The sequence below is a fragment of the Corvus hawaiiensis genome, chromosome 23, assembly GCF_020740725.1.
Source record: "Corvus hawaiiensis isolate bCorHaw1 chromosome 23, bCorHaw1.pri.cur, whole genome shotgun sequence".
Taxonomy (NCBI): domain Eukaryota; kingdom Metazoa; phylum Chordata; class Aves; order Passeriformes; family Corvidae; genus Corvus; species Corvus hawaiiensis.
In genome coordinates this window covers 6,347,892-6,479,347 of record NC_063235.1, presented here as the reverse complement: position 1 = coordinate 6,479,347, position 131,456 = coordinate 6,347,892, and the positions used below count along the sequence as shown (strand labels likewise).

The following is a 131,456-nucleotide window of genomic DNA, read 5'->3' as shown; positions in this document are numbered from 1 at the left end:
CATCCACAGATACTCTGCCTTCTCACCGAGTGCATCATGTCCAATACTCTTTCACACCAATATTTAACTGAAGGTTCTCTCTTTTACTCTCCCTGTTTTTGAATAAACATAAAATAATAAAACATAAAATCCACCCACTGCATTTCTTTCTCCCCCCCTTCACCCACTTTTCCAATGGGAAAACTAACAAGGCAGAGGACTGAGAGCAGCTGGTCCCACCTTTTTTTTTCACTCTCAGATCCTTCCAAACCTTACCCTCTTTGGTTTAGGAGGCTCTGGGGGTTTCTTCTCTGCCTTTTTCTCACTTGTTCTCTTGTGGCTTGAACTCTTCTGACTGGAGCTTGAGCTGTTGGTGCCGGCTTTGGATCCGTTCTGCTTGCTGTGCCCTCGGTCTTTGTCCCCAGCTGACCCAGCCACGGGTTTGACCACTTTCTTTTTCTTTTTCTGGGGCTGGTCGTAGCTGAGGTACGACTCAAAGGACATAGTAGGTTGTTCAAACTCATCCTCTGCTTCCCCCTCCCCAGAATTTGAGGAAAAACCCACTGATTTTTTGTCCACCTCGGAGATTTTGCGTTTCCCCTCCGAAGACTTTAAGCTCCCAGAACCCCCCTTTTCCTTGATCCTATTGCCTGAGTCACTCTCAGCTTTCCGTTTCTCTGCGTTAGAGCTCTCCAGGCCCTGCTTGGACTTTTCCAATTTGCTCTTCTCAGAGTCCCGATGCTTTTGCTTCTTGACGTGGTTGTCCAAAGACTCCTCCGAGTGCGGCAACGAGTGTGACTTCTCCTTCCTGGAGGTGCCGCTTTCCCGATTCTTCTCCTTTTTGGTGCTCTCCGACGTCCTCTGCTTCTCCTTGCCGGCCGCTGCCACGGGGGATTCTCGGAGCTGCTCTTTGAAGGAGGCCTTGTGCAACCTCTCTGGGCTGAAGGCAGAGGTCCTGTCATCCTCTCTGCCATCGAGCCGCTGCTTCTTGTGCGAGGATTTGTGCTCTTTGCTCCGACTCGCGCTCCCTTTGTCGCAGAAATCGCTGGAGCTCCGCTCCCGGCCTGCCCCGAGCTTCTCCTGGAAGCTGTGGCCTTTGCTGGCTTTCCGATGGAATAGTGTTGGTTCTTCCTGCTCCTCAGAGGCATAAGGGTCTGTGTCCACATCCTGAGGGCTCTCACTGGGCTCAGGTGACACAGCTTGTCCACAGTCCGAGTACTCCTGATCTGAAGAGAGCACCGGGGAGGATCTGCCCCAACCCTTCCCCTGGTGGCTGCTATAGCTGTAAGTCTCATGTGCTCTCTCAGGCCTAGGATATCTTTTGGACTTCTTTTCCCTATGATCTGGGCTATAAGACTGGCTGCAAGAAGGCTGGAAGGGTTCTGAGTAATCCTGATCAGCTTCCTCATCCTCTCTGAGGGAGGATTCCTGATGCCTTTTGCTCGAGCTGCTCCTCTCATAGTCACGGTCTTCAGAGTCTAGGTTATTTCTGAAGGGAGAAGAAACCAAAAAGAGTTAGACTAAAACTGCCCAATATGAATGAAAAGAGCCATTCCCTGGAGTGGAACACCTCTTACAGAAGACCAAGGCTGTATTTGGTGGCAAAAATCCCACTAAATCTCTAAGGAGCGGCAACAATCAGGGATTTAAAAACTGCATTTCTAGTGCAAGAATCGATGGAGCACTTTTATTAGGACTAGAAACAGCTGTGTACAGAACCTTCTCCGTGCCTACACACTCCTGGCTGTGTGACACTGTGGGAAATGTCCCCCAGTTCAACATGTGGGAATACCACTCATTTAAATTCCCATTAATAACTGGGCCTTTATCACCCAAACCTTTTTGATCTCACTGCTGAGTTCACAGCTTTGTTACTGCCACATGCCTGCTAGCAACAACTTCCAGTTTCCACAGGATTCTGGCTCATAAAAGCATTCTTTCAAATTACTTGGGCCTAGAACTTCCTGTCTTCAGAATCACAAAATGGGAAGCAAGCAGATTGCATCTTTTGCTTTATTAAGGGCACTTTTTTTGGCATCTCCTGTTAATCTCTTCATCAAACTGCAAATTCTTGAAAGTTGGCCCCAACTTCCACATGAAACTGCAGCTCTCAGCATCCCAACACTCCAGAGCCAGCAAAGGCAGGAAGTTTCTGCCAAAACAAGGCAAAACCCCCAGGCAGAGTTTGCATATTGGTTTTACAAGTTTTTCCAGAGCCTTGGCCAGAGAGGTTTAAAATATCCACTGAGAAAACATTCCCAAAGCTCATCCATGGGCTTCACTCACCGCTCTGCCTCCTGGGCCACCGGCACCAGCTTCTTCCACCTGGCCACAAGGTCCTTGGCAAAGTCTCCCACGAGCTCGTGTTTCCTTAGGCTGTTCACAGTCTTCCCCACTCCTGTCTCCTTCATGAGAGAGCCACGAATCCATCTTAGCAAAACAGGAATTCTCACCCCTGCTAAACTCCCTAAAGAGTCACTGAAGGCAACACACTCCCTACTGCTGCAAGGGAGAAGGTTCCTTGCTCTAACAGCAAGGATATCACTTTTATTATGTTCTCAGCTGACTTTATACCATTCACTACATGTAAATCAAAGAGTTAATTCTACCTTAGTCAAACACTAATTATTCGTATTAATAACCCAAGTCAGTATTTACCATGAGAGGCGGCAAATTTGAAGACAGAAGCCATTAAAAACTGTAAGGATTAGCACTTCCTCATTTCCTGCTGATTTGTTATTGCTGGGATCTGCTCCAACTCTCATATCCCAGTCAGGTGTTAAGCTTTTGGGAGAACTGAGGATGACAAACTGTCCTCCATGGCTTCCCACCTGCCCTGGCACGCTCCTTCCCCGTGCCTGGCACCTCCAGAAACTTATCACAATCACAGCCGTGACACTGGGCTGTAGCAGGTGGCCGAGGTGACACACCCAGTTCCAGGGAAAGCAGCACTTCCGTGGAAAACAGCTCTCCCTGGGACTCGGCAGACACGATGAAAAGCCCGAGAGATTTCACAGCTCTTACCACGAGAATGTCAACTGTGATGGGTAACTCTGACAGCCTCTTCAGACTCTTCAGCAGCTGTGGAGACAAGAGGAGAAGTGTTCAGCGTTATCACACGGAACCACAGACAGGGATTAGGGAGGAAGAAAATGCTGCACTGCCTGAGAGCTCGTGAGGAAGATCCAAGTGCCTGACAGCTGCTGTCTCGCTCCAAAAAAGCTCCTGAGAAGCTGAACACGAGGGCCAACTGCAAAAAAATCTTGTCTCTGCCCACAAGAACCCACCTGAAAGTTTTGTAACGCACTCAAATATTAACGTTTGCTTCACAAGGGACTGCAACTTAAATCTGGCTCAAAGCACCGGGAACAGAAACACACAGCAAGAGGAAGAAAGGACTGGGAAGCCTGTGACTGTCTCAAGGTGGTGGTGGAATCACCCCTTGGCAAGAAGGGTGGGAACAAAACAAAATAAAAAGGGGAAGGGAGATCTCTAGATGCTCCTAAAGACCTAAGAGGGGAACCTGTGTCTCCACTGCCAACAGGCTCTTTTCAATCAGGTGCTAAAACAGCACCTGATCCTTTCCAAATTCCAAATTCCCTCCCTCTTGCTCCACTCTTTTCTCTTCCCTTCACCTCCACACACCCCAAGCAAGACCCTGCCAGCACCGCCAGCTGTTCCATGGGACAGGATGGGACAAGGAGCCCTCTCCAATGAGCACCCCAGCGAGGAGCTGCAGGAGCTGGACAAGAGGAAACGGCCTCAAGCTGCACCAGGGGAGGTTCAGGCTGGACACCAGGAGGAATTTCTTCAGGAAAGGGTGGCCAGGCATGGGAATGGGCTGCCCAGGGAGGTGGTGGAGTTCCCATCCCTGGAGGTGTCCAAGGATTGACTGGACATGGGGCTCTGCTCTGGCTGACAAGGTTGGACTCAATGATCCTGGAGGTCTTTTCCAACCTTAATTGTCCTGGGATTCTAAGTGCAGGGGATGTTCCTGTACCTCTGCCACCCAGGTGGTTTGGGACATGGCCTCACCACGATGTCTGTTGGCTCTGTAGCTACACTACATGGTAGAACACATCTGACAGCACTGTTGCCCCTCACATCATTTCCCACAGCTCAGCTATAGCCACAGTCCAGCCTCATCAGCATTCCCATTATTATAGCTCCTATACAGCCCGGGCTGTGCTCAGCACTCCTATGCTATATGCCATACAAAGGGCTGCCCCTGATCCAGATCTTCTCTTTAAAGCACTGTGCTCGTGCTCCAATCAGCACTGTCAGCCTAAGCTGACACCCAATCACCCCCACGCCCACCATGCAAGGATCAGACAGGTTTGCAGGTTTCCTTCCTTTTGAGGGAAATGACTTCCTTTAACCTATTTGGGGAGCGCTCTTGCTTTCAGAGAGGAAACCCTCCTCGATACCCAGAGAAGGCTTCCTCTGACTTCAGCAAAACCACAACTTCTGTTCACTAGAAACCACTCCTTTATATTTAGGACCTGATAACTGTGACAGAAGGTTTCGGTTTTCTTAGTTTAGAAGAGTGAAACACTGATAGCAAGAGTAGCTGCTGTTGCCTTGCCAGCACAGCTGCTCAACAAGTGCACTAGCAACTGAAGCCATCAAACCAAAGGCAGCAGAGACTCAGCCACCTCTGCTGCCTTCCCTTGGACTGCCTGCCACAGTTCAGGGGTCAGGATCCCTCTGGGAAGGATAAAATCCTTCTGGGATTGGTAACAAAGGAGTTGGGACTTGTGTGCACAAAGGGGAGAGGAAAGGAAAGAAGGATTGATTTTTGTATTAGATAGAAAAAGAGTAAACCAGGACAATATTAAAGCAACTCTGTCAGCTAATTAAATTCCTAGAAAGGTTTTTTCAGAGCTTACAAAATCCCACTGTGAGAGTAAGAACCAAGGGAGAACTCGTTCTGGTATCCCTAAATCTTCCCAAATATTTTCCAGCTACACCCCTCTGCAGCATCTCCCACAGTTCTGTTTGCTCTTTAGTTACTTGTTGCCTTCAGGGCTGAATTCCAAGAAGTGCTGTTCTCAATGGGAATGCTGTTCTCAGTGTGGTTGGAGACCAGGGGAGCCACACACTTGATCCAGAACACGTCTCATGAGGAGCTGAGTTATTCCACAGCCACTGCAGTCGGCTCCTCCGTGGAACACAAGTCCTTGTGCAGGAAATGCACCAAGTGAGACAACTTTGATGCAGTGAGGCTTAAAAACTTGTACTAAACTTTATTTCCTTTGGTAACAAGCTGATGGAGTTCATCCCACTGAGGCTTAAAGGGACATCAGGAAGAATTTTGGACGACAGGAGGAATTTCTTCACAGAAAGGGTGGTCAGGCACTGGAAGGAGGTGGTGGAGTCCCCATCCCTGGAGGTGTTCAAGTAACAACATGGCACTCAGTTGATATGGAAGGGTTCAGTTAAAGGTTGGACTCAGTCTTGGAGGTCTTTTCCAACCTGTAACAATCCCGGGATTCTAAATCTGGCAGGTCATCTTGGAAATAACCAAGGTTATACAAATCCTGTGAGGAAAAGGTGACCAGGTGGGAGACAGAAAACACCAGGCTCGTATCTTGTGAGACACACACGACAAAACTCTTCTAAAACACCCCAGCACAGGGCAGAGTTTCAGTCAATCAGCCACAAGACACAACCCATAAAACCTTCCCTGAGTTCCAGCTCCAATGAAGTTCTGTTGAACATGGGTGGATTGTTTTCTTTTTCTGAAAGAAGGCAGCCAGACCGTTACGACACTAAAAACACACGCTAATATCAAACTGCTCCGTGAAGATGCTCATGTTTTCCTTCTCTTCTTTCTTCCCATAGCCCTGAAGCAGAGCTTGTACTTCCTCTGCTGGAAAAAAAAGGCTCTTTCCAAACCATGACAGCACTGTCCAAGATTTCACTCACACTCTTCTGTGCCAGCAGCCCGATTTTCACCCGAAACCAATAATAACAACACTTTACACCTTTCAGCAAGGCAACGAGTTGTACACGATACTTGGGCAAATATTATTCTTTCACATTCCTGATAAAATATTTTCAAAGGACCAGGCAAGAAACGTGAGGACTGGAAATGGTGTAAGGGTGGGCAGCACCCAGGGATGCTGTGGATTTGTCCCACTGATGGGGTAAAACTTCTAGCACAGGAAGGTCCTCACAAGATCTATCGAGACAATGCAATGGCAACTAAATTCAGGCTTAAAACCATTAATGCTTCCAAGGACATGGTTGAAAAAGTATCAGAAATAAAGAATATAGGTCACAGGGCCTTTCTGCTGGGGAAGAAAAGAGGTTTTCAAGTCATTACCCTGCTTTACTTCCTCTGCCTGCCCTTGCAAAACCACACAGGATCAACAGAGCAAGAAACAACTTCGCTCCACGAGGTCACTGGAGAAAGAGTCGGCTGTGCAAACACTGCCCCGAGACTTGCAGTGCTCCAGAAACACACCAGCAGTTCTCGCCCCAAGCTCACACAAGGGTCACGAAACAGCAGCACAAATTCTCTGTGCACGGAGCACTGAGACAATATTTGAAGTCTTGCCCATGGTCTCAGCACCACAAAGCTCAGACCCCCTGGAACTGACTCCTTGGCAGTCCCTCAGCTCCATTTGGGGCTTCACCAGTTAAACCCTGCTCTGGTCCTGGCTGAGAGGGTGAGAAGAGTAAGCAGATCCCATCGCATCACCCCCAGGCAGGCTGGAGCTCCTACAGGGGCTCCCATTTCAAAGGGTCAGCACTCGAGCATCCTCTTCTCTTCCTGGGTGGTGGGAGATCTTGGGAAGAGAGTCCTGCAGGTGTTGGTCTCAGTGAAACAGTCAGCCCAGCACAGAGCAGCTGCACAGCCCTGCCTGCCTCCTCTTTTACTCGAATTACACAAAACGTGAACCAAACACGTGTGAATACTCTCAACAGATGCTCCCGCTTTAAAACAACAGAATGGAGTAACAGCATGCCCAAGTTCAACCATTATTCCAAATTTCACTAGAAAAACCAGCTCTGAATGCTGGTGCCCAGCAGGACAGTCACTGTCACCAGCCGAATGTCACCGAACACAGCGAGCCCAAGGCAGGTCGGGGCAGCGCAGCAGCCGCTCCACAACAGCTGCTGCAGGCAGCGCATTTTGGCAGCGGCCACATTCCCTCGTGGAGAGGGGCGAGAAGAGCCAAGAGAGTCCCCCAAGGCCAGAGGGAACAGAGGCGACAAGAGCCAGCTCCTGAGCGGGACTCGTGTTCCCCCAGCCCCGCGGCTGTGCCTCCCTGCGTGGGCTCACACAGCACCGCGGCTCTGCCACCCAACACGTCACCAGGGCAAGACTCTTCCGGCGACTTCTCCGCTGCCCGTCTGCCCAGCCGGGCCCCAGCCCTGCCAAGGGGGATCCCAAAAGGGACCCCTGCTCGCCACTGCCAAGGGGGATCCCAAAAGGGACCCCTGCTCGCCACTGCCACGGGGGGCCTCAAAAGGGACTCCTGCTCGCCACTGCCAAAGGGAGACCACAAAGGGGACCTCTGCTCGCCCCTGTCACGGGGGGACCCCACGCGGGACCCCTGCCTGCCACTGTCGCGGGAGGACTTGCCGTAGGACCCCCGCCACCACCCCAAGCCCGCCACGACGGGACCCCAAAAGGGACCCCCGCCCGCCCGCCCGCCGCAACGGAACCCCCCGGGCCTGCGAGCCTGGCCCGGGCTGGTGGCACAGGGGGAGTCCCACCGGGGACAGCCCCCGGGCCGCCCGCACGTCTCACCCCACGCACCGCGGCCCCGGCCGGGCACGGAACTCCACGCAGGAGCAGCCGCGGCGGAGGGCGGCCCTACCACGCGCCCCGCGCACTCCCGACCCCCGTCCCCACCGCTGGAACCCCGGCGGGCTGAGGCAGCCCCCATCACCTTCTTGGGCTCGGCGCTGCCCGCCAGCCGCGCCTGGAGCCGGCCCACAACTTCCAGCACCGACTCGGCCATTTTTACTGCTGGAGAGCCCGCGGCGGCGGAAGCGGCTTCAGCGGCCGCCGGGCCCACGGTGCTGCCCCGCCGCCGCCGCCATCTTGGCTGCGGGCAGGAAGCGGAAGCGGCGCAGCGCGGCCTCGGCCATGGCGGGTCCGGGCAGAGCGCGGCGGGCGCCATGTTGGGGCCGGGCGGCGCCATCTTGAGTGCTGGCAGGGCCGGGCTGAGGGGAGCGCGGCCGCCGTGGCTCCCTCAGCGGGGTCGGGGTGACAGCTCCGCCCTCAGGATGGGCTGTGGCAGAATGCCAGAGTAGCTGGCGTTAGAAGGGACCTCTGGGGATCGTCCAGTTCAACCCCCTGTCAAGGCAGGGGCACCTGGAGCACGTGGCACAGGAACGCGTCCAGGTGGGTTTGGGATGTCCCCACAGAGGGAGACTCCAGCCCTCCCTGGGCAGCTGTTCCAGGGCTCTGCCCACGCTCAGGGAAAGAAGCTCATGTTGAGGTGGGACTTGTTGTGTTTTAGTTTATGGCCATTGCTCCTCATCCTCTCACTGGGCACCATTGAACAGAGGCTGGCACCATCCTCTGACACCCCTTGGAGATGTTTGTGGGGATCGATGGGATCCCCTCTCAGCCTTCCCTTCTCCAGACTGACCAGGCCCAGCTCCCACAGTCTCTCCTCATCAGAGGGATGCTCCAGTCCTTTAATCATCGTTGTTCCCTCCTTTAGACCCGCTCCAGCAGCTCCTCGTCTTTCTTGTCCTGAGGAGCCCAGAACCAGACACAGTTGTTCCTGAGGCAATGTCACTTCACTCCTATTCCTGTTCCCTCCCAATGGCTGCTTTTCTTTGGGATATTTGGCAGCAAGGATGCTCTTGCAGTGCTGTGTCTCAGCTGAGTCTGAACCTGAGTCCAGCCCATTCCAGGTCTCAGTCTGGACCTGAGTCCAGCCCTTTCCGTGCCCCCTGGGACTCAGCGAGGGCGGCTGACCTCACGCCACCCCAAAAGCCTGCTGTAAATGTAGAAGTGATAAGAGCAGTCAGCTGGCTGGGAGAGGGGGAGAGGAGGGAGGAGGATGTTGCGTGGGGAAAGTTGAGGGTCTCTGTGCCTCGACCTGCAAATCCTGGTGCTGGGCAGAGTGTCCCGCTGGACTAACCTGTCTGAGAGCAAGGTAAGAGCAGGGCCAGCCTGTGGGTGAGTCACAGAGAGCCAGCACACACCTGGCAGGATCTGCAGAGACCTTGTGTGGGGCTGGGAACTGCTGAATAATGGAAACAGTGGCATGGGGAAAAAGTCTTTGTTGCTTTCTAAAATGGGGCTGGAAGAATTATTAGCAGTAAAAGAGTGCCTGGAGCTGCAGTGTCCCAGGTAGTTTTCCAGGCTGGCTGGGAGTTGGCTGTGACCCAGACTCTGACTGAACCCACCAGCAGGAAAAGGAGAGAGACTCTGTCTGGTTAGGTATTAAAGAAAATAAGCCTGACACAACTTTCTGAAGACAGAGTTACTCTGCTCTGCTATTGGCTCAGTAATCAGGGCTGAGATTAGCAGCACTGAAATGATGTGAGGACAACGATTGTCTTTTAAGAGAAATTTAAACAGCCAGAAAAAAGCTTTCCTTGCTGTCTTCCCTCCATTCTGTCTGGGCCCTTTGAAAGCTCTTCAAATCACTCCAGCTCCCTAGATTAACCCAGCAGCCAGGATTAATCTGCATGAAAAACACCTTGTTCAGGTCACTGCAGTGACATTTCAATCAGGAGCAGCAATAATGTCCCATTTTAAGTTAAGTGCAGGTAATAAAGGTCGCTCTGCCCTCCCACAGCCAGACTTTGGAATAACTCAAACTTGTGCTTCAAGTTGGGAAGTCTGTCAAAGGTGCCCAGAGGGGACAGGCAGAATCCCAGGGACATCAACCCAGACCTTCCCCTGTACTTGTGTGAAGTGTGCTGCACAGTTAGAAGATCTTTTTTATCCCAGAACAACTTCCTTCTTGGCAGCAAGGAGGCTCTGGCAGTGCTGTGTCTCAGGGAGGGGCAGGTCTGAGGCATCTGGAGAGAAGACCTGGAAAAATATTTTATTTTCCTGGGAAATTCCAATATTTAACCTGTATCGTCATTTTAAACCCAGCTGAAATGATGAAACTGCTGATTTTTCTGAGGAGTGGATAGTCTGGATAAAATGTGTGTTTGGAAACATCCAAGCATTGTTGCTCGGAAAGGGCAAATCCCAGTTCCTTCTCCCAGTCCTGAGCTGGTGTCAGAAACCATTTCACATCCAAACACAGGGAGAGAGCAGCATTTGGGCCCCCGTTTCAGGACCCACTCCAGGATGTGACACCGTGATAGACGAGCTCTCAGCGGTGTAAATTGGGGTAGCCCCGTGAAACACCACAATTCCAGGGATGGCTCAAGTGCCCGGGACTTTGCTCCTGAATCCCTGTGGCTTCTGAGTCATGCCTGCTCCCTCTGCTCTCCCTGGCACCCTGAGCTTGGCCATGCTGGCACTGCCACTTCCCCACTCCAGCCCAGCCTTGAATCCTCTTTCCTGACAGGGACTTTTGCTAAACTTTTCCCAAACTTTTCCCTTCTTCGTGTTTTTGCTGGAGTCTCCTAATGCCCCCCTTCTCTCCTGGCGCTAAATACAAGCTGATTACTCAGTTCCAAGAAACCTGATCTTTGTGGCCAAGAGCAATAAACAGCCCCAGACATGTGAGACAGAGCAGTAACAGCTATTTCTGGCCAGATTTGTTCCCTCATCTATTGGCTGCTCCCAGCTCCCTCAGAGGAGGTGAGGTCACTGCTGAGTTTCAGACTGGAGGTTCAAAGGGAATTTGGGAACATTCAAAAGCTGTGCCTGAGTCAGGTGAAACGCACCCTTGGTGTCACCCCAGACAGCGGGGCCAAGCATGGCCCCACCCCACACCCCAGGACCAGTGGGTGCTCCCAGTTCCCAGAGCAGCCACCCAAAATCCTCAGTCCTTTATAACACCCCAAAGGTGCTGGCACTGGTTGAGTTGAGAATTCTCTCCTGCAGTCCCCTCAAAGCCTTTCCCACAGCTCAGAGGGGTGCAGGGCTTAGGGGGGCAGTTCCCATCCTCCTCTAGGCTTGACCCAGATGTTTTTTGGTTCAGTAGGAGTTTTTCCTTTGCTTTTTTGAATGCCCTAACGAGCAGAAGGACACCTGCACCCCCACTATAAGGCTTCTCACCCCTCCTTTCTCATCAGGTCCCATTCCAATCCTGCCAAGATGGCCCCCAAGAAGAAAACCCCCGTGAAGCGCAGGGTGGATAAGAGGGACGCACCCGTTGCCCCAGGCAGGGTGGCAGATGCTTTGCTGGGTGTGGAACACCTCCATCACTGCACTGGTTTGCACGACAGCGGCTCCAACGGCTTCCACTGCTCGGTCACAGAGGTCGAGGCGCCAGAGCACGGAGCCGCCCTCCTGCAGGGGCTGAACCAGATGCGCCGGGAGCGCTTCCTCTGCGACCTCACCATTGCCACCAAAACCAAGTCCTTCGAGGTGCACAAACTCATCCTGGCCTCCTGCAGCCACTACATCCACGGGCTGCTGCAGAGGGACCCTCAGCTGTGCCAGCTGGAGCTCCGTGACGTGTCCCCGCTGGGCCTGGCCGCCGTCATCGCCTTCGCCTACGCGGGGACGCTGAGCCTGTCCCTGCACACCATTGGCAGCACCATCGCCACGGCCACACGGCTGCAGGTGCCGGCCCTGCTGGGGCTCTGCAGCGACTTCCTCGTGCAGGAGATGGCTGTGGAGAACTGTGTCTACATTGCAAACATCTCGGGCACCTACGGCCTCAACCAGGTGAAGGACGCCACGCGGAAATTCATCCGGGAGAACTTCATGGAGTTCTCCAAAACTGATCAGTTCATGAAACTCCCCTTTGATCAGGTCAATGAGCTGCTGATGGATGATGGCCTGCAGATACCCAGCGAGGTTGCAGCCTTCCAGGCTGCTGTCAAGTGGCTGGAGTTTGACCCCAAACGCGTCCGGCACGCTGCCGACCTCCTGAGCAACATCCGCTTCGGCACAATCCCAGCTCCAGACCTGGTCAACCACATCCAACCTGTGCCACGCATGATGCAAGATCCACAGTGCCACAAGCTCCTCGTGGATGCTATGAATTACCACCTGCTTCCCCACCAGCAAAACAGCCTGCAGTCCCGGAGGACCAGGATACGGGGAGGCCAGAGGGTGCTTGTCACAGTTGGGGGTCGTTTAGCGTTGTCTGAGAAGGCTCTGAGCAGAGACATCAGCTACAGGGACACAGAGGGAAACTGGAACAAGCTGACGGAGATGCCAGCAAAGAGTTTTAACCAGTGTGTGGTGGTGATGGATGGATTTATCTACGTTGCGGGTGGTGAAGACCAAAATGATGCCAGGAACCAGGCCAAGCACGCTGTCAGCACCCTGAGCAGGTAAGGTGGGCCCCAGCTGGCCACACAGACCCTGGGGAGGGGTCAGAGCTGTGCCGTGTGTGCCTGTGCCCCCACTGACCCTAGGGGTAGATTTAGCATCCCCAGGGTTCCTGTTGTCCTTCACACTCTTGTCTCCGTTTCTGTCTTCATCATTTAAATAAGGTTTGTTTCCTAAATCTCCATAAACTGCCACTGGATTGCCAAGGGATTACTTTTCAAAGAAGGGAGGAGTAACCACGGCAACCTAAACCATGCAGTATTTTGTTTGCAACCTAAACCTGAACTTCCCAGTGGCTCTGCCCACGGCTTGGCTCAGCCACCTGAGATTGCACAGGCAACATCCTTGGCACTTCTTGAGCCCAGCCCTTTATCACCTCATCACCACCCCTCGGTCAGGAACCATCACTGGGCTCCTTATCCTGCTCTGAGTGAGGTTTCAGGGAGCCACTGGCAGGTCTGCTTTCTCTTTCTGGCCTGTAGCTTATCCACCTTTCCCAGGCTGGCCCTGTGTCCCTGCAGCACCGCTCTGGGCACACAGCAGTTCCCTCTGCCATCTCGTGGGCACACAGGGAACTGGTGCCTTCTTATCCTGTCCCTGCGTCCACTTCTACCTGCCAAGACTCAACAGAGGGACAGCGACAGTGCTCTGGGACACGTCAGAGCAGTAGCACTCAACATTTCCAAGGCAGGCTGGAGCCTGTGGGGCAGGAGCAATGCTGGGCTGTCCCCAGGGTTGGAGCAGCAGCAGCACAAGTAGGATTTAATTCTGTGCAGTGCCCAGGTGCTTTCTCACTCCTGGAGAGAAGCACATCCAGAGCTCCTCCCAAGGCAGATGGCTGGCAGGCCCATCCTCCTCCCCACAGCTCTGCAGCTTGTCCTGGACAGACAAGTTCTGCCCTTCCTCCCTCAGGTATGACCCACGCTTCAACACCTGGCTGCACCTGGCCAGCATGGAGCACAGGAGGTCCCACTTCAGCCTGAGCGCCTGCCACGGGCTCCTCTACGCCGTGGGAGGGCGCAACGCCCAGGGCCCCCTGGCCTCCGTCGAGTGCTACATCCCCACCACCAACAGCTGGCACGGCAAGGCCGGCCTGGAGACGCCGCGCTGCTGCCACGCCTCCACCGTCATCCACGGGCAGCTGCTGGTCACCGGCGGCTACATCAGCCACGCCTATTCCCGCACCGTGTGCTGCTACGAGCCCGGCTCGGACAGCTGGAGGGAGCAGCCCAGGCTGGGCACGCCCCGGGGCTGGCACTGCGCGGCCACCGTGGCTGACCGTGCCTACGTGGTGGGGGGCAGCCAGCTGGGCCCCCACGGCGAGCGCGTGGACGTGGTGGCCGTGGAGTGCTACAGCCCCCTGACGGGGCAGTGGAGCTCCCTGGCACCTCTGCCCGTCGGGGTGAGCACGGCCGGGCTGGCTCTGCTGGAGGGGCGCCTGTGCCTGGTGGGGGGCTGGAATGAGAGAGCAAAGAGGTATCAGAAATGTGTGCAGTGCTACAACCCCGACCTCAACGCGTGGGCTGAGGACGAGGAGCTCCCCGAGGCCATCGTGGGTGTCTCGTGCTGCACCATCACACTCCCGCGATCCCTGAGCTCCAGGTCCAGCTCTGTGGCCTCAGCAGCAACCAGCACGTAAGAGCTGAGCTCCTTCTGCCAGCAGCAGGGAAGGACACAGAGCTCGGGAGTGTGGGGCAGCTGGATAAGGAGGCACACCGATGTTCGGAGTCACTGCAAACTTTGGGAGCTAGGAAATTGTCCCCTGAGCTGCCTCTGTCTCCATCTCACAGCTTCAGCAGGGAATGCTCAAGTGGGACAGACACAGAAACAGGACAGAAGAGCTTTTCTTCCCAGCCTGCAGCACTGGATTGCAGCATGGATTGGAAAAAAATGTGGAAAAAAACCAAAGAATAAAACCAAACCATAATAATGGAGGAGAAGGACCCTCGCTCCCATCAGCTTCCCCACAAAACTCACAACACAAGTTAGGGGTTAGAAAAATTTATTTACTTTTCTGGTAACAGGAACTGCTCATTTACCAGGAAGAATGATGCCATCATACTGTGAGGGGAAAAGAAAAAAAAAAGAACCAAGTGAGAAATCACCAGCAGGTAAAGGTGCAGTGCTGCTGTGCAGAAAACTCGAGTCACAGCAGTCATTCCAAGGCACCAGCCAACACTAACACGGACGAGCAGATTTCCTGCAGCCAGCTGCCTCTGTACCTTTGTGCTGTGCTGGAATATCCAAGGGGCTGTGCTCAGAGAAGCATTAAGCTCTGCTCAGCAGCCCCCTGAAACAAGCTCCACTGGTCTGGACCAGTCCCAAAATCTGGGCCCTGAAGGTACCTGTGCCACATGAAGCACAACCAGGCAGGATGGGGGGAAAAGGAATTCAGCAAGATCAGGCTGGAGGCCTCCCTGCACAGGGTATGACCCGTGTAGGTCCAGGCAGAGTAAAGAGCCCTCAGGCAGACTGTGCAGACTTTTCACCTCTGCAAAACTATCAGCAGTTCCCCAGCTCTGAGATTTCCAACCCAGCTTTCAGCAGCTCCCATTTATTATCCAATTATTCATTTTATGGAGAGATAAGCACAAGAACTTGTTTTCTTTGGGGATCTCTCCATCCTCCCAAGTGTGGCAGCTGAGCCTGGAGCTGTGTCAGACCAACAAATCCTAACCCTGCCTTGTCTCTCATGAACCATGAACAGGTAACTCCTCCAAAACTGCGGGAGCCATTTACACAAGAGCTGGTAATTCCTTCCAGCTCTCCTGCCAAGAGCTGCTCTCTCAGTTCAGCACACTCAAAAAAGCACAAACAGCACTCGTGCTCAAACATTTCTGCTCAGTAGTAGCAGCTTCTACTGCTCTGGGACAGTAAAAATCTACAATTTAAGCACTCATCAAGATCTCCTCCTGCCCAGTGATTTGCTCCAGCCTTTCCATGAGGCATTTTGCTGACCCTTGCTAGGAAACTCTCAGGATACAACAATAAAGACGGACTGTACCTTTTGCTGGAACCAGCGCATGGCTTCCTCCTTCCCAATTCTGTGCTTGGCCCCGATGTTGCCAGTCCTGCGTTTCTTGTCAGCGATGCTGAAGCCCGGCCTGCCCAGCACCTGCAGGATGAGGCCAACAGCACTGCTTCATCCTGGCATTTACTGGTTTTCTTCAACTAAACAGCTGTCTAGGAGGGAAGCCTGGAATTTCCTCATCAGTGATGCCTTGCTGCACTTTCCTTCTCCAAACCCAGCCCAGCCGTTTCAGTGCTATCCCAGAGTCACAGTCAGAGCAACAGGATTTGTTTCTGAAGAGGCTTTGTGAGATTTGTCATAAATCAGGGGTTTTATGGCAGCTCTGGGAATCTCTAATTAGACAAACATCAACAAAATCCAAATCTATCTTCCAGCACTTGGCAGCAAGTCCATGGGAGCCAGTTCTTGTTCTAGGCTCCTTCTGGAGCTTTCCCCCAAGCCCAGGAAACAGGGAATACTCACCACGTAGAAATCCAGGCCGTAGATACCGATACTGGGATCGTATTTAATCCCCAGATCGATGTGTTCCTGGATTCCAAAGCCAAAGTTCCCGGTGTCTGAGAAGTTGTTTTTTCTCAATTCGTATTCTCGCACCTGAAACGTTGGTTGTTGGTCACTATTTTGTTCCTGACTGGAAGCAGAATTAAAACTCCTGGCCACTGCTACCAGACCCCCAACTTGTTCACAAGCTAACGAGTCTTTATCCCTAAAATTTTACTCCCCCAGCTTACTCCTAAATCCCAGCAGCAAAGACTGAACCCCAAAACAAATCAGCTGCTGCACCAATTAGTTCTTAAAGAAGAAACAGCACACAGATAAAGGGTGTGAACATTTCAGCCTATATATCTGACCTGTACCTAGATCGGGTGCAACATTTCGGAGCACACACTCCTTCAGTCAGAATGGAAAAGAGTTCTGTTCTTCCACAAACCAAAGATCCAGCCCAAAATTCTCACCTTCAACCCCTTCTCCAGAATCTCCTCTGCTTTGGCCCCGCGAACCGTGCAGTGAACAGCGATTTTCTCGTTTCTTCTGATCCCAAAGGATCTCACCGTGTATCGGGCTGTAGGCAGCAACAGTTACACTTAGGGGACAGTCGGAGAATTCCCACCCGGGGGGTTCAGAGCTTCTGAAGCCCAAATAAATTCAAAGGCATTAGAAAGAACCGAGGCAGCACCACGTTCCCTGTTCAGGGATGTTGGCAGAGCAGCAGCCCGAGTTTGGAGACAGAACTGAAATGACACAAACGTGCACCAGCCCCTGAATATTGAAGCCCCCCAACTCTCCAACAACTCTCCCAACACCGGCTCTGCCAAGGAGCCCCTTCCTGGGAATCGCGCTGCCGCTGCACCCACCGGAAAGGAAGGAAAACAACCGGGAAAACCACCAGGGCTCCTTCGCAGCCCCTCACCTTTGGAGAAGACGGGGGTCTGCCCCGTAAGCTGCTCCAGCACTTTGGCAGCGCGGGTGAGCCGATCCCCGCTCTCCCCGACGCAGATGTTGAGGCAGAGTTTGCGGATCCGCAGCTCCCGCATCGGGTTCTCCTTCTCACCTTGGTCTTGCTGCGAAGAGACCACACCGGGGGTAACCGAGGGTGCCCGGGGCACAGCCCGCCGCTCGCCCCGGCAGCCCCAGGACGGTTCGCCAGGGGTCCGCAGAAAGGCTCCCGCAGCCGGACACCGCGCCCCGCTCCCCGCCGGGGCCCAACGCCGGCGCCACGGCTCCTTCTCGAGCACCGCCGCCACCGGGCGGGCCGCGGCCTGTCACGGCAGCCGCTCCCACGGAGCGCCCCACCGGCTCCTCCGCGCCCATCCCGCCCCCGCGGCTCTCCCGCCGGCCTTCCCCGCTCCCGCCCGCACGGGCGGCGCCCGGACGAGCCCCGCCGAGCGCGGATGGCGGCGGATAGAGACGGCCCAGCCTGGTCCCGGCCCGCGACTGCGGCACTCACCGCCATGATGGAGGCGGGGAAGAGGCGGGCGGGGCGCGGCCGCGGGGGGTTATGGGAGGGCGCGGCGCGGCGGCGCCCCCTGGCGGGCGGAGGGCGGCGTTGCCACGGCAACCGCGGGCCTGTCATGGCTGCCCCATCAATTAACGCTCATAATTGAAAACAGAGTCCAATACAACAACAACGGGAAATTGTAATAGTAATTTTAACTAACTGAAACAACCCAAACAAGTGGTGCACAAGGCAGTTGCTCGTTACCCTTTGGCTGATGCGAGAATCCCTTCCCGAACCCAGATCAGCCCCAGTTTCTATCCTGGGAATGACTTTCCATGTGTGGGATATCCCTTTGGCCAGTGCAGGTGAGATGTCCCGGCTACACTCCCTCCCAGTTTCTTTTGCGAACCCCCTCACTGGCAGAGCACGAGAGCAAAAAAATAGAAAAAGAAGAAATAAAGGACTTCTTGACTTAGGATGGACATGACTTAGCAAAAACCCAAACCAAAGTTCATTCTTCCTTGGAGCGAGGATCAGGGGAAGTCAGGCGCAGATCCCCAGAGCACTTGTGGTTTAATACAGTTTAATTCACTGGCTGTTCTCACCCAAACTCAAACCCCCAGCAGCGGCTTCGGTGGGAGGTGCTGCGCCAGGTGTTGGAGCTGCTCTCAGTGAGTGTAGTTATCAGAGCCTCTCACCCCCTCACTGCCCCAAATTCCTTGAACCAGACCAGGGAACGCAGTCCAGTTTCACTTCACTCTTTCAGGAAAGCGTTGGTGGGTTTCAAGAGCTCTGTCTGGAATCTGGGTTCTCTTTCTGTGCCATTTGGGAGGATTGCAGCCCATTCCCTGCTGCAGTCAGGGGGGAGCAGAGCTTCCCAGCTTCTCTGGCAAGGGGGCAGGCCAAACCCACACCACTTTGGAGTCCAAACTGTTCTTCAGTGGCCACATCCTGAGCAGAAAATGCCTTCAATGAGGCTCACAGTCAGTAAGGATGGCACCAGCTCAAGGCTTTCCCTGTTTATCTCCTTTGCCTGCCTCCCCAGAGCCGTGCTCAGGGCTGCCAGCCCCAGCTCTGTAATGCCATCAATTGTTTTTTGCCCCAGTTGCTTTTAAGCAGGGATGAAGGATAAATGAATAATCAGCTTGTCTCATTAAGGAGAGAAAAAACGTGTCAGGAGTCTCTGCGCAGAGGGTGTGAAAAGCCTCCGGTTAAAAAGTAACGTTGCTGCTTCATTACGGATTTACTTCATCTAAGAACAGCTTTGCTGGAAATAGCTGCAGGCTGGGCTGGCTCCCAGCTTTGCCAGCAATCCAGGGATCCCATTCGGGATCTGTCCATGCTGCACGGCTCCTTCCCAGGCAGAGGCTCAGGGCACTGCAGCCAGCCCGGGCCAGGGGGAGCAGAGTGAGATCAGGAGCAGGGCAGAGGTGGCTGAAGGTGCTGCCCGTCCCCCTGTGCCCCTTGCCAAGCCCGTGGCTCTCTCTCCACAGCAGGGGAGTCCTCCCTCGCCCAGTCCTGGGTGGTCCCGCTGCCAAAGGCTGTGGGGAAGATGAGGCTGAAGGGGTTGAGGGCTGCAGAGAGGAAGAAGGAATCGCTCCAGCCACTCTGGGGATCCTGGGGGACTTAGAGCTCAGAGGTGTCACCTTTCCCTTTTACACCCCAGAGCTGCCGCCCACTTCACGGCATTAACTCATCCCACCCTCTGCCCCTGACTCCTGCCAGCAGCAGAAGAGCTTTGCTCAGCTCTGGACACAGAGAATCGGAGAATCCTGGAATGGTTTGGGTTGGACCTTCAAGCCCACCCAGTGCCACCCCTGCCATGGGCAGGGACACCTCCCACTGTCCCAGGCTGCTCCAAGCCCCAATGTCCAGCCTGGCCTTGGGCACTGCCAGGGATCCAGGGGCAGCCCCAGCTGCTCTGGGCACCCTGTGCCAGGGCCTGCCCACCCTCCCAGGGAAGAACTGCCAGACCCTGTCTGATTGCAGAGACATTTCCTACCTTGGCATTTCTGTGCTGAATTCAGGAAGTTTCCTGCCTGGCACAGAGCTTCCCACTCACCCCACTCGCTCGACCCTCTCCCCATCTCCAAATACATCCAGATGGGCCCCATGTGGAGCTCTTCCTGCTTTCTGAGTCATCCCTATGTCCCCAAAATAGTACAGAGCTCTGTTTTGCCAGGTGCTACAACGCATTTGCTTTAGGAGAGGGGGTGGGCTTGGTGTCATTTTGGATTCAGTGCAAAGAAAAGAATCCATTGCTGAGAGCAGGTTTGGGTTTTTTTTTCCAGGGATGTTCTGTTGCTTTCTGACCCCAAGTTACCTGACTGATGAGAAGTCCAGCTGCAGTGGGAACAATAATCCCTGCCACTACGCCAAAGGTATTTGTGATTCCCAGCAGGAATCCTCCATCTCTGGGGAGAGAGAGAGCAAAGACTTCCTGAGCGAGGCAGGGAGGAAACTGTCACAAGGAGGGAGAGGAGTGGGTGCTTCCTGTCCCTTCCCTCACCACAGGAATACTGCCTGCGGGGCTGAGCAACGTTAGGATCATCCCTGCAAGAGTGGGGGGGGGGTACTTTTAAGCCTTTATTTCACCCCTTAACTTCCAAAGCCAGCAGCTACAGAAGAGGGAAGAGTAGAAGTGTCAGAGGCCTTGTGGGACTGGGATCGGGAAGGATGCAGAGCCAGGGGGGGCACAGAGGTCAGACCCCCTGGCCTGGGCACAACATCCACGTGGTTGATATCGAAGCCTGCCCCTGTCATGCTGATTATTGTCAAGGCCAGCGTGAGAAGGACCTCGAGGACTGTGGAACTGCAGCCAAGGTAAGGCACAGCCACCAGGAGGGCGGCTGGGAGGGAGCAGCATCCCTTGGGAGGAAATGGGAAGTGTTTTATAACAGGCCACGCAAGTGCGTTGGAAAGGCTGGGTGGCAGATGAAGGCTTGTCCTTACTCAGTGCTGAGAAAAGCTTCCTGACGGGTGCTGTGCCAAGCACCCGCCTCTGCAGGAGGAAATCAGCCAGCAGCCCGGCCAGGATGTGCCCCAGCCCATTCCCAACATACAGCAGGGCAGAGAGGATGCAGTGCCACGTGGACAACGCGCAGGCAGGGGCCTCGTGAACTCCCCCGTGTCCCGGGGCGGGGAGCGGGACGCAGCCCCACGCTGCCGCCGGCTTTGGGATTTCTGGGCGGGATCGGGAACGGCGGGACTCGAACCCGGGGCTCGGGGCCGGTCCCGGGGCCGCGCCCCCGCGCTGGGCCACGCCCCCCCGCGAGCCACGCCCCTGATTGGTCCCTCCCATGAGGCCCCGCCCCCTCCCTGCCGGCGGCGAGTCATGTGACTGGCCAAAATGGCGGCGCTCAGGACGGCGGTGCCGCTGCTGGCGCTGCTGGGGCTGTGCCTGGGCCCCGCGGCCGCCGTCACGCCCCTGGTGATCTGGCACGGCATGGGTGAGCCGGGAGCCCCCGACAACGGCCTCGGGAGCGGCGGGGCTTGGCTGGGGGCCGAGCAGGCCCGAGGGGCGCTCGCTCCGGTGTCCCCCTCCTCCGGACTGCCGGTGTCCGCGGAGGCCGGGAGGTGCTGACCGTGCTCCGCCGGCAGCTCGCGGTCCCGTGGCAGCGGGGGCTCGTGATGTGTTTGTGGAGGTGAGGTGAGGGCCGGGGCCGTGGCGTGGTGGTGCAGCCCGGTGCTCTCTTTCGCAGGAGACAGCTGCTGCAACCCGGTGAGCATGGGCTACATCCAAAAACTAGTGGAGAAAAAAATTCCAGGGATTTACGTCCTGTCTCTCAAGATCGGGAGCAACCTGATCCAGGTGAGTCGGGTGTCACTCGGGTGTCTGCGTGCAGGGGGTGGGGCTGGAGTTGCTGCAGTTCCTGGCTTTAACAGGATTCCACAAGGATTCCTGCTGCGCTTTCCCTGCTGATTTTTTATTCTCGCTGAGGTAAACAGCTTCGACAGGTAGGACCCGATAAAGTCTAGCTAATACCTGCAGAAAAGCGCTGGGGGAAAACAAATCCCTGACCTAAATTGGATTAATATGCAAATCCTCTGATTAGCACACTCCAAGCCCTGCAGGTAGTACTGCAGGGGGGGTGGATGCTGTGCTGAGGCAGAGCTTTATCCCTGGCCGTGCTTCTTGGTCTGCAACCATTTATTTACTTCAGTGTAATCAGTTACACACTCCATGGGTTCTGACAGATTTTTTTTAGTTCCTATGGAATTTCTTTAAATAATGTGCAGTGTGGGTGCAGTTTTCTGGGTTCTGGAGAAGGCTGATTTTTAATTTTTATAAATATGAACAAAATCTGAAGAGATTCAAGTTGTGCAGAAGTTTGGGGAAGTGTCACTGTCCCACATGAGGCCGTTTTGCCAACCAGAGCAGGACATGGTAAGGGGAAGTCTCAAAACTGGAATTTCACTTCCGTCCCAGTGAAAGCTCAGGTCCTCCTTCAAAACCACAACTGTCAGAGCAACCTGCTTGCAGATCTTAAAATAGCACCAGCCATGGCAAAGGTACCAATGATCCATCCTAATCTGATCCCTCAGGACATGGAGAACAGCTTCTTCATGAACGTGAACGATCAGGTGAGCGAGGTGTGCAGCCAGCTCGCCACGGACCCTCGCCTCAAGGGAGGCTACAACGCCATGGGCTTCTCCCAGGGAGGCCAGTTCCTGTAAGTCTGCACTCCTGCTCCAGCTCCAGGGACTCCTCTTGGGTTCAGGTCTTCATTTAAGACCCTTTAGAAGTGCTCAGCACACACAAACTGCTGAGCTCCTAAAGGCAGCAGTGCTCCAAAAGGGGCAGGTTGTGTTTTCCTGCAGCCCTGCTCTTGCAGGCGGGGTTAAATCCCTCAGCAAATGTTACACAAGTGCCCAAGCCCACGCAGGAGCTGCACCTGTGGCCTGGGCATGCTTGGCTCAGCTCCTTCCTCTTCCCCCACAGGAGGGCCGTGGCCCAGAGGTGCCCTTCTCCTCCCATGCTCAACCTGATCTCCGTCGGGGGACAGCACCAAGGTAACATCCCCTGCAGCTGTCACATCTCCCAGGCACCTTTTGGGGCTCTCTCTTAAACTCTGATCGTTGTTTTAGTAATTAAATTGTCCCTTTGTTCTTGTCTGGATCTGGTGATCTGTTTGGCCCAGTCAGTGTTTGCTGTTTTCATTATCCAGTGGAAAGGGACCTCTGCAAGTAGATGGCTTCACGGTCTGGGTGGGATTCTTACACACCTTGGGAGCACCTGGGATGAGTTATTTTGTGAGGAATTTCTACAGATTTGTGAAACTGAACCTTCTGGGTCACGAGGGTATTTTACAATCGGCCTCTGGAACGCCAAAGCCTCAAGGAAAGGGAGATATGAAATGGAATTAAGGAGGTGTGTAGTTAAGAGTGGCTGGCAATGAATCAAATACTCTCCCCTGAGAAGTTCCACAGCTCCCTGAGCGTGTTCCTTTGTAGTGGAGTGGGAAGACTTGTAGGGAGCCGTGCTCCTGGGAGCACAGCAGGTGAGCTGGACAGCATCCAGCACTCCCCCTCCATTATCTGTGCCACAGCTCCGGGCCAGCAGGGCTGTCTAACGAGCTCACAGGGCTAAAAGCTGCCTGGTAGCCTGGGTAATTCCTGCTCCTGCTCTGTAAGAGGTGGTTCTTGGGCAGCAGCAGGGATTGAGGGATCCCAGTTTGGCTCACTGGGCTGTGTCCCTGCCCCAGGGGTGTACGGCTTCCCACGCTGTCCCGGGGAGAGCTCCCACATCTGCGACTGGATCCGAAAAACCCTGGATCTGGGAGCCTACACAAAAGCTGTGCAGGAGCAGTGAGTACCTCCCTCAGGGCAGGCCAGGGGAGCAGCTGTGGGATTCCAGGCTGATCCTTGGGTTCTCCCCTCTGCAGCTTGGTGCAAGCAGAGTATTGGCATGACCCGCTGAAGGAGGAGGACTACAGGAAGAACAGCATCTTTTTGGCTGACATCAACCAGGAGAGGGTAAGGACAGTGATGACTGTAAGCAGGAGAGCAGAAGCCTGGGAAGGGCAGGCTCAAGTTGAAGAGCAGGCAGTTTCCCTGCCTCTGGGCTCTCCAGTGGTTTGGATCTGTTCTTTTGCTTCCACCCAGGGCATCAACGAGACCTACAAGAAAAACCTGATGGCTCTGAAGAAGTTTGTGATGGTGAAATTCCTCAACGATACCATGGTGGACCCTCCGATCTCGGAGGTGAGGAAGGCAGGGGCAGGTTTTGGGGCTTCCTTGTTTCTGGTTTGTCCTTTGGTGGCAGAACTGGAGGTTGCTGAGGGGCAGGCTGGGCCTGACAAACACAGGCCTGACACTGCACTGCCTCTGCTCAGCTCCTGGGAGCCCTCAGCAGCTGTTCCCTTGTTTTTCCTCCTGGCAGTGGTTTGGGTTTTACAAAAGTGGCCAAGCCAAGGAGACCATCCCGCTGCAGGAGACCTCGCTGTACAAAGAGGTGAGTTCTGGGGGCTGGGGGCTTCTGCTGTGTCCCCTCTTTAGTGTCCCTGGGACCCCACAGCTCTGCTCTTGTCACTCCTGGGACATTGCCTCCCCCTGCCAGGAGCTGCTTGTTTGGGAAGGCATTTCCCTCCAGCCATTCCTGGCACTGGTGAAATCCAGGGACTGACACTGGTGCTTCCTGCCTGGCTCAGGATTCCCCTCAGTGTGTGTTTCATGAGCTCTGCTCCTGTTTAAAGCCTTGCTGCAAGAGTGCCCCGAAATCCCTTTTCCTCCTCCAGAGGTGGAATCTCCCCCTTGTCTCTGCAGGATCGCCTGGGGCTGCAGGAGATGGACAAAGCAGGGAAGTTGGTGTTCCTGGGGGTGAAAGGGGATCACCTGCACTTCTCAGAAGAGTGGTTTGACAGCACCATCCTCCCCTTCCTCCAGTGAAGCTCCTCTGGGAGCACTGGGGGAGGGTTTTTCACTGTCTCTAACACCAGCTACTGTGCAACAGCACTCAGTGCATCCAAGCCTGCAGGGATTTGGGGAAGGGGAACAAGAGGAGGTTTAGCTCGGCGGGATTTAATTCCAGCCCCATCTGGGCTGAGCCTTGCACTGACTCTGACACACTCCAGCCTGCACAGGGCCTGGTAAACCGACCTCAGTTCTCAGAGCTGTGGCTGAGCTGGTCCCTGGTGAGGGCAGAAGGATCAGCTCAGCCAGAGGTTTGTTCTCCATCCCCTGTTCCTGCAGGACACACTGGCAGTATTAACCCAACTCACTCGTGCAGGGATCAGCAAGACTTTCATGGCAGGGGAGTTATGTTACAGCCTATCCTTCAAGATGGGGAAAAACACCAAATTGAGGGGTTTCTGGGGGGGGGGAAGAGGGTTTGGAGTTCAGCAGTATTAACAGCTTGAACAGTTTTCAACTAATGGCTTGGTTTATGTTCTTTTGTACAACTGAAATCAATAAAGAACTTTCCATCTAACCAACTAAAAAAAAAAAAGATTGGACAACTACTGACTGTGAGTGGAGGGGAGTTGAGGAAAGTCTGGGAAACTCTTCAAAGGAATCAAGGCAGGGTCGGGCAGAGAGGGGCATCTTGTCCTGCCTGAAGTCCTGGGTGCCCCCAAAAAGAGACAAGAGTCACAGTAATGAGCAAGTTGGCATTAACTTTATTCTATCTTCTGTATAATCTCAAGTACATAAGAAAGGTTCTTCCACAAGCCTCAGGAGAAGACAAGTACAAGTCACAGGACAGTTTCAAAATAAAAAAAATTTGCATAATTTTTTTTTTTTTTGTAAGTTTTGTACTAGAGAAAAAAGAACATTGACACTTTACAGAAGAGATGCATTTAAGATATGCTTATGCCACCCGAGGCGTTGGAAAAATGAAGGTCAAAGCACGTGCAGCTCCCTTTATGGGTCAGTACAGTACTGTGTGATCCACCACTCTGCTCCAGGGCCCTGGAACAGAGGCTGCGAGCTTCCACCAAAATCAAGAGCCAAGCAACAGGGGGGGAAAAAGGGGGGAGGGTTGATTTTGTGGGGGCTGATTGCAGATGAGGAGGAGAGCGATGAACCGACTTGATCCAGCTCGGGTATTTACAACTCTGCACTACTGACCTGGAATGGAGGAGGCCCTTCCTCGGGGGAAGGGGACAGGTTCAGAAGAACCGTCCTGGAAGACTGAACCTGAGTTCAGCTGCTCCAAGAAGGAAGCCCTGGGGCAAAGGTTCCCTTGTGAAGGTGGAGGGCTCATGGAGTAAGAGGTGCTCAGCTCCAAGCTCCCAGCCAGGCTGCAGGGTGACACCGCTGCAGCCTTCCTGTGGCACTGGGTAATGGAAGCCTCCTGTCATGGCACAATCAGGAATGCACTGAGCTAGTGGGAATGATGGAAGAGAAATCAGGGTGGAATTGGCCCAGGTCCTCAGCCTTTGGTCCGACAAAACCGTTCCCATGTCCTGTGATGCCACCAAGTGCTCCAGAGAGCTGGAATGAGCAGCTTCCAGGACCTTCCCAAGACATCTGCCATAGCAGCTGGGTACTGTGGACTCCGACAGACACCGTTACTCGTTAAAAAGGGGACAACATTCCTCTCACATGAACAGTTTTGCTTAAAGGCAATACAAAAACAACACTCTGAAAGCCAACTGGCAGGACTGGCTGTGAAGTTCACCGAGACTCTGATCGATTGGTGCAGTTAGATGGGACAAGGGGAGAGAAAAATACACCTTCCTGCTGACAGAGGTGGACAATCACTGACCCGCCACCTACCCCAAGCCCCAGGCAGAGGAATCTCAGTGATGGCAGGCAGCTGTGTCTCTCGGGTAGAAGAGAAGCAGTTTGAGAGCAGAAAGGTACAAGAAATCTAAGAGAATCATCTGAAAGCAGATTTGTCCCACAGCAGGGCCAGGGGAGGGCGTGAGCCTTGGAGCTTTTCGGCTTAGCCAGCGATTTCTGTCACAGTGGTAACCAACTTCTGACCGTTCCACACTGTCTTGAACTGTTCTGGGACAGGGAATTCAGTCTGGAGGGTAAAAACCAGAAATCTGTTGTTAAAAATCAGTTTATGACTGAGATTAGTAACCACTCCCACTGCTTCAGGCAGTTCTTTTCTTAGCTTTGTGCTCTGGTACCTCCTGTACCACCACTGGTGCCTGTTCTGCCCCCAAGAGATCCTGAGGAAGAAGCAGCTCTCCCAAACCAGCAATAATCTTATTTGCAGACAACCTTTTCTGCTGGTTTTTTTTTTCTTTATCACAACCTCTGACCTCTATAAATTATCCCTCCACACCTCCCTGTAAGCACCACTCCCTGCAGGGCTTCATCAAACCCCAGCTCCTGCATCCCCCAGGCCCAAGCAGAGCTGCAGAAGGATCCCAAAGCAGCACTTACAAAGTCCCCCCCCTCGGTGGGGATGAGGACGTTCATCTCCGAGGACTTGGCACTGACGATCTCGCAGTCGAGGGAGTTCTTGCTCAGGTACACGTGGCACCCATCTGTCTTGTTGATGGAAATCGTTGGCACTTTACCCATGACCTGGCAGGGCCAGAGCAGAATTAGCTAAAACTGGACAACCAGAGCATTTTTGGGGTGTTTTCTTTCAAGGCAAGAGGTTTGACTCCAAGCCCTCCCTGTGGCAGACGCACGAGATTCAATATTGCCACCTTCAGTAAAAACCCAAAGTTAATTTCTTGTTCTGATCTCTTTAGAACAAAACCTGAGCCAACACTGGGCAAACTGACCGTCCCAAATCAGATGCCCAAACTGAACTGGAATAAATCCTACTGCTGGCCTCCTGCTTTGGCAGCCAAACGTTTCTTGCTACCTCACAGAGCCTCAGCTCTTACCCCAAGCCCTGAAACAGCTCAAAGAGACAAATTTCAGCCCTTTCCCAAGGGACTGATGGTGTTTCATGGATATTCTCCACAGCTGCACATTCCTGGTCTGGAAATACAACTGCTCCACACCCAGCAGTGAGAACAGGAACTCACCTGAACTTTAACATCCCTGCTGTTGATGATCTCTACAATGCCCACCACATCATCAAACACCAGACCCAGCTTCTTGCAGTTATCTGCAAAGAAAAGCAGATCAGGGCACAAAGATTTTGGAGGCTTCAGCTCCTGCACACGCACCAGCAGGCAGAAGCAGCTTGCAGGGTTTTCCCCACTCACCGAGGGTGATGGAGTTGATCTTGCCTTTGATTTGGAGTGTGCTGTTTGTGCACTTGAAAACATATGCTACCTGCTTCAACTCTGTGTCACTGATGACCAGGTTAGTGGCATTCTCCTGGTTTTCCTGAAAAGGCAGGGGAAACACATTTCATTTTCTGAATGCAGAGCAATGAATCCACTCAGATCCCTTTAAAAGCAAACAGGTGCCTTCAGGCTGCTGCCTCTTAGGAGAAAGGTCTCCAGAAGAGCCTCCTTCCCTGCTCCAAAGCTCCCACCCCTCCAACCACTCCTGCCAGCACCAGGCACTCACCACTCTCCACTTTTTGCCTTCCAGTTCTAGCAATGGAGGTGCCTTCGGGGAGGGATTAGCATTACAGGCTGGTTTGGGAGCAGTGAAAGGTTTGGGGCCGCTTCTCACGGGGCCCCCTTGGTTCTTCAGGGCTGGATTCTTGTGGGTTTTCATGTCATCTGAGACGTGCCTTAAGCCTGCAAGAAAGGGCAAACCTGAGACCCAGCTCCCCTCCAGGAGTGCAGCTCCACAAACACCAAACATCAGTGGTTACAAAACACAAATAAACTCCCTCTTTGTAAGTTGAGCCCAAGTGTGAGTGGCAGGAAGGGAAGGAGGAAGCAGGAAATGCTGGTGCAATATTGACAAGAACACAACGTGAACCACAGAACCAGAGTGTGCCAGCTCTTCCATTCTGCAGCTGGAAGAAGCCCTGAGCCCAGCACCTCCTGTCCTGATGTGCTCCCCAGGTAACACAAAAAAGGGGAAAGTTCTGCGCAAACAACAGCTGCAAAATCGCACTTTTTGTGCCAGAGACACAGAGGCAACCAAAGGGCTCAGCCTCCATTCCAGCTAGAGGTTCATGTCGTGTTACATTTGCCAGAAGAGGGTGAGAATTCTCCCCCAAATGTGCTCACTTTGTCCTGGGAAAGCGCTGCCCCGGCGGCCAGCCCCGGACTGGGACCAGATGGGTTTTTATGTATTTCCTAAGCAGGTGCATTGAGGGACAGCAGGAAAACAAGGACCAGCAGCACAGCAAGGACCAGCAGCAGAGCAGCTCCCTCCCTCCCTGTGCCCCTCCACGTACCCGAGGTGATCCCTTCTCCCCGGTTGATCTGGGCGAAGAGCGCGGAGCGCGAGGCTGAGTCGTCTGTGCTGGAGCTCACGGGGGCAGGAGGAGGGGGAGGCCCTGGAGGTGGGGGTGCAACCCCAGCCGGGGGGGCAGGTGGTGCCTTAGCCCCTTCTGTGGCTACAGGACCCTGGAAGAGCAGGGAAGAGGAAAGGCACTCGAAGGAGCTCCTTTTGTGCAGTGGTGACCCCGCCAGGCTCACCCTGCAGCTCCCTGCTGGAGCCAGCACTCACTGTTTTGCTCCAGGCCAGCCCTGTGGTGTGGTACTCTTTGATGTAGGCCTGCAGCTCTGTCCAGATGCTCAGATAAGCTTTCACCCAGTCCACTTGCTTTTTATCTCTGAGGACACACGGAGATCAAAGGAGGAGGAGTTAAAGGCCAAGGAAAGCAGCAGTGGGCAGGTGCTGGAGCAGCCCCTGCACACCCAGCTGGCCAAGTTCAACAACATCCCTAAGATAAAGGTGAACTTACACATCCTTGTACTCCTTGAGGATCCGGTTGGTGTAAAACATGGCAGCATCAGTCATTTCCTTCACGTAGGGACCAGGCTTTGGGGCCTAGAGCAGAAAGAGCACACTGGCACCAAACAGCCCACCAGGACTCTCCCCACTAGCCCAAGGAAAACCCCTCCCCACTGGAGCCCTTACCATGGCCACCCAGCCCAGGGCTGGGATGCTCTCGCTGACTGCTGACAAGTGATTGAACAGTTTGCTGCCACGGTTCTTCTCCCTGAAATTCTGCACGGCCTGGATCTGCTCCGAGATGGGTTTGAGCAGCTCTGAGAACGCATTCTGCACAACAACACACAGGGACAGCAGCAATTAAGGAGATTAATTAGCACGGCTCTGGAATGGCTGCACAGCTGAGGTGATGGTCGCTCGCAACAAGATTCTAACTGGCCCAAGTGACTGCCACAGCTCCTGCCCAGGCCTGGCCCTCTCCAAGCCCAGCTTGGTCCCACAGCCCAGCTCCTCCAGGGCTGAAGTCATTGCTCCCATCAGATTGGTGCTGTGGGAGAACGCCAAGAACTGTGACTCATGTTCAATCCAGGAGACACTGACAAAGCTTGTTAGTAACGAGGACAGAAATAGCATTTGCCTTTCCTGGGTTCTTTTGTTCCAGGACAGTTTGTTAAATCTTTCCCCCAGCCTCAGAGAAAGGGGTGCTGGGCAGGTCTGGCACCTACAGCCTGCCCCACAATCAGAGTCACAGCGAGTTCAAAGGTCACCCCCATCAAGCCAGACTTCAGGATTCCAGTCATTTCTCAAGTCAATCCGTTAGTATTGGGATGGTAAAAATTTGTTCCTGTGTGCTGTTCCCTTGGAATGCTGACTGGAAGTGCCAGAAGTGCTCTGGGGTCAGAGCACAGCGAAGAGCCAGATCCATGTTTCCAGAGACGCCTCTTAGGCAACTTTTCCTTCTTTTAGCGTCGGAAAGTCTCCTGCTGGTGGCAGCAGAGAGGGACAAATCTGGGCAAAACTTGCTTTTCAAAGCCTCAGCTTCTCCTTTTGCTGCCCTTTCCTCTGTTTAGATGAAAACTGAGAGGTCCCAAGCACCGCTGGCCAGGCCACACTTTCAGAAACTCCAGCCCAGCAGCACATTTCAGTCACAGGATGGGGAAATTCTTCACCACAAGCACTGAGGGTTCACACATTTTGCATTTTAAACTGGCTGCTCCAGAATTAGACTCCTGCCAGACAACCTGCACAAAGAGCTACCCTAGATTAAGGCTGTTCTTTGTTCATAATCCTTGATTTAAATAACGTGTCCGTGGGATTTAGAAGCAGATTCTCAGGCTAGAGGCTGCACAGAGCTGCATCCCAGCAAGCCTGGTGGGACAGAACAACCCTCCAACGCTGATTTTGGGGGAAAAGATGCAGATCTATTTAGCAGTGAATAGGAAAGGAGCACAGAAATCCAGCTCCCACAATGTAACAGTAGAAGCCATGACTGAGTGAGATAATAACTGCAAAGAAAAGCAAGGTGGGATCCCGTTGCTCAGGAAAAACAGTTCTCAGCAGGGAAAAGCCAATGCATTCAGGATCAGATTCTCAGCCACACATCCTGCTGAGAAGCAGCAGCCCAGGGTAAAGTGTTAAATTACCTGCTAAGGACAAATCAATCCTAAAAGCCCAGCGATTATTCAGAGGCCATTGAGCAGAGACAAGCAGAGACAAGTGTCTGTTCTGCTCCTGGAGGAGTCTGATGCCTGAAAGTCTCTGAGCATCACATAATGAGAAGCACGAGCTACACAAATGCCAGGGTGGCTCCTGGCTCCGACAGGATCCTGTCTGCAGGTTCTCAGGGAGCACTGATTGAGCAGAGCTGGTGCCAGGTGAAACTCGAGACAGAGGCTGCGAGCTGACACCCCCAGGCTGCTCTGACAGCTCCACAACACTTGTTGCTGTAACAACTGGAAAATGCCAGTTCTGCAGCTCTCAGAACCAACATCCAGGACTCTGCCCAGTTGGGGAGCACCCAGAGCTGTTCATGCCTTCAGCAAGTGTCCCCAGTCCTCCTCTAGTTCCTCTTTTGGCCCAGCTGTGACAGCCCAGGTTCCCCCTACACTCACAGCCACCCCGGACCCCGAGGACAGAGGTTTCTGATTGCTGATTTACCCCACTCACCTCTGCTGGCTGCTGATGCTGAGATGCCACCACCAGAAGAGCCCTCTCGCTCATCAAGCCTGCATGGACCATCTCAGCCTGAGGACAGACACAAACATGAGGGAGATTCCCTCGTGCCACGTTAACAGATCATCCCACTGCCCACAGTGAGGAGCCTGGCACGCTGATCCCAAAGCACGTTCCAGGAGCAACCCACCCCCAAAGAAACCTCACCAGAGTGCCGCAGCTCAGGGCTGGGGAGTTTTCAGGCCTCCTAAAGGCCTGCACCAAGGTCTGTACAGAGCCAGGCATTTAAGGATTTCCAGGAGCAGCTTTGATTCATCGTGTGTGTGTAGGTGGCAATCTGCTGGAGGTTATCTGGGTGTCTGCTTTGAATCCTCAGGGATTCTAAAGATCCTGGGATACAGTGCTAGAGGAATGCAGACTCTGACAGCCAACTTGGCCCTTCCAGCCCTAAGGACAGGCAGCACTTCTAGAGCAGGGGGAGAACTCGAGTCCTTACGTGCTTCTGCACATCCCCGCCGACTTCTTTGCTGATCTTGATGTACTCGGCCACCGGCCCGGCCAGAAGGGCATCGAAGGCCTGCACGTACTGAGCCACTCCTGTGGGGAAGGAACCGGAGCTCAGGGATCACCAGGAGCATCCCACAGGCTGCCACACCCCCGGGGCTGCACCTCCCACCTGCAGGAGGCTCAGCCCGGAGCTGAGGAAGTGCTGCAGCCGCAGAGTTTTTATCTTCACAGGGCAGCAACCGCAGCCCCAGCGCCTGCGCAGGAGCTGCTGCCAGCCTCGCTTCCCCCTCCCCAGCACTGCCCTGGGAGGGGCTTTGGGCCTTACCTTTGGCAGAGGCCTCTCCACACCTGCCAGAGCCTTGGCACACGGTCTCCAGGCGCTCCACAGCCTTCTCCAACCGCTCGACCAGCCTCTCCATGTCTGCTGCTGTCCACAACCTGCACGGACAGGAGACAATTACCTCCGTCCTCAGATGCCACAGAGGGTTTATGGCCGTGTGGTACAAGCTCTACCAGTTCCAGAAGAATCATTCCTGCCCAGCTCTGCGCCCTGATGACGGCCAGCAGCGTACCCTCACATTAGCAAGGACAGCTGGGTTACACAACAGCCCCTTGCTGTTGCCACACTCGCTCCTTAATAGTTTCTATTCCATTTTAAGGACTCCTTACATGTGTGAGGACATAAAACTTCCACCTTCTAACCCTGCAGTGACACCACTCTGTCACACAAAGGTCTGCCCAGGTTCTCGCTGCACTCAGCTCCTGGCCAAAATCTCAGCTGTGACCACACAGCTCAACTGCTTCACTGGGATCTCACATGCTCCAGGGGAAAACTATGGGCTTTGAATCTCCAAATGCAACTGGAAGGACCTCCTGGAGTCCTGAATTCCCCCCAAGAGCATCTGTAAGGCCAGCATCACTCCAGCACAGAGCCTGAGCCACCCTGGCACATGCCAAGGGGAGCAGCTGCACGAGCTCAGGCAGCGGAGCTGCTTCTGCAACAACGCGCCCCTGTTCTTCCTCTGCAGCTCTGGTGTCTGCAGAACCTCCTCTGCAGCCACTGCACAGGAAAGACACTCAGGCACACAAGCCATTTGCTGCATCTCATCTGGAAAAAGTCTTAAAAGTCATATAAACTTTCCATTAATTACCGCTTTGCACCAAGCAACAAGGCAGGTCATGCTCCCAGCACAGTAATGCCCAGGGAATGCAGGGAGGGAGCAGCAAAGTCACCAATGGCATTTTTATCTTATCACCATTCATCAAAAGGTTTTACAGCATGAATCACGATGGTGGCCTGGACACAGCTTTCTTCTCAAGTGCTTGCTGCAGCCTGCAGAAGCTCAAACCCCTGCCTGGAGGAGGGGATCCTTCCCAAAACACTCCCTAGAATGCTCGAAGAGGAAGGCAGGGTTTTCTCAGATGAACTGACACCGTATCCCCTCTGAGAGGAAACCTCAAGTTCTCACTCGAGTTTTGCTTTTGTTCACAAGCCCTCTCAGCCCTGCTTCAAAGTGCACGTTTTCACCTAATTCCCAGAGGATGTGGGGCACATCCAGCATTAGTCATGAGCCCAGCACTGATGTCACAAGACAAACAAGGCCGTTTTCCACCGCTCTCCTGCCTGCCTGCATCAGGAGAGGCAGCTCAGCCGTGGGGGGCAGGGGAGAGGCCACCCCCCCTTCCAAGAGGAAGAGAAGCGGTTTCCTCTCCTGTCCAAGAGTGAGCCAGAGGACAGACTGCACATAAAACTGGACAACAGCGACTGGATGGCTTCCAGATACACAGAAAGAGTCCAGAGAAGCTGAAACTCCACGGCAGTCGCCCCTGTCATCACAGTAATGAACAGCTCTGCCTCTTTAATTCTGTGCAATGTAGAAAGCCCGACCGCAGGATCCTCCGTTCCCTGCTGCATCCACGTCTTCCCGTGGGAGCACAGCCAAGAAAGAGCCGGGCTCTGCCTCCCCCGCTCCCAGCACGCTCAGAAAGTGTGGGTTTTTCCCCCAAAAGAGCCACCTGTTAAGGAAGCTGTGCCAGGAGAGCAGCGAGGCGGAGGGATGTGGCACAGGGAAGGACAGCGGGCACACAAAGCCGCCGTTCTGCACCGCTGATCCCCCACCACATTCCAGGCGAGGTTCTAATCTGATCAGCCCCATTACCCAGCCGCAAACTGCAGCTCAGATCAGGATTACCGAGCAGAAAGTCCAGATGGAAGGCTGCTTCCTACCCCCAGCACGCTGCTGCAGGGAGCGCATCCCCTCAGCTCTGGCTGGCATTAATGTCCCAAAACCTCGGGACTCGCATTCCTTGCACTCCCCCTGCCATTTGACAAGTCCCTCCTTGTTTCTCCCGAGCCATGAACTCCCAGTGCTCGATTCCAGCTCTGCAAACCTGGTGCTGTCCGGCAGATGGTGAACTCATTTTAATTTCCTTTTAATGGGTGGCATTAGGGCAACTTAACAGATAAGTCAGTTGGTAAATTGGCAGCTAAATGAGAGCTAAGTGCAGGCAACCCGAAATCCTGGATCTCAGTCCCTCCTCTTGACTCACCCTCCCTGTGCTCTTTGCCCTGTGGTCGCAGCTATTTCTGCTGCCTGGATACCCACACGGAATGAAATAAAAAGATTGAGCTGTAAATAAATCAGAGTTTTGCAACCCAGACGTTCACGTTTAGTAAGGAAAATAAAAACAATCGCAAAGTGAACCTGCCTGGAGTGCATCTAAACAGTGTTTTGTCTACTGGGCTGTTTCAATGTGAAATAATTGGACAGAAAGTGCAAATTGACTTCACAGGTCTCAGTGCAAACAACCAGATCTCATCTCCCTTCTCAGAAGAGGAAGATGAGACATGCAGATCAATCCAGGAGTCATTTTTGTTCTGCACATCACCCTGTGCTCCAGAGGGATGAGGGAGACTTTTCCAGTTCCCTGTGCAGGGTTGGAGTTCTCTGCCAGAGTGGAGATGCAGCTCTCCCTTCCGGGACCACAACACGGGATTTAAATCCAGGTCTTGTTTAAATTCAATTGAACTTTGATTACCAACGGAGCGGAAGCAGCAAACACACATTTCACCCGCGGCCAGAGGGGCCGTTCCTTTTCACAGCACATTTGTTCATCTATCAACTGCCCTTTATTCCCATCACGGCCTGGGAACACGGCTCTGGACACGGCTCTGGACACGCTGTGCCACGAACAGGCTGCACCCACAGCCAGGCTGAGCAGAGCAATCAAAGGAAGGGATTTTATTGGTAAAAACATCGGTTACCCCAAAGGCAGCCCTGCACATCACATCAAGAGGAGTTTCCTGTTTGGGGAACATCGAGGAGCTGGCCTGTGCCAGCCTCAGAGCGAGCAAATTCTCCTAAAACCACCATAAATGAAATTATTTGCTTGCCTGAGACAGCACATTAACCTGAGCCCTTTCTTAGACATTCTGGAAGACACAAATGTTGGTTTTATAGCCCAAGCAAGTCAAACCTACGCTTCTGCTCACACCGAGCCCGACAAACTGCTGTCAGCACCACGGAATTTGCATCAGCTACTTCCTGTTTCTACAGGCAAAAGAAATAAAGATGGGACAACTAAATTAGGAACATACCACAGTTTATTTCTGAGCTGACACTGGAATATCTCAGGGGATCAGCTACCAGATGATTTCCAACATTTATATCTGCCAAAAGCCCAAAGAATTTTTTCTTTTTTTTTTTCTTTTTATTTTTTTCTTTAAACAGTTCAGCTCATCAAGGCAGGAGTCAAATGCCTGAATTTAGCCAGTGGTCAGGAGCAGCCATGAACACAAGACAGCTATTGCTGGTCCCAGCAGCTGCCAGGACAGAGATCTCAGCTGTTTAGAGTCCAACAATACTTGCTGACATTGCGCCAGAACCCGTGGTGGCTGCTCCTGCTATTTCAGATCCACTTTATTTAGAAAACCAAGAGTGCTTTAAAAAAAAAAAAAAATCCATCTGGCCCCTATTCCAGCTTTCCCATATAACAAATCCTCCTGGAGCCATTAAAAATGTTATTTGGTGTTTTACTCACATGTTAAGAGGTGGTTACAGCTCGGCACCGGAGCAAAGGCTCCTTTTTTCAGACAATTATCTGAATTAGGAGGTTTGCACTTGCCAGCCTCTGTTGCTACACTCCTCTCACTTCCTTTCCCTGTCAGGGTGATGAATCCACCAGGGAAGTAGCTAAGGATCTGGGATCTGAGCTAAATTGGATACAGCACCAAGCTCCATATCAGGAATTCCGAGCATGGAAGCTGCTCAGCATCCCTCCTGCTGCTCCAGCACGGGCCGCTTGGCTGAACTTTCTACATGAATAATAGGGGGTATTTTTGGCTTTCAGAAAGCTCAGCAATATTCCAGGGACACAAGGATCGCCTCTGGAAGAGAACGGGCACACACAGCAGTGTCTTGATGCCACGGATTCCTTGTTTTTCAGGGCATCTACAGCGCAGCTCTGGGGGAATTCCAGAACCCGATGTGCAAAACAACCCTATCATTATCATTTTTCCACTTCACTATCACGAAATCCAAAGGAATCACACATTTATCCCATCCTAACCACCCGCAAAACGCAAAACGCAGAGGAGGAACCAGCAACAGGCTGAGCACAGGAACCACCCCGGGAAGATGGAGATGGTACCCGGGGTGCGGAGCACAAAAATCCTCGCTCCAGGCTGCGGCAAACCAGGGAACAGCCGGATCGGTCACCTGGCACTGCCCTGCCCGTCCCGGTGCAGCCCCGGTTACCGAACCCGCCCCGCCCGCTCCTGCAGGGCCCCCCGGTAACAGCCCCGCGGGGGAGCGCGCACCGTTCTGTGCCCAAATTAACCCCAAATCACCGCCTTTAGGGCATCTCCCCTCGCAACCGGGCCCCTCCAGCCTCCCGGCGCCCGGGATCCCCCAGCCCGGGCGGGTGCGGACCCCTGCCCCGGGTAAGGCTCACGGGCCCGGCGGGGAGCGGCCGCGTTCCTCCGGTCCCCGCTCACGGCCCGCGGTACCGCCCCCGGGGCTGGGCCGTGTCCTGGTGCCGGGTCCTGCTCACTCTCAGCCGCGGGGCCGGGCCGTGTCCCGATCCTGGTGCCAGTCCCCGCTCATTCTCAGCCTCGGGGCCGGGCCGTGTCCCGGTACCGGTTCCTGCTCACTCTCAGCCGCGGGTCTGGCCGTGTCCCGGTGCCGGTGCCCGCTCACTCCCTCCCTCCCTCAGATCCGGCCGCGTCCCGGTGCCCGCTCCCTCCCTCCCTCAGATGCGGCCGTGTCCCGGTGCCGGTGCCCGCTCCCTCCCTCCCTCAGATGCGGCCGTGTCCCCGGTGCCGGTGCCCGCTCCCTCCCTCCCTCAGATGCGGCTGCGTCCCGGTGCCGGTGCCCGCTCCCTCCCTCCCTCCCTCCCATGCGGCCGTGTCCCGGTCCCGGTGCCCGCTCCCTCCCTCCCTCAGATGCGGCCGTGTCCCGGTCCCGGTGCCCGCTCACCTCGCTCCCGCTCCGCCGCTCCCGGCGCCGCCCAGCCCCGCCGCTCCCGCTCCGCCGCTTCCGGCCCCCGCCCCGCGCGCCGGATGTGCGCACGGCGCGCGCGGCGCGGCGCTGCGAGGGGCGGGGCCTCGGGGCAGCCGCCGCAACGCGATTGGCGGACGGGAAGGGAGGCGTGGCCATAGCGGATGAGGGGTGGGGAGGGGGCGGAGCCTCGGTGCAGATGCCGCCCACCGATTGGATGATTGAGTTGGGGGCGTGGCCTGCGCGCCAGGGGGGCGGAGTCAGGGCGGGGTCTGTGCTGTGGGCGGGGCCAAGGGGCGGATGGGGCCCGGGACCCCCGGGAGAACCGAGACCCCCGGGACGGGCTGGGGGGGCTCCGGGACCCGCGTGGGGCCCCACTGAGGGGCTGGGGGGAGCTTGAGACCCCAGCAGGGGCAGCTGGGACACCTCCCGGGGCGGGACTGCGGAGCCCTCAGGAGGGGCTGTTGGGGTAGTGGGGTCTTCAGGAGGTTTGGGACCCCCGAAAGGGGCTCGGGGTGCTTTGGGATGAAGCGGGAACCTCTGGGAGAGGGGTAAGGCTGAAGGTTGGGGTCTAGAGATGCGCTGTGGGCTCCCAGGGCGGGGTTAAGGGGGATGAGAGCCCCTTAGGGAGGAGTTCGTCCCCCTCTTGCAGCGACAGGGTTTGGCTGGGGAGGGGGGTGGCTTCTGCTGGGGGCTGGGAGGAGGTGGAAGGGATGCCCCCAAATCATACCTGGCTGCAATGGAGGGGGCTGAGGTCAAGGCCCCTCCGTGCCTGTGGGTGCAGGGTGGGAGAAAGGTCCTCATGGGACATTAGAACAGCTACACCCCTTCTTAGGGTGAATCCTGGGGGGCTCCGGGCCCTGGATGCTCTGTGCTAGGGGTGGCCAAGGGAAAAACAACGTGGATGGAGGAAGGGGTCCCTGGATTCGGCACGGATTGTTCCCACAGAGGGTTCCGCTGTCTGCTTTTGCCATCAGGGCAGGACTTGCTCCAAAAAGGAGTTCGCTGCCGTGGTGCCGCAGTTGGGACCGGAGCTTTGTGTTTTCAGCAGCCCCGGGGAGCGGCTGAGCTCCTCCCTCGGAGCCGGGGCTCTGTGCGGAGCAGCCCTGTCCCGGTGAGGGCTGGGACACGTTTCAGGAGGAGAAGAAGGAGGAGAAGCCTCCGCCGCCGCTTCCTGCCCCGGCTGCGCTACCAAAGATGGTCACGGCTCCCGACGAGCCGGCCCCGGGCATCGCCGGCAGCGGGGCTCTGCTGACACCTAGTGAGGCTCTCCGGGTCCCGGCGCCCTCTGCGGGGCATCCCAAACCCTCCGAGGGTTGGATTTCCCCGGCGGGTGGGAGCTGCGTGCGTCCGACGGCAGCTCACGGTTCCCCCCCTTCCTTCGGGATCCCCCTCCCCTCCGAGCATCCCCCCAGCTCCCCGCACTGCCCTGGTAGAGCACACAGAGCCCAGCAGGATCCACACTGCCCTCACCCCATCCTTCCCCGCCGAGATGCAGCTCCTCGGAGCTCCCTGCGCTCCCCGACGCTGTTTCCTGCTTTTCTCGCCCCGTTTCCCACCCTGCCCGCACCCGCTGTGCCCCTTGCCCTGCCTCCATCACGATCAGACACCAGACGTGATGCCAAAGAGAAAATAAAGACACCACCACCGCCTCTTTTGCATGCGCCCACTGACTCGTGTTTTACGGCATCCTAAAACAGTCACCGCAGTGAAGAACTCGGCAGAGCAGGGCAGTGGGAGCCCTGGGGAGCAGCACGGGCAGGAGCTGTCCTCCAGGGCTGGATGCATGGGGAGAGGAAGGAGAAATAGCAGACAATGGGGAGAGGAACAAAAAAATTACCTGAGAAGGGGGAAGAGGAGAGCACGGCCCGCCGGGGATATCACAGCCGGGCTCCAGCAGGGTGTTTGCTCCCGGGGCGGGTCTGTGAGCTGAACACGGTTCCGGGAGGAGCAAAGATCGAGTTCCTGGCAAGGCCGGGGCACAGAGGAGCAACCTGTTTAGAGTCTGTAAGGTCAGCGATCCGTGGGGCTTCCTGGTGCCCATAAACTCTGGCAACCTGCTCCATCCCTGCCCTGCCTCCTTACACCTGCCCCACGCTGCTGCCAGGGGGGTTGGTGCCTCATCCCCCTTTTCTCCAAGCACCACGGGAATATTTGTTTCATTTCTCAGCCGTTTTTTAATCTAAAATGCCATCGTGTCCCTTAGACAGCAGCCTTTGGCTTTTTGCAGCCACAGGAGAGCACCTGTCCCGTGCTGTGGGGTGAGGAGGGCACTCATCCGAGCTGCAGCCCAGCTTCATTCCTGGGAAAATGGATTTTTTTTTCTTTTTCAGCGGGAAACCATGTCACTGCCCCATCGTTTCTGTCCATGTGCAGTTGTCTTGGGGCTGCTAACAACCTTGGGAACAGCGGCTTCTGCAAAACATTAACCAAAGCCCACCCAAACATGTCAGTAGCCTTCAGCCTGTGTTTGCAGATAAAGCGAGTGACCTCAGCCTGGTGGCACAGACAGGGTGACCCCTGGGGACAGCTGTGACACCCATCCTGCACAGCTGTGACACCCATCCTGCACAGCTGTGACACCCATCCTGCACAGCTGGCCTGGGTTAACCCTGCTGTCCCCAGGTAGTGACAGAGCCCAGCGAGTCAGGGACGTGGATCTGCCCCCCATGGCCAGCACTTGTCCTGAGCACAGCTCCAGCATTCCTGCTTCTCCTTCCCAGAGCTTCCCAGGCCGAGCTTGGTTCCAGCTGGGTCTGGCCCATGATCCAGCCTCCCTGGGCACTCTGGAGTGACACCCTTTCTGTGGGAACCTTTGCTTGGTTCAGCTTGAAGTGTCTGAAACCAGGCCTGGGCGATTCCTGCTTCTCGTGGGTCCTTCCAGCCTGGGGAAATCCATCCCCACCAGCAGCTGCTGGAACGTTCCACAAATCCTGCTGCCAGATAAACCCGAGGATTTTTGCCCTTTCCTTGCAGATAAGGAGGGGGTTATTCCTCACCCTCTGCAAGGAGAGACTCTTCACACTCCACTTTTCCCCTGGAGGGTAAATAGACCCAGCGTGGCTGCTGTCACCTCTGGAATTGTCCCTGCAGTCACTCCTCCTGCCTTCATCTGCCTGAGCCAGGGAGGTCCTGCCTCTTGGTGCCAGAGGATGGAATTCTGCAGGATCGTGGGCTGCCTTCTGGAGCTCCAACCGATGTTTGCTTGATTTTGTCCCCTTTGCACTCATCCGGTCCCTCGAGCAGACCAGAAACCCTCAGCTCCCCGCCTGCACAGGCTCCCCAAGTTCAGGGCTGGCCCAGGAGCCTGTTGGAGCCCCTCAGATGGAATTTGGGCATGATTCCCAGCCCTGGCAGCTGGTTCCTGGGAGGCACAGCTCCAGCCCATCTGCCCTGAGCCGCACCAGCGCCGCAGGTGCGAGCACACAGCTGGCACCCCGCCTTTGCCAGCTTCTGGCTCTGCTTCCCTGCCACTCACTCGGAGGGCACGGCAGCCCTGCCACCCCAGCCCTCCAGGGAGGTACTTCCCAGCACTTGGATGCTTTTGCTCCACGCCCAGGGTGTGTGTGGATTAAGCCAGAGCAGAGCTGTAGGTGCAGGCAGCACCTCCCCGTGTGTTTCATGCCACACAGTTCTTCTCCATGCTGGGAGTGAAACCCTCTGTAACCACAGCTGGAGCGAGATCCCTGCTCCCAGGCTGGAGCTTTGTGCAGGGCTCGAGTGTTACCAACTTCCACGGTCACTTTCCCCACACATCTCACTTTCTGAAAAGCCTCAGACAGAAGAGGACTGCTCAGCAAGGAACAGCCAGGCCCCCGTTCAAGCTCCGCCGTATGGTTTTAGTCCCTTGGGGCTGGCTGCAAAAAACCCAAACAGAGATGACTCCTCGCGAGCTCCACAGAGCCAAAAAAACAAGGAGGCAAAGAATGAAACGTCCCTTCCCTCTGTTGAAACTCTCTGAAAAAAAAAAAAAAAGCCCCGCAGCAATCTTTCAAATCCACACCCCTCGGAGGCAGCCAGGTCGTGGCAATGCCCGGGATAACTCCCGGCAGTCCCGGCCAGGAGCAGCACAGGGCTCAGAACATTCCCAACAGTCCTGAGCTCTGTGGTGACTGGAGTCTTCCTCCTCCTCCTCAGGGTGCTCCTGACACCCACCTGCCCCACCACAGGGGCTGTGGAGAGCGCTGGCTTTGTGCCCCTGCAGGCTCCATCCCTGGGAAGGCAGGGAGCACCCCAGCCCCGGCCAGCGCTGCCTCGTGGCCCTGCTCAGCCCAAAGGCAGCTCCCAGCCTCCCCACACCATCCCTTTGCCTTCTTTCCATGGCCATGGGGGCAGAGTGGGGCCTGGCTGAGCATTCCCAGCTAATCCCTCTGGCTATTTTTAAACCCCATCCTCATTCCTGTCCTTTGTACCCACATGTGGAACAAAGGATGAGCCATGCTTCCACCCCAAATCCCCCGCCCTCAGCTCAGCCCCGGCCCCACCAACTTCTCGGTGTGACCAATGTGCTCAACAAAAGGCAGCAGCCCTGGCTCCTGGTGCAGAGGCCTTGGGGACGGAGCAGAGCCAGCACAAGCTGGGAATTCACTGCTTCCTCCCTGGTGCCCCCTCCCCATGCTGATTCCAGCCCCCTTTTCCTGAGTTACACTTGCTGCTGGAGGCATCAGGGAGGGCAGGGCTCTCCCCCTTTCTGCCGTGGGAGCAGGGAATGCGAGAGGATGGTATAAATATCCAGGGGGATTAGTGCTCCCCCGGCACTCTGCCCCGGCAGCCAGGGTTGAGTGTCACCCACAGCCCCCATTCCCTTTCTCTCCGCTCCCCAGCTGCCTCTCCTGTTTCCAGCCTTGAGTTCACCCTCTCCGCTGGCAGCACTTTGATTTCATTCCTCCCTCCACCCCCGTTCCCCTCTTGAAAAGGAGGAAATAATGGAGCCTTTGTTGGATGGCTGCAACACAGGCACCGAGCAAGGAGCTGCACGGGGGCAAGGGGCTGAGCACAGCCTCCTGCCTGGATTATGGCATTCCTGCACCACGGCTCAGGAAAAGTCAATCCTGCACCCCGTGGTGTGTAAAGGGACCCTGGGCTTGCTGACAGCCGTGAAAAATCCCAGCCAGGAGAAAAAAAAAATCCTTCACACCCGCTGCCGACTTCCCCCACTTTTATGTAAATTAATATTAACAGGTCCTCGGGTTTGGGTTCTGTACAGATATATACAAACAGGAAACAGCCCCGTATTTACATCATTAAGTTAATTAGGCTCTGTAAAAAAAAAGAAAAGGAACAGCTCCCACATTAGTGCCCTCTGTAGAGACAGCAGAGGTGAGCTCACGTCCTGGGCGCGGGGACACTGACAGTGTAATGTACACTAACGATCACCCCCACGGGTGGGCACGGGTGTTCCAGGCAAAACCATCCCAATCCGGCCTTCCCCGCCCTCCAGAGCCCGGCAGGGAGAGTGCTTGTCTCTGGCGAGGCACCACCATGTGTGTAATGTACACTACCAGCGCTCTGTGCGCCCATGCAAGGCACGGGACGGGCACAGATCCCGAGTTCCAGCCGGGGGATGCTCCACACGGCTCCTCCAGCACCTGCAGAGGCACCGGGCTGGGCCAGCCCGGAGGGGACGAGTCCTTGGGGAGCCCCAGTGTGAGCAGACAGAGCCAGCCCGGGTCACACGATGCTGGCCAGTTCTGTGTTGTCCGACTCCGAGCTGCTGTTGCTCTCCTGCCTGGGGGAAAGAGTTGGGAATGAGGCCTGGATTAAGCCATATAGGCAAGGTCTGCATCGCAGTAATATCTGCCTTGGGGCATAGGAGCTTCCCAAGGGCTCCAGAGGGATGTCAGCACCTCGTGCAGCCCCTACACGAGCTGTGGGTGGCAGCTGGGGCGGGTTCCCGCTGATCTCCCAACACTTCACGCCATCCCTTTGGAAGTTGGGATTGGGAAAACAAGTCAGCCCTTCCCTCACGCCACCACCCATGGGTCCTGGAGGATTCCTGGACAAGCCACAGTGTGTCCCAACCCGTCTGATCCTGCCCCCACACACACCCCCACACACCTTAGATCCTGCAGGGCTTTCTTGTTTTTCCTCCGCTTCTCCTCGTCGATGGGATACAGCTTGAACAGCAGCAGGCTCAGCAGGATCAGCCCCACGGGCACAGCGGACACCAACATCTTTAGGGTGAAGTTCACCTGGCCAGGCTGGAAGCAGGCCCGGGTCTGGTACCCTGCAAAGCTGTGGGCAGAAAGGGACCTTCAGGCAAAGGAAATGGGGTTTGCAGGAGGTGAGCTGGACCCTGTGGGGAGAGCTTTGGAGCAACAACCGGATTTAGACCCCATCAACCCCCTCCCAGAGCTTGGGAAGGGCCTCCCTCCCTGCCCACCCTCAGCTCCCATGCAGGAACTCACTCCAGGCTGAGCGTGGAGATGCCCAGGGAGACCCCGGCTGTGAACTTGGTGAAGAAGACATAGAAGGAGAAGAAGATGGCCTCGTGGCCGTGGGAGCAGGGGTGCTGCAGCTTGAAGTCATCGATGACATCTGGCAGCATGGACCTGTGCAGAGAGACGGGTGCTGAACACCGGGACTGGCACAACAAAGCACCTCCTCTCTGCTGAGAGCATTTCCCTCAGGAGCCCCGCCTGGGGCTGGAAACACTGCAGAAAAGCCTTTGGAGGGTTTTTAGCCCCTCTGGCAGGCTCTGGAAGGCCCTTGCCCAGCCCTCGGGTGCGCTGCTGGGCGCGCCAGCCCCTCACACTCACCAGGGCAGGAGGAAGGCGGCTGCCACGCTGATCCCGGCGGCGACGGCCACCACGTAGGTGACAAAGAGGCTACTGTCCAGGACAACCACGGCGATGAGGAAGGGGATGGCAGACTGCAGAGGGGGCAGGGACCAGGTTGGCATCAGCAGGGCCTGGCCCAGACCCCCTGGCTTTTCCCCCTCCCGCATATCCCAGCCAGGGAACCAGAGGTGCAGCGTCCCTCCCCAAGCCCCACAGCACCACTGCTGCTGGCCTTGGGCACATCCAGGACAGCACGAACAGCAGGAGGAAGGACAGGCACCAAACTGTCATTAGCAGCAGCCCCTGCCCAGCTCTGGGCTCTTTTGGGGGAACTCTGCCCATCCCGTGTGGTAAAGACCATCCCCACGTGCACCCCACACCTCAGGGGCCACTCACTGAGATGCCCACGTAGACAGCAGTCTTCTTCCCAAAACGGGTCAGGAACCACTGCCAGAAGGGAATGGTCAAGGTGGCCGAGAGCTGTGGGAAGAGCAGGGTCATGGTGTCACATGTTGGCCCTTCCCAGCCAGGAACAGCTCCTGGCACAGCCTCCTCCCATCCCACGTCCAGCACCCGTGATTTCCACACGCTCCCGGGGCTGGCACAAAGCCACACGTGGTGTGTGGGGCCACCTCCTCCCCCAGTGCAGAGCCCTGGCACCACTCCTGCCCTGACAGAGGGAGGATCTGACTCAATCCTCGGTGCTGGGAAGGGACCTGATCCTGGCACCTGCACACAGCGTGGCCAGGAGCCAGGCTCTGTGGGCACCGTGGCACCTTGGACCTTTCCACCCCACTGAGGAGAGGGCGGGAAGTTCTTCCAGGAATGAGGCAAGCTGGAAAGTGCTCTCAAGGAGCTGTTTTGCTCCATGTTCCTGGCAGTAAACACTGAGATCCTTCTCTCAAAGCAGGGAGGGGAGGGAGACAAGTGGCAGGATTTGGACAAAAGGCCCCCAATGGCTCCTGGTCTCCCTCGTCTGTGGCCTCGTTCCCTCAGGAACAAAGGCCCCGCTGTTCCTGCCAGCCCACCCGGCCTTTGCAGGACACTTGGCAGCTTCTTCTCCCTCCCCTTGTGCCAGGGGGACCTCTGATCACTGAACCTGAGGCCCTGTCCCATGGGCTTCCCTCCCCTCGCCAGCTCCCAGGCAGCACCCACTGGACCCCGCCACAGTCCCAGCCCCGCCAGGGCTCCAGGACAGGGCCGTACCCACCATGATGGCCAGCAGGATGTTCTGGAACTCGTTGCGGAAGCCCAGGGTGTAGGTGCAGAAGAGGGCAAAGTTTCCCTCCAGCAGCTGTGGAAAAGGCAGCCAGGGGTCAGGGGGGACACGTCTGTCCTCACCCAGCTGCACCCCCAGCGCAGGCAGGGGAAGAAAGTGGCCATTCACCGAGGGCACGAGGCCACATCCTCCTCCCTCTGCCTGGGGCAGCTCTGGCCCGTCCATCATGTGCTCCCAAGCCCCTTGGGATCATCCCCACAGCCACCCCCACGCTGTTCCCTGTCCCCAGCCCTTCCAGCTCACCATGAAGGCCAGCGAGGTGAAGAGGAAGCCGGCGATGAGCTTGATGTAGGGCCCGTGGTTCATCACCAGCTTCAGCCCCTGGAAGAAGGAGACAGGCTCATCTGACTGCAGCTCAGAGGACTCTGGGGAGCAGAGATCAGCCCAGCGTTAGACCCCCCCAAAACAGTGCCTGTGGGTGCCCCATCCCGCTGCTCAGCACCCTCCACAACCCCCTGCCCACCCACAGCATCCCAGCCCAAGGGAGTCAGGGCAACCCCTGCCCTCACCCAGGGCTCCTGCAGGCTCATGGAGCAGCCTGGCTGATCCCCCCGGGACAAGCAGGGACAGGGAAGGACAGGGAAGGACAGAAGTTTGGATATCACATCCCCCCGGGATGCCCTGGTTGGCACCGGCAACCTCGGCCAGCTGAAAACGGGCGAGATAAAGGTTATCTCTGGCAGGGCAGAGCAGAGCTAAGTCCTCATGGAGGTGCTCTGGCCTCCTGCCCTTCTGCAGCACCTCCCCAGACCCAGAGCTCAGCTCCACCTGCCCCTCTCCTCAGGGGCTTGACCCACAGATGAGAGGCCAAGAGCTCGGCCAGGCTCCTGGAGAGGAAGGAACAGCAGCGTTTCCACAAGCCCAGAGCATTCCAGCCCCTCTCCAGCCTCACCTCTCTTCTCCCTCACGCCCAGCAGCAGGATGAGGGCGCAGAGCACGTAGAGCCCCCCGATGACCCCCGCGGCGATCATGTAGGCATTTCTCTGTGCAAGAGAGGCGGCAGCAGTCAGGGACGGGGGCTCATCCCGGGAACAAGCCCGGTCTGAGGGGAGCACACGGCAGGGGATGCCCAGCTTACGGTGTCTGTGAGCGACTTGGTGTCGTGCGTCATGTTCAGCTCCTCCATGGCCACCGAGGAGTTGGTCAAGCCGAAGAAGGCGCTCTCGATGCAGGGAGTGTCCACTTTGCCAACGATCTGGCCCTGGATGGCAGTGCCCAGCACGGTGCCCAGCACTTCCACGGTCATACCTGGGGAGGGAGAGGCCAGCGGGACTGAGCACAGCCCTTGTCCACAGCAGAGCATCCCCAGCTGCGAGTCACCGCCTTTCCCAGGGAGAAATGAGCCAGCCCAGCTGTGCTACAGCTCCCTCCAAATCCCCAAGGGAAAGGAGGGAAGAGGGAAAGCAGGGAAAAGGGAAAGGGGGAAATGGGAAAGGGGGGAAACTCTTACGGTAGGCAGTGGCCGAGTCCCGCTCGCTCTGCTCCCTGCTGATGAACATGGTCAGTGCTGAGTAAGGCACGTGGAAGCACTGCAAGGGAACGAGGAGAATTGGCTCAGGGAGGATGCAACAGCCCAAGGGACCTGGGGCAGGGTGGGATCTGCCCCTCTGTGCAGCTCAGCAAGGGGCAGGCAGGGCTTGGAACCCTCCATCCCTTGCCCCCCAGCCCGGTGTGAGCCTGACTCACCGTCACGAGGGTCTGGAAGGCACAGTAGAAGACAAGGTACCACATGACTTGTCCTGTGGAGATGTCTGGCACAAACCAGATGAGGAAGTAGGAGATGATGGCAAAAGGGGTGGAGAAGATGATCCTTTGAGAGAACAAAATGTCAGCCTCATGGGCGTTGAGCTGCCCAGCTCTCCCTGCTTCCACACATCCCGTGGGGTTCAGGCACCTGATCTGGAGGCTCCTGAGCTGCCCCAGGGGTGGCCCAAACCAGGCTGGAGGCAGCAGCTCAGGCCTCGCAGGGTCAGGAGAGCTGACTCAGAGTTCCAGGCAAGAGCTTTCCTTGCACTAACAGAGACGTCTCCTTCCACGGAAACGATTGATCTGCTCCTGCCTTTGGCTTCCACCCCCGGCCCCGACCTCTCCCCCGGGCAGCGCTGCTGTGTTCAGCAGGATGTAATCACGGCCCTCATCCTGGCAAGGGCTGGGGAGCAGCCAGGCAGCTCAGCCCTGCTCCTCAGCAGCCAAAAACCTCTCACCAGCTTGGCTTTGCTGCCAAGGCGCCCCCCCCAAGCCCTGGTCCTGGGGTCAGCCCTGCTCTGCTGGCAGCAGTGGAGCAAACCACCAGCCAGCAGCAGTCTGGCTCCTTCCTCCACCTCTGCCCAGCCTCCCAGAGCTGCGGGAGCGGGGACAGGGGATGCAAAACACAACAGAGGATCAAAGAGGACTGCTCAAGTGCTGGGCCTTGGCAGCAATTCCTGCAGGATCTGCCAGCAAGAGCATCTGCCCTCTTCATCGGGCAGTTCTCATAACCCTCAGCCTGCTGCAGGACAGCCAGGGCACAGCTCTGGCCCACACCAGCACCCCAGGGACACCACAGGCACCCAGGGCCCCCCATCACTCAGGGGAGCACGGGAGAAGGAAGGAGGGAAGCGAGCCAGGTGTTGAGGTTAAACCCACATCTGTTTAGGAGATGGATTTTGCTGGGGGATTTGCGAGCACCCTGCACTCCACAAACTGGGACAGAGGCTGCGTCCTGGAGAGAGTCCAGCAGAACTGGACACGGGACAGAGCCGCTCATGGCCAAGGCTGGCCCTTCACTGCCAGGGTACAGCGAGATTTTTCCATCCGGGCTGATACACAGGACGCAAAGTTTAAATTTAAAGCCGGGGAGGGAGCGGGGAGAGCGAGAAACAGAAACTGCATGGACGGAGAGCAGCGACAGGCACTGCACAGGACCCAACACATGCACATTTTTCCGCGCCCACGTCACCCCGTTGGGGAAGAGGGGGGAGGAAAGCGCCGAGCAGCTCCAGCCCCTCCTCGCCGCCGCTTATCTCGGCTCACATACGTGGAGCCAGGGAAAACGTGGAGCCAAAATGTTGAATGAAATCACCAGAGCAGCGCGGCGGCAACAGCGTCACGCTCGCCGTCGCATGAGCGTCAGATGTGCCAGTTCGCCGTGGTAACCCCCCGGCACCGGGCAGCTGAGCTCCGGCCAGGGCTGACCACAGCTCCTGGCAGCAGAAGAGTGACTGGGAGTAACCCCTGACCCAGGGCGAGGTGATTAAGGCGCGCTCGGAGGCGGCTGCCGTGACGTGCCCCGGCGCTCATTGGCCCCGCTCGATGGTGTGTTCCTTTGTGCCGCTCGCACACCCCTTCCCGGCCGGCTTCAACTGTTTGCAAACGGCTCCTGCCCCCGGAGAAGGTCAAAGCCGGGGGGTTTCTCCGTCACCGACACCTCAAGGAAAAGTTTAGTCAGAGGGAAGTCCGCGGTGGCCAAGGAAATGCGGATCCCAGCTCAGAGCTGGGGACTGAGTGACGTCCACGAGGCTGGGGGAGAGGAGGAAGCAGCCAGGGGATGAGCTGGTGGAAGGAAATGTGCCAAGAAGTGTTTCAAAGAGAAGAGAACTGAAAGGGAGAGAGGTGATGGCCCTCAGGGAAGGTCTCCTCCCCTTTCCAAGGAACTGGAGCGGCCACAAGCTTTGTGCTGGAGCCAGCTGGGCTTAGTCTCACAGATCAGCCCCTCCAGAGCCTGGCACTAAACCCTCACCCACGGCGGGGTCACCTCGCGGGTGTTGAGGGCTGGGGTCAGGCAGCAGCCTCTGAGACCACCCCAGTGCCTGCAGCTCCTGGCTTTGCACACGGGGAAACTGAGGCAGCGCCAGCAGCTCTGCAGCCACAGCAGCAGCACCAGCCTGGGGCTGCGCGGCCCCGCAGAGCCAGAAAAACCTGGGTTTAAGAGGTTTAAAAATCAGCTCGGCTCCATCCAAATTGGACTCAGCGGGCAGCCCTTGAGCCAGGCACAACAGCAGCGAGCTCCGGCTGCCCCGGCGCTGCTGAGGGGCCCAGCGTGAGCCGACAGCTCTGGCTAATTTTAACGAAGCAGGAGCTGCTCAGAGGAATGCGGCCACTTCAGTCCCACCCCCCGCCTCGAGATTAGGGCCAGCAGAGCCATCCCACACAGCCCTGCCGCACGCCCAGCCAGCCCCGCGCTAATCTCCGACCCCAGACCCTGCTGCACACAGGGAGAAGCTATTTCAGGCCACGTGTGTGGAGCCTGCCTTCCACAACAGCCGGCTGCTGCCCAGAGCTATTCCAGGAAAGCCAGGAAGCAGAGGGTATAATCTGCGGGGGAAAGGGCTGCGTCCCTCCAGCTCCAGTCCCCCAGTGCCCACCCTCTGTGTCTTTCAGCGATCCCACAGGCGCACGGGGTTATTTCAGCCACCCTGTCCCCACTCAGGCATTAGCACCCTGACATGCTCCACATCCCGTGCAGGAACAGGTGTTCACGGATATCCTAAGTCTGCCCTGGGTGCAGGCATGAGCCATTTGGGGGTTCACAAAGCCCGTCCCATCTGCTCCCAAGGGCAGCGGGAGCACCCACGTGCAGGCACCCAGATCCATGACAGCTGTCTCCCTGCCCGGGGAGCACCCTCTTGACTGTGAGCCGGCACTTCCAACACCACCACGGATCGACCAGACACACACCCCTGTCCCTCCTCCCAGTGTCTGTGATGCCATCTGCTCCGGCTGCCACCGTGGCCCTGCCAACCCGCCAGGGACTCTGTAGTCACCACAGGAACAAAGTCCAGCGTGGTGGCAGGGAGGTTGGAGCTTGCAGGTGCAGTGACACTGAGGTCAGACCAGAGCAACAGGTACAAACGTGAGGCCTCCCAGCTGCTGGTGGCATCGGGGGCTTTTTGGAGCTCTTGGCACCTCATGTGGGTGAGCCAGGGCGTCAGCACGTCCTGTGCTGGACGCCTCATGCCAGGGGACACCCAAAACTGACTGGAAGAGCTGTGACACATCAGGCAGGGAATGCAGGGTGCTACCGGCAGCTCTTACCAGGGCATCAGGCGGCCGAAGCGGGTCCAGGAGGTTTTGCTGATGAAGAAGCCCACCATGGGGTCCGTGATGGCATCCCAGACTCGCCCCGCAAACAGGATGATGGAGGCATAGAAAGCGTCCACCTGCGGCAGGAGGAACTTGTGTCAGGACCTGCAAACCCCTGGTGCTCCCAGCTGCCCCTCCTGAGCCCCTCAGGACCATCCCAACCCTACCTACTGCGACCCCCCTATCATTTGGGAGCAGTCCCTCGGTCTCTCCCCCTCGTTCAGGGGGATTTGAGGCTCCCAGTACCTTCAGGTGCTGCCCCAGCATGCTCTTCCCACAGGGAATTCCAACATCTCAGAGCAGAGTTCCCCAAACCCAGCACGAGGCAGCCCACGGGCTCTCCCCGCGCGGTTTCCTTCCCTCCGTGTTTCCCACCGACCCGGCTCGCTGTGGGTCCGGAGGATGGGTCCTGTGCCCCCCCAAAACAGCCACCACGACCCCGCTTTGTCCCGCGGGGACCCCAAGCGCGGCAACACCGCGCCCGGGGGAAACCCGCAGCCTCCGGGGGTCTGGCGGGGGTCGGGGCGCTGCCGAGCCCCCCGTAGCTCCATCCCCCGGGCAAAGCGGCACCGGGAGCTCCGGGATCCCCAGCCCCATTGCCAATGCCACCCCCGAGCCCAGCCCAGCGCCAAGGCGGCCGTACCTGAGCTACGTCCAGGAGGTAGATCTGGAGGAAGAAGCCGAGGGCGCAGCCCGTGATCTGGTACGGAGCCCCCCCGATGGCGTAGCACAACTTGCTACAGACCGACAGCCGCTCGCGGCTCTCCTGCAACCGGGATCGGCGTTAGCGACACCGGGAAGCGCCCCCCGCCCCGAGCCAGCCCGGACCCCCCTCCGGCTGTCGCCGGTGCTCACCCTGCGGCGGTGCTGGCGGAGGGCGGGCGGCAGGAGCCCCCCGGCCCCGGCCCGCTCCGAGCCGCCGCCCCCGGCCATGCCGTGCGCGATGAATGGAGACGAGCCGCCGCCGCCCGCCCTTGTACCGGAGAGCCCGCCCCGGGAGGGGCCGCACCGACCCGACCCGCCCCCGCCCTCCTCCTCCTCCTCCTCCTCCTCCTCCTCCTTCTCCTTCTCCTGCCCCACCCCTTCCCCCCAGTTCTCTCCTGCCCGTGTCCCGGTGCTTTTGTTACCTCCTCTCTGTCCCACATCCCCTCATTCCTCCATTCCCCCATCCTTCATCCCTCAGCCCCTCTCTCCATCCCTTCTCTCCATCCCTTGCCTCCATCCCAGCCCTTCATCCCTTAAAATCGCAGAATGGTTTGGGTTGGAAGAGGCCTTACAGCCCATCTCATTCCAGCTCCCTGCCACCTCCCAGCCCCATCCTCCCTGGCCTTGAGGAATGGAGCATCCACCGCCTCTCTGGGCAACCTGTGCCAGTGCCCCACTGCCCTCATCATTAAAAACTTTCTTTATGTCTCACCTAAACCTCCCCTCTTTCAGTTTAAACCATCAGCTCTTGTCCCACCACAACAGGCCCTGCCAAAAAGGCTGCAGGGGACACCTGCAGTGTCCCCCTCACTGGGTGGCCACATGGACATCAATCCCAGCCCCTCTCGGCTGTGCCAGCTGCTGTTTGCCCACGGGGGGCACACACAGACCTGTGTCAGTGTCGTGTCACTGCAGTGACAGCCACCAGCTGCCCTGGACTTGGGCCACCAGGGTTCAAAGATCGCCCTGAGATGGGGCTGCAGAGCAGGGCCGAGCCAATGGGGCCAGCGTGGCACCAGTGCCATGCCCTGAGTGCCACTTGGAGCTGGGCACGGGGATGGGGGCAGGCAGGAAGGACAGGACCTGGGATGCAGCAGAACCTGAGAGATGAGCAGGGTGGGTGGCCCAGCAGCTCCAGGCACTCCCTGTTCTCGGGAACACTGGGGTGGTGTCACCACTGACTCACAGTTTCTGGCCCCTCAGACACCTGCAGTGGGTTCCCCTGGCACTGCCTTGTGGCACAGGGATGCCACCCCTGGGGATGGGGGTCTGTGTGAGCCTTCAGGGTGTCCAAATCAGTGACACAAAATACCTCGAAGCAAGAGAGGAGCAAGGTGTGGACACAGACCTGCCTCAGTTTCCCTCTTCACAGACAAAATCTCTTGCCCAGGAGCAGAGGGCACTCCTGAGGTGGCACTTGACCATCCCGAAGGGACCAGACTTCCCACTGTGTGTGATCCCAGCACTATTAGCTCTGCTCCCTTTGTCCCAGGGGCTCCTCAGCTCCTGGGAATGCTTTTGGCATTCCTGTCCTTGAGCAAAGCTCTCGGGAGCTGCCTCCTGGGCAAACACGGATTTATGGGAACAAAGAGAGAGACAGAGATTGTGCAGAAAGATCAGAGATAGGTGAACTCAGCCTTGCATCTGAAGAGGAGAAGTAGACAGACCAGGATTTCCCTGGATTAGGAGGATTTTCTCCCCCAGATCTGGTATTGCACAATTTCTGGTGGGGGATTTGAGCCCTTCCTCCTCAGCAGATGCTCTGGGGGATCCTCACGGTGACAAATGACCCGCCAAGGGCTGATCCCAGCAGGGATATCGTTGCAGCAGCTCCTGCCAAGCTTGGGGACTCCAGGGACCCACAGGTGGCTGGGGCTGGGCCACCCACAGGGTCACCCTTGTCACCAGGACCCCTCAAATACCCCTCTGACAATGACACTGCACCAGCCTGGCCTCATCCCTCAGCTGGGGACACCACTGGGGCCTCTTTGGGGATGGGATGCAAATGCTGGCCCTGGGGACATGGAAGGACAGGGGCTCCAGTGCACGATGCCATCCCGCCTGCCACCCACACCTCCCGCTGTCACACATCCGGCACAGCCCGGAGCAGGATCTGAGCAAGCGTGAGAGCACCCGAAACCAGACAGCCCAGCCAGGCTGGGCCAGCCAGGATGGGGAGGATGGGCTTGGGGGCAAACAGCAGCGAGGTGATCCCAGAGCTTTTGGGGGGCTACAGACCAGCCTGAGCGTGGGGATAGCACTGCCTGACACCACAGAGCTTCTCCAGGGCTCAGGGCACCTCCTGCTCTCGGGCAGGGCGTGACAGGGACAAAATGGGTCGAGGGAGTGAGGAGGCAGCAGGGCTGGAAGCAGTGGTGCATTTTCCTCTCCTTTCTCTGCACGCTCAGAGCGGGTGGCTGCACGCCCAGGGAGCTGGGGCTGGTGCGAGCCCGGGGCTGTGGGCACTGTCCCCCTCCCCGTCAGGCTGGGCAGCATCTGGTGGTGTTCCTGTAGCCCAAAGGGGCTTGGGATGGCATTTTGCAAAAACCACCAGCCAGGCTCCGTGGCTGCTACCCAGCAGCTTCTTGGGGACAAAGGGGTCACATTGTGTGGCTGCACGTGGCAGCTGCCCTGTGCTGCCCACCCCTCTCCTGTGTGGGACCCTGGGGACCGTGTCCCAAGGCAGAGGGGGACGAGATGGGGCCAGGATGTGTTGGCACAGCCTCTGCTCCCTCCCTGAGCATCCAAGACTCCCATGGGGATGGCAGAGTGGCTCGAAGGCTGCTGCTGCAGCGGGATGGGGACAGCCAAAGGCAGAGCCCCAGCCCAGAACACCCCTGGGACACCCGTCACGCTCGGGGGGTGGCTGCCCATTGCGTGGAAGCGCTCTGGTGTCTCGAAGTTCAAAGCCCAGCCCTGCTGGAAGTGGGGATGCAAAGGGCACAGGGCCCCGGGAGTTGCCCTTGCATCATGTGCGGAGCCGTGCCAGCCACCAGCGGGGCCGCGGCAGCTCCCGCGGGGCTGTGCCAGCGCCGGGGACACGCACTCGGGTGCTGGCTGGGGATCTGTGCCAGCCCCCGGTGGGTTACCCTGTCCCGCGGGTGGCCCCTCTGTCGCTGTCACCGCAGCCCCTGTTTCCGCAGCCGGCGCCGCAGCGAGAGGCTCTCGGCTCATGTTTGCCCAGCGCCTGGAGAGGCCGGGATGAAAGGGCTGCGCGGCCCCTCCAGCCCTCTCCAGCGGTGCTTTTGCACCTTCAAAGCACCCGGGAGTCCCTTGAAGCCGGGACAAGCTCCTGCCTCGCCCTGGGAAAAGCTGGGGGCGTCCCAGAGGCCAGCAGGGAGGGAGGAAGGAGGGAGGGAGGAAGGAAGGAAGGAAGGAAGGAAGGAAGGAGACGTGGCCGGGCGCTATAGGCTGCGGGAGGGTTCGCTCCTGTGCCTGCGGATGTGCTGGTGTTGGAACAGGCGGCTGGAGGCAGTGCCAGCCGTGTCCCCGCCGTGACCACTTGTCACTGCAGGTGCTGGGACAGGACAAACCTCTGGGGCAGCTCAGTCTCTGCCCTCAGTGCAGAGCGATTTGTTCCCTAAGGAGGAAGAGAGGGCTTCACCCGTGCTTCCCGGGGAGGGAAAAGGACGGGAGCAGCTCTGAGGTGGGAGGATTCCACCTGGTGACACCCCGAGGACGTGCCCGGGGCTCCCAGCCTGGCTGGGGACTGGGGCCGAAACAGATCGGAGCACAAAGGGGACATCAGCCCGGACTCCACCGGGATTCCCGGATCCCGCAGCTCCTGCGCCAGCCCCGCGGCCATGCGGGCAGGATTGGGATGCTCAAGGCTGCTCTGGAAGGGCCAGGAGAGCATTTTTAGGGCCATCGCGGGGACCCCACGGCTGGGAAACCACAGCCCCGGGGCAAACTCCCTCCCAGGTGCAGGAGCTGGCAAAGCTTTGCAGGGTCCGCCGAGCCTCAAGCCAGCAAGGGAAGGGCCGGAGCTACTCCGGGACACACCGGGGTATCCCGGGGCACCCCATCTGCTTGGGGGCCCCGGGACAGCCGCCAGCCCAGCGCCCGCTCCCAGCCCTGCTCCTCTGCCAGCCCAGTGCCCGCTGGCAGTGGGGAAACTGAGGCACGGAGCGATGGGCAGCGCTGTCCCCCGGGCGGGGGGTGCCCGGTGCGGTGTCCCCCGAGCGTCGCCGTCCCCGCCGCCGCACGGACGGTGCTCCCGGGGCCCAGCAGGTGGCGCCCCGCGCCCGCCGGTGGCGGCGGACGGGGCCGGGGACCGGGGGAGACCGGGGGGGGCTGTGATGGACCGGGCTGGGCAGCGCTGATTCACGCCTGGCTGGGCTGGACTGGGCTTTTCTGTGCTGGGCTGGACTGGTCCATGAAGGACCGTGCAGTGCTGGGCTGTACTGGGCTGCGCTGGGCTGTGCTGAGCTGTGCTGGCCTGTACTGGGCTGTACTGGGCCGTATTGGTCGCTGGATTGGGACAATTTCCTCCCTCCAGGGCCGGTGCTGAAGTTCCAGCACCAGCCCCCAGTCCCCCCAGCTCCCAGTGCTGCCGGCTGGGGCAGATCCGGTGGCCTCACCCGCACCGGCTGGCGAAAGGAGGGTGCTGGGGCTGGAGTGGGTTCACACACACTGCGGGCGGAATCTGTCGGTTCCGGGTGGACTTTGTACCCCTGTGTGCATGTGTGTGTAACCATCAGTGCAGGAGGTGAAAGCCTCGCTGTGTTTTCACAACATTTATTGCCCTTTCTACAAGGAAGCTGGCGTTGCAGGGATGCAGCATCCTACTGGGCTCTCCCGGCTCCCCAAGGACACAGCGTGTCCCTCTGGACCCCAGGCTGGATGTGCCAGGTGCTGCTGGCGGGAGCTGTGTGTGTGTCCCAGGACATCCCAACCTCCCTCCAGCCCGTGGCTCCTGACATCCCCGGCAGCTCCCAGCGCCTCCACGGCCCTTCCTCCGTGCACGGACCTCGTTCCTCATGGGCACTGCGTCTCCCAGCTCTGTTTTTCTGATGTCCCCACAGCCCCTCCTTGTTTTATTCAGCTTCTTGCTGGAGTTGGTGGCTTTCAGAGGGGAAAAGCTCCCGGCTGGGTCTGTGAGGGCTTTGGGAAGGAGTGGGGATGCCTCCAGGTGGCATCCAGGGTGGCAACCTGATTTGGACACCAACACTAAGTGACCCCACTGCTGCCCAGTGCTGCAGCCACTCTCCTGCCTGTGGTGGCAGCATCCGGTGTGAGCTCGGGAGCCCAACAGGAATGGCGGTGACAGCCAGGCAAGGGGGAACAGATGAGAAAGGGCACTCGAAGATGGTCCCCGGCAGCAGCTGATGCCTCCCTGTGACTTGTCCCCTCTTCTCCAGTTTGCTTTGCCCTCGTGCCCAGGCTGGTGGCACAGCTGCGTGTCCCTCCTTAGCGCTTGCAGAGGGGGATCCCCCAAGCCCTGCTCCTCCCGGTGGGCCAGGGACAGCGCTGGGAGCCCGGGGGACGCTCCTGGGGGCAGCAAGGAGCCCCCAGCCCAGCGCACGGGGTGGCTGCTGCTTCAGAACCCCCTGAGCATCCCCGGTAGGGGACCGGGGACCCCCCTCACCGTGTCCCCCCGGGTGGGCGGGGCACAGGGCACGACCACGCCCTTTATGCAAATCCCAGCGCGGCGATTGGTGGGGGCGGGGCCGGGCTCCGCGGCCGGGCTATAAGAGCGGGGGGGAACAATGCGCCCGCGGTCCCGGCTCGGGGGCTGGCGCCGGGGTGGGGGTCCCCCCTCATCCCTGGGGCTGCCCCTCTCCTGAGAGCGGCTCTCGGGGGTGTCCCCGTTTTTCTCTCGGCCGCCCCCTTCCCCAGCCGAGATGGAGTTTGACTCGTACCAGCATTACTTCTACGATCACGACGCCCAGGAGGATTTCCACCGCTCCACGGCGCCCAGCGAGGATATCTGGAAGAAGTTCGAGCTGGTCCCCACACCCCCGCTGTCCCCGCTGGCTGTCCCCGGGGAGAAGGGGTGCTGCTCGGGGGCGGAGGAGCGCTCGGGATGGCTCTCCCGATATTGCCTCTCCGGGGAAGAGCCGGAGTATCTCATAGGGACGGGGCAGATCTTCGGGAACCTGAGCGCTTTCATCCTCAAGGATTGCATGTGGAGCGGATTTTCAGCGCGGGAGAGACTGGAGAAGGCGATGACGGAGAAACTTTCCACGGGCACGCAGAGAGCCACCCCGCACAAACCGTCCTTCGCGCAGGATTTTGGGTTCAGCAGCTCCGTGAGCGAGTGCGTGGATCCCGCTGCCGTCTTCCTTTGCCCGCTGGCCGAGAGCAAGATCCCCGCATCCTCGGGATCCGAGGGCCAGAGCGATTCCGGTAAGGGGTGGAGCCGCTCCGCCGCAGAGCTGCCCAGCCGGGTGCCCCCAGCCTTGCTGGAGCCCGGCGTGGGGAACACGCGTGTCCACACATGTGCGTGTCGGGAGCCTCCCAGCCAGGCTGCGCCTTTGTTGGGACTCCAAGCGAGCCCCGGTCCCGGCCCCACGAACAAAGCGGGCTCGGCTGCTCCCCTTTCCAGCGGGGTTTCTGCTGGGGAGCCCCCTGCCCCTCTCGGGAGGGTGCGTGGGGCTCCCTCCGGCTGTTGCGTGGGACTCTGGTGGCCCCTTTCCCTCTTCCCGGCGCCACGGAAACCTCGTGGGAAGGTCGAAGGGCAAGTTTGCAGCTCACCGTGGAAAGTTTGGGGTTCCGAGCGCTGCACCGCGCTCTGCCGCCGGCTCGTAAATTCGGCTGCTCCCCCTGCTCCCTCCCACGGCCCACCCGGGACGGGCTTCCCTCGGGACAAAAGGCAAAATATGCTCTGTGGGCAGCAGGTTTGGGAGCAGCGGCGTGTCCCCCGAGGCGGTGGCTCGGTAGGACGGGCTGGAAGAGCCGCACCGGCTGTGGCGCGTCCCAGCCCAGCCCCGGGGCACGTCTGCCTGTCCCGCGTGGGGTGTGTGTGTGTGGGTGTTTACACAGGGGTCGGGCTGGGACCTCCGACACCCACCCGCCAAGGGCAGCGTGGTGCCACTGCATCTCTCCAATGTCACGCCAATTTTCGGCGCTTATTTGCGAACGCTCTCCACAAGCCCCGTAGCCCCGTCGGGGCCCGTGCGTTGTTTCCCTCGCTCCCACCGAGGCCGGGCCCACTCGGCTGCCGTGGGAGCGCTGCCGCGGTGCCGTGACCCCGTTAATAAATCTGCCGGTGGCCGCCACCTGCGCCGGTGAGTCACGGCGCGGGGCTTAATGCCATTAGTAGCCCGGGGACGGTAAGCCAGGTCGCGGGCGTTAAGAGGCTTAACCCAAATATGCGGGGGCCTGGCGGGGGCCGCGGGGATGCCGGTGGGGTCCCGGTGGGGTCCCGGGGCCGCGGGGGTCCCGGAGGGGTCCGGCCGCGCCACGTGGGCGCCGAACAAAAAGCAACAGATTGCAAACAATGAGAGGGGCGGTGCTGATGGACAGGAGCGCGGACCAATGGGGTGGCAGGACAGCAGGCCGGCCCCGCGGGACAGCCAATGGGAGGCTGCAGGGGGCGGGGCTACGCGGCCTGACTTTTATTAATGAGCGCGTGTGTGTCCGGGGCTGAGGCCGAGCGGGTTGTGACACCGATGAGTGACCCTTCCGCCCCCCCATCCCGGTAGCTCCAGTAGCAGAGAGGTTCGGGCTGGTTGGGTTGAGCCCCCAAAGCCTGGACGGTTTGGGGTATCAGCTGGAGCCGCTAGCAGGAGCCCACCACTGGCCCCCTCAGAGGAGGGCGGGGGCCAGGCCTCTGCCCGCGATGCTGGTGGAGGTTTGAGCATCTCGGGAGACCTTTAGCAAGTGGCTGTATTTTCCCCCAAAGCCTAGGGAAAAAGTTGGAGGCCCATCCCCTAAAGTGAGAGCGACCGCGGTTGTGTCTGCAGCCTGGTCACCTCGCTGTCCCCAAAGCCAGCTTCCTGCCACCGGGCTTTGCTGAGATGGGACAACTGCGGTGGCAACAGGCAGAGTGCTTTGGGGCCAGTTATGCTTTATTTAGGTCTTTCTGTTCATGGGCTTGAGATGCCTTTGAGGTTCAGAGTCTGCTGTAGGGACCTCTTCACCTCTCCCTCCCTCCCTGCACAGTGGGGGATTGTCCCCTCGGTCCCCGGGAAGCCAGGGCTGAATGGGCTTTATCACTTGTGAAAAGTAACAAGTCACCGAGGTGGGAAGCTGCAGCCAAGGGGAACAAAGGGTATTTCTGCCCTTCTATCCCTCATTTACAATTCCAATGGGCCATGAAAGCGCCCGACCGGGATGAACTTTGGAACCAGGCTGTCCCAGCATCCTGCTCCTCCAGTTCCCCCCCGCCACGCAGGAGGGCTCGGGTGATTCTTGCCTGATGATCCTTTATGATAAGCACGTGTTGCTCCTGGTGCTGAAGTGAGGCAGAAGTAAAGCCTCGCCGTCCAATTTTGGGGGACCAGGCGCATGAAACAGGGAGGGAATTCCACTCCTTCCCACGTGATGGTATTGGAAAGGCACTTAAATCACTCAGTCCCTTCTGGAGGTCACAGAGTTTGCAGTGCATGAGCAAGCTTTAGTGGAGTTTCCATCCCCAGGGAGCTGTGGGGATACCCAGAAAGGTGACGAGGGGTGACTGAGGGTTCCCAACTGACGGGGATTTGTTCTTTCTTTGCCGTGTCGGTTGCGAGCAGAAGGTGAAGAGATCGACGTGGTGACGGTGGACAAGAGACAATCGCTCAGCCTGAGGAAGCCGGTCACCATCACGCTCCGTGCCGACCCCCTGGACCCCTGCATGAAACGCTTCCACATCTCCGTCCACCAGCAGCAGCACAACTACGCCGCTCGCTCGCCGCCGGACTCCTGTCCCCTGCTGGAGTCACCCCAGCAGGACCAGGAGGAGGACGAGCCACCCGGTGCCGTGGAGCCGGCCCCTGCCATGGTCCTGCCTGAGCCCAGCTTGCCAAAACCCAGCAGCAGCCCCGGCTCCGACAGCGAGGACGTGGCCAAGAGGAAAAACCACAACTACCTGGAGCGCAAGCGGCGCAACGACCTGCGCTCGCGCTTCCTGGCCCTGCGGGACCAGGTGCCCGGGCTCGCCAGCTGCCCCAAGACCCCCAAAGTGGTGATCCTGAGCAAATCCTCGGAGTACCTGCAGTCCCTCATCAGTGCTGAGAGGAGGATGGCAGCCGAGAAGCGGCAGCTGCAGCTGCGCCAGAACCAGCTGCTCAAACGGATTGCTCACCTCAAGGGGCACTAGCACCCAGCGTGCCCCCTGCCCTGGTCCCCACAACCCCCCAGCTCCTTCTCAATTTGCACATTTTTTTATTTTTTGGTTGCTTGTCGAACTGTTGGTCTCGGGGGCTGGAGCACGTGGCAGTGGCTGCAGGAATGGGTCCACAGTGGAGACCCCATCACCTGCTTGGGGTTGGCTTCTTGGCACCGGGTGTTGCAAGATTTCCCTTGTCCCTTCTGTGAAGCTTCCTCAGTGACTGCTCCAATTCAAGAGCTCAAATCTATCCCTCCTCCCCAGCAGCCCCTGCACCCCTCTCTGCCATTTGCCACCGACAGCATCGCTGGGAGCTGCCCCTGGGCATCCACCTTGCTCTAAAAACCCCAAGCAACCACGTCTGCCTTGGCTCCTGGAAGCAGGCACAGAGCCCAGCACGGGGCTCGCCTCTGGATGGATCCCATGGAGATGGTGAGGGCAGGATGTGTCTCTCACCGGGATGAGCAGCACCCCGTGGGCAATCCCCTTGCTCGGCTGGACCGTACCTCACTTCCTTGTCACTTCACACAGTAGCTGGTCCTGGATTTTTATGTTCTAGAAACTGCTGCTGTAACTGCGAGTCTTATACTGGAGGCTGTGTTTTTATACTGTATTTTTGTACCACTTTTTGAGAAGTATTGGTAAAGAGTTTGCTTTTTTATATATATATAAATATATAAAAACTTTTTTTTTTTTTAAAGAGGGATTTCCTGCTGTGGGGGAGGGCTCAGTCCTGCTGCACTTTAGGGAGATCAGGAAGGGGCTGGTTCCTGCTGGACCCTTGAGCTGAGTCCTCGCAGAGGCCGTTCACCCCCTTGCAGCTCTCCAAACCACCCATTTGCAATAACAGGGGATTTTATCCCTTTCCCATCCTTGTGAGCATCCTTGTGATCCCTTTTCCCACCCTCGTGAGTTCTCCTTCACCAGCAGCCACTTAAAATCCCCAGCAAAGCTTGCAGGGGGCAGGTTGGGCTGCGCTGCCTTCCCTGTCTGTGCCCTTCTGCTGCCCAGCCTGCGGTGGGCTGTGTGGGTGGCAAAGTCCTCTGTCCCCTCCCAGGGGTGCTGGCAGGGGTGGTCCTGCAGGATGGCACCCTGGGCTCCCTGCTGACCTGCTGAGAACTGTTAGAGTTAACACTGGTTGGATTTAGCACTTTCTTCATTACCTCACACTTCATAAATAAATAAGTTTGCAACAGCCTGGGTCTGCTTTTTCCATGCTGTGGGTTGCCATGCTTCAGCTTGGTGCTCCTTGGGGGGCTGCTCTGGCTCATGGGTTTTGGGGTATCCTGGGCTTGAATAGAAATCAATCTATTTTACACCAGGGCTCAGATGCACCAAGACTGAGCTCTTTGTCCTGGTTTTCTCCCAGCGATCGAAGAAGAAGTGGTTGTGGTGGTGGGGCCGGGGAAATGAATCACCTGGATTATTTTTCTTCCTTTTAAGTGGTTTTATTGGCAAGGAAGGGCAGAGAGCCCAGGTTGGGCTCGGAAAAGGCTTTGATGTAACTATAAACCCCCCTAACGGGGTTTGGGGCAGGGGGTGTGGGGTGATCGCTGCCCCACAGGTCAGGGGCCGGGGCTGTGTCTGGCAGTAACCCTATAGGGAGGGGGGAATGCAATCCACTCGCTTCCAGGGGCATCGGAGAACTCCATCTCCCAGACCTGCCAAGTGGATGAAATTATATATATGTGTGTTCTCCCTGCTGCCCCCAAACCCGATGCCTTTGGGTTTCCTTTGTCCTGGCAGCAAAAGTCTCACTCTCAGTGCAGGAGGGACGTGGGATTATGTTACTGCTGAGGAGCCAGGAGCGAGGAGCTGCTGCTGGAACCTCGATCACCCGGGGGAAACCAGCCTTAAACAGCAACGATGCCACACAGCAGCCCTTAAACACCCATCCCCTTCGCTTCCAGCAGCGTTTCACACTCTGTGTGTTGCATCACATGGTGTCACAGCCTTTCAGAGCTGCATTAAAAGGTGCTCCCGTGACCCACAGCTTAACCAGGGAGCGGGGTGACCTAAATCTGACACCTCGCCCATGCGCAGGAAACAAAGCCCAGATGTACCAGCCCCTCAAACGGTTTATTTTCGCTGTGTTTTTGTGGCACTCACACTCAAAGCCTGGTGTCTTTTGTCAGCTCAAGGTGACCCTCCTGAGGTTTTTAGTGAGTTGGGTTTTTTCTTTTCATGCTGAAGGCACATAGGAAGTTTAAAATGTTAATTATCTTCCTTGGAAGTGACGAGCAGGTGCACGGACTGAGCTGAGACCGTCACCTGGGGGAGATGTAGCTGGTCCCAAATCAAACTGAAGAACTGGGTTGCAGTTTGCAAATACCTTTGAGTTCTCCTGCCTAAAGCCTGCATCCATATGTACCCACCTGAAACTTCCCTGGTTACTGGAGCACGTGTCTCCTCTCATATTGTCACGGTCAGCATGAGGGAAGGAGACTGACAGTGCTATGAAGTGAACAAAATAAGCACACAGGGCTTTCCTACTCGCTTGTTCAGCGCTGCAATTTGTGAGTGTCAGCTGCAATCATCGCAAGTCGGCATTTCCAGGGCCTGAATTAGTTATTTTTTAATGCACATTGCCCTGCTAACACCCTGCCCTTTGCTGTACCCCCGAAACCACTTCTGCTTGCCCACCACATCTTCCTTCCCGTCCCTGCGCCGGCCCGGGGGTGTCGTGGGCGCGATGCCGCCTTCACGCCTGGGCTGGCAAATTTTTAGGACAGTTTCCCGAGGCGGCGATAATCCCTTCCCTGCCGAGGGGGGCCGGCTGCCCACACGCCCCTGGCCCGCAGCCTCTGTCTCCCTGTTGCCATGGCGAGGGATGTGTGTTGCCAGGGAGAGCAGCACCGCGGAGGTGCCATGGCAACGGCCTCCCCTTTTCCCTCCCCTCTGTTGCCACGGAGACAGCGGCCCGCTCCCCATCTCCTCCTGTTGCCGTGGCGATGGGGAGGACGAGCCCCGGTGGAGGCTGCGGTCGCCACGGCAACACGCTCCCCTCCGTTGCTACGGCAGCAGCCCCCTCGCATCATCCAACTCTGCCCCGTTGCTATGGCAACAGCCCCGCTCCTCATCGCTTTGCCCCGTTGCTACGGCAACTGCATCCTTCCCAAAAAAAGCGGCCGCGGGGCAGAGCCCCACGTGTGGACAACGGCGGGAGGGGCTTGGGCGGTAACGGGGGACCCGAAAAGGGGCCGGGGGAATGGGGATGCATTTGGGCACCCGGGACACGGGGAGGGGACCGGGCTGGCTCGGGGGAACGAGGGCACTGGGAGAGGGACCCAGGAGCACGGAGCGGGCCCGGGCTGGGGAGCGGAGCCCCGGCGGGCAGGAGCACACGGTGCTCGGGGCCCGGCCCCGTCCTCCCCGCGGGCGGCCCCGGCCCCGGCCCGCCCCCGTCCCGCCCGCCCGTCCCCGGCCGGGCCATGGCGGCTGCGGCCTCGCTGTGCCTGGGCCGGGCCCCGCGGCCGCCGCGGCCGCTCGTGGTGATCCTGGGCGCCACCGGCACCGGGAAATCGGCGCTGGCGCTGCAGCTCGGGCTGCGCCTCGGCGGGGAGATCGTCAGCGCCGACTCCATGCAGGTACGGCCGGCGCCGGGCAGCGGGGAGGCCGCGGCCGGGCCTGGGCCGGGGAGGAGCCGCGCCCGGAGCCCCGGCGGGGCCTGGGGCTGGGCCGGGGTGTTGGGAGGCGGCTCGGCCTGCACCGGGGGCGGCCTGGGCTGCACCGGGAGTGGTCTGACGTGTACCGGAAAAGGTCCGGCCTGTACCGGGGCCTCCTGGGCTGCACCGGGGGCGGCCTGGGCTGCACCGGGGAAAGTCCGGGCTGGGCCTGGAGGGCCACAGGGCCCAGTCGGGTCCTGGAGAAGCTCAGCCCCGGAGGCTCCGGGCCGGTTGCCTCCGGTTCTCCCGGGCCCCGTGTGCGGGTGCCTGTAGGGGAGAGCCCAGGGGATGGATCCTGCCCGCTAAAAGCGCTCCCGGTGTCCCTGTCCCGGTGTCCCTGTCCCGGTGCCCTTGTCCTGTGCCCAGTCCCGGTGCCTATCCCGGTGGGCATTTGTTTGGCTCGTGTGAGCAGTGTCTCTGTGGCCTCCCTCCTGCTCTTGGGGCATGGTGCCCTGTGGGCTGTGAACACGGCGCCACAACCAAAACTGCAGAGTTTGTTCCAAGTGTTTGTTTAAGCCCCCCGCCCCCGTCCCCAATAAATTCACCTTTTGGAATGAAACCAGAGCAAAGGTGTTTTAATTTTAACCCACCGGAAGCTACACCGAGGTGTAAAGGGTTGAGTAAAGGGAGGCAGCAGCTGGAGCTACTTGGTGGTGGGCGACATCCAGGGTGGGATCCTTTGGTATCAGCAAAGGGACACCAAGAGGTTTGGGGAAGAGCATTAAAAATTGTATTTTCTACTTGCCAGTGACAGTGTCTGTGGTCTCATCTCTCACTGCAAGCAGCAGTGTGGAATATATTGGTTGTATGGTTGGGATAAGTCAACGCTGAGGAGGCAAAACTCATTTTTTGGATCTTAATTTTGTTCAGCTACAAGAGCTTTGTCACAGGATGGACATTGCAGCCACCACAACAATAACAATTTTGTTGTTGTTTAGCAAAATATTTTCCTTACTGATCCACACTTTCACTGTTCCCTTCCTGTAGCACCTGAACTTTCCGTGAAGTTTAATGTTAAATATTTTTATTATTCTGTGTAAAAAGGTGTTTTCTGCCAGCAACACCCTTTGTGCTGCTCAGAGATCAATTCCTGCTGTCCTGTGCTCACTTCCCTGTTTCCTGCTCTTGCTGGTCACTGTTTGTCTCCCAGTGAGCTAAATTTAAAGACTCAGTCTGCTGAATTTGGGGCGAGCAATCAGAAGGTAAATTTATGGGATGTTTCCCTTGGGGAAGGAGTGTTCGAGGTCTGAGCTGAACTGAAATCCTGAGAGGGCAAAACGTGAAGCGCGGGAGCTTTGCCCATCTTTAACACCGGGGAAGCAGCTGCTGGCTTGAATGCTGCTGTGGCCACGAGGCTCCTGCGGCACCCCGAGCCCTGCAGGCGCTTTTGTAGCCTCCTGGCACGCCGTGAATCCCCACTGGCGGATGTTTCAGAGCGTGCGTTTCGTGCTCCGCTTGTCCCAGGCCCCACCATGGGAATGCGGGCGCGGGGAGGACCCCGCTGCAGGCGCCCAATGGCATCCGGCCTCGAGTGGCTCTTGTCCTGCTTTCCTTTTAATCTCATTCTAGCGTGACTGTGGAGCCAGCGCCGAGCAGCTCGGCTGCTTTATCCCGTAATGCAGCGTGCCGGCGAGGCGGGGCAGCCCGGCAGCCCCCGGCACGGCCCCCACCACGCTCCGCTGACCCCCCGGTGCCCCCCAGCCGGGGCTGCTTTCTCGCTGGCTTTGTTGCCATGGCATGCTGTGTCTCCCCGTGGCGTGTCGCCCTGCCACGCAGAGCCGGCTCTGCTGTCCTTGCGGGACGCTTGCTGGCGTTTGGAAATCCCATTGCTCGTTCGGGACTGACAGCTGCCAGCGACCGTGTCGCCCTCAGCCCCCTCTGTGCATTCATCGCTGGGCTCTGAGCAGCTCTGACAAATGCTGGCAGTGTTTTGGGCAGCTGCTGGAGCGGGAGCCAGGCTGGGGAAGGGGCTGGGGAGCCCTGAGCCCACCTGTTCCCACACACAGGCATCCCTCTATCCATCTCCAGGGTGTTTTCGTCACGGCTCTGAGTCGCTGTGCTCAAATTACAGACTTAGCTGCTGCCTGCTTGCAGCTCAGGAGCTCTGGTTAATCTGCTGGCCTCTTAATCTTTCTTTTTGTCCTTTCTGTTGGTGTTTGTCATTCCAGTGAGTTTTGTTGAGGAGTAAGGAATCCCTTGGAGAGCCAGGCAGGGTGAAGCCAGTCCTGTTTCTTCATTCCTGGCAGTGAACATGCCGTGATCCCTGTGCCAGCTTGATGAGGGCTCCATCCACTCACGATCCCACTGTCCCTTCTGGGTTTCTCCCTTGGGAGTGGTGATGCAGTTGCTGTAGCACACATTTGTCAGTCAGTGTGTGGAGTCAGGACATCTCCAGAGCCTTTGCTGACGTCGTTGTCAGGGCAGGGATCAAGGCAGGGAGTCAGTCGTGCTCTCCTTGCACCCTCGCTTGGTTTGGGTCCTCCATGTCCCTCTCCAGCTGGGACATCCCTTGGCCCCTGTGAAATCCTGATGTTTTCCTGGCCGTAGTTGGCTTGGATGTGTCTGGGGTCTGTCATGTCGCCTTCTACACTCCTTGCACTCAGGGCGAGGACGGTGCTTTCCCCCCGACAGTGACAAAGTTTGGGATCACGTATAGAACTGGTGGCAGAGCAAAGATTTGGGAGAGCCTGCCCTTCCTGGGCTGCAGATCCTGAGCATCGTGGGTGTTTGTGTGTCTTGCCTCAGTTTCCCCACCTTTTCCAAAGGGGCAGCGCCGACCTTCCAGCCCAGCGCGGGGGCTCAGCGCAGAGGTGGGAGGACGCCGTCAAGGCTAAGCATCTTTAGTGCTGGCTTGTGCTCCCTGTCTCGGTGCCCGGCTGCTCCAGGCTGCCGCTAATCTGTTTTGGGGCCTTAGAAAGCAACAAAGGCTTATCTGAGCCGCTGGCTGAAAATAGAAATGAGTGTCAGGAGGACGTCTCGGTGCGAGGCCCTGCCGACAGCCAGCTGGTGGAAACCTTCTCCGGGCTTTGCTGCCTGTGTGTAAAAGGCTGCCTTTGTTTCCTCCCAGCCCACACACTGACACTGCATTCCTGCCCTTGTTGCTAGATATTCCGGGAGGCTCCCGGTGTTTAATCTCCGGGAGAACCTGGGGATAGCAGCCTGAGCTGTGTATCCTGGCTGTGCCCGTGCAGGGCACTGGGAGCTGCTGGCTGACTCTGAGCCGCCCCTCAGCCCTCTGTGCTCGCTGTGATTTCAGGCAGGCAGTGGGAATTGGAGGAGCTGGAGGGTTGGAAATGGGGAGAGCAGGCACAGAGCCAAAGCTCACTGAATTCAAAGGCTTTCGGTGCGACTGGAGCCCCGTGTTGGACGGAGCTGCCGAGCCCAGGGATCAATAGGCTGCCCACAGCCACGGGGCACCTTGGCAGAGCTGCCTGTGGGCCTGTCCTGCCTGCTCACCATCCCCTGGGGCAGCTGGCTTTCTGCAGGCTTTGGTTGCCCTCCCTCTCCTCTCCTCTTCCTGCCCCCCGGGCCAGCCTTTTGGGATGGGAGCCGGAGCCAGGCCTGGCCCTGCCAGCTCCAAGTGCCAGAGTGAAGCAAGATGGGAGCGGAGCTGGTTCAGCCTCCCCGGCAGCTCTGGCTGCTTGCATGACTGCTCCAGGCAGGGCTCGGGCTTCCCTGCTCCACTAACCTCACCGTCCCTTGCTGCCTCTCGGTGCCTGATGCCCGTGGGTCACCTCTGTGTCACCTTGTCCTTCTGTCTGGGACCAGGGGAGCAGTGGGTGGAGGCCATGCTGCAGCCGGAGGCTTGGCAGCTCCTCGGAGGGGATTAAGGGGAAATTCATTTCTTGAAGCCTGGCTGAGGTGGTTTCTGGGGGAGGGAATGGAGGAGGAAATGAGTACAGCCATTTCCAGTCCTTTTTCCCATCATTCTGGTTTATCCCATGCTGGGAGACTTCTCTTAAGCAGGAAGGCTCTGAGAACTAAACACATCCTTCCAAAGCACCTCTTTTGCCACAAAGCTGGACAGAGAGGCTTTATGTGCCCCACTGTGAGCTGCCAGCTGAGGAGGATTGTGTTTGCCTGTGGTGGGGAGCAGGATGAGGAGCTCTCCTCTCTTCTCCTGGCTGGAATCTGCTCTCATTGGGAAGGGCTCTGCTGATGGAACACCAGGCTGAGGCAGCTCCAGCCCTTGCAGCGCCTGGATCTGCGGGCTGGGCTGTGGCTGGTGCTTCACACAGCCTGGAGGGTGGATTTGGGGCCTCTGCTGGGATCCAGGTTGCCTTGGCTCTTTCCCAGGAATGCTACTGAGGGTTTGGTTTGGGTGGCTTTTCTCCCTGCTCTGCTCTCAGCTGAGGGCCAGCATCTCTCAGCAGCGCTCTCCCAGGCTGTGTATCCCAAACTTGAGAATGAAGGCATGTGAGATGCTGCTGATTGTGCTCAGCAGTGGCTCCTGGTACCTTGGCCAGGACAGTGCCTCATTCCCCTGGCATGGCTGAATCCATGAGAGCAGGCAGTGCGTCAGCTGTGCATGAGCTGAGACTGTTTGTGTGTGTTCAGGAGGCTCCATGGAGTTGTGAGTTGCATCCACAGACATCTCTGGGTGCTGCAGGAAGCAGCGATCCTTGTTCCCACACGAGGCTCCGCGCTGTGCTGGAAACGTTTGGAGAACAGCACACCTGAGCTTTGAGGAGGTAGCAGCTTGGAGGCCCTCATTTGGGAGCTCTGTGCTGGGCTGGTGACACTGCCCAGGCTCTGCCTCTGCTCTCTGATCGCTCAATCAGCCCTCCCACCCCTAATTACAGGGTTCTATCAAACCAGGAAAGCAGTCACGAGCGGTTGGACTCAACGGTTCATCTCCTGTGGGCAGGAACAAACACCAGAGAGAGGCGGCCTGGCCTTGGCAGGAGCAGGTGTTGGCTGGGTTCCTGCTGCCCTGCCTGAACGTGGCACGTGCCCCTGCTGTGCCCCTGCCTGCTCCAGAAACCAGCAGGGGCTGGGAGGGGTGGCTGGGCCAGGCTGCCTGTGGGGGAAGCAGCAGTGGTGAGTGCACAGAGGTGAAGGATGGGCTCTTCTCTTCCCCAGGTGTACAAGGGCTTGGACATCATCACCAACAAGGTTTCCCCGCAGGAGCAGCGTCTCTGCAGACACCACATGATCAGCTTTGTGGATCCCCTTGTTTCCAACTACACCGTGGTGGATTTCAGGGACAAAGCCGTGCCTCTGATATCCTTTCGTGCTGCAGCCTGCCTGGCTGAGCAGCAATGGGCTTCCCCCCTCCCTGGCCAGAGGGAGCAATGTTTGGGCTCTCCACATCCCAGCTAACTCTGGTTTTTCAGAGGATTCTGCTGGTGAGAGGGGATTGGGGCTTCTTTTACCCAGCTAATGCTCGGGACAGCCCAGGGAAGGTCTCTGCTGGCTTTTGCCCTCCCTGCAGTCTTGGGAGTTTTCCTGAGTTTTGATGGTGGCTGGCAGAGGTGACAGAGGATAATGAGAGATGAGGGACACCTCTAACCCTGTCCTGCAGCCTCACTGGTTCCCTGGGGCTGGGAGAGTGGGATCTGAGCCCCAGGCTGCTGCTCCCCACAGCCCTCCCCCCCTGCTCTGCACCTCTGCATACACTCCTTGACTCTGGCACATTGAAGATATCTTTGCCCGGGACAAGATCCCCATTGTTGTGGGAGGAACTAATTACTACATCGAGTCCCTGCTCTGGAAGGTCCTTATCAACACCAAGGTACTGTGGGGGGCTGTGAATCCCTTTGGGAAAGGGTGAATCCCGTGTTTAGGGCAGACTCCCTGCAACTGGGCATGGTGCTGTCCCCACTAGAGTGGGGCAAGGAGAACCTAAAGCCCCTCCTTCACCCCGTGGCTCTGGGGGATCTTGTTGCTTACACTGGCCTGGCACAGGGTTTGGTTCAGGGCTGTCCTGTGCCCCTCAGGAGAAGCCCAGCACTGCCCCCAGGCCAGCCAGCGACAGGAAAGTGGAGCTGGAGCAGCTGGACAGTGCTGAGCTCCACCAGCGCCTGAGCCAGGTGGACCCGGAGATGGCGGCCAAGCTGCACCCCCACGACAAGCGCAAAGTGGCCAGGTGAGCTCGGTGTGCCAGGGGCAGGAGGTGCCAGGGTGCAGCACCCCTTTCCCAGGGAGTTGTGTGCCTGGGAGCATGGCAGGATGGGCGCTCCCACCCCAGCTGGCTGCTCCTGGGTTCTTAGCCAGTGCTCGGAGCGCTGGCACCAGGGACTCCCTGGGATCTGAGCCCTTTGGCCACGCAGCCCCAGCCTGAGCTGCCTTTGGGGTCCTGGGCTGTGCTCTGGGGCTGCTCCCACTCCGTGCCCCAGCAGCAGCAGGGTTTGTCTGGAGCTATTTAAAGCGCAAGCTGCCCTGCTGGCTGAGTAACATAGCTGAGCTCTGTGGGAACAGCACAGCAGCAAGACCAGGCTTGCTGCTCCGGCCCAGCCGAGCCCTGGCCCCGGGGAGCAGAGCACCGCCCACCCCATTCACACGGTGCAGGGGGATGGAGGGTTGGGCACCAGCACAGCTCCTGCACCTCCCTCCCTGCCTGGGCTGGGCTGGGCTGGGCTGGTGGTGAAGCTCCACGGCAGCATCGCAGCGCTGGTCCCTTCCCTGCAGCCCTGCCTGGCTGGAAAGGGCAGGGCTGGAGCCAGATCCCTGTCCCCTGCAGGGCTTGTCCCGGTGCCAGGCAGGAGCGGGTGGCTGTGCTCTGGGCTCCTCGGGTGCCAGCACTGCACCCCCAGGACCTGGGTGTGCGCGGATGCCGGGCACGGGAGGGGGCTGGGACCTGCCCTCCCCCCACATGAGAGGGTTGGATCTCGGCGAGTGTCTGCGGTTCCCTGTGCTGGAGCCCCCGGGGCTGCTGGGGCAGTGGGAAAGCTCCTTCTCACCCAGCCTCTGAGCTCTGCGTGTCTCTGCTTCCAGGAGCCTCCAAGTGTTTGAAGAGACAGGGATCCCCCACAGTGAAATCTTGCACCAGCAGCAGGAGGAGGAAGGTGGGGGGCCCTTAGGTGGGCCCCTGAAATACCCACATTCCTGCATCTTGTGGCTCCACGCAGACCAGGCAGGTGAGAGCGGGCTCCTGGCTGGCTGAGGAAGGGCTGATCCCTGCTCCTGCCCCAGCCTCCTCCCTGGAGAAGGCAGCAATTCCTCTGGCATCAGTGGGTGTGACAGAGAACTCCCCTGACCTGCCGGGCTCTGCCTTCCTCAGGTGGAGCAGCAGCCTGGCAGTGCTGACTCATGTCCTGGCAGGCTGTGCAGCCCCCCGAGGGCACAGCTCCCCGCGGCTCAGCGTGTCCTGCTCTCCTCCTGCAGCTCTGGATGCCCGGCTGGAGCAGAGGGTGGATGACATGGTGGCTGCAGGGCTGCTGGAGGAGCTGCGGGACTTCCACCGCCGCTACAACCAGGAGAAGGTGGCAGAGAACCGGTGGGTGAGCAGCCAGATCCTCTCTGCTCCTCCCTCTGAGGTCTCCCACTGTTCCCCAGGAGACGGCTGTGACCCTTTGGTTCTCCAGGCAGGATTACCAGCATGGAATCTTCCAGTCCATTGGCTTCAAGGAATTCCATGAGTACCTCATCAGTGAAGGGAATTGCTCACCGGAGACCAGTGCCCTGCTGCTGGAAAAAGGTGGGAGGAGCACCCTGTGTGCCCCACACAGCTCCAGGTGACACCACGAGGTGGTCTAAACCAAGGTCACAGCCCCAACTGCACCTTTCTCTCTGCATTTCCCACTTCTGCCAACCCAGAGGGGCAGGGGCTCCTTTTCCAGTGCTTGGAGAGCATCTCTGAGCACAGCCAGAGCAGCCACTCCCTCTCCTCAGGGCTCGTGTCAAGATGTACAGGGCACTGCGTGGCTTGGGATCTGGAGCAGGTCCACCTGGGTGATGGGATCCCAGCTGGGGTGTGAATGCTGTGGAGAGCAGGGCTGGAAAGGAGTAATGAAGCAGAACTCAGCATTTCAGCAGCCCTGTGGTGACAAGGAATGTGGGGATCAGTCAGCAGGGATGCACCCTTTGGTGATGGTGTGTTCCGTTCTGGAATGTCTGGGCTGATGTTGGAGGGGAGCTGCTCTCAGCACAGGAGGGCCCAGGCAAAGTCCATCTGTGCCAAGGAGGGTTCAGTGTGGAGGTGGAGACTGAAGAAACCACAGAAATGATAAAAGGCTTGAAAACAAGTCTGATGCAGAAGGAGCTTGTTGTGTCTGCTCAGGAGATGATTAGGAGGGATTTGATAAGCCTGGTGCTAAATATTGAGCAGTTGTACAGTGGAAAATCATCCTCTGATGGGTGGAGTGAGCAGTCCTGGGCTCCATTTGTGCAGAGAATTGGGCATTATGAGAGCAACAGGTTACCTGCTAAAAGCTTCAGGGTGGAGGGTTTGGGGTCTTTCCAGCCACTCTTTATTCAGGGATATTTGGGGTACCTTGTCCAGCCTTCCCACGCTGCCACTGCCCCTCCACTGTGTGTCAGGGCTCAGCCTCTCCTCAGTGCAGGCACAGACCCCCAGACTGACAGGAGGAATAATTCTCATGGTGCCACCCAGCACAAAATCCTCTCTTGTGTGACTTCTCTCCCCTGGAGCCAACAGCCTCTTCTCACTGACCTTTGGGGTTTTTCTTCTTTTGTTCAATCCCTCTGTTCCAAAGGGATCCAGGCCCTCAAGCAGGTGACCAAGAGATACGCCCGGAGGCAGAACAAATGGGTCCGGAACCGCTTCCTGAAACGTGAGTCCTCTGTTCCCACCTCTCCTCATCCCCCACTCCAGCTCCAGAGGGGGACACTGGTGCTTTGGGACAGCCAGTGTTTGGGAGTCTGCTCTCAGCCAGACCTCTCCAGGAGCCACCCAGTGTCCCCATCCACCCACGAGGCTCTTCCCCATTCTGTCCCACTGGTTTGGGTTGCAGAGCAGATGTCCTGCCCCTCCTGAGATGTGTCCTGCCCACAGCCTCTCATCCCAGACACTCAGGAGCCAGCTGCTGCTCCCCTGTGCCCCTGTACCCCATCCCCTCCCAGCAGCAGTACCCTCAGGAGGGATAAAATCCCAGGCAGAGGCTCAGCTCCGTGTCGGGCACCGCTAGATGATGATGGTCACGGCATCCCCGCAGCTCATCCTGCCAAATGCTCCTGAGGGGCTCAGGGAGGGGGTCCCCACGCACCCACACATGCTCCTGGCAGGGAGAAAAGCCCATTTGACAGCTGCCCTCCAGATCAGGAGCAGGAGCCCCGTGGCTGCTCCGAGCCCGGGCCGTGCTCTCTGCGGTGGCAGGGAGCCAGCAGGACTTCCCCATCCCAGCCCCAGCCTTGGAGCAGGGCCAGCAGCAGCAGCTGGGAGCCGGGCACTTGTTGAAAGGTGCTCAGTAGGGGCAAAACAACAATAAAATAAATAATAAAAAAAGGAAAAAGAAAAAAAAGAGAAGGCAGGGAGAAACTCGAGTCAAAAGAAGATGGACTTTGAAGGAGGTGCAGGAGGTTTCCCGGAGCCATGTGCTGGGTGGCTCGGCTCACCTTTCTGGTGGCAGGTGTGCTTCAGATGGGCCTGTCAGGGGCTTGTTTGTGGGCACAGCAATAAAACCAGCACCTGCTGGGGACTGGCACGTGGAGCCTTTGATGGCTTTGTCTGGGCAGGGACAGCCAGGTGCCCACAGAGGGCAGGTGAGCCGTGGCGAGCAGCCAGGTCACCCAGGGAGCAGGTGCTCTCTGATGGCAGCTGTTTCACCCTGTCCAGGCTGCAGGCATTGGGCCAGGGGAGGCCAGAGGGGTGGCTGTGAACCTGTCCCTTGTCATTAGTAAAGCATCTCCTGCTGCCAGCAACCAGGAGCATCAGCCCCTGCACAATCCATTCCACGTCTGAGTGGGAATCTGCAGGCTCAGATCCCTCATCCAGGCCCCGTGCCTGCATCTCCTTGTCAGCCTGGTGTGGTGGCTCTGTGCCTGGATCCAGCTCTTTCATCCCCTCAGCCTCCTGTGGACCAGGCCTGGGGTGAGGTGGTTGTTGTTGTGATGGGCTGTTGGCATGCTCAGATTCCAGAACACTCTCCTGAAGGCAGCCAGCTGTGAAGATGCTTCCTTGAGTCCTGCGGTGTTCCTGCTGCTTGCAGGAGAGAATTTTGGCTCTGGAGAGCCTGGTGCTGTTGGCTTCTGAATGCTGATAGGAAAAAGCAGATCCCTCTGCTCCCCCTGGGTGCTGGGAGGGGGTGCTGGGTGTTTTTGGTGCTGACCTGCCTCCTTGTGTTTCTGTAGGTCCTGGGCCCAACGTGCCCCCAGTTTATGGCTTGGAGGTGTCTGATCTCCAGCGGTGGGAGGAGGATGTGCTGAAACCTGCGCTGGAGATCGTGGAGAGCTTCATCCAGGTACTGGGGAGCCGGGGTTAACACAGGAGCAGTCACTGACTTCTCTGTGGTCTCCAGGCCCCCTCATTTGGCACACAGTCTCTCCCTTGAGCAGGGCTGGCTGTTCACATGCCCAGCCTTGGCATTTCCTTGCCAGTAGAAGGAGTTTCTTGTCTCAGCTGAACATTTTTCCCAGTGCCCAGTGCTGCACTTGGTAAAACTCCGGTGTCTGCCTTGCCAACCTCAGTGTCTGAGTCCGGCAAGTTCCCATCTATGAAAGTGAACACAGACAGGCAAATTCTCGTGTCAGAGACCAATTTGAGGCATTATTTGATCTCCAGGGCCGTGAGCCCCCAGCAGAGCCCCTGAGGATGGAGCACGACGAGAACGAGAACAAGCGGAGCCATCGCGTGTGTGAGCTCTGTGACAGACTCATCATCGGGGACAGGGAGTGGGCAGGTAGGGCCCAGACAGGGGACAGGGGGGCACCTGGGGGGGCTGTGGAGGGATGGAGCAGCTCCCAGATGACCCCCAGCTCGTGATCCTGGCCTTTCAAGGATTGTTTGCAGCCGTTTGCAGGAGCTGTGCCACAGGAACCATCTGTCAGGAATTCCCCCCTTCCCCCGGGCTTCTCCCCCCCTGTCCCAGCACCCAGTAAACACAGAGAGCATCACACCAGGGATCTAAATGTGGCATCAAGCTCAGAGCTGCTGTGTTTAGTCAGGGCTCTTGGTCCTTTACAATGCTGTGGATGCTTCCTCAAAAAGCACGGATCAGATCTCTCCTAAAATTCTGTTGTGTGAATGAAAGTTTCTTCATGTTTTTAATAGTTCAGTTTTGCTCCAATATTTCCTATTTGTGTGTGGATTTTTTTTCTTTTCAAACTATTCCTAGCTGTAATAGTAACAGAAAGGGATTTTCTATTTTCAATAGACTTACTTTAAAAGAGCTCAGCTGGAATCAGATTAAGTCAGTGAATTTATCTGTGCTGGGAGCCTCATGCTGAGAGCCAGAAACAAAAAGTCGTGGAGAAACTGGCTGCAGAAATGAAACTGGTAAATCTCCACGTGTTGCCCAAATTCAGGATGTGCAGGGTCATGGTTTAACCCCAGCTGCATCTGAGCCCCCCACAGCCACTCGCCCTCTCTCTGTCTCTGGGAGAGAGAACTGCAAGGGTAAAAGTGAGAAAACTCAGGGGCTGAGTTAAATGGGGAAGGCAAAGCAAAACAAGGAATTAATTCACTGCTTGCCATGGTTGGGCAGTGCTCGGCCATCCCCAGGAAAGCTGGGCTCCATCACATCTAACATGACTTTGGGAAGACAAACTCCATCGTTCCAATGTCCGCCCCTTTCCTCTTTCTTCCCCTCAGGAAGTGTGAGCCGTGTGGTGTGGGATATCCCTGGGGTAAGCTGGGGTCAGCTCTCCCAGCTGTGTCCCCTCCAACCTCCCTGTGCACCCTCAGCCCCCTCTGTGTTGCTGTGAGGAGCAGAAAAGGCCTTGACGCCGTTCCAGGACTCCTCAGCAATAACAAAACATCTCCGAGTTATCAACCCTGTGCTCAGCACGAATCCAAACACAGCCCCAGACCAGCTCCTGTGAGGGAAATCAGCCCTGCCCCAGCCAAAACCAGCATATGCAGACACAATGCAAAGATAAATTTCCCAGCTCGTTGGGTTTGAGGGAGTTGCTTATTCCTTCCTGAGCCGGGGAAGTGCTGAAAGCAAAGCCGGGAGCTGGCTCTGAGTAGGAGGCTCCTTGCAGTGAGATCAGTTAAGTGCAGTTGTTATTTTAGCCGGTCTCAGCTGCCTCAGAAGGTGCTTGGAAGGAGCTCTGCTTGTCCAGAACCGAAAGCTGTCGGGGTCCCTGTCATCCTTTAGGTCCAGTAAATTCTGTGACTGAGCGGGAGCTCCTCGAGGTTCCCCCCAAACCCCACAGCTGCAGCTCCAGGTCCTTAGGGATGTCACCCCAGATACCAATCGATGCTGACAATGCCTCCCTCAGCCAGGACCAGCTGTTACTCTCTGTATCCAGCAGAACTGGGCTCGGATCCCCAGATGGTGGGAGAAAAATGCTCCAAATCCTGGCTGTTACTTCTGCTTGCAGAATGGAAAAGGAGGGCGAGAACAGCCGTGGGAGCTGGGTGGATCTGCACTCTGGTCTGTTTTCTTAGGTCAGGTGGCAGATAGTTTCGGGAACTGCTTCCCAGTGCCCTGCTGGCTCTGGGGGATTTTAAAATTTTACCTGGTTTTACAATTTATATGGACTTAAAGAGCACAACTCCCCAGATGGCAGCAGCAATTGGCGCTTCCTCAGCCACTGCAGCTTTGGTGTTGCTTGTGACAAATTGCAGGAGGTGAGGCTTTATCTGAGGCTGAGGGTGACCCTCCAGCATTGTGATAAAGCAGCAGCTTTGCATGTGATTTCATCCTTTGGCAGAAAAAAGGATGGCTGGAAAACACCCGAGGGCCTTGATTCAGCCAGCACATAGCCTCGTTTAATTAAGGCCCTGCTTGAAAAGTTTGTGCTTTAATTGCTGCTCTGATCTCTTGGAAATGGCAAAACCGCCCCACCAAGGTGGTCAGACAAAGCCTCCCCTGAGATAAAACCGCTGATAAGGAGGTTTGGCTGTCCTTAAGGATGTGATTTCACAGAGAAATGCAGCTCCTGCTGCTCCAAGCTGAATCCCTGGGATTACCCCTCTGTTCCCATCTGACTCCTGCTGCAGTGCTTTCCTGGCTGGGGCATTGCCCTGGAGTTATTCAGAAGTTTAATTACGCTCCAGGCTCTTCCCTGGCTGCCCTGTAGGATGCACAGGGTATTCCCAGTGCTGTGGTGCAGGAATCCAGTCCTACAAATGATCCTGGCAGCGCTCCATGGGGAGCAGGGAATTGCACAACCTCGCCTGCAGCCTGCAAAGTGCCACCTCTTTGGAAACTTTCCCTCCTCCTGGGAGAGCTTGGGAGCAGACTGGTTGGAAGTGACAACCTGAAATCTTCAGCATATGCAGAACCAGGATTTTTCCTTCTCTTAGTCCTTCCTGAGGAGGTTTGGGAGCTTTGTCCCCTTCTGAGCCCTGATAGTTTGGCCTGCAAGCGTGCAGAGGAACAGCCAGGGCAGGGTTGGGGAGTTCACTCTTCTTTGGTAGTGAACTGTGTGGGAGGCTGGGGAAGGGAGGGTGCTCTGCCCTGCGTGGGGGGATCGGCCGTTCCCTCCTCCAGATTCCACAGATCAAACGCTCTGTTTGCCTCTTCCTCCAGCTCACACTCGGTCCAAATCCCACCTGCACCACCTGAAGAAGAGGAGGAAGCTGGAGGCGTCCGGCCATGCCGGAGGGACCATCAGGGACAGTGGGGACGCAGAGACCTCGGACAAGGATGGCAGCCTGCCTTTGCCCTAGGCCTGGAGAAGGGAGCAGCTGTGCATCCACCTGCATGGAGAGGAAGCTCCTTAGTCCTGGGCAGCCTTGAACCAAGGAGCCGAGTCGTTTTTTTTCGGGATGAGGCAGGTGTGTGACGACAAAGGCTGTCGGCTGCGTCGGATCCTCTTCAGATCCTCTTCATGTGGCCTCATCCCGCTGCGTTCCCATGCTCCCCCAGCCCTGCCTGGAGAGGGCTGGGCCCCGGGGCAAGGCTGCTGACAGCGTCCTCCCATGCAAAGTGTGAATTCCTGCCAGAGATGCATCCTTGGAATGGCTGAGCTGCTGGTATGTGGTTGTGTGGATCTCAGAGACAGAAATACCCCGACTCCTCCGGCTTGGCTGGGAGTGCAGCTCCGGAGCCGAGCGAGCTCTGGCTGCCTTTATTGTGGAGAGGATATTTTTTTTTTGTTCTTTTATATGCAAATAAAGTTGCAGGATTATTGTGGGTTCCCCTCCCTGTTAACAAGCGCCGTTTCCTTGCTCTCTGATTCCACCTGGCCCCGGTTCCCTGCTCTGGGCACAGGGCAGGAGATCCAGGTCTGGTTCCTTCTCCCAGTCACCTTTTCCACAGCTCCTGAGGGAGCTGAGCAGATGTTCCCAGCGTGGTGGGGGCAGGGAGCCCTGTGCACACAGCAGGTGCAGGAGGAGCTGGCACCTGTTAAACAGGAACTTGGGAATGATCTCATCGAGTTTGCAACAGATGAGCCTGTCCTAGTTAAGGCAGAATTCCCAGGGGGTTACACTGTGGTTTGGCACTGGGAACCGGCCCTGAATTTGAATCCAAGCTACTGAGCAGTAAATTCCTGGTGCCCACCAGGCAGTTGGTGTCCCGGTGTTCCTGGGGGATGCGAGTGCCATTTGTGCCTGGAATGGTGCTCTGGTGAAACCAGGACAGCCTTTGCAGGGCCTTGGGGATTCTCCTGGCAAATGCAAACCTTGGGAGGGTTTGGGGTTGGTAGAGCACAAGTTTTCCCTCGTGCTGCACCATGTGGCAAGAGCCAGGCCTCATCCTGCCAGGGAAGGGCTGCGTGGGTGGATTTGCCGGCGCGGGCTCTGGAGATTCCTGCTTTGGTGGGGATTAGATTAAACCTCCAGTTTGTGTTCCTGGGCACGGAATTATTCCTGCAGCGCTCCGTGGGGCGGCTCCTCGGGCCATGTGATGGGGTGTGGGAGCTCGGACTGCAGGGAACGTGCAGGGAAGAGCTGGGAATTTGGCACTGGGCAGAGCTGGGCACTGGCTTTGGAATGCTGGGCACTGTGGTTGTGTTGCTGGGTCTGTGCAATGCCAGCTGAGCCCTCTTCTCCAGCCCAGACTTGTTTGCCATCTGTGCTGACTCAACCCATGGATGTGGGCTCAGCCCAGTGCTGGAGCATGCGGCCATGAGGTCATGGCATGGAATTGTGTTCTCCCAGCCTGGATGGACGAGGTGTGAGCTGGGAATGAAGCCCCGTTCACCACCCGTGTGCTGAGCTGGGTTGTGACAGAGCTCTGAGATGTTGAGTCATCTCCCCCAGGCCAGGCCAGGATCGATGGGAAGGAGGGCTGGGATTATCTGCTCTGGCTCCTGAGTGCAGTCAGATGTCCACAGTGTTAGAAATGGATTAAATATCCTTAATCGGTTTAATATGAACTTTGTTATCCCCTCGGATACATGTTGTTCCTCCTCCACAGTAGCCTGTTCTCTTCAGGAGCCTGCTCAGCATGGGCTGTGCTGAGCAGGGAGGGGCAGGGGCTCCCAGGCCTTTTCCCCCTTGGTTTGAGGGCAGCGGCTCCCAGGTGGACAGGGTGTGCCACACTTCTTTGTCCCTGCAGGGGGAAGGAGGATGCACGCCCTGATCCTGCCAGCACCACAACACAGGTGAGTTTTCCTCCTTGGAGAGAGGTGGGGCTGTCACTATGGCACGAAGTTTATTTAAGCAGAGCCAGGGCAGCATCTCTGCCGTGGGTTGCTCTCCGAGGGAGGTTACTGTCCTTGGTGTGTTGGATCTCTGCTGTCTGAAGGTCTCCAGCAGGGACTGGGATCGAGCTCCTGGCAGGGTCACACCAGTTCCTGGTGCTGGCACAACTCCTCCTCCTCCTCCTGCTGCTCTGGGCCCTGCAGAAGGGACAAACAATGCAGGAATCGCTCGCCAGTCCCAGCCAGGGCTCGCTGAGAAAGTTGTTGTGGTCTCAGGTTTCAGGCTGCTGTCGGTGCCGGGAGGTTTGGGGATGGGGAATGGCACTTGGCTCCATCTGCCCTCCGCTAATCCCCAGACAAACGCGGCTCTTCCATCTGTGCAGCCGGAGCCGCCGAGCCCATCACACCAGCCACTTAATCTAAATGGCTTTGGCCAAAGATAAGGTCATTAATTACACTGGGATTAGAAAACAGTCCAGGCCCGGCGTGGCTTGGCTCGCCATCAATTAAAGTCCTCGGCACCTTGGTGTGGCTGAGCATCGAGCCGAGAGCCTGAGCTGGAGGAGCACCGTGTGCTTGCGGACAGGGCACCATCCCAGGGGCACTGCCTGTCCCTCGCTCGGACACTGGCATTTTGACATGGTGCTCCTGCCCCAGGCTGCTGGCAAGGCTGGTACCGGGCAGAGCAGAGGTGGACCCAGGGGTCCCCCTGGCACCGTGGCAGCCCAAATCCTCGTGGCCAGCAGTGAGAGGTGCGGGGGCAGCACCTCCTCATCTGCATCCCATTGGTGGCTCCAGCAGCCCCTGCCAGGGCTCCACTCCGAGCTGCCTCTGACTTGCTGCCCACAGGGGTGGCCGCTGTCCCCAGGGCTCTGAGCTCAGATGTGTCTGTGATGATCGAGGACTCGCACTTCCCTTTCAGTTCCCTTTTCTCACCCTGTTCTGGCTCTAAACTGCTCCGATGTGCCCATCCCACAGGAAATGTCTCATCCCTGCAGTGCTGCTCTTTGCCAGGGTCGGATGTGCCACCTACTCTGCCCGGAGAGGTGCCGTGTTGGGGACACTCAGGGCTGGGATGTGGCACAAATTTGGCCTCATTCCTCCCTTCACATGCAAGGGGCACCACGGGGGGGGACCTTATGGGCTCTGTGCCAGGACCCGACCGGCACTGGGACACTGGGACACAGCTGCCACCTCTCCCAGCACCGGTGACCAGCTGGTGTCTGTGCCCGTGCTCACTGGTGGCTTTAAAGGATCCGGCTGTCCCTTGACTCCTGTTGGCGGTCCCGGCTGGTGACGCTGTCCTGGCTCTTCCCAGCCCAGTTCCCACACTGCAGGGACACTCTTCGGACGGGCCAGGGACCATCTGGGGAACGGTGTCACCTGGGGACATCGGCTCCTGCAGACACGCAGCAGCTGCAACCGCCGCACTGAGCCGTGGCCTGGCCTCAGCCTCAGCTCCCAGGTGGGATCCTTGTGCTGTGGAGCACCGGTGGGACTTAACGGGGCCCTCGGGGTCCATTTGGGCTCAGCAGAGCTGGGTGGGTCAAAGGAACTAACGGGGAAACTGAGGCACGGCTGGGGCGTGAAGCGGCGTGGGAGCAGGGCAGGATGTTGGGGAGCCTGTGGCCCAGCCGAGGCCTTGGCAGCGTTTCAGATGGCTGTGGCAAAGTCAAACGTTGCAAGAGCCTAAAAATAAAAGGAGCTGTTGGCTGGGGTTGTGCAAGAGCACGTCCCTGTCCCACCCCGCGCGGGAGTTCGGTGAATTTGGCGGCAAACCCGGCCGTGCCCGGCTGGATCCTGGCACCGGGCCCAGGAAATGCCAGTTTCCAAAGGGCTGGGGGCTGTCCCCCCCTCTTTGTCCCCTCCCTGTGCAGCCCTGTGGCTGGGGAGGGGCTCCACGAACGCATGGGGACATGGGGGCTGCAGGTGGGTGGGATGGGTGACCCCATGGTGGCACCCTGAGGAATTCCAGAGGGGTCCAGAGCTCGGGGGGGCTGTGGGGACCCTGCCCATGTGCCCCCCCAGCGCACAGAGGGGGAAGAGGGGAAACTGAGGCAGACTCTGCCAGAGTCACCTTGCACGGGGCTCTGCATCCGTGGTGTCACCCATGGGGTGCCCGTTGCCCCCCCAGGACATGCAGGGCAGAGGGGGGGTCAGCGGTGCCCGTGTGCCAGGCGGGAAAGGCGGCGGGAAGGAGGGGGCTGGCAGGACACCAAACCCCCAGGGGCCCTGTGCCACACGGTGAGGACGGTCCTGGGGGTCCCCTCGGCGGTGACACAGCCCCAGCCAAGGGGCTCTGCCCTGCGGGGGTCTCCCTCAGCTCGGGGGGGCTGTGGGGGGGGGGGGTGCGGGGCCGAGTGGGTGCCCCCAGGGTTGGCTTGGCACGGGTGGGGCCAGCGTGGCTGCGCTGTCGCGGTGTCACAGGGCCATCTGCCGGCAAAGGCTCCGGCCCGTGGCAGCCAGCCACAGCCTCTAGCAGCCGCCCAGTCCTCCCAGTCTGCAGCTGCCGGGGCACTGGGGAAGGAAGCGGCCCTTGCTGGGCAGACTCGGGGCACCCTGGGGGCCACCCTGGGCTGTTGTCCCTCCCGGTCACTGTGGGAGGTGGGATTTGTCCCACAGGGTGTCACGGAGAGGGACCACGCTCCCTGGGGGGGGTTCGGTGGGTGCCTCCAGCGGGATGGGATACGACAGAGACGGCTCCGCTCCGGCCACGAACAGATTAAATGTCATTTTATTTCACACCCAAAAAAAAATGTAGAAAAGAAGAGGTGAGTGTGGATTTAATTGCTCATATTAAAAATCTACCAGGTGAGACTGAGCCGTTTCCTCCAGAGTCAGTGCAGATCCACAGGGATTCTTCCTCCTTCTCCTCCTCTTTCTCCTCCTCCTCCTCCGCTCGGGGACCAGGATGGGGACAGGGGCACCACCTGCCCCCTCCCCAAGGTGCCCCCGTGCCATGGGCACCCTGCTGCCAGCCCCATCAGCACATCCCTTTGCCCGGGTCTCTCCTGCCCGGCCCCAGCCCCCCCGGGCACGGAGTCTCCACGGTGCCATCCGCGCCTCGTGTCCAGGAGCGGGTGCTGGTTTGGGGGTGGGAAGGGGGGGGCAGGAGCTCGTGGCAGGGGTGGCCAGGGGGCCGTTCCGATTCGCTTTCGGTATTTCCGTGTGTTCCTCGTTGTCCCTTTTCCCTCGGTACAAAATGAGCTGTATGGTCATGGGCGTCGGTGACACGGTGACGAGCGGCTCCGGCGGCCGCCCCGCGCTCACTGCAGCAGGGCCCGGATCTGTTTGGACGTGGTGTCATCGTTGAGGTGCCGAGTGGTGTACCTGGACGGGGAGGAGACACAGGTCACAGCCCCCGACTCGCTCTGCTGTCACCCCGCAGCGCTGCCGGGGGGACGCCACGTCCCCGCTGTGTCCCCAAGCCCCCGTCTCACCTCAGAGCGTTCAGGAGCCCCTCGGTGCTGGTTGAGGGTTGGTCTTTCAAGACTTTGATGCAGCCTTTCATCTGATGGAGGCAGAGAGAGGGGCTGTGAGGTCCCAGATGGGCCACAGGGGGCTGTGGCCCTTCCTCCCCATCCTCTTCCTCGCTGCTCAGGGGGATGAGCTCCCCCCTGGAGCAGCTCAGAGACATCCCCATGGGGTCAATCCAGGGAGGGGGACCCCGGGGATCACAGCTACTGCGACGAGCGGGACGGCTGTGACCCCACAGCTGTGACCCCAAGAGCACTCACATCGATCTTGGAGGTCTTGGCGAAGGCCCCCACGGGGTGGACGTGGTCGTAGAGGATGATGACACCGACCATCACCCTCATGCAGAAGAGCAGGGTCTCGGTGTTGGTGAAGCGGCTCCGGTACTCCCTGTGCCAGGAGAGAGGCTGGCTGAGCCTGGGGGAAGGGGTGGGGTGGCAGAGGGACCCCAGCACCGAGATGTCCCCCCAAACCCCAGTGTGGGGTACTCACGGGGTCTCCAGCATCACCCTGCACACACAGGCCATGGTGCTCAGGCAGTCAGTCGTGTCCTCGATCGGGAGGGTCTTGTTCTGAAACCCAACAGTTCCCGGCTGCTGTTTCCACCCCCAGCCCCCTGCATGGTGGCTGGAGGGGGCTTCGCCCCGCCCTGAGGGTCCCCCCAGCCTCCCTCACCTCTGAAACGAACTTGGTGGTGGCATTGCTGAGCGTTTTGAGCATGGGGGTGGCCTCAGCATAGAAGAGGGACATCCTGTTGGCCATCTCGTTGTTCACCTCGCTCTCTGCGTCCAGCTGGGGCAGGGGGGAGGGTGATGGGGGTCACTGGGGTGGCTGAACCCCCCCGGAGCCATCCCAGCCTTGTGAATCCCTGGAGGAGGCCACCCCTGGTCGGGAGGCCAGCAGAGTCCTCTCACCTGCAGGTTGTTGATGCGATTCCGGCTGATGGTCCGTCTGTAGTAGCTGAAGTCGTTCTGGATGGCGGGGTTGGTCATCTGGGGGGGGGACACACCAGGCTTAGGGGTCCCAAGGGACTCTGCTGGCTCACAGGGTCCCGGTGTGGGGACCCCCCCTCGCTCTCGCCCCGCGCAGGGAGGCACCTTGAGCTCATCGAAGCTGAGGGTGAAGTGCAGGATCTCGGCGAACTGCTTGGCCAGGGCCTGCTCCCGCTCCAGGTGCTGGGTCGGGGCGTAGGGGGGGCTCGTGAGGGCCTCCAGCAGGCTCCGCAGGGCGTTCTCTGGGGACAGAGCACTCCTGGTCCCCCTCCGCACCTCCCCACCCCCCGAGGGGAAACTGAGGCACGGCTGAGCATCCCGAGCTGCGCGCACACTCCACGGCCGGGACTCCCGCAGCCGGTCCCGTTCCTGCCTGCCGGGAGGGATGCGGGATGCACAGCGGGGAATGCAAGGGAGGTCAGGCGCTCACCCAGCCGCAGGGAGAACTCGTAGAAGCGTTTCAGCTTGGCGACCAGGGGGCAGACGGCGCTCCAGGCGCGCTCCTGCAGCCGCAGGTCCCCGGGGTTTTGGATGGCCTGGGAGGGGAGAGCGCCAGCGGTTGCCCCAAGCCACGGTGGGTGCGCGGGCAGCGGGCGCCGGGGCTGCACCCACCTCTCGGATCTCCTGCCCGGCGCCCGTGTAGGACTGCAGCTCGGCCAGGATGGTCTGTGCCTCCTCCAGCACGGCGTTCACCTGGTTCCACACCGCCGTCTCGGCCTCCGTCGGCTGCGCATCTGCAGGGCAGCGCCCCGGGGAGAGAAACCCGGAGGGCTCTGAGCGGGGCCCGGGGCGGCGAGAGCCAGAGCGGGGTGCCAGCACCCCATCCCACGGCTCCCCCGCCGGCCCGCAGCCCTTCCTGGCGGGGTTCTCCCCCTGATCCGTTCTCCTTGCCCGAGCTCAAGTCAAGCCGTGGAGTGGGGGGGCAGGTGGGGGTGAGTCCTGGCTGCCCTGTGCCCGCCGTCCTGCTCACCACGAGGGGTCCCCGAGCAGCCCTCGGCCCCAAGAGGCTGCGAAGTGCCCCGGGGGAGAGGTGCGGAGCGACAGCCCCCGGCCATGGGTCTGGCCCCCCTCCCCGGGGACGCCCCCGGATGGCAAAGGTGGGAGAGGACGTCTGGGATGGGCGCGATGCGATGGGCGACGGGGACAAGAACTCAAAATGGTGTGGATGTGGAACTCAGGATAAGTACGAAACGGAAAACGGAAAATAAAAATCCCATCTCACTTTCAAAGTCAAGGAAAAAATTAGGGCCTTGGTCAAGTTCGTTATAAGTCAACACTTTTAGAAGGTTCCCCATGTGAAACCTGCAAGAGAAGAAACAAGAGGAAAAAAGCATGATGGTGAGGTGGAGCCCGGGGAAGAGGTGCTGGGCTGCGGGCAGCGGCGGCGGCCGGAGCCCCGTCCTCCCCCCGCTGCTCCCCGGGGGCTCGGGGGGCTCCGGGGGTGACCCCGCGGCTGCTCCCGGCCCCGGGTGCAGCCTCTTCCCCCCCGATGGTGATGAGCGCTGGCGGATGGGGTGATGGAGAGGGAGGAGCGAAGGGAGGAGAAGCCGCCGGGAAGTCCCTGGAGTCCCTGGAGCCTTGGCTACAGCCATCCCCCTCCTCTAGTGCAGAGCCAGCCCCGAAACGGGGGGTCCTGGGGAGCCCCCAGACCTTGTGCCAGGGGGCTGGAGGCAGGAAAAGTTTGTGCTGCCTTGAAGGAGCCAGGAGGAGCAGGAAAGTCCCTCGCCGTGGGAGGGGGTGGCTGCGCGACCCCAGCCCTGGGTATTTTGGGGGGTGCCGGAGCCAGAGGTGCTGTGGGGAGCTGTGCACGGCCTGTCCCAGCTGGGGATGGAACTGGGGCCAGAGCTGGGGCGAGCAGACGCCGCTGCGCTGTTGCCACCCTCCTCGCTCTTGCCCTGAGCTGCGCTCTGAGCTGGAGCCCCGGGGCTGTGCCCGGTCTGGCATCCTGCCACAGTGGCCACCGTCTCCTGTACCCCTCCGTGTCCAGCCTGGGGGGCCGGGAGCTGTCCTTTCCTGTCCGCCGGCCCAGATCCACGGGAAGCTGAGGCAGGTCCCTGCTCCCCATCACTCGCTGCAGGCTGCGGCCACCGCACCGACCTTCCCAGCAGCGCAGGTGGCACGGAGCATCCCCTCCTCCTTTCCCAGCCTCCAAGGCTGTCCCTGTGCTGGCGGTGTCACGGGACATGCCACACGGCCACCAGTGCCACCAGCTAACAGCAGCGGGCGTGTGCCTGAGGTGGTCCCGGGCCGGGTCCTGCTGCATCCTGCATCCCACCACTCAGCCAGGGTGTCCGCCCCACTCTTTGAGGGATGGGGGATCTCCTGGGGTCCCGCTCCCCCGCCCCACTTTGCAGACTTTTTCAGGGCCCCGAGGCACCTGGGGACACGGGGCTGCTCGGGGACATTGTGCCTGTCCCCATCCTCTGGACAGCAGCCGCGGTGGCAGCCCTGGCGCCCTCCCCACGCCCACCCTGCTCATGGGACTTACTTTCAAAATCCAGGAAAAAATGAGGACAGTTTTCTAAATCTTTGCCCAATACCTTTATCAGGTTGCCCATGGCCAGCAGACCTGAGCGAGAGAAACAGAACACAGTGGAACAGCACCGGTGCCACCGGCCGGACACCCCCGAGCCCCCGAGTGCCACCAGCGCGGCACCTCCCTGTGCCCACCCCGATCCCTCCTGGCTGGGCACGCGGCTGTGAGCATCGCCTGGAATGTGACAGCTCTCCCAGCACTTCTGCCAGTTCCAGAGGTGGGGAGGGAAGCGGGGTGTGGTCCTGGGAGCCTTGTGCTCCATGGGGCACCCCTGGCCATGCTGCCACCCCTGAGACACCCCAGTTCCCCCACGCTGGCACCCCCAAGGGAGGGGGGGCTGCCCCGGGTGACCCCCATGGGGTCATGGCATTCCCCTGGGTTATGGGGCTGGGCATCCCCCACGGACAGGGGAAGACCCCAAATGGGAATTGTGCCCCACAGAGCCGGTTTGGGGGTCTGGTGCCCGTGCCAGAGCATCCCACCCACCCCACGGCCATGGCCTCAGGTCCTTACCTCAGTGCCTGGTGTGGCAGTGGTGGCTACGGCAGGAGCAGGGGCTGTGCCACCCGCCTGGGTCACTTCATGGGCTGGCGGGGACCTGCGGGCAGGAGGGCGAGAGGGTCAGGGCACCCCACTGGGCACCTCCCTGCCCTGGGGACCCACCGGTGGGTGACTAGGGGGGTAAGCACGGTGGGACACTGGATCTTCCCCCCCCATCTCATGCTGCCACCGGCCTTCCCCTTATTTACCTCGGTTATTGTTTTATTGCCACCGGGAGCTCCCCAGGCATCGGGCTGAGCATCCCCGTCCCTCTTCACCCCTTGTGGGACCTGCCAGCAGCTCGGGGACAACCCCAGAGTGGAGCCATCTGTCCCCATCTCTCCTTGGAGAGGCCAAGATCCCCAGGGATGACTTTCCCAGCTCCACTGGTTGGGTTTGCTCTCTGTTGTGAAGATCCCTTTATGCCACTGAGGAGCCACAACCCAAATCCTGCAGGCAACAGGATGCTCCCCCAGTTCCCTGCATCCCACCTTTCCTACAGGGATGTGGGGGGGGTCGGGATTGGCCCCATGGTGTCAGCAGGCTCCGGGAAGCAGCCGCGGGACTCAGCAGGTTGTAATTAAGCGCTTGGGTTTAATTAATGAGGCTGGGGGAGAGGGAGAGCTGAAGCAGCAGGGGGAGGGATGGGGCGGCCTCGTGCCTGGAATGGGGCTGGTCCCCCCCAGCCCCGTGCTCCCCACTCAGCCCCGGCGCAGACCCTTGGCATCAACAGTGATGGCTCTGCCTTCCTCCTCCTCCTCCTCCTCCTCCTCCTCCCAGGCCCAGTGAGTGGTGGCTTTACACTGGGGCTGCACCAGTGCTGAAATGCAGCTGGTTTTGGGGTAACTGGGGTACCCCAAATACACCCAGAGCTGCTCTGGCGCAGTGACCCCGAGGTTCATCCTGCTGAGTGCTGGGATGTTTTGGAAGGGAGCTGGGGGGTCCCTGGGGTGCTGGGGCAGTCAGCGGGGTGGGAGGTTGGCACCTGCTCTGCTCTGGCACTGGCACACAGGCTGTGACCAGCGTGCGGGCATCCTGGTGCCCGCGCCACCGTTGTCCTTGACGGGCAGCTCGGGGCTGGGATTTGTCACTGCTGAACTCTGCCCGTGCCCAGGGAAGGGGCACGGATGGGTCCCCAGGGTGAGGACACCCCAGGGTGACTCCAGAGCCGTGGCACAGGGGTTCGGTGCCAGACGGGGGTTTGGGGATTGCTGCAGCCCCCTCTGGGCTGGGCATGGTGGCTCTGCTTGGGGTTCAGCCCCAGTTTTGCGCCGTTTCCTTGGTCCCAAGTGCTCAAACCCCGCGGTGGCACTTGCCCGGGGGGCCGCGGCACGGCTTCCCAGGGAGGCTGTGGGGAAGGGCGAGGGGCTCCCTCCAGTGCGGGCTGCCCGCTGCTGAACCGGGGGAATTGTGCGCCCTAAATCCGCTGGGAGAGACACCCCCAAACCGGGAGCGCTCACAGAGGAACGTGCTGCCACAGGAGGGCTGGGAACAGCCGGCTCGCTGTCCCCAGCCACACCCGAGATGTCCCCGGCTTCTGTCCCTGCCTGCGGTGGCCTCGTTGCACCCCAGCCCTTCTCCAGAGCCTGCCCCTCTCCCCGCACCGTCGCCTCCCCCTGGTCCCTCCGAGCATCCTGCCCCATGGAGACCCCACGGCGGGTGTCACCTCCACGGGGACAACCCAGCCGATGGGGTGAACCCCCACTCCTGCTCCAAGCAGAGCCCAACCCTGCATCCAGGAGCACCCCTCTCCCGAGCCGGCAGTGCCCGGGCTGGCCGCACCGGAGTGGCAGCGATGCCCCCGGCTCAGGCCACGCGGTGTCACCGTTTTGGGGCTGTGCCCCTTCGCTGCCGGCGCAGCATCGCCGTGGGCACCGCAGCCTGGTGCAGCGCCGCAGCCGCGGCCAGGGGCTGCCTGCCCCTTCCCCCTGACCTGGCCCCGCTCCCCGCAGCCCCCCGCCCGCTGGGTGCCCTCCGGGTGCCCGCCGGGTGCCCCCCGCCGCCGCCGAGCCCCCTCTGCCGCTGCCCCCCGCCCATGGCCGCGCCGGCACCGCCGCAGCCGCCGCAGGGTCGGGCGCGCGGTGCCTGAAGGATTTTCCATGGTGGAGGGGGGGGGACGACAGCTTATCCCGGGAATTGGGGTGCCGGGGCCACATCCCACCCCAGGATCAGCCGGGGCAGGGTGGAGTTGGGGCTTCTCAGCGCGGTGACCCCCCCCTTCCCCCCGGTCTGGGGAGCTGCCTGGCCGGAGGGATGTGGGAGCCTCCCTCCATGGGGCTGAACCCCCCGAGCGGGGCCGGCGGGGTGCGGGGGGCTCCCCTGTGCCTGGCTGCGGCTGCGGCTGCGGCTGAGGCTGAGCAGCCGGATTTACCGCAGGGCTGCCGGGAGCCGAGCCGCAGCACCCCGCCGGCGCGGGCGGGCACCCACCCGTGCGCCCGCACCCACCCGGGGCACCGCGGGGCTGCAGCAGCAGCCCCAGGCGGGGCGAACCCACCCCATCGCCCACCCCATCGCCCACCCCACCGCCCCCCAGCCCTGCCGAGCAGCGGGCTGGGGGTGCAAAGCGGCAAGAGGGGCGCTGCTGGCGGGGTCCCCGGGGGGGCACAGCCAGCCCCTCGCCCTGCTCGCAGGCCTGGTGGCAGCCCTGTCCCCGTGCCCGCGGCGGCCCGCGCTCACCGTGGCGCTGGGAGCCCGCGGCGTGGGCAGGCGGTGGCGGCGGCCGGGCGTCTGCGGATGCTGGCGAGCGCGGGGTGTCGGGGACGAGCCGCCCGCCGTGTGCGTGAGCCGCCCTGCGCCAGCTGCCGAATGCACCACAAAGACCACCATAGCCCCCCGGCCCCCCCCACGCCACTGGTGACGGTGACGTCTCAAGTGTGAGGGAGACGGGGATGCTTAACCCCCTGCGTGCCGGCCGGCAAAGCTCTGCGGCCTGGCGGGGACAGGGGTCCGGCTGCTGCCTGGGTTTGGGGGACACGGGGACATCGAGACGGTCCCCCCACCCCTGCATCAGAGTCAGCCCCAGCTCGAGCAGGGGGAGGGAAAACCCAGATATTCCTTTGCTCCTGCCCCAGCCCGTGGGTGGCACCGCTTCCCCCGGTCCCCTCTCCGGGGAGGGGGACGAGCACCGACCCCAGCTGGTGCCACCGCAGCGAGGACAAACCAGACCCACGTGCCGGGACCCCTGTTTTGGGCAGGCAGCACCCTCTGTCCCCATCAGCTCCGGCACGACGGGGGCCAGGACGGGTTTGGATGGCACGAACCAGCACAGAGCTGTTCCCGCGGGGGTGATGTGGGAGGAAGGGAACCCCGAAATCGGGCTATTTCTGCTTTTCTACCCTGACTCCCCCCTTTTCCCAGGGCATCACAGTGGGGACATCAAGAGGGATCCCCAGTGCTAGGACCACCCCAGGTCCAGCTCGCCCAGTGGCACCCAGAGGTGTCCCTCAGGGACATGGGGTAGGTGACAACAGCTCCTCTCTCCTTTTCAGGGGCATTTGAGCTAGGGGGGTCACAGAGGGGCTGCCTGAGCCACCAGTGCCCCGAGCACTGGGAGTGTCACAGCCGGGTGACCCGGCAGTGCAGTGGGACAGGGACTGTCGGGATTCTGGGATGAGCAGCAGTGACTCCTGCCCCCCACAGCCCCGGTCCGGCTGCAGCAGCCCGAGGCAGAGGGGGCTGTGGGGTCCCCCCCATCGGGCACAGCCCCCGGGCCGTGCTGGTGCAGCCCGTAGCCGCTGGGGGAAGCTGCAGCCCTTCGCATTCCACGGAGCCGCTGGATGGGGAGGCTTTTAGGAACCAGCGGGGCCCTGGCAGCTCTGTCCCCGCGGGTGGTAGCTGGGGGGATGCTGCTGCAGGATTGGGGAGGGAAGGGCTGCCCAGTGTGGTCAGCCCTCCATGACCCCCACGCACCGTCTCAGCACCACGGTTCGGGGTGCCAGAGCCCCAAAAAGGACATCCCAGGACCTCACAGTCACCCTGATCCTCATCCCAAGGGCATCCCTGTCACCTGGCACCCCCCTGCCTCTTCCAGCCACCCCGTGCCCCTCCAGCACCCCCTTCCCATGCGCTGAGCTGGGCCGGTCTCAGCCCTGGCAGCCTGTGCTGCTTCAATTAAGCCCTCATTAATTTTTCAGTCCCCCTGAGCCCGCCGGGCACGGGTGGTTTGCAGAGCTGCTAATTGGTGTCTTCTCTACTCCACATCCAAGCACCGGCAGCGGGGCTGGGGGGGGCTCATCCCCACCAGCTCTCGGGGACGCTCACGGAGAGGCTTTGGGGCCACACTGAGCCGTGTCCCGTGCCCAGCAGAGGCTGTGGAGGCGACCCAAAGCCGTGGGGCTGAATCACCTCGTTCCAGGTGGGTCCAGCCCCGCCCAGGGACACGGCACAGGGATGCCACGTCCAGCCGTGGGGCATCCCAGCCCTCCTGCCCCCAAGGTGCGGGGTGATGGAGCCCTGCAGCCCCACTGCTGCGATTTTTGTGATAGTTGTGATTTTTGTAACCCAGCCCTATCTCATCTCCAGCTGGGGCAGTTTCTGCTGCTTCCTGCAGCAAGGGCGGGTGTAGCTGAGAGCCCTTGGAGAAAGGCTGAGCACCCCACGGCACCCCACAGCCCCGCTGGGGATGGGATGGGGAGCAGCCCTGGCTGGCCGGAGGCTTCACGCAGGCTCCAGCTGCAGAGGGGCAGCTGCGGCCGGGCCCGGGTGGCACTGGGATCCCAGCAGGATGCCAAGGTCACCGGGAAAAGCACTCGGCGATCTCCATGGAAACATTCCACGTTTGGTTCTGGAGATCAAAGTGGTTTTCTTGTCCCTCTCTCCTCTGTGCTTCAGCTGCGGCTCTGCCAAGGGATGAGCCACTGGTATGTCCCAGTGTCCCCGGTGCAGTGTGCGGCCAGCATCCCCCGGGATCCCACTGCCAACATCCCTCTGCATCCCGGTCCGAGCATCCCCCCGCATCCCACCTCCAGTATCCCCCAGCATCCCGGTCCCAGCACCCCTGTACCCCCCATATCCCACCTCGACCCCCACCCCGCGGCCCCTCCCGGTTGATTGACAGCGCTCCCAGCCAATGGACGAGCGTCGCCGCCGGGGGGGCGGGGGGCCCGAGGCTACAAGAGGGGCGGGAGCGGCGGGGGCTGAGCCGGCGGCTGGACCGCGGCCCCTCCGGTACCGGCAGCGGCTCCGCGCCCCGCCCGGCCCCGCCGAGCCGCCACCTGCCCGCGCCGCACCACAGGTAAGGGCCGTCGGGGCTGGAGCCGCACCCGCGGGGCCGGGACCCGGCTCCCCGGTGCGGAGCCGCCGTCGGGGCAGGTGCCGGGAGCCGCTCCCGGGAGCCGCTTCCAGCGGGTGTCGGGGCCGGTGGCCCGGAGCTGTCCCCTAGTGCGGGTGGGGAGAGCATCCCCGTGCCCCCATCCATCCCCCGAGCCCCTTCCCTGCTCCCTGGGGTGCCAATCCAGGGGTGCTGCTGGAGGCTGGGGTGCTCTGTGCTGCCCGGGGTGCAGCCCTGGGGGGGACACCCGTAGTGACGCCCCTCTGTCCTGTTTTGGGACCGGCAGCCGCTGATCGGTTGGTGCTTTGGGGTGAGCGTGTGGTGTTCCTTTCGGGTGCTGTTCCCTGCCCTGGCATGGCTGGGCACTGCTTGGAAAAGGGAATCGAGGACTGTGGACCAAAGGATGCTGCTCTGGAGTCCCGGCCACTTTGGGGGCTGAGGTGAGAGGCTGCATCCTCCTGCCAGGGCGACTGTGGGAGGTGTGGAGGACACGGATCATGGCAGGTCTGGCCATGCACGGTGCCTGGCATGGTTTGTAATCAATGCCAGCAATTTAGAACCAGTCCGTGGTGCTGGGGGGGCTCGTGGAGCCGAGCTGGGGTCGCTGGGGAAGCCTTGTGCTCCGTGGGTGTCCGGACATTCCCTCGGCTCCGGCTGCCGAGGGCTGGTGGGTTCGGTGCCGCCGCGGCAGACGGTGACAGATGCTGGTGGGATGATGGGGCAGGAAGGAGCCGCTGCCTGTGGGATTCGCCGGGAGCGGGGCTGGCCGGGAGCACGAGGAACCCCCCGTCACCCCTCCCAAGGTGCCCCCGCGTGCCCCGAGCCCACGCGGCCAGGACATCACACCCCTGAAAGGAGACGGTGCTTGGTTGGGCTCCAGGTGAACTTCTCCTCAACTTCATGGAGAGAGAAGCTGCAGGAGCTCCCGGAGAACCATCTGCTGCTCCGGCTGAGCGGCGCTGGCAGCCGAGGCTGCGTGGGAGCGGGCACGGCGCGTATCGGAGCGGCTCCGCTTCCTGCCCACACACCAGGGCCTTGCCAGGGCTCCCTGCTGCTGGCAGCCCCCTGGCCAGACCCCGTCCTCACCGAGGGCTGGCCAGGAGCAGGTTGGGCATGGCTGTGATCAGCTGGATGCCGTGAGGCCGATGCTGCCAGGGAGGTTTTTATGTGCTCTAATGGCAGATTCTTCCCTGTCCCATCCCTAGGGAAGGTCTGGTGGAAGGTGTCCCTGCCCATGGCAGTGTGGCTGGAGCTAAACGGTCTCTGAGATCCTTTCCAACCCAAACCATTCTAGGATTGTCTGGTTGTGCTCTGGTAAAGGCCATGGGAAGAGTTCTGACTTTTCAGTTGCTTTTGGAGTGTTTTCCTGCAGCCCAAAGCGAGCTCCTGTACATCTCCAGCAGCAAAGGCCACAGCCACATTCCCGGTGCCACAGCTGCTGTCCTACATGGATACCCACCAGCCAGGTGGATCAGCTCCAGCAAGGAGAAGAGGGATGCGGGATCACGCAGCTGCCAGGGTGGAGGAGGGCCTGGGACGACCATCCTTCTCCAGCCTGGTGTGGATTTCCCTTTCCAGGGGCAGCCATGGGCAAGCACAGCAGCAAGCTGGCCCCGGAGATGCTGGATGACCTGGTGAGGAGCACGGAGTTCAGCGAGCAGGAGCTGAAGCAGTGGTACAAGGGCTTCCTCAAGGACTGCCCCACCGGCATCCTCAACCTGGAGGAGTTCCAGCAGCTCTACATCAAGGTGGGCTCCAGCCGTGGGTTCTGAGTGCTGCCTGGGGGGCTGGAGCACCTCAGGTGCAGCCTCGGTGCCAACTTCTCCCTCCTCACTTCAATCCCTCCTCTCTCCTTCCCGCAGTTTTTCCCCTACGGAGACGCCTCCAAGTTTGCCCAGCACGCTTTCCGCACCTTCGACAAGAACGGGGACGGCACCATCGACTTCAGGGAGTTCATCTGTGCCCTGTCTGTCACCTCCAGGGGCACCTTTGAGCAGAAACTCAACTGGGCCTTCGAGATGTACGACCTGGACGGGGATGGGAAGATCACGCGCCTGGAGATGCTGGAGATCATTGAGGTACTGGCGCTTCAAATCAGCAGGGATTGTTTGCTTTTTCCAGGCTTTTCACAGCTCTTGGGTCCCTTTTAGCACCATAAAAATGAGTTTTCCTACCCAGAGCCTTGTCTGAAAGGTGCTTGATGTGTCTCTGATAGAAATGGGTCCCAATGAGCAGCAATCCTGTGCCTGTCCCCTGCCTTGCCCTGGGATCTTCTGTCCTTCCAACATTCCCTCTCATTCCCATTCTCATCTTTCTCCAGGCCATTTACAAGATGGTGGGGACTGTGATCATGATGAGGATGAACCAAGACGGGCTGACGCCTCAGCAGCGAGTGGACAAGATCTTCACAAAGATGGACAAGGACAAGGATGACCAGATCTCCCTGGAGGAGTTCAAGGAGGCCGCCAAGAGCGACCCCTCCATCGTCCTGCTCCTGCAGTGTGACATGCAGAAATAGAGCCCTGGGGCTCAGGGCTGGACTGGCTGCAGCCAAACTCTGCCCCCTGTGATGGTTTCAATCCCCATTTTTCCCCCGTTTGGCCCCAGGTATGAGCCACATCCCATCCCGTTCCGTTCCTCCTGCTGCCCCTGCTCCGGCTGCATCCCGGGCAGTCCCCATTCCACACCCTCCCAGGGTGCTCTGAGTGCTGTCAGCGCTCCCCCATCCTGGAGCTGGACACCCTGCAGCCTCTGGCGCGTCCTGGCTGACCAGGGCCAGCCGTTTCCACAGCCCTGCTGCCTCCTCCCTGCTTTCCCCCACTGCTCCACCTGGCCCATTCCCTGATCCTAACGGAGACCAACTTTGTGCCCTTTCTGCTGTTCCCCCCGCCCTGTTCATGGCTTGTGATGTCTCCAGGGAGGCTGAAAAGTCTCAAGTCCTGCTCCTGGTCCCTCCTTCACTGGCAATTCCCTGGAAGGCTCCCCAGAGGGGCCAGGGCAGGGTCTTGCACTGGCTTTAGCTCTTCCACCTCCACTTTTCCTGCTGGGAACAGCCAGGGTTGGTCAGGACACTTTAGTGGAGAACAGAAGTGTGCAGAGCCAGCCCTGGATGTGGCCACTGCCCGATCCCAGAAGCCACCTTCCATCCCATCAGGAGGGTGACCTCCACAGCTGCCCTGGCAGCATCGTGGGTGCTCTGCAGCATTTCTGACCTTCCTCAGGTGGCACCTGGGGTCCCAAACTGGAGGCGAGGTCAGGAGCGTGGCCGTGGAAGGCAGGTCCTGGTGCTGCTCCGGGGTGTGTGGCGCTGCTGTGGGGACAGCTGGGTGCTGGGTGGGGGCTGTGGAGAGGCGTGGATGGGTCCTGTACCTGCTGAGCCTCCTGGCAAAGCTCTGAGCTCACAAGAAACAAATCTGTCCCCTTCCTCCCCCCCCTTCCAGCCTGCTGCACCCACCCCTCCTGCCCCAGGCCAGGAATATTGTCCCAGGTTGGTGTTTAGTCTGCACGTTGTGGTGTTGATGGCTGTGGTGTCTGTTAGGAGATGGTGAAGTTGTTACCAATTTTTTTAATGGAAAAATAAACTGCCCCCCGTGTGTGGTGTCCCCCCTGAATGGTTTATTGGGGGGCAGCTGGCTGGGGACAGTGAGGTGACAACACTGCACTCCTGGGCATCATTTAGGGGTCTCACCTGAGCCTGTGGCACCCCAAGGGATGGAGAAACCCCTGGGGACAGCACGGGCTGGGGAGCCTTGAAGGTGGGTGGGAGTGAAACCCTTCAGTCGTGCAGGCAGCTCTGGGGAAGGGAATGTCACTTTTGGGGTGGGGAGGCCCAGACCCTAAATTTCCCTGGAAATGGGTTTCATGTGTCATCCAGGAGCTGGGCCCTGGCTGTGCCCTTCCCTCAGGGCTGGTGGCTTTGTCCTGAGCTCCATTGGGGACCTGCTCCTACTGCATCTTTGTCCTTCTTTTCTCCACCCCCATCTTCCCCGCACAGATTTTCCTCTGGCTGTTCTTCTCCCTTAGCACCCTGCACAGACGGTGACTGTTGCTAAGGAGCTCTCACCAAATTTTAATCCTTCTCTGTAATCAATCCTGGGCAGCCGGGCTGGCTCCTGGGCAGCAGGGCTGGCTCTCAGCTCACCCCATCCCACCTGGATCCTGCAATTCCCCAGCCCTGATGTGTCTTGCAGCAGCCAGCACCTGAGCACGGGGATGGGAGGGTGCCAAAACGCTGGCAGGGAGTGTATTTTTAGGAGTGCTGCTGAGGGGAGAGCTCTGCACCTCGGGCTCGGCTGCTGTGCTTTCCAGGAGCGCACGTGTGAGTTTGCAGCTCAGCAGTGCCCGGCAAAGAGGGAACGGGGCAGGTTGTCCCCACCCTGTGGGAGCTGGGGACGTGCCAGGGATGCTGCCTGAAAGGGCAGCAACTCAAAATCTCTAGAGAGAACTCCAGGAATAGCCTCGGTGGTGATTCTGGAGCTCTCCGAGCTCCCGCTTCCCTGGGGCCACCCCGAAGGTGGCTCAGGTGTTTCCCAGCAGGGAGCTGCAAAGGCCCTGGGGACAGGAACTCTGTGAGGCTGAAATGATGTCGAATTCCCAAAAGGTTTGGGATTCCTGGAGCCAGCCCTGCTCACCAGCACACAGCTTCCCCTGGCTCTGCTCTCCCGCTTGGAGCTCGGTGTGAGCGCGGTGGGGTTGGATCAGTCCCATGGACAGGGACACGGGGGGTCCCCAAGGCTGTCATCTGTAGGGAGGGTTGTTCTTTAGCTGAAGCACAGAGATTTGGGTGAAACCACAGGGCTTTGGGTAAAACCCTGTTCTGTGACCTCCCCCCAGGAGCTGCCCTGTTCCAGGTGAGATCCTCCATCCCTTGCCCCTTCCTGGCTGATGGTTTTGGTCTCTGGGATGCACTCCCTGCTCCCCAGGGGCTTCTGGGGGTCTGCTGGTCGCGGTGGAGTTTTTATCCTGAGTTGAATGTGCAGCTCTGTGGCTGCTCCCACCAGCACTGGTGGGGCTGGAGAGCCTTAATTAACACCCGCACTAATTCCATTAACCAGTGAACGGCACAGGTCACCCTGCCACGGAGCAGGGTCCCACCACGCCTCTCTCCTCCCCTGCTACCACCACCCTGGCTGCTCCATCCTCTCCAGCTCCCAGCACGGACCACCCTCGGGCTGTTCCCTGTGCTCCCCAAGGATGGCCAAACCCCAGAGAGCCGCGGCGTGGGACGAGCAGGAGCTGGTGTCCCCAGGGCTGCCCCATCACCTCCTGCTCCGTGTCCTCCCGGGGCTCTGCTGATGCCACCTTTGTCCCCAGCCCCTTCCCTTCGCTCCTGGGGCTTCGCTGCCCCCGGCGCTGGCTCTGCCCTGGAGCGGGGGTTCCCTCCTCGGTTCCCCGCAGCTCCCCGGTATCGCCGGGGGGAGCGCGGCGGCGGCGAGGAGCGCTCGGTCCCGAAGAGGTTAATCCGTGTCCCGGTGGACTGAAACCCCGGAGCTTCATGGGATGCCTTATAAAGCGCGTTCCGCCGGGCCGGCCCCGGCTCCGGGAGCTCCCGGGACGCGCGGAGCCGCCGCCGCGCACGGACCGGAGCCGCCGGTGCCCCGGAGCCGCCGGTGCCCCGGAGCCGCCGGTGCCCCGGAGCCGCCGCGCTATGGAGCCGCCGGGCCCCGCCGGGGCTCCGGGCCGGCCCTGGGATGAAGCCAAGGCTTTCTACGACAACCTCGCCCCCAAGAAGAAGCCCAAATCGGTGAGAGCCCCCGAGGCGCCGCGCAGCGCTCCCTGCCCCGGGGGGATTCGCTCCTCCCGGCGCAGCCCCCGCCCCGCCAGCCCCATCTCCCGCCGGGGCCCCCGGGGCTCTCCAGGTGTCCCATCTCCTGCAGGCTCTCCGGGGTCCTCCTGGGTGCCTCATCTTCTCTGGATTGCCCCGTGGAACCCCCCCGGGTGTCTGTGGGTCCCCCATCTCCTCCAGGCTCTCTGGGGTCCCTCCCGGTGCCCCCTTTCCTCCACGTACTTTGGGGTCCCCCGGAGTGTCTCCATGTTCCCCATCTCCCCCAGGCTCTGTGGGGTCCCCCATGGTGTCTCTGGTGTTTCTTTGATCCCCTGCCTCCATCCAGGTCCTTGGGGACGCCCTGGCTCTCTCCAGGCGCTCCTTCATGGCATCCCTGGGTTACCCCTGGTTGCCTGGGGTCTCTCCGGATGCCCCCGGTCTCTGTGGGTTCCTGCAGATCCCTGTGGCGCTCCTGGGTCCCTCCTGGGCTGAGGTGCCCTTGCAGAGTGGCCCGGTGCGCCATGAGCTGCCTGTCCCCTGCGCCAAGGAGGGAGGAGGCCCTGCCAGGGACAGGAGGGGTGGCACTGACAGAGCCGGGGGACAGCCCAGGAGCCGAATCCCTGCCCGGGCTGTCACAAGAGTGTCGCTTCCCCTGCCAGGCTCGCCTTTTCCGGGAGATTACAGGGACAGCCTGTGTTATCTAACGAGGGCTGAGCCTGCCGGGTTTGAACACGGGAGCGCCTGGAAGTGCGGCCGTGCCCTGGAATAGCTGCGGGGGAGCGGGGCTGGGGCTGTGCGCGGGGCGAGCTGGCCCTGCCCCTGCAGCCTGTGAGCCGCCTCAGCCACCCTCAGGGCTGTGGGAGCCCCGAAACGTGGGGCTCTGGTGGGGGGCGAGGTGGGCGCCTTGGTGGCACCTTCCGTGGCAAAGCTCTGCGTGTGAGCTCTCCACGAGGGGACGTGTCCAAGCCCTCGCTTGGGGCAGTTCCCTGCTGGGGACCCGAGTGCCACCCCCGGTCCTGGAGCCGCTGCCAGCTCCCGTCGCTGCTGCCCCTGCCCTTTCCAGAGGAGAGGGACAGCCCGGCTCGGTGGCAGGATGCAGCTACTTGTCTTTCATGCCATGCTCTGCCCATGGATGCCAGCCCAGGCTTCTCCTCTTCCTCTCCTCGCAGTTCTGTGGCCAGTAACCCATCCCTGCTGTCCAGCGGGGGAAACTGAGGCACGGGGGCGCTCAGATCCTGCAGCTGGGCTGTGCCATCCCTCTCTGTGGGGCTGGGGGTGATGCCAGGCCCTGTGCCCCTCTGCTGGGGCAGGCTGGGGGCTCCGTGCCCGGCGGGCAGCCGGCTCAGCTGCCCTCGGAGCGCCAGGCAGCTGTCAGCCCCGGGGTGACGGATGGCTGCAGGGCGCTTTTCCGCAGTATAAATAATGTTCTCGGAAAACTCAAAACCACCCCTGCCGTCGCCCTGAACTTTAATCTGATCCCGAGCAGGGGGCTCGGGAGGAATTCTGGCAGCTCTGGGCACTTCCCTGGATGCTGCAGAAGACCAAATTCTCGTGATTAATCCAGTGTCCAGAGGTGGATTTTGGTCATGGAAAAGGAAGAGGAAAGGTTTGCTCCAGGGTGAAGCACTGTCCTCACTCCAGCTACAACATCCCAAAAATCGGGCACATGGGTGAGACCGATGGGTCCTGAAGGATTTCCTTCGGGAAATGGGGTTTGGTGTTGTCCGTCTGCACCCTTGGGGGTGCTGGGTCTGTCCGTCCTCTTGGCCAAAGGGAGCAGGAGGGAGCTGTGGGAGCTGCGAGGTGGCAGGAGAAAAGGTGATTTTGGGAACGGGTTATCGGGGCATTCCTGCTTTGCAGTGGTCCCAGCTCTTCCCATGGCAGCTCCGGCGCCGCTCCTGCCAGGGAGGTCAGCGATGAGACCTGTCACCCTTCAGCAATGCTGGAAATGTCCCCCAGCCTCTCCGGTGACGCCGAGGGGGGCCAGGGGGAGCTGGTTTTCTTCTGGTTCCCTTCCTCTGGGCACCCATTCGGGACCCATCAGTCTCTCCCATGTGCCTGATTTTTGGGATGTTGTAGCTGGAGTGAGGACAGCGCTTGACCCTGGAGCAAACCCTTCCTCTTCCCTTTCCGTGACCAAAATCCACCTCTGAATATTGAATTAATCACAAGAATCTGGTCTTCTGCAGCATCCAGGGAAGTGCCCAGAGCTGCCAGAATTCCTGCAGGATTTTGGGACGGGGTTGGGTCCAGCTCCAGGCAGTGTGAAAGGATCGAGGGGTGCAGAATGGGGTCCCCACTGTGGCTCCTGCTGGTGGTGGCAGTGAAGCTGCTGGGCTTGGGTGGCACTTTGGGCACCTGTGGCTCTCGTGGGTGCGAGGACACGGTCCTGCCGCGCATCCTGGCAGCCTGTGGGATTTCCAAATGTCTGCCTCTAATCCTTGGGGGGCTGCTGGGGATTTACATCTGATTAGAGCAGCGATTTAAAGGCTGCCAGCTGCTGGGTCCGCAAGGGGAAAATTGGGCTGTTTGCAGTCACTCCTGAAATACACCTTCCCCCCAAAACTGGGGGGTTTGGGGTCTGGGATGAGGTTTGCACTCGATGGAGCTGGAGCCTGATGGAGAGGTCTTTTACACTTCTGAGATGGGGTTTGGACCGTGTGGACCACCTGGAGCTGTGCCAAGGGCTGATGTTCCTCTTCAGAGGGCTGGGCTGGTGGGACATGTCCCTGGTTGTCCCTCCTGTCTTGCTGACCCTAGGGATAGACCCAGGATTGGGATGGGACCTTTCCCCACCCTGCCCTGCTCACACTCCTCTTAAACCCATCATCAACTTCTTGCTCGAGGTTCAGGACAGGGCTGGATCTGACCTTCCCGCGGGAAGGGAGAGGAGCTCACCATGAATCCCCAGGCAGCAAATTCAGTTGGATTCAGCTGAGAGGAGCCTGGACTTGTGCTGGATGAGCTTTCACTGACCTTGGCTGACCTTGGATGCTGCTCTGAGGGGAAAACAGAGTTTGTGATTCAGCCCGAGCCCTCTGGGGCTGGGGCAGCCGGAGCAGGAGGCTGTGGTGGGATGGGGGCTGTGGGATCAAATCCATCCCAGCCAGGACTGGGAGTGGGACCCCTCCCATGCACGCATTTCCTGTTAGAGAAGAAGGGTGTTTGCCTTGAAACATCCCAATTTCTGGGGAAAAGTGGGGTTGGGTGGGTTGTTTGCAGCACTCAGACGGAGGGTTTGAGGTGCCGCGGTTCCTGAGGCTTTTTAAAGCTCATTTTTGGGCGTCGTAATGACCATCTGCAGCACTAATGGGGACAGAGAGGCATCCAAACCACCTCGGGGAGGGAACGCTTCCAAATGAAACCTCCACTTCAAAGAAATGTCAAAATGCAGATCCCTCCTCGCAGCGCAGAAATCGCCTCATTTTTCAAATGTCAGCATTTCCCAGAGAACAGCGGGGCCGTTCCAGCCCAGCCGGAGCTGGGAGCCGCGTTAGCACCCGCGTGAGACTTTCCTGCCCCGATTGCTCCAAAAGGTGCAAATCTTCCTTGGCAGGATCCATCAGGTCCCATTCCCAGAAGCTCCCTGCCCGCAGGCACCCGGGGCTCCAGCAGCCCACGCTGGGGCAGAGTCAGGCCCCGAGCTGAGGGTTATTTTTATTGCTGTGTTTATTGCCTCTTAAATGAACCTCCCGGAGGGCTGGAGCCTTTCGGAGGCGGCGGGGAAGGGACCTTGAGCAGCCGGCGCTGTTGCGCAAGGTGCCGAAGGTGTGCGCCGGTGGGGGGGAGAGGGAGAGGGAAATTCCCTCTGGGCACCCGGCTTGGCTTGTGGCCCCAAACATCCTTCTCAGCCCCTTGAACACGCCTCAGTGCTGTTACATTTGGGCTGCTGACCTGTTTTCTCTGCTGGGAATCTCCCTCCAGGGCTGACCCTGCTCCAGGACCAGGGAGCAAACACCTGGGAGCTTTCCTGTGTACCCGGCACCGCAGGGATCTGAGAGCAGGATGGAGCAGCAGGACTCCAGCTAATGACCGGATGTCCCAAGACCTTTCATAGTTATTAATAGTTTCAGCTAATAAATGGCCCATGACACCGGGGTTATTAATTAATGAGCTGAGGGGCCAAGGCTTGGCCCGTGACCAGTTAAAAGCTGATGCTCCTCGGGGACCTGGCTGTGGCTCACTTGGAGCGGTGCTGGTGTCGTGGGTCAGGTCCTGCCTGTGCTGGGGGTTGTTCCCTTGCTTTCCTAAGAGAGCCACTTCCCAACGGGATCCGGTTTCCCTGCAAACGCAGCGGGAAAGGGATCCCTGTGGCCGCAGTGATGTTCTCAGCCCCAGCTAATCTGTGTCTCGTCCTAATCGCTCGCTGTTTAATCGCTTTGCTGGGGATTTGGGGGATTTTGGGGAAGGATGCAGCCTTTGGAGAAGTGCCTGGGATGGACCTGGCGCTGGGCATGGCGTGGAGGCTCCCACTGACTCATCCCGGGGTGGGGCTGGGGGCAGAGCGAGCCCCAGGGCGAGCCCAGCCCTGCGGGGAGCGAATCCCCGGTGAGGTGCGGACTGGGCAGCTCGGCCTTGCCAGGCTGCTGCTCCCCGTAAAGCTCAGCCCTAGGCAGGGTGGGAGCTTGGACTTTGGAGCAGCTGGATGTGCGGAGCAGCTGGAGGAGGCACCCTCCACCCTGGGCAAGTGGCATTGCTGGAGGATTACTCACGGATAACCCGGCACAGAGGATCCTGGAAATCACAGAGGATCCTGGAAATCACAGGGGAGCAGGGGCGAGGTGCTCCTGCAGCGCTGCCAGCCTGGATTTCGCAGGAACACATCCCTGAGCTCCCAGGGAGCCCCTGAGCCCCGTCCTGCTCCCTGGACTCCTCTGTAGGGGACAGGGCTCCCTGTGCCAGTGTCCCTCCGTAGGATTTGCTGTCCTGGCAGCCAGGATTCCTCACTGGCCATCAGTAATTAAGTTATTTTTGTGCTTGTGAGTGAGGGACGGGGATTAACACCCTCCCTGCCCTCCAAGGGGAGATGGAGGACGAGTGGGGGTCAAGATGAGCTTGACTTTCCCGCCATCCCCTCTGTCCCTGCCAGGTCCCTCTGGAGGCGCCTTCAGCTGGAGGAGGTTTTGGATTTGGATTTTGGATCGAGCCCTCGAACGTGAATAACAATGACTCATAAATCATTGCTTGCACCACCTGTTTGTCATGTTTCCACCCACGATAACTGTATGGAGTGTTCAGAGGAGCTGAGCTGGCACGGGCTGTTTGTCACATCTGGACGGCATCACGGGATGCGGATCTGGCTCAGCCGCAGAGCGCGGCTTTTTCCTGGCTGGGGGGTGGGAAAAGCCACACAAATCCCTTCTTCGTGGGCTCCAGCAGGGTCTGCCCGGGTTCTGGGAACCTGTTTTCAGCGGGAGGGCTTGGGAATGGGATCTGAGGTGTCCCGAATGTGTGGGGATGGAGCATCAGGGCTTCATCTGTTGAAGGACGGGGGTGCAGCTGCTCTGTTGCTCTCCAGATCACTTCAGTGGTGTCACCCACCCCGTGGCCTTTCACGCTGGGAGTGAGCTGGTGCCACCCTGGGCTGGGAGCAGGGGCTGCCTCTCTGATTTCCCCTCTCTGCCCACAGCCAAAGCCCGAGAATGCCATCACCATCGCCGTGTCCTCGCGGGCGCTGTTCCGCATGGAGGAGGAGCAGAAGATCTACACGGAGCAGGGGGTGGAGGCCTACGTGAAATATCAGCTGGACCACGAGAACGAGCCCTTCCTGCCCGGGGCCGCCTTCCCCTTCGTCAAGGTGAGCAGCCACAGCACTGTGGTCCCCAAAAATTTTGGGGAGAGGACAGAGTTCGTGTGGGGACAGGGTGGACACGAGCAGGAGGGATGGAGCCACGGAGCAAACAGAGGGCAAAAAAAACCTCCCAGCAAGTGATGTGCTGCTTCCAGGGCTGGATTTTCCATCTTGAGCCCAAGAATTGAACAAATCATCTCCTTGGATCGCATTTAAAGTTTCCCTTTAGGGAATTGTCTTTTTTTTTTTTTTTTTAAATTATGATTATTATTACAATTTAGTTATTCTTGTAAATTGGCTGAGTTTAGCCTTGCTCCCGAGTCGGCCGATTTCTAATTCTGACGTGTTGAAATGAGGCATTTTGAACTTGAAAAATATTTTCTCACTCCTGCTGCAGTTCATGCAGTTTTGGGTGCTGGAACCCGTTCCCAATGAATAAATTAATCAGCTCTGTGGGGCGAGACTTGTTTCTGATTGCTTGAAAAACACTTAACCTGCAACTTGGAGTTGATTTATCCTCATTTAATTACTCAAAACCTTTCGTGTTTGAAAACAGAAGAGTAGCTAGGTGGGTTTTTTTCCCCCCCAAAAATGAATCTGTTTTTTCCCAGCTGGTATCAGCTTGGCTCGGGGCGTAGCTGGGGTCGGGGTTTTGGTGAGCAGGAGTGTTCTGGGTGGGATGGGTCAGGGCCACACCTGGGAGGGGGCTGGCTGACACCCACCCCGCTGTCCCTGGGGTGCTGCAGGCGCTGGAAGCGGTGAACGCTCAGCTCCGTGAGCTCTACCCCGACAGCGAGGAGCTCTTCGACATCGTCCTCATGACCAACAACCACGCCCAGGTCGGGGTTCGCTTGATCAACAGCATCAACCACTACGGTAAGATGGGGACAAAGCTGTCCTTGGTGGCTTTTGGGTGGTGTCACTGCTTGGCACCGAGAAAAGGAAACGTTTTCTCCCCTTTTTCCTGCTTCTCCCGGATTTTCTGGGGGCTGGCTGGTGGGAAGGGGCTCTGGCTGCTGACCAAAATTAACCCCGCTCCTTCCAGCAGCAAGGCTGGGTTTGGGGGGCAGCCAGGCTCACCCTGCGGTGCCTCTTGCCCTCAGATCTGTTCATCGAGAGGTTCTGCATGACGGGAGGGAACAGCCCCATCTGTTACCTCAAGGCCTATCACACCAACCTCTACCTCTCCTCCGACGCCGAGAAAGTGAGTGGGGCCATTGAAGAGGGTGAGTCTGGGGTCCAGCTCGTGGCGGGGGGCAGCGGGGGGAGCCTGGAGCCCTCAGGGGGTTGATCCCAGGAAGGATATCTGCAATATCCGTGTCCCTAAGCCCACGTGCACTTAGGGTTTGCCTTGCCCCGCATCTCTGATGCTCCAAAGAGCCTCCAGTTTCCATAGAAATGAGCCTTTCCTGCAGCTCCACAGCTCTCCCGAGGCAAAGGCGGTGGTTTTCCTCCTTAATTCCTGTATGCAAAGGGTGATTTGTCATCTGGGGCTTTGTTTTTGCGGTGGGAGGTCTCGGGGCCGAGCCGCAGGTGCTCCCGGGCGCGTTTCCTCGCGGCGTTTTGCTTCCAGCCCGGCGTGTTTTGCTCTGCTCCTCAGCGGCCGAGCCACGGGGACGGATCCTTGGATAACTGCCACCTCTTGCCTCATCCTCAGGGATCGCTGCAGCCACCATCTTCAGCCCCAGCAGGGACCTGGAGGTGTCGGAGAAGCAGCTGCGGGTGGCCTTCGATGGGGACGCCGTGCTCTTCTCGGATGAGTCGGAGCAGATCGTGAAGGCTCACGGCCTGGACATGTTCTTCGAGCACGAAAAGGCTCATGAGAACAAGCCCCTGGCACAGGTAGAGCTGGGCTGAGGGCAGGGAAAGGCTCTGGGACAGAGGCAGCCCTCGTGGGGACGCTCCCAACTCTGGGATCAAGCCAGAGGGGGTGCGAGGTGGGGTAGGGCAGCAGCTGCTGGCCCGGGGGTGGCTGTGGGGTCATTTTTGGGGGGCTCACAGGGTGAAGGGATTATCCAGCATGTCTGGGATTGGAAGGATGGCACGGGGGCATCTCCTTGCTCCAACAGGGCCCCCTGAAGGGCTTCCTGGAGGCGCTGGGGAAGCTGCAGAAGAAGTTCTACTCCAAGGGGCTGCGGCTGGAGTGTCCCATCCGCACGTACCTGGTGACGGCGCGGAGCGCGGCCAGCTCGGGGGCCCGGGCCCTAAAGACTCTGCGCAGCTGGGGCCTGGAGACGGACGAGGCTCTGTTCCTGGCCGGGGCTCCCAAGGGGCCGCTGCTGAGGAAGATCCGGCCCCACATCTTCTTCGACGACCAGATGTTCCACGTGGAGGGAGCCCAGGAGATGGGCACCGTGGCCGCCCACGTCCCCTACGGCGTGGCCCAGAAGCACAAGCGGCCGGCGCAGGAGAAGCAGCAGACCCCCAACAGCAAATAGTGGGGCTGGGTGGTCCCCACAGCCCCCGGCATGGACATCACCCCCACCCCCCGTGGGCCGTGGCGCGCAGGGCAGGGAGCGTCGGTGCTGGGAACGGGAGTTCAGCCCGCAGTCGGGCAGGGAGAGAGGAGGAAAAGCTTCCTTAATGCCTCTGTTCGTCGGGGTCTTGCGGCGTTGTCGCTGTTCCTCGTGGGGCTGGAGGCTCCTCTGTGCCAGGAGACGTTTTCCCAGCTCGTCCACGCGCTCCGCGCTCGCTTCAGGCGAAATCCCTCGAGGATGGGTCTGCCCTGTGTGGGATCTTTGTGCCGGGCGGGTTTAACCTCTTTATTTAAAACCCCACGTGAATCCCAAAGCATTCTGGCTTCCCAAGCAAATGTTTAGGCTGAACTGTTGAATTGGAAAGTTGGGAGCGCCCAAAAACCTTCTGAGCAGCTTTGAAACAAAATTTTGTCTCTTTTAACTAAAATTAAACTGTGATATTGTTCCTTCACAGCCCCAGCTGCTGCTCCCCAACCAGAGAATACTCAGTGTCCGTCCTTTCGCCAAGATTTTGCCAGCTTAAATTTGGAAAAATACAAACAAATACTTTGACATATTTGAAAAAAACAAGCAAAAAAAACCAAAACAAAAAAAATTCTGTTTCCTGCTTGGAGCTTTGGGCTGGTGTATTGTTGGCCCAGGTTTTTATATTTGGGTTTCACACTTGCATGATTTAGCACTTAAAACTAATGATCTCAGCAAGGCATCCAAAGCCCAGCTTGTCCAAGGGCTGCAGACACATGGCCAGGGCTTGAATTAAGTTGAAAGCAGGCCCTGATATATTAGGGACATCATTTGAAGTCCATTTAGGTAAATCTGCAGAGAACTTCAGCCTGGGGATTTCAATTAAAGGATTTTTTTTCTCCCTTTCTAGGCTGAGCCCATATGAGTTGATAATCTTTTTCTCCTCAGCTTCTTAAAACCGCTGGTGCTTCCTAAAATAGACACCTCTGTTAACGATGCTGTGAGAGAACCAAATCTCTGATTAAAAAACAGGATGGGAAATCAATCGGAGAGAAAACGGTGTGAAAATCACGCTGACATTTCTGCTCAAAGCCCTGTCCCAAAGGAGACGCTCGGGAGGAAAATGTAAAGATTATTTCTTCCTTGTGGGTTCTTTTTTTTCCTCCATTTTTCTTTTTGCACGACACCCCACGGCTGAGCAGGAAGGATGCTCAATATTATCAGACAGTTTTCTGCAAACTCCACGGGCTGCAATTTTCCAAGTTGAGTGTCTGGCTCTTTCCAGGGAAGTCTCAGCTCAAACAGTGAGGCTGGAGCTGTAGTCATCACCCGTTTGAGGAATACAGAAATAACCGAGCTGGTGATGCCTTCAGGAGACTGATGGCTCAGGAGACTTTTCTCATTGCACTAAATCCTGCTCTAGCAGTGAAAAGCGAATTGCACTTCTTTCCCCCCCCCAAAAATTCTTTTGACAGACTTAACTGTCACATCTGGGCGACAAACACCTCGGAGGAAGGTCTACAATCCAAACCAAAAAATCTTGGGAGAAATGAGTTTCCGAGTACCGCACCCGCCAGCATTCAGGTTTGTAGAAAGGTCTCGTCTTGTTTAACGTGAACCCAAGATTTTGGGATCTGAACTGGACCTTGGAGACCTTTCTGGCAGCTGGGAGGGGGAGCACAGCCTGGCCTCCCAGTAAACATTTCCAAGGTGTTTCCTGAAGATCGCGGAAGCCCAGCCAAGCCTGGCTTGTGCAGGGGAGAGGATGTTGCAGGAGGAATGGGATCGTCAGGCAGCCCTCGGGAACGGGGCAGGGTGCCAGGGGGGTCGGGCACACGGGGATGTGCCCATGGGACGATCCAGAGGTAACGCTGGTGTTGGCAGGGCTGGGCTGGCAGCGGGAGGTGCGTGCCCTGCCTAGGAATGCTGTTAGCTCCAGGGAAGCGCTGGCTTCTGGTTTTGGGGCAGATTTTAGCAGAGTCCTGCTGCCTCCCCAGGCCCTGAGGTGCACAGGGAGCTGGATGCAAGCTGGGGGCAGGGGTTTGGTGACCCTGCTTCGGCTCCTCCTGCTGCCAGGGCAGCTTAGGGGCTCCCTGGGAGATGTGGGGCCTGGGAAATGGGCCCCAGGTGAGCCAGACCTCCCCGAATCCTTCCCAAGCAGGGAGGATTTTCCATTCCCATCATGGCTGCCCCTTTTGCTTTTCTACACGTGGCTTCCTCTGTTTTGTTAGGGTTTTTTTTTTCCTCCTCCATCACTACAACTGGAAGACAAGGACTCGGGTACTTCCCTTGTGTCCCCTCGGGCTGGGAGGGCCAGCGGGGTCGGGCCTCTCGTGCTGTCCTGGCTGATAACTGGACTTTTCCTGCTGTGTGTTGTTGCTGTGGGTTTCACTTCGTTGTCCTCTGGTGGTTCTTTGCCATGTTAGTGGAATCCCTCGGGGTGTTTTTCCCTAATAAATCGTGTTGGTCCCAGCCCAGCTGCCTCCGTTCTCACAATGAGTGTTTGGCTCCCTGCTGCAGGGTCTGAGCTCCCTGCTTGGGACCTCCCAGGTTTTATGGTGATGGGGTGGGGGTGACAAGAAGGGAAAAAGGGGTTTTGAGGTTCAGGGGAATTCCGAACATGTGATTAAAGCACCTGGTTTGGGACTGGAGACTCGTGGGAGAGGTGGGATTCCAGGGGTGGGATGTGCCGTGATACAACCGCCTCCCTCTGCTTCGTGAGCGGCTTTTGTGGGCACCTGGGCTCGTGATGAAGCCCTGGGTAAAAATACAGCTTGGCAGGAGACTTTTGTCATCCTGATCTTCTCCCAGCCAACAGGTGGGAGGCAGCAGAAGCTCGATGGAGGAAATTCATGGCTGCTGAAGTACCGGCTCCATCCGAGCAGCGACACTGCAGCCCTGGCTCCTCCCTGCCAATGAGGGGAACAGATGGACTGAGGGGAAGCAACAAATTCTCCATCCATCACCAAATATAGCCAAGGAATGTCCGTAGGCCCCAGGGCAGCATCCCTGCTATGGGTGTTCATTTAAGGGGTGGATGGCTCTCAGCAGAGCGTTCCTGCTTCTCTGGAATGCCTTCCCCCAGCCCATCCCCAATCCTGCCGTGTCCTTCCACCAGATGCCTGGAGGGGAAAAAAAAATTTAAAAAATCAAATTCCAGCGCAGATTCCAGCCTGTGATGCACCAGGGAATGTCCAGGTGGGCCCAGCCAGTCCTGGGAGGTCGGGATGTCCACGGCAACGCCAAGAGCTGCAAAGACAACCCCAAGCCCTTGATTGTGAGGGTTGACACCGAGATCAGGGAGGGTCAGGGAGAGGTTTGTGCAGGTGGATTTGGGATGCCTGGCTCTGCTTTGCTGCAAGCCCGAGGTTTTGATCCTGCTGCCTGTTTTCCAAGCTTTTCCCTTCATCAGGCACGGCAGGGCTTTGCAGGGAGCGTGCTTTGAAATCAAGCCTGTGGAGGAGGAGGAGGCGGAGGCAGAGCTGGTGGGAATTGTGCTGCCACTCAGCAATTGTCAGCACAGATGTTCCCGAGGTAATCACAGCCCTGAATAGCAGGAGCTGCTTTTCATGATAAATCCAGGATTTAACCCTGAGAGCTTGTGGGGTGTCTTGGGAAGGGGGGGACACCCCTGACACCATGGCAGGGAGGGCAGGCAGAAAGTGGTCTCTGCTCTCCTGGTCCTCCATGTGCACCAGGGAAGTTGTGACACCTCCCTGCCTCAGTTTCCCCATCACTGTGACAGAATCACAACATCCCAGACTGGTTTGGGTTGGAAGGGACCTTAAAGCTCATCCAGTGCCACCCCCAGCCACGGGCAGGGACACCTGCCACTATCCCAGGTTGTTCCAAGCCCCGTCCGACCTGGCCTTGGGAACTTCCTAGCAAGGTGAATCCAAAACTGATGAACGATCCAGCAGGAATGTCAGGTCTAGAGGATGACTGCAACTCCTTAGGGAGGGCAAGCAGAAACCCAGGAGCGCTCTGAAGTGCAGTGAAAACCCTGCAGGTCCCGGTGTGTGGGGACCACACAAATCCAGGTCTGTGCTGTGGCGTTGGCCGTCAGGGATCCCAGCTGGGAGCTCCTCTGCAGCACGTTTGGTTTTACACCCTTCCTGGAGGGCGGAACAGGCACCAACAACCCCGAGCAGGGACCTGCAGCCACCCCAGGGGGATAAAATGTCAGGGCAGGGGACCTGGTGACAGGGTGACAGAAACACCCGGGGCTGGAAGGACAGATAAGGGGACCTGGTGGCAGGAGAACAAGCAAAGGGCACTTGCTATCAGCACCGTGCCAGGATTTGAGCAGCCCAAGCAGCTCGTCCCTTCGACACCGCTATTTTTAGCCGCGGTTGCTGATGCCTCTGTCACCGGTGCCTAAAATGGTCCCCCCCGAGCGCACCCAGGGCCACCCCGCACCAACCGAGGCCACCAACGAAGCCGTGACTCAACGGGGCGGCTGTGGAGCCGCTCACGGCCCCGCTGGCTGCCGGAGGAAGCCAAGAGGCAGCTCCGAGCTGGGCCAGCTCCTGGGGACGTGCTCCAGAAGGTTCGTGTTTAGGGCCTGGCCCCTCGCCAGGAGTCAGGGGGGTACATGAACCCACCTTCCACCTCCCCTGAACTGGGAATTGCCCAGCTCTGACTGGGAGTCGTCGCTGTCCCTCGGTGTTGGTCCTTACGGGAGCTGTGGGATGGCTCTGTGGGAACAGCTTCCACCCACGCCGGTGGGAATAACCCTTTGGCTGCTGGGCTGGAGCAACAGGCGAGAGGGCAAAGATCTTGGGACCACAGGGCAAACCCACCCTGCTCCCTGCCTGGAGATGCCCTTTCATAAAAAGCTGCCTTGTTTTCCCCGTTCTGCCCAGACCAGCGAGTCACGGAGGCGGAGATCTCCCTGTCCCGGCGTTTCCCCATTCCTGCAGCGGAGGCTCCGTTACCAGGGCTGCGCTTCAAAGCTTTGCTGGCAGTGCTGGGACGCATGGGGCTGTGCCATAATCCCCCCTGGGAGGGGAGCAGAGGAGAGGAGGGGGGGCTTGGGACCTACTGGAACTACAAGAAACCTGGAGAGGGGACTTTGGACAAGGGCATGGAGTGACAGGATGAGAGGAAATGGGTTTAAGCTGAGGAAAGGTAGCTTTAGATTGGATATTGGGAAGGAATTCTTCCCTCTGAGGGTGGTGAGGCTCTGGCACAGGTCGCCTGGAGAAGCTGCTGATGCCAGGGAGAATAAATGAGGGAAAATCTGCTCCGATTGCACTGTGAGGGAAGCTTGGCTTCCCCAGCCTGTGCTGACTTTTGGTGGGAATTGGAGCACGAGTGGACATTGTTGTCCGTGCTGGAATTCACGGCCGTCCTGATGGGGATGCGTTCGCCGCAGGGAACAGGGGAGCATTTCTCATGGGGGTGGGATGGGGACAGGGACAGGGACAGGGTCAGGGACAGGGTCCGGGCCAGTTGTGGTGCTGAGCGGGTGCCACGAGAGGGCGCGGAGGGCTGTGCGGTGCCGCCAGAGGTGACTTGGTGGCCCATGTCCCTCTCCTTGGTGTCCTTCACGGGCCAACGTGCCCGAAGTGGCAGCGCCGCCTTCCACGGTGCCACCCGGTGCTCCTTGCCCTCAGGTGCGTGTTTGGGGAGCGTGAACGGGCATCTCTGCCTCAGCACAGCCCCAGGGGCCACCTGAGCCCCCAGACTGTCCCCAACCCACCCCACTGCGGGGTTTGACCTCCATGGGAAGGGGTTGCTTGAAGCCCACCGAGCTGGGCATGGGAAGGTTTTCCCCAGAGCCAATTCTGGTGTGGGACACGCGTCCTTAGGCGTCATCTCAGGCGCTTTGTCGCCCAGGGTGACCTGGCTGGGGGCTGTGGGGCCACCCCAGATGGCACGGGTGGGGCGATGGGGGCCTGTCGTGCTGGCTGTACAAACAGGCCCCGCTTCCTCGGCAGCCTCCTCCAGGTGCGGCTGGGAATCATTAGGAGCTCTCCGCACCGGCTGAGTGTGGGAACTGGAAGAGAAAGCTGGAGAGAGGCCTTCTTTCATCTCCCCACTCCCTCCTCCCCCCGCGTCTGCCAAGCCTGGCTTCCTTTTGAATCCTTTAGCTGGTGCCAAGCGAGGGAGAAGAGGAGGGGGGAAGAAAGAGAAAAAGGGAGGGAAAAAAAAAAAAAGCAACAACCACAGGAATGTGTCCGGGGATCTGGCTTCATTCAGGCTGCCGAGCCCTGAATACCCCGGCTCCACTCGGGGAGCTGGAGGGAGGCCGTGGCAGCAGTGGGAAAACAAGCAGGGAAGTGCTGTGAGTGTCACCACAGGGAGTGACAAAGGGTGTCAGGGAAGGGGACACATCCCCCGCCGTGGTACCGGGGATCTGGGGGCACCGCCGGGTCGGGGTGCCACAAGTCCCACGCTGAGAGCAGAGCTCCCACATCTGGGTGAATCCCGGCCGTGTTCCAGCCCGGGACGGGGACGCGGTGCCCAGCCCGTCCCCATTCCCTCCCCGTGTGCCAGGCCTGTCCCTCCCGACAAAGGCGACGGGGCTGCCGGCAGGGAGGGTGCGAGGGGAGGCTGGGAGCCTCTTCTCCGGCACATCGGGAGAAGGATGGGTTTTGACTTGCTGCCGACTTTATTCCCAGCAAATTAATAGTTTCCTCTTGTGGCGGCAGCGTTGGCCTGTGCGGGTGCGGGAGTGCGCTGGTGGCTCCCACTGCCCTCCCAGCCACCTTTCCCCGCTCCCAGAGGGTCCTCCCTCCATCCTTGTCCTCAGCTGGGCTCCTTCCAGCTGTGCAGAGCTGTCAGATCCAGCCCAGCTGTGCCGGCCGCGGCCTCGGGAGCATCCCGGCGGGAGCGGGGGCCCGGCTGTGAACTGATGATGCGAGAGCCGGAGGTGGCGGGGGAGCGCCTTGGGTGGCGGCGAGCGAGGCGCAGCTCCAGGAAGGAGCTCTCGCTCCCTCTTGGCTTCGCAGCCGCTTTGGCAGCGCTCGGAGAAACGGGGAAAAAGCAGCGAGGGAACCACCAGTGCACGCCGGACTCTGTCCTGGAGGCACGGGGCAGCTGCAGGACGATCCCAGCGCAGGATGGGAGCACCCAGCGGAGCGCCTGGCAGGAACCTGGGGATGGGATGTGCCACCCGAGTCCCCGCAGAGCTCCGCACACGCGCTGCCCGCTCCTCCCCGTGTGCCATGCGCTCCGTGCGTCCCATCCTGCGCGCTGAGCGCTCATTCCCGGCGCATGGAAGCCGTTCCCGGGGCTGTCCGTGGGCCCGGCCGCGGCACTGACACCTCTCCCGTGTGCGGGCACGCACCGTGGCACTCGGTATCGGCAGATCTGCTGGGAACGCCAGCCATTCCTCCGGCAGCGATTGTGTTTTGTTCCCTATTTATATCCCCGGGGTGGTGCCACAGGTGGGCGATTGTTCCAGCTGACAGCCTGAAAGGCGAAGGAACAAGATTTAACTTCCTGCTATTCAATTAGAGAAAGTGAGCATTCAGCAGCAGCTGCCGGCTGCTGGCAGGAGCCGAACCCCCGCCGCGGTGGGCGCAGGGAAAGGCAGGAAAAGCTGCCTGGTGCCACGGGCCCGGCGGGCTCCGGAGAACCTCTGGCTGCCGCTGCTCTCTACTGAGTTTGTTTTTTGAAAGGGGATTGCTTGATCAAAGCAGCTCCGCGGAGCAGAAGTCGGATGAGGAGGAGCTGGGAAAGGGGCTCAGCCTGGAGCAAAGGAGGCTCAGGGGGGACCCTGTGGCTCTGCACAACTCCCTGACAGGAGGGGGCAGCCGGGGGGGTCGGGCTCTGCTCGCAGGGTGAGAGGAAACGGCACCGAGTTGTGCCAGGGGAAGTTTAGGGTGGATATTAGGAATAAAAATCTTCACTGGAAGGGTGGTCAGGCATTGGAACGAGCCGCCCAGGGCAGTGGTGGAATCACCATCCCTGGAAGGGTTCACAGAACGCGTGGATGCGGCACTCTCGGACATGGTTTAGTGGAGAGCTGAGTTAATGGTTAGACTCGATTTTAAGGGTCTTCTCCAACTTCAATGATTCTGTGGGAAGCACCAGCATGGAAAACAGCAGCGTGTGGTGGTGGGGGGTGGTCACTAAATGGGGAGAGGCCATGCCGGGAGGGAAGGTCAGGAGCTCGCACTGCCAGAGGGAGCGGCAGCACCGCGGCTTCCCCCGGGCCAGCCCGAGCGCTGCAGCTTTGCCTCTGCCCTGAACTCTGCGTGATCCCTGACCCTGGGGCCTCTGTGGCGGAGGGCTGGTGGCTTTGGAAGCCCTCTGGATGTGCACTTCCCCTCGCCCGTGCTGGAAGGGCCAGGGGATGATCCCTTCCCTACTGACTGGGAGCCTCCTTGTCCCTGTTTCCCCACACACGCCTGCGCTCCCTCCCGGAGGCCGGCGGGGGAGGAGGGAGTGTGTGCTCCTGCGAGCTCCACGTTGGGAACAAACCTCTCTCCCTCTTCCCCTGCACTGCTTGAGCCCTCTCTGAGGCACCCAGGGCCTTGTGGAAACCCCTGTAGCGCCCAGGGTGCAGTGAGGGCTTCAGGGTCTCCCTGCTCCATTTCTTTCCCTCGCTCTTCCCCTCCTGGGACTGGTCCAGCTGGAGAAGAGTCTCCCGCTGCCACCTCTCTCTGCCCCTTCCCTGTGCCATCTGTCCCTCACTGGTGCCGTTCGTGCTCAAGATGCTCCCGTGCACCTCTTCGCTCTCCATTTTTAATCCATCTGTTTCCACGGGCTCGGGGTGTCTCCCAAGCTGGTTGTGATCATCAGGGCTGCAGTTGGAATCCGTCTGGCACCGCTGCAGCACACGGAGAGCCCCACATGCCTCCACGCACGCCAGACCCCGCAGCTCCGTCACCCTGCCCTGATCCAGAGGGTGGGACCGGGCTGAGCTCAGCACCTCGCACGAACATCGCGGGGGGGGGGGGGAGGATGCTCTGCAGCCGAGGCCATCAACAGCAATTAGCCCCTTTTGGGAACTCGCCGTGAAGCGCTGCCGAGGCTTTTCCGTGCGTGCCGATGCTTTGGAAGTGACGGGGGTTGGACATGCCAAACCACCGGCCACGTCTGAGCGAGCCTCGGTGCCTCGTGTCATTTCCATGAGGCTGGGAGGGCTCGGGGGTGCTGTCTGAGAATGTTAAAGGCACTTGTGTACCCAAGCAGCGCAGGCACATGCTGTCATTGCCTCTGCAGTGCCATCTGGCCAGCAGCAACGCAGCTAGAACCAGGGCTGTGTGCAGGAGAACATTTTACAACAGAAAGCAATTAACCGAATAAAGCCCTTTTTAAAATCCAGTAATTAAAAACAGTCCCTCCCCCTTGTTTTCCTTTTAAGCTGAAAGTTGCTGTTTACTCATTTGCTTTACAAAGTGTGCCTTGTTGTGGCTTCAGAAGAAATGAAAGTTTGAAGTGGTTAGAGAAGAAAGGCTTTGGGGCTGGTGCGTTCCAGGCAGGGCGGAGGGGCAGGGGCTCTCCAGCCCGGCTTGTTTGTATTTGTTCTTGTCTACTCACAGGATCGCTAAACACACATTTAACAAGTGGTGAAACTGTCTACCAGCCCGATCTCTCCCAGGGTTCATGAGAAGAGGCCTGGCACATTAGCATTGCTGGGGGAAGGGGAGGGGGAGGACAGGCCTTTTGAAGGGTTGGTGTTTTGGGGCTGAGCGAGGGAAGGGCTCCTTGCGCAGGCCAAGTCCCAAACAAAGGCATTGTGTTCCCCGGAGCCCTGGGGACTGGCCCCGGGGGAAGGCCAGGACCTTGCCTCACCAGCCACGGGTTTTCCCATCCCAGCTCCTCTTAGCACGGGTGCAGCCCTAAGGCCATCCCAGTCTTTCCAGCGGCCAGAGATGGGAGTGGGGCTGGCACCTCCAGGGCTGGCTCATCCCATCCCAGAGCCGAGGAACCCGGGGCCGCAGTAGTCACAGGGACCATCCTGTGCCACCGCAGCTCACCTTGTCGCCATCACCCTCACTTTGTCCCCATCACCCTCACCTTGTCCCCATCACCCTCTCTGGGTACAAAATACCAGAGAGGAGCAGCCCGGTGTCCAGTGGCAGTAACTCTTCCCTCCTCTCTGTGTGGCCACAGGGGAGCCCTGAGCTCGGCTCGGGCTCCTGGACAAGCAGTGACCCGGTCTGTCGCCGGGGCTGGTGCAATATTAATTCTCATTCGTTGTGGCTTCTCTGCAAAGCGAGCGCCCAGTGCAGCAGCTCCATTATGGGTGGGGAAACTGAGGCATATCAAGGGCCTAACCCACTGGTGGTGTCTGATGCTAGACCATCTGCTGACTCCAGAGCAGGATGAGGATCCTGTCCCTGGCTGTCCTCCAGCCGCACTGAGCTGGTGACACAGAGTGGCACAGACTCAAGGGGGGGACAGCAGCACCTCCAGGGTGTCCCAGCCGTCAGCTCGGCAGGTGCAGCCTCTTGGAGCCCCCTCCCACGGGATTTGCAGGGCTGCGCCGCATTCCCCGACCCGCCGCGGGGCAATAGGTGTGAGGACACAGACAGCCCTGCCAGGGTGGTGAGGGCAGCGCCGAATTTCAGCTCTGGGATCTGCCCTGTCCCTGCCTGGGGAAGGGTGAGGCCACTGGTTTGTGGGAAAATGTTGTTTTTCCCTCCCCTGGACTGCCCGTAGCAGTCGGCTGGGCGGGCTCTGGATCGCGTGGGCCGGGGAAGTGGGGGGGAGTTTGCAATTGTGGTGCCTCTGGCTTGGAGCAGAGCCACGGCAAACAATCCTCTCCTGGCCCCGCTCCAGATCTGACAAACCACCGAGGTGATACCGCATTCATCCCTCCACGCTTTCATCCCAAATCACCTCCTGAAAGCCCTGCCTGGTTCTCCCGCCTGTGATGAATCTGCTTAGCCACAGAGCAAGGCAGCCCGTCCGCAGCCAGGAATCCTGTCCAGCATCCCTGTGAGGCCTCTGCTTTGGGAATTACAGCTGTGGCTCTGGCAGGCGGCGGTGGGACCTGAGGTTAGGAGGTGATGTTGACTGAAGATGTGCGGACAGGGCATTCCAGGCATGCACGGGGTTAAATCAGAGGTGTCAGTTCACGGGGAGGTAACAGATAAGTCCTGCTCCTCGGCTGCCTCTGGCTTTCCAGAAGCCTTGCCCTCCCTCCCACATTCCAGCTGCTGCAGCTTTTCACAGCTGGCCGCTCTCCTGGGACATTTCCCAGAGCTGGGAAGGCAGGAGGGGAGGGAGCAGCGTGGTCCCAGTGTGGGAGGGGGGTTGGTGGCTGGGCTGATCATTGCCCCTCCAGGGATGCTTAGACTGGAGCCCTTCATCCCCAGGACAGGCCTGGCACAGGCAAACCTAGGCAATCCCAGGTCCCTGGCAGGGATCCACCCTCAGTCCTGGCCCGGAGAGTTTTTCCTGCTGCAGGGAAGGAACATCAATCTTTGCAGCTCGCTTTTTCCTTGGCCTCTGAAGCAGGGTAGCCAATTAGTGCTGGGTGTGATGGATGGCTTAGCCCCGTCCTCGTGACACCCATCCTCTGGAAACAGTTCCCACCACGGAGACGCACAGCCAGCCCGAGCAGGGGACAGCTCTCAGCAGCTCCTGAGCCCCAGAGGGTCCCAGAGGGGTCCCGGGGATGGGGACAGGCATTGCAGCAATGCTTGCTGTGATCCCAGAGGGGAAACAGCCCCAAGCACGGGGCCAGCGTTGTTAATTCAGGGCTTGGGGAGAGATTTCCTCTGGTAATTCCCTGGCTTGGCTGTGGCAAAGCCTGGAGCTCTCCAGGGAAGAGCAAATCGGCTCTGGGCAGAGGTTGGTCACCCACTGCTTGTGGCTCTGCTCTTGGGGTCACTGTACCACGGGAACCGCCTGCAAAGACACCCAGTGAGAGGCCAGGAGGGGCAGAACCCCCATTTCTGAACCCCAATCTCCCCTTGCCCACTGTGGGGGAGGTCTGGCTTCTCCCTCCCGTGGGACATGGGTGACACTCCCGAAATCCAGCTCCCCTCACGCAGCTAAACCCGTTTAATCCTTCCCTGTCGTCTCCACTGAACCGGCCCGTGAGGGGTCTCAGCACCGTCTCTGCTCCGTCTGGGGTGGTTCAGATGCCCCTCACAATCCCCCCTGGGATCTCTGGGGTCGATTATAAACGAGTCTCCAGGAGCACAGGCTGGAGAACGGATCCGATTACAGGAGAAGTGGGTTTTGGGGCCCCCGCTCTGTTCATAATGAAGTGTAATCCTAGAAAAACATGTTGCCAATTACACTTCAATTGAACCCAGATAATGATGCTTAGACAAGGCCCAGAAAAGATGGAGTCTGGACAGTGAATTCCTTTCTAATGGACAAGAAAAGTGTTCCTCTGTGGCAGGTCTGGGCTCGGCTTGGTTCAGGCTCACTGTGATATGAGCAAGAGCCTGAAACAACCAATCTCAGGATCCCATTCAAATGGTTTTATCAGTGGAAAGAGCATTAATCTCTCAAAAACACATGTTTATGGGAAGTTTGGTTTGGACATGTATGTGTTTCTAACTGAAATCACTTTGGAAAGGGAGGAGGAGTGGGTCTCAAAACTGCTAAAATAACACTTTTCTAATTCTTCTGGTTCAAAGCAACCTTTCGTTTGGAAATGTAAGCTAATAACAGCTCGGCTTCTTGACCGCTTCTCGTAGTGAAAACAAAACACCAGAATAAGAGAAACAAAGTGCTGTGAGCTGAAGCAAAGGTTTTACTCCCTTTTCCAGTTTACAAACACTGCCGAGACGTCCATTTTCCACTCCAGCACAGGACGGCTGCTTCAGGTCCCCGTTGCTTCACTTCAGAAGGGGAGGACGGTGCTGTTCAGTCCCAAAAACCACTCGGGGGGGGCCGCGCTTTCCTCTGCTCCATGTGCTGGGCTGGGGCAGGCGTGGGCGAAGGGCAGGCAGGAGCCAGGATTTGGCTTTTCCGGAGCTGCTGGAGAGGTGCTGGGGAATTGCAGACACCTCGGGGTTGGCGGGTGCAGCATGGGTGAGCTGGCAGAGATGGCTGAGGGAGATAGGGAGCACCCCAGGAGGCCACGGGAGACGGGTGGTGGGGTGGCTTGGCTGGCCCGAGCGGCGACAGGGCTGTTATCGCCGCCGCGGTCTCTGCAGAAGGGCTTTGGGAAACCCACGTGTTGCCAGATCTCAGCGCTGATTATTTTTTTTCAAAATAAAAGGCATTATTTTCGTACTGGGAACCTCCACTTCTGTGCTCTCCCTCCTCCTCTCTCTCTCTTTCTCTCTCTCTCTCCCACACGCACACGTTTTTGCTGCCTTGGGGGATTTTAGCAGCGCAGGGCTCTGAAAAAACCTGATTCCTGCCTCCTTCCTGCCAGAGCAGGGAAAGGGAGATGCTCACTCGATGCTGGGCTGTGGGTTAAACTTTCCAGCATTGTGGAATGAGACGAGAAAACAGCGATTCACCCTAATGTTACAAAGCCTGAAGTCGGCTTTTGGCCGCTTTGTCTCACAGGGTAGGTAGGTGTCAAACACCCTGCCCTGGCAGCGCCGTGGGCTGGCACTTGAGGAGGCTCCGAGGCTGTGCGAGCGTGGCAGAGGGGCCGAGCTCCCGGCCGGACCACCGCGGCGTGGTGCCGGACCCATCCCGAGCGCGGTGCCACCGCTGCCAGCCCGGCCCTCGGCAGTGGCCGCTGATTAATCCCAGCCGAGGGCCCTTTGAGCGGCGTCCTCAAACAGCACCGCGCTCCGAATGAGCCGGTTTCCATCTGAATCATAAGCCTGCAAAGTGCCTGCGCCGCGCGGAGCCGGGCAGACATGTGTGTGCGTGTGGGGCTGGATGTTGATTTTTCCCTGAAACAACTCAAGGCTTTATCAGTCCCATCTCTTTCCCACGGTTTTCTGTTGCCAGTGAGGTCACTGGTCCCTTTAAACTGGGGCTGAGGCCAATGTGCAGCGGCTGGAAGGGGGGCCGTGGGCAGGAGGGGGGGGACATGAGACGGTTCACACAGACTGTTCCTTTTACAGGAAGATTTGGGATTTCGACCAGCGAGCGGGAGGAGGCGGGGGGGCGCGGGGGGGCCCTGGGAACCGGGGAGCGCCGGCGCGGCCGCGTAATCCGTCACTCCCGGGAGATGGTGGCTCATTAACCCATTACCCGGGAGGTGGGGACGTGCCGGGAGGGAGCCAGGGAAGGAGAGCCGGGGGTGGGAGAGGCAGAGCGGGCAGGGGAGGAGCCGTGCGGGGCCGGAGCGGCGGAGTCCGGGCAGGGACAGCACTGCCCCGAGCACGGCGGGGAACGACGGCGGCGGCCACCGGGGCCACGCGTGGGGCAACCTCGCCGAGCCCACCGGCCTCTCCCCCCGCCAGGATGAAGCGGCTCTGCGAGGAGAGCTCGTCCGACACGGAATCTGACGGCACCATCGACGTGGGCCGGGAGGAGGAGTACAGGTGAGGGCAGCCTCCGTCCCACGCGGGTTTTTGGGGTCCCGGCACGGCTCCCCCAGCGCTCGGTGCCTGCCGGGGCACGGCTCGGGAGGGCACCGGCTCTGCCACGGCGGCACCGGGACACGGCACGGGAGGGCACCGGGGCTGCCACCGCCGCAACCGGGAGTCCCTCGCACCTCGCTTAACCCCTCGGGGTCGGGCTGGTCCTGCGCGGACAGGCAGGATGACCCTAGAGCGCCGGCCAGGGCTGGTGCTGGCCGTGGGGCTGACCCCGCAAGGAAACCGAAGTGGCCATACAAGTGTTAAAGCTGTGTTAGGAGCTTCAAGAGAATCCCATTAAAGCCAGCGCGGTGGCCTTCTCCTGCCAGGTGGGAGAAGGGCAGCAGGAGCCCGTTCTCTGCACCCCGAGATGGGGCAGCCCCCCCCGAGCAGAGGCACCCACACCCCTGCGCTCCCGGCAATCCGAGAGCTCCCAGGGAATGGGGAAGAAACCACATTTTTTGTGGTTTTGCATGAGAAAAACACTTCTGCTCTGCTGATGCATTTGTAAGGCACCAGCTGGGGCTGTGATGCGTTAGGGAGGGAGCCCGAGCGGGGAAGGGCTGCCCCGGTGCCCCTCGGCAGCGCAGTTCGAAGGCTCTGTCCCATCAGCTCTGGGCTTTGCTCTTTGTGAGGGAATGGTGAGGACAGGACCCGTGTGTGGTTCCCCAGGCGATGCCCTCAGGCTTCCCCGTGCTCCCCTGGCAAAGGGCATCCTCAGCGCCGCTGGCAGCCCGGGTTCCCAGGCTGGGTCAGCCCTCCCAGGCTCCGAGGGTGCAGACGGCGCAGGGGATGAAGGAAAGGCTCTGTTATTTGTTCCCATCCAAAACTCAGCTGCTTTTGAACTCTTGTTTCAATGGCCAAGTGTCCCCCTTCCCTCCACGACCAGCTTTGGATGAATTCATTCCCTCTTGCTCTTTGGTATCCTGAGCGGAGCAGCTGCCTGGCAGGTGCCAAGCTCAGGTTCTCATGGGACTAAATTCATGAATCTGCTTCTGATACAGTCACAGCAGAGTCGGCCACGTCGGGCACAAAATGTCCTGCAGGGATTCCCTGAGCCCTTACGCCGTTTCCAAGTGCATCGATATTTAAGCTGCTTTCCTGCTGCAGGTGAAATATATCCCACCTCTCCACATCAAAATAGCAGCAGACTGAGTCCATAGGACCCCGAGGGATAAAATACCGGAATTGTCACAATATTTTATTTCAGTGACCAGCAATGATGAACTTTTAATCTCTCTTTGGTGCTGCTAATGTGTTTCTCCTCTCGAGCCAGTAGTAGAACCAGGCTGGCTGTGATCTGGTGATATTTGTATAGGTGGATGTTGTTCCTCATGTCACGCAAATCCACAGCCAAAAGAGCTGTTCCTGCCCTGCAGAGGTCACACCCCAAGTAATGCCATCCTGCATGGGATGCTGGTGGATCCAGAAAAATCAAACACTTCCAGGTGGGGAGTGTGGAGGAGTGATCAGAGCAGAGAGCGGCTGCCTGGCTGGGGTTCCCAGCCCATTACCCATCGGCTGAGTGGTTTGGGCAAACCAGTTTCCCCGTAGTGAGGGGATGAGTCATGCCGGGCGTGAGGCTTGGATCTGTGCTTGGAGCAAGTTTAGGCTCTGGGGTCACTGCAGAAGTGCAAGATCTGCCCAGATCACAGCCAGAGCTGTGCTGTGAATGACAAAACCAAGCAAAGAGCAATGCAGAAATTTTAGTCATGGGGAATATACTCACGCTATCTTTTATGTGGTTCAAGTCCACCAGATGTATTTTTTAAATACATTTTGCAGTGAGATAGGTGTTGATATCCACATCTGGAACAGCAGCTCACAAAGAACAACGCATCCAGACCGCCCTGCAAAGAGAGTTTCAAAAACCACTGTTATTTTTGGGTGCCTACTTTGCATTTCCAGGTGAATTCAGCACCTACCCCCTGCACCTAAAACACCCCGGTGTCTGTGCAGAGCCCGTTTTCACATCAAAATGGCTCATTCTGTGCACGTCTGCGTAGCTGGCGATGCATGTTGGTACTTGTGGAGCCAGCCAGCACCTCTGCCCAGAGAGAGCCCACCCAGCAGACATTCAAATAGGGGACCTGTATGGAGATGAGCGGAGCAGGCAGCAGAAGAACGTGTTATTGTGTAAAACCACTTCTGAAAGCGCCTCGCTTGGGCCTATTTTTAATAGGCTGAGTTGGGTCTAGTTTTCAGCTGGCTGCAGACAGCACTGTCTGTGCAGGAAAATCCTTAATGGATTCCTATTAAAATGCTCTGTCAAACTGAAAAACATTTGGATTGGGGTGAACCCAAGTGGCCCTTTCCAGATTTGGGTGCCTGACACGAGCTCTGGTCCCTGCGGCGTGCTGGGCTGGCCGGGATTGCAGGCGGACGCGTGTTCACATCCCTGCTCCGAGTTTCGTAAGGCACAGAAGGAGCCCCGAGCCAGTTCCACTTTCCAGAGGGACAAACCCTGAGCCAGTTCCACTTTCCAGAGGGACAAACCCTGCTTAGGGGAGGCAGGACGTGGCCTGGCCAGCCTCATCCCCCCCCCACCAGCCACGGGGTCTTGCTCCAGGGAGTTTCCCACGGTCGGTTATCCATCGTTACGGGGACCTAAGGGTTGAACTTTGCCTCCCTCTGCATGTCTAGGGCTGACCTTTGGTGTCTTTAGCCTGGCGGGCACAGGGTGGTTTGTGGGGCCCTGTTCCTTAGCCTGTCCCCACAATGTCACTTGTCCTCTGAGCCAGCAGGAGCGTCCCTGCTCCGTCACCTCCTGCCAGGTGTCCTCCCTGCCCCGTTCCTGGCCCCTCTCTGAATGGTTCAGAACACTGAGAACATCCCAGCCCACCCCAAAAATTGTGGTTTGGGAAGCGACTCTCCGGGAAGCCCTCAGAAACCACATCAGTGCCACCGCTGGCCTCACCCTGAGGAGCAGCCAGCCCTCCCTGGGTGGGAGCTCGGATCCCTGGAGCCCAGATCCCTCCTGCTATCGCGGCTCCGAGATGCAAAGCCTGCAGACAGGGCAGGCTCAGACACGAGGGACGGGAGGTTCACACATGGAGGAAAAAAGGCCACGACTCCAGAGCTCGGATCGCTGCTTTCCCAGCCCTGTGGAGATGCCATCGCAGGCTGGGATTGAAGAATTGTACCTGGGAGTGGATGGACATTCTGGTGCAGAAATCTGTCCCAGATTTCTGGGATCTGGTGGGAGATTCTCGGAGGGGAGAGAGTGGGATTCAAGTCTCTGCTTGGCTCCCTATCCCCAGTTCCTGAGCTCTGTGTTGTGGGTAAAAATGAGATGGGAACCACAGAAGACGTTTTTTGGGGTGGGGGGAGGAAACTGCAGATGGCAAATGTGTGTAGAACATATGTGCAACAGAGGTTGCTCTCCAGCCAGTGCTAGAAATGATCCCCTCTCCTTCCTTTCCAGCCATGTTTCCAGGTCTGTGTCTCCCACTACGACATCTCAGATACAAGCCAGGAAGAAGAGGAGAGGGGTGAGTGTCCTTTATGATGACCAGGGCAGGCTGGCCCTGACTGTGTGCCAGAGATGTCCCCCTGTGTGCACTGGGGGCCTATCAGCCCATCCTTATTGTGAGGCCACAGTACAACATCACCTTTACACCCCTCCTGCTCCATCCCCTGCAGAATTGTCCCCAAAGCCAATTTTTTTGCAGAGGTTTGGCCTCATATCTGGCAGAAAAGGGGAGAGCAATTTCACCTGTGGTTATCACACCAGTTCACGTTTCTTCTCTCAAATTTTGCACCCCAAAGCACTCACACACACGTGGCCCTTTCGAAGCACCTGCAGGGCTTTAGATCTGGGAGCTGTGGCTGGGAGTGACTGTGGTTTCTTCTCTCTGCTTGGAAATCTCCACAGATCATCGAGAAGCGGCGCCGTGACCGCATCAACAGCAGCCTCTCGGAGCTGCGGCGCCTGGTGCCCACGGCCTTCGAGAAGCAGGTGTGTGTTTGTGAGAGCCCCTGGTGCCCTGGTCCCACGAGGGCTGCAGGGTTTGGGGTACGGCCTCCAGAAGGAGAAATTCTGCAGCAAGGCTGTGCCTTTCTTATCATCCTCACTCCAGGGAGTAAGTAGGTGGTGGGAATGGGGTGGTGGAACGATATTGGCAAATATTCAGGAGCCCTGGGGAGGATAAATTCAATCTAGGAAGCATTTTGCAGATATGAGGAAGCACAGAAAGAGGGATTTTTCAATCTGCATTGGGAAGGAGCTGGTTTTTCTGCTCTCTTGATGTAAAAAACAGAGCCCTGGTGGATGCCCCGCGCCACTCTGAGCACTCCTGGGCTTCAGGGAGGTTTCGGGGAGGAAGTCATCGGTCAGAGCCCGGCTCCTGAGAGGCACAAAGCCCTGGACCATAAAATGACAAATGGCTTTTCCTTTCTGCTCCCCACACAGGGGTCTTCTAAGCTGGAGAAGGCAGAAATTCTACAAATGACAGTGGATCACTTAAAAATGCTTCACGCCACAGGAGGAACAGGTAAGAACTGCTCTTAGGAGCACGGGGTGAGGTGAAGGTGCAAACCTGGAAGGAAAATTCCCCATCAGCTGCAGCAGCGAGCTGCCTCCAGCCAGCTCTGCCTGCTTCCCAAGGGAAATACCTTTTGAGGGAGGGCAGATGGGCATTTTCCTACAGATGGGTCAGCATCCCATGCATCCATTTGGGAGAGTGGGACAGGTGGGGAGCTGAACCCCCCCCCAGCCCCACAGGGACAGCACTGTTGGTGTCACACCCCCTGCTAAAAGCTGTTCAGCCAGGGACTCATTTCTTCCTGCTCAGAAATGGAGCCTGCTTCCAGAAAAACCATATTAAACCCTTTACCTCCTCCCTGGGATACATTTCCTGCGGAGGCTGAATTCTGCATGAGGACTCTGCAAATAAACAAGGCTTTTTTTTCCCCTTTCTGTTTTTTTTTTTTTTTTTTTTTTTTTTTTGTGTGTGTCTCTTGGTTGTTATAAGAAGAGAGAGGGAGCCCTGTGCAAAATTCAACAAAGGTCTTATTTGTACTGGGACCTCAGTACAGACCCTCTGTCCTGTTCCAGTTAACAGGATGGAGATCACAGCTCCAGTAAAGAAGCCTCTGGCTTGCTTACCACCCAGTTTTGGCTTGCTGGGGACATTGCTGGCATCCAGGCTTTGGTTCAGGGCTGTAACTTGGTCTGGAACATTTGTTTAGATATTCAGTTTGACTGCACTGCAACAAAGGGCTGCATTGTCACGAGAGACCCCGTCAAGCACAGTGGTCCAGCGCTTCACTGTGCTGTGACATTCTCTGCTTTATTGCTTACGGCCTCACGAAGCTGCAAGTTGGGAGCAGAAGCCTTAAAATCAGCGGCTGGTTGCTGATTTCTGTGGCTTTGAGCTTTCTCAGCCCAGCTGTTTTGGTTCTGCCACTGCCCTGTGATGTTGGTTTAAAGGGAGTGTAAATTTTGGGAGCCAGGCAGAGGGAAGTGGTGCTAAGCTGTGCCTTGAGGAGGCACTGTCCTGACTGGAATGGCCCCTTGGCAAAGGCAGCCCAACCCCAGTGCCCGCCCAGCCCACAGCCATGTCTCCAGCAGTGATAACGGATAGAATCCAACAGGAAAAAATTCTTCCTTCCTGAGCACAGCTAATGAAACCTCTCACTGGTCTCACACGGAGTGAGAGGCTCCCTGACCCCGGCGGGTTCATCCCGGTCAGATAACCGCAGACGCCGCTCTCACGCACGCAAACGTCCGGTCCCTCGGGACACCCACTTGGCTGCCTGCTTCAGGAATATCACACGGCAGCAAAGTGCCTCAAGTGAAATACACAGTGCACTAGAGAGGGTAGTGAAATCCAAGCGCATTCCTGAGCTCTGCACGGCCTTACTGTCACCCACCTCCTCTCCCTCCAGGCTTCCTGGATGCCCGGGCTCTGGCCGTGGATTACAGAAGCATCGGCTTCCGCGAGTGTCTCACCGAAGTTGTCAGGTACCTGGGCATCCTCGAGGGCCAAAACGCCGCCGACCCCATCCGGCTGCGACTCCTCTCCCACCTGAATAATTACGTGGCAGAAATGGAGCCTTCACCCGTGGCCACGTCCCTGCTGCCCATCCAGGCCTGGCCGTGGTCCTTCCTGCACGGCGCCGCCGGGCCTGTGCAGATCCCCAGGAGGGAGGCTGCTCCCGCTCCGGTTGTTTTGACTGCATCTTCCCTGGCTTACCCGAGCCCCGCAGTGAGGCCGGCCCCGCTCCGCCGCGTCCCCGGTGAGATGCTGCCATCCCGCCGGAGCTTCCTGGCCAGCAGGATGGGCTCCTCCAGCCGGAGGGCCCGGGGCGCTGGCTCGGCCGCAGCCGTGCCGGCCGTGCCCAGGATGCCGTCGCCAGCGGGAGCACTGAGGGAGGGCTCATCCAAGAGCAGCCAAATCGCCACTTTCCTCTTCTCCCCAGCCTCTGCCGGCATCCCTGTGCCGCCAGCTTACGCGGCACCTCCCGTCTTGGGTGCTGCCGCGCAGGGACCCGGGATCAGGGTTGGGACATCCAGGATCTGCCGCTCCTGGGCGACGGAAATCGGGGCTTTCTGACCCTCCCTTCCCCTCTGGAGACAGGAGTTCTTCAGTGCTCATTGCCCGCAGGGCTGAGAACAAACTCGGTTGAAAAGGCATCTTTCCTGCTTTGCAGAAGCCAAGGATCCATAGAGAAAATTCTCTCTGCTCTTCCCTCCCTCCTCGCGCCGCCCTCCTCGCCTCGCCGTCGCACGTCCTCTCCCTCGTGACGCCTGCAAACGTAAATCACATCCAACTCCATGCACTTGTCTGCACGAGGCCGTGCTCCAGACCCTTCTGGCTACGAGGGAGGGGGCACACGCAGATCCCAACCCCGTTCCTCCTCCAGCAAACCCCTCTGCAGAACCCAGCGTTGCTGTCCTTCGGAAAACAACCAGCCTTGAAATACTGTCTTTATTCCCCCGAGGACTCGGAGCTGCCAGCCAGACTCGCTCGTGCTGATTCCCTTCGACGCGTCCCCCAGCTGCAGCTCCTCATTTTGGTGTGGTGGGATGGACACAGCTCACACCCCATGCCCAGCACTGCTGGCACCCACGAGGCAGGCTCCAGCCCCCCCGCCCCCAGCTCCCGAAGAGAACTGGCTGCCTGCTAATCCCTGTGCTTTCCTCTTCGCATTACCAGCTTTTCCCACTTATGTGCCCTTAAGGTGGAGTGAGGCAGCGGCTTAGCAGGGCTCGTTCCCACAGCCCCGCTGAAATCCCGCCGTGGCTGCAGGGCCTGCGCTGGGTTCCCGGCACAAACCCTGCCGGAGCAGCTGGCCAGGCCACCCGGGCTCAGCCCTTGCCCTGCACCACCGAGGTGTGAAGAGGCGAGACAGAGGATTTCAAAGGGACGCCTGTTGTTGTTGCTTTTTCTTCTTTCGGAACCCAGGGTTCCAACAGCCTGTCACGGAGGGGAAGGCTCTGACGGCCAAAGTGAGAAGAAGATGCCTTTCCCTCTGCCAGTCTCCCTGCTGGAGCTGTCTCTCCTCCACCCCCTGCTGAACAGCCGTGACTGCAAAGGGGGAAAATGGGTCGGAGCAGCCTGAATTTGAAGTGCCTCCCTCGTTCTCCCTGAGCCCAGCATCCCTCACCCTCTCCTCCCACAGTGTTTCTGTTTTCTTTCTCCAGCACCACATTTGGGTCTCACACCTCTCATCCCCCTCCCTGGGCTGGGACCAAAACCCACTGAGGTGTCACTGCACTTGTCCTGAGTCCTGAGAGCTCTCCCTGCCTTGCCCTGTGTGCCCCCAGATGACTGACACAGCAGATTACACCTCGGCTCCTCCAGCTGGCCTCCTCTCCTCTCTTCTTTGGGCAGAAAGAACAGAAACTTGAAGCTTTCAAGCCACCCCGCTCCTGTGCCACTTCCCGTGGTGGCAGAGCAGGGTTTCCCAGTGCTCCCTCCCACCTGAACAGCCCCTGCTCCGTGCATTTGTGCCTTGACTTGCTGGGATAAACGTGCAGAATATCCTGGACCCAGCTGCACGCCCACCCCTTGCCCACCTCTACCACGGAAAGAGAGAGAAGGTCAGTGCAAAGAAAGGTAAAAAAGAGGGAGAAGATCTCTTTTGAATGGGAGAAGCTCTTCCCATGCCTCAGGTCAGAGGTGCAGCCGGTCGGGCTGTGGGGATGAGCTGTTGTTTTCCTTCCTGCAGATGGTATCTGCCATGTGCATGTCAATGTATGTATCTGCCTTTGTTTGGAAAGTGAGTCCCTCCCAGTTGTTTTGATGGAAGTCATCGCACTTAGCGCACAGAAATGCCTCTGCTACTTCTCACCCTTGTCCTCAAGCACCGGAATCAGCCAGGAACAACATATTTCCTTTTAATAAAGTCACAGGAGGGAGGTCCTCGTGGACCCTGGCTGTTCCTGCAGCTGGTTTGTGCACTAGAGCTCACGGCCTCACTTTACACTGTGCAGTGCTCTTAGATTCACGAGCTGTGACATCAGCAAAGGTGGCAAATAAAGTCTTTCAAACCCCCTGTCCTGGTTATGAAATGTAAGTGTTGAAGTGAATCCGATCTGCTCATCCAGCCTGCCCGGATCACGGAAGGGGCCTGTGAAGGTCATCGATGAGTAATTTTGTGGCAGGTTTTGATTCCTGAAAAGCTCCAAAAAAAGGTGAGGTGCAGCTTTTAAGGTGACATCCCCTGTGATTGTTTTATAGCTCTTGGTGACTCTGGCCCCAAGACTTTTTTACTTTGGAAAATGAGTCAAAAGCAGCCAGGTATTCACCAAGGCTTGCCCTGAGATTGGCAATAATCCGTCACTCGAGAAGAAATCATTTCATTTAGGGTCTACGAAAGTGTCAGGGAACAGATGGGGTCTGGCAGAGCCTCCAGCAGCCAGACTGAGGGCTTGCCCTGGTCTCCTGACCCTTTGCAGCCGAGACCAGAATAACCTCTGTGGCATCTTGCTGTCGGGAAACGCTTTGGACTAAACAAAGCGCCACAGCTGAGAGCCTGTCTCTGTTTTGAGGAAAGGAGCAGTAAATGATCCCTCTCGTGAAAGATGCTTGGGAGAATTTTACTGGGGAATGGTGGGAATTCAACTTCCTTTCCCATAACTCCTTCTCGCTGCAAAATGCCTTTCAAAACCGCCCATAAATCCCTTCCTTAAGTGCTGTGCGGGGAATTGCTGGAAGGGAGCAACTGCAGCTGTGATGGAGTAATGCAGCATCCGTCTGGAAGCGGGGAGAAACTTCAAGAGCAATAATAGGGCTATTGATGACGGCTCGTCCCGCTGGTGCCTGGGCTGCCCTGACCCGGCTGGAGGCGGCGGTGGGAGCTCAGTGCTCCGGTGTGGCCTCGGCCAGAGAGAGGAACCCAATTACCCTCCGTGGGAGGCAGGCACACAAACCGGCCCCGCGGGCTACAGTGCTAAAACAAAACAGAGACAGAGGGAAAAAAAGAAAAACCACTTCCTGATCTCTGCGGATCAAACGGGAGCCGGGGCGGGTGGAAGGGCATCGGTTCAGCCCCATGGGGTTTTCTCCCCACAGCAACACGGTGATTATAGAGCAGTAGCTCGGGACTGCAGCTTCATTTGATTTTTTTTTTCCCAGGGTTTTCTTTAGCCTAAACGTCTCCTCTAATACATCCTGGCAACTTTTGATCTACCCTGCAGGGGAAATCCCCGAACTCTCCGTGCATCCTTGTTCTTCAGGCAAAAAAATTCCTGCTGAAGAGGCCCGTGGGAAGGCGTGGGCTGGGGCTGCGGCACAGTGGTGTTAAAAAGGCTCCCAGCCCGACACGGCTGGAACAAAGCAGGGTCCTGATGAACGAGCCTTGGAGGGGACAGGGACACTCCCGGGCCGTGGGAGATCTGCTGTGCAGCAGGTGCTCCAGGAGCGAGCCCTGCCCTCCCGAATTCCCCGGCATGGAAAAACGGGGCTTATCCCGGTTCTTGCTGCTGCCTGCCCTGGGTGAAATGTTCTCCCTCCTTTCTGCTCGTGGAGCAATCCCGCCCTGCCATCTGCTGGTGGAAATCCTAAAGCCGAGGTGGAGGGGGTGGCGTTTGGTTGAAAACCTGCCATCTGTGCTGAGAGTTGGGCGATCTTTTGTGATGACCATCAAGGGCCGAGGTACAGCGCAGACACACGGCAGCAGAGCAGCTCGGGAGGCCTCGGGATGATTGATGTGTCACCCACCAGCACCATCGATGGGGATGGATTGGCAAGATAAAGCCATTAACAGATGTCCCCTCTGCTCCAGGCGCTGCTGAAGGTCCTGAGAGGGCCAGCTGGGAGGATCTCAGGTATCGCTGGCCACCAGCAGCAGCTGCACTCGTGTGTTGAGGACACCGAGAGCAGTGGGGTCCCTGGGGGCAGTTTTGTACCTCCAGCCCATCAGGCCGTGTCGGGAGTGAAAAGGATAGAGGAGGACACAGCACGTGTGGCTGTCTGCACGGAGTCCCCTGGGAGGGAGCACAAATGTCACTAAATATGCTTCAAATCAAAGCCGTTCGCAGCGTAGCCACAGCGGCTGCTGCAGCCCAAGGGTGTTCTGTGTGGAAACACGCTCTTCGAGCTGGGCTGTGTTTTGACTTCAGCCGTCAAAGCAGGAGCTGAACACTTCCACAGCGA

The 131,456-nt window shown here is 58.8% G+C and overlaps 12 protein-coding genes across 18 annotated transcripts in view; 7 read left to right on the top strand and 5 right to left on the bottom strand.

Moving 5' to 3' along the window:
- Positions 1-8,042, bottom strand: part of ELOA (elongin A) — a 14,677-nt gene extending 6,635 nt beyond the window's left edge. Inside the window, exons 1-4 of the mRNA XM_048326822.1 lie at positions 7,884-8,042; positions 3,004-3,060; positions 2,266-2,384; positions 256-1,468 (exon numbers count right to left, since the gene is read on the bottom strand). Of these exons, the coding sequence (XP_048182779.1) occupies positions 256-1,468; positions 2,266-2,384; positions 3,004-3,060; positions 7,884-7,955 (1,461 nt within the window). The 5' untranslated portion in view covers positions 7,956-8,042. The remainder of the gene's footprint in view (positions 1-255; positions 1,469-2,265; positions 2,385-3,003; positions 3,061-7,883) is intronic.
- A 101-nt stretch (positions 8,043-8,143) lies between these two features.
- LOC125337287 (kelch-like protein 31) lies at positions 8,144-15,483 on the top strand. Of its 3 annotated transcripts, none has more exons than XM_048326824.1 (3): positions 8,144-8,341; positions 11,158-12,369; positions 13,280-15,483. In XM_048326824.1, the coding sequence occupies exons 2-3, from the start codon at positions 11,180-11,182 to the stop codon at positions 14,004-14,006; spliced, it is 1,917 nt and encodes a 638-aa protein (XP_048182781.1). In that variant the 5' UTR covers positions 8,144-8,341; positions 11,158-11,179; the 3' UTR covers positions 14,007-15,483. The 3 variants fall into 3 exon arrangements, with proteins under 3 accessions (XP_048182781.1, XP_048182780.1, XP_048182782.1); XM_048326823.1 differs by having other exon boundaries at positions 8,144-8,438; XM_048326825.1 differs by lacking the exon at positions 8,144-8,341 and adding an exon at positions 8,961-9,107.
- RPL11 (ribosomal protein L11) lies at positions 14,353-17,398 on the bottom strand. Its single transcript, XM_048326852.1, has 6 exons — positions 17,347-17,398; positions 16,810-16,960; positions 16,355-16,461; positions 15,861-15,992; positions 15,372-15,482; positions 14,353-14,428 (listed from the first exon to the last, which is right to left on the bottom strand). Exons 1-6 carry the CDS (start codon positions 17,350-17,352, stop codon positions 14,399-14,401), a joined length of 537 nt encoding a protein of 178 aa, XP_048182809.1. The 5' UTR covers positions 17,353-17,398; the 3' UTR covers positions 14,353-14,398.
- A 3,230-nt stretch (positions 17,399-20,628) lies between these two features.
- Positions 20,629-25,065, top strand: PPT1 (palmitoyl-protein thioesterase 1). Of its 2 annotated transcripts, none has more exons than XM_048326844.1 (9): positions 20,629-20,786; positions 21,039-21,148; positions 21,883-22,010; positions 22,280-22,350; positions 23,043-23,145; positions 23,223-23,313; positions 23,443-23,541; positions 23,720-23,791; positions 24,103-25,065. In XM_048326844.1, exons 1-9 carry the CDS (start codon positions 20,687-20,689, stop codon positions 24,223-24,225), a joined length of 897 nt encoding a protein of 298 aa, XP_048182801.1. In that variant the 5' UTR covers positions 20,629-20,686; the 3' UTR covers positions 24,226-25,065. The 2 variants fall into 2 exon arrangements, with proteins under 2 accessions (XP_048182801.1, XP_048182802.1); XM_048326845.1 differs by having other exon boundaries at positions 24,075-25,065.
- On the bottom strand, positions 24,931-37,267 carry CAP1 (cyclase associated actin cytoskeleton regulatory protein 1). Its single transcript, XM_048326832.1, has 13 exons — positions 37,215-37,267; positions 32,063-32,175; positions 31,727-31,827; positions 31,225-31,302; positions 29,245-29,388; positions 29,069-29,154; positions 28,831-28,936; positions 28,556-28,727; positions 27,769-27,944; positions 27,459-27,582; positions 27,276-27,358; positions 26,677-26,820; positions 24,931-26,308 (listed from the first exon to the last, which is right to left on the bottom strand). The coding sequence occupies exons 2-13, from the start codon at positions 32,154-32,156 to the stop codon at positions 26,225-26,227; spliced, it is 1,392 nt and encodes a 463-aa protein (XP_048182789.1). The 5' UTR covers positions 32,157-32,175; positions 37,215-37,267; the 3' UTR covers positions 24,931-26,224.
- Positions 37,268-42,376: 5,109 nt separating this feature from the next.
- On the bottom strand, positions 42,377-51,304 carry MFSD2A (major facilitator superfamily domain containing 2A). The gene is made up of 14 exons (XM_048326831.1): positions 51,210-51,304; positions 50,998-51,120; positions 50,307-50,431; positions 46,980-47,103; positions 46,744-46,822; positions 46,372-46,541; positions 46,186-46,276; positions 45,537-45,658; positions 45,225-45,308; positions 44,411-44,494; positions 43,994-44,106; positions 43,643-43,786; positions 43,293-43,469; positions 42,377-42,963 (listed from the first exon to the last, which is right to left on the bottom strand). Exons 1-14 carry the CDS (start codon positions 51,285-51,287, stop codon positions 42,906-42,908), a joined length of 1,572 nt encoding a protein of 523 aa, XP_048182788.1. The 5' UTR covers positions 51,288-51,304; the 3' UTR covers positions 42,377-42,905.
- Positions 51,305-56,791: 5,487 nt separating this feature from the next.
- Positions 56,792-61,507, top strand: MYCL (MYCL proto-oncogene, bHLH transcription factor). Its single transcript, XM_048326841.1, has 2 exons — positions 56,792-57,407; positions 59,738-61,507. Exons 1-2 carry the CDS (start codon positions 56,903-56,905, stop codon positions 60,301-60,303), a joined length of 1,071 nt encoding a protein of 356 aa, XP_048182798.1. The 5' UTR covers positions 56,792-56,902; the 3' UTR covers positions 60,304-61,507.
- A 2,226-nt stretch (positions 61,508-63,733) lies between these two features.
- On the top strand, positions 63,734-78,202 carry TRIT1 (tRNA isopentenyltransferase 1). Of its 2 annotated transcripts, XM_048326833.1 has the most exons (11): positions 63,734-63,899; positions 69,060-69,200; positions 69,613-69,711; positions 69,917-70,065; positions 70,914-71,056; positions 71,304-71,415; positions 71,504-71,616; positions 72,635-72,712; positions 74,229-74,338; positions 74,659-74,776; positions 77,576-78,202. In XM_048326833.1, exons 1-11 carry the CDS (start codon positions 63,744-63,746, stop codon positions 77,713-77,715), a joined length of 1,359 nt encoding a protein of 452 aa, XP_048182790.1. In that variant the 5' UTR covers positions 63,734-63,743; the 3' UTR covers positions 77,716-78,202. The 2 variants fall into 2 exon arrangements, with proteins under 2 accessions (XP_048182790.1, XP_048182791.1); XM_048326834.1 differs by lacking the exon at positions 74,659-74,776 and having other exon boundaries at positions 77,576-77,695.
- A 4,148-nt stretch (positions 78,203-82,350) lies between these two features.
- Positions 82,351-90,019, bottom strand: LOC125337293 (CYFIP-related Rac1 interactor A-like). Of its 3 annotated transcripts, XM_048326838.1 has the most exons (12): positions 89,853-90,019; positions 87,150-87,234; positions 86,589-86,669; positions 84,713-84,834; positions 84,531-84,636; positions 84,206-84,342; positions 84,023-84,100; positions 83,784-83,900; positions 83,601-83,680; positions 83,372-83,498; positions 83,075-83,145; positions 82,351-82,964 (listed from the first exon to the last, which is right to left on the bottom strand). In XM_048326838.1, exons 3-12 carry the CDS (start codon positions 86,656-86,658, stop codon positions 82,901-82,903), a joined length of 972 nt encoding a protein of 323 aa, XP_048182795.1. In that variant the 5' UTR covers positions 86,659-86,669; positions 87,150-87,234; positions 89,853-90,019; the 3' UTR covers positions 82,351-82,900. The 3 variants fall into 3 exon arrangements, with proteins under 3 accessions (XP_048182795.1, XP_048182794.1, XP_048182793.1); XM_048326837.1 differs by lacking the exons at positions 87,150-87,234; positions 89,853-90,019 and adding an exon at positions 85,323-85,402 and having other exon boundaries at positions 86,589-86,674; XM_048326836.1 differs by lacking the exons at positions 86,589-86,669; positions 87,150-87,234; positions 89,853-90,019 and adding an exon at positions 85,323-86,567.
- A 2,298-nt stretch (positions 90,020-92,317) lies between these two features.
- Positions 92,318-96,047, top strand: HPCAL4 (hippocalcin like 4). The gene is made up of 4 exons (XM_048326851.1): positions 92,318-92,409; positions 94,024-94,193; positions 94,308-94,523; positions 94,766-96,047. The coding sequence occupies exons 2-4, from the start codon at positions 94,032-94,034 to the stop codon at positions 94,961-94,963; spliced, it is 576 nt and encodes a 191-aa protein (XP_048182808.1). The 5' UTR covers positions 92,318-92,409; positions 94,024-94,031; the 3' UTR covers positions 94,964-96,047.
- A 2,006-nt stretch (positions 96,048-98,053) lies between these two features.
- NT5C1A (5'-nucleotidase, cytosolic IA) lies at positions 98,054-108,913 on the top strand. Its single transcript, XM_048326840.1, has 6 exons — positions 98,054-98,188; positions 103,839-104,006; positions 104,747-104,876; positions 105,104-105,226; positions 105,658-105,842; positions 106,070-108,913. The coding sequence occupies exons 1-6, from the start codon at positions 98,093-98,095 to the stop codon at positions 106,436-106,438; spliced, it is 1,071 nt and encodes a 356-aa protein (XP_048182797.1). The 5' UTR covers positions 98,054-98,092; the 3' UTR covers positions 106,439-108,913.
- An 11,668-nt stretch (positions 108,914-120,581) lies between these two features.
- Positions 120,582-129,356, top strand: HEYL (hes related family bHLH transcription factor with YRPW motif like). Its single transcript, XM_048326842.1, has 5 exons — positions 120,582-120,816; positions 124,277-124,343; positions 124,727-124,810; positions 125,264-125,345; positions 126,742-129,356. The coding sequence occupies exons 1-5, from the start codon at positions 120,737-120,739 to the stop codon at positions 127,407-127,409; spliced, it is 981 nt and encodes a 326-aa protein (XP_048182799.1). The 5' UTR covers positions 120,582-120,736; the 3' UTR covers positions 127,410-129,356.
- The last annotated feature ends 2,100 nt before the right edge of the window (positions 129,357-131,456 follow it).

Excerpts from the sequence above, each read along its gene's own strand:
- LOC125337287 (XM_048326823.1), top strand. The coding sequence starts at position 8,353 with ATGTCCCCACAGAGGGAGACTCCAGCCCTCCCTGGGCAGCTGTTCCAG. Across the intron at positions 8,439-11,157 it reads GGAAAGAAGCTCATGTTGAG|GTCCCATTCCAATCCTGCCA; the intron begins GTGGGACTTGTT and ends CTTTCTCATCAG. Across the intron at positions 12,370-13,279 it reads GCTGTCAGCACCCTGAGCAG|GTATGACCCACGCTTCAACA; the intron begins GTAAGGTGGGCC and ends TTCCTCCCTCAG.
- RPL11 (XM_048326852.1), bottom strand. Across the intron at positions 16,462-16,809 it reads GACCCCCGTCTTCTCCAAAG|CCCGATACACGGTGAGATCC; the intron begins GTGAGGGGCTGC and ends TGCTGCCTACAG. Across the intron at positions 14,429-15,371 it reads TGCGCTGGTTCCAGCAAAAG|TATGATGGCATCATTCTTCC; the intron begins GTACAGTCCGTC and ends TTCCCCTCACAG.
- PPT1 (XM_048326844.1), top strand. The coding sequence starts at position 20,687 with ATGGCGGCGCTCAGGACGGCGGTGCCGCTGCTGGCGCTGCTGGGGCTG. Across the intron at positions 23,314-23,442 it reads CTGACATCAACCAGGAGAGG|GGCATCAACGAGACCTACAA; the intron begins GTAAGGACAGTG and ends GCTTCCACCCAG. Across the intron at positions 23,542-23,719 it reads TGGACCCTCCGATCTCGGAG|TGGTTTGGGTTTTACAAAAG; the intron begins GTGAGGAAGGCA and ends TCCTCCTGGCAG.
- CAP1 (XM_048326832.1), bottom strand. The coding sequence starts at position 32,156 with ATGGAGAGGCTGGTCGAGCGGTTGGAGAAGGCTGTGGAGCGCCTGGAG. Across the intron at positions 31,828-32,062 it reads TGGAGAGGCCTCTGCCAAAG|GAGTGGCTCAGTACGTGCAG; the intron begins GTAAGGCCCAAA and ends CCTTCCCCACAG. Across the intron at positions 27,359-27,458 it reads GATCAACTCCATCACCCTCG|ATAACTGCAAGAAGCTGGGT; the intron begins GTGAGTGGGGAA and ends TTTTCTTTGCAG.
- MFSD2A (XM_048326831.1), bottom strand. The coding sequence starts at position 51,287 with ATGGCCGGGGGCGGCGGCTCGGAGCGGGCCGGGGCCGGGGGGCTCCTG. Across the intron at positions 47,104-50,306 it reads TTCGGCCGCCTGATGCCCTG|GATCATCTTCTCCACCCCTT; the intron begins GTAAGAGCTGCC and ends GTTCTCTCAAAG. Across the intron at positions 46,823-46,979 it reads CCTTCCAGACCCTCGTGACG|TGCTTCCACGTGCCTTACTC; the intron begins GTGAGTCAGGCT and ends GTTCCCTTGCAG.
- MYCL (XM_048326841.1), top strand. The coding sequence starts at position 56,903 with ATGGAGTTTGACTCGTACCAGCATTACTTCTACGATCACGACGCCCAG. Across the intron at positions 57,408-59,737 it reads CGAGGGCCAGAGCGATTCCG|AAGGTGAAGAGATCGACGTG; the intron begins GTAAGGGGTGGA and ends GGTTGCGAGCAG.
- TRIT1 (XM_048326833.1), top strand. The coding sequence starts at position 63,744 with ATGGCGGCTGCGGCCTCGCTGTGCCTGGGCCGGGCCCCGCGGCCGCCG. Across the intron at positions 70,066-70,913 it reads GACAAGCGCAAAGTGGCCAG|GAGCCTCCAAGTGTTTGAAG; the intron begins GTGAGCTCGGTG and ends CTCTGCTTCCAG. Across the intron at positions 71,416-71,503 it reads GAGAAGGTGGCAGAGAACCG|GCAGGATTACCAGCATGGAA; the intron begins GTGGGTGAGCAG and ends TTGGTTCTCCAG.
- LOC125337293 (XM_048326836.1), bottom strand. The coding sequence starts at position 85,692 with ATGGCTGTAGCCAAGGCTCCAGGGACTCCAGGGACTTCCCGGCGGCTT. Across the intron at positions 84,835-85,322 it reads TTTTTTCCTTGACTTTGAAA|ATGCGCAGCCGACGGAGGCC; the intron begins GTGAGATGGGAT and ends GCTGCCCTGCAG. Across the intron at positions 83,146-83,371 it reads CCAAGACCTCCAAGATCGAT|ATGAAAGGCTGCATCAAAGT; the intron begins GTGAGTGCTCTT and ends TGCCTCCATCAG.
- HPCAL4 (XM_048326851.1), top strand. The coding sequence starts at position 94,032 with ATGGGCAAGCACAGCAGCAAGCTGGCCCCGGAGATGCTGGATGACCTG. Across the intron at positions 94,194-94,307 it reads TCCAGCAGCTCTACATCAAG|TTTTTCCCCTACGGAGACGC; the intron begins GTGGGCTCCAGC and ends TCCTTCCCGCAG. Across the intron at positions 94,524-94,765 it reads AGATGCTGGAGATCATTGAG|GCCATTTACAAGATGGTGGG; the intron begins GTACTGGCGCTT and ends ATCTTTCTCCAG.
- NT5C1A (XM_048326840.1), top strand. The coding sequence starts at position 98,093 with ATGGAGCCGCCGGGCCCCGCCGGGGCTCCGGGCCGGCCCTGGGATGAA. Across the intron at positions 98,189-103,838 it reads CCAAGAAGAAGCCCAAATCG|CCAAAGCCCGAGAATGCCAT; the intron begins GTGAGAGCCCCC and ends CTCTGCCCACAG. Across the intron at positions 105,843-106,069 it reads AGAACAAGCCCCTGGCACAG|GGCCCCCTGAAGGGCTTCCT; the intron begins GTAGAGCTGGGC and ends TTGCTCCAACAG.
- HEYL (XM_048326842.1), top strand. The coding sequence starts at position 120,737 with ATGAAGCGGCTCTGCGAGGAGAGCTCGTCCGACACGGAATCTGACGGC. Across the intron at positions 120,817-124,276 it reads GGCCGGGAGGAGGAGTACAG|CCATGTTTCCAGGTCTGTGT; the intron begins GTGAGGGCAGCC and ends CTTCCTTTCCAG. Across the intron at positions 124,344-124,726 it reads CCAGGAAGAAGAGGAGAGGG|ATCATCGAGAAGCGGCGCCG; the intron begins GTGAGTGTCCTT and ends AAATCTCCACAG.